This window comes from Pseudoliparis swirei, chromosome 23, assembly GCF_029220125.1.
Source record: "Pseudoliparis swirei isolate HS2019 ecotype Mariana Trench chromosome 23, NWPU_hadal_v1, whole genome shotgun sequence".
Classification (NCBI taxonomy): Eukaryota; Metazoa; Chordata; class Actinopteri; order Perciformes; family Liparidae; genus Pseudoliparis; species Pseudoliparis swirei.
Genome location: NC_079410.1, coordinates 11,996,782 through 12,138,962, shown reverse-complemented (window position 1 = coordinate 12,138,962; position 142,181 = coordinate 11,996,782). Strand labels below are relative to the sequence as shown.

Here is a 142,181-nt window from a genome sequence, read left to right as displayed (position 1 = left end):
GCTCAAATCACCTGCAATAACACCGTAGATACTGTTGTTGACAAAAGTGGAAAACTGTTGCTTAACTCTGATGTAAAGTTTGAGCAATGTGGGTCCATCAGTTAGAGTTTTTAGCATCAGCACAGCTTCGCATCAGGTTGTCTCTTTCGGTGCCTGTAGATTAAACACATCTCAAGTCTGAGGAGGCTTGTGTAAACAAGAGTTCGAGGGTCAGAACTAGTCTGGTTTCCAAATTCCCTCCACAAGTCCAGGGGCCAGCATGTTGACTGTCTGTCCTCACAGTGGTCGGGGGCACCGGAACTCTAAATTAGTCCTCGTGAGTCAACGGGACAGCTTTCATGTCGACAAGGGATCATGTCAGATTGCAGGAGAGGTCAGGATGTTAGGGTCAGAGGTCAGGATGCAGTGTTGGTCCTCGTCTTTAACAGCTTCCTGTCTGCTGTGTTGTGCAAACCTGAACGGTAATCCCTTGTGATACAGGTTCAAAGCAAAGGGATTGCCTCATCCTTTGGTACAGGTATGGGACTCATCACTCCCCTTGTACTTGGTCGGCCCACCACTTTAATCCAGGATGAATTATCTCACCAACTAGCGGATGGATTTACATGACATGTGGTGAAAATATTCATGTTTCTCAGTCGATGACGCCAATCCTTTTTTGCTGTTGGCCCGATGATTTCCCCAATGGCCGAACAAGGTTGACAACTGTGGTTTTGAGTTAGTTGTCACAAAAAATATTGGATTTATTGTGAAAAGAAATCTGGGTTCAACTTTTTATGTTGGGATGAATTCTTGAACTTTCAGTGATCTGTTCACTTTTCATCTCACACGATCACCAGTTAAGAAATGTGTCCACTACTTTGGTTGTGTCAAAAAAACTGCAAAACTAATGACAATCCCATCAGCCTCAGCTGTAGTTAGTGCTCATTAACATGCTTTCATACTGATCTCAGCTGTTGAGCATCGCTGTATAGACTACCCTAAACCTGATCGAGGGGATTTGATCATGTAATACAGGAGGAGAGGAAACATGATTGATTAAATCAGGTAATCTTTCTGGTCCTCTAATCACAGAAAATCATCTTAAAATACGAAAGATATGTAGCAGTTTACCTTCACAATTCATTTGGCAGCGGTTTCTTCAAATGAAATACTCAACTACAAGCTTTCAGATTTCAAGGTATGCCCATACTTATTTATTTGCTCTTTGACGTAAATGTTTCATTAAAATAAATGTAAAACAAGTGTCTCAAATGCCCCTGCTTACCCGCAGACTTTGAAGGTGCACCTGTGTATTGCTGGAGTGAAGGTGAAACTTCAGGGCCAATAGGAGACCCAGCAGGGTGCTCCGCTGCAAGGTGTCTCTTTTTCTGGAAAAGCCAATTTGGGCTCTTTGTTTCTCTGGCATGAAAACAGGGCGACCAGTGGAGGTGATTTACCAGCTTGTCTTGACATCAAACTGGAAATAAACCAGAGCTGCTGGAAACACGCTGGCCTGGAGGAGCAAGAAGGGGACCGAGTTAATGCAGTTTCACATCACACAAGTGGGGCTTGGATGTTATATGGTTTCTGCTGTAGAGTACATTTGGCTCCAAAAAATAACTGCAGCAAATCCCATGGTTTAATTTTTGCTCTTTGTGAGAATCTCTAATAATCAAATACAGAAGAAGAGGGTGCCAACACAAGTTGATCTCTGACCTTTGAAGACACAGTACATTTCACAAAGTCTCTCTTAAATAGTCTACCTTCATCCGACGGAGAGGAGAGGGCAATGCTTGTTTCCAGACATAAAACGTAACCCCCCCTCTCCAAAAACAGAAAAGGAGCAGATCCACTCACAATGAGCTGTAATTTAAAAAACGCCTTTCCCAGAAAAACAACTATAAATTTGAAGGGGCTTCAAAGGGCCTGCTGGCGCTCTTACTTTTCTGTACATAAAACAAAGCACTGGTATTTTCTTAAACCACTCAATCGCTCACCCTGCGATGAAACACACTGAGCCAGAGACTGAGAGAGATGTAGCAGGCAAAGAAAAGAGAGATACTCCTTGGACTTAATGTGCAGAGGCTTTTTTGGTGTCTGGCTGAAGCACTTCTGGCTAAACACTTAATCCCTTTTCTCTTCCTCGTTTCTCTTTTTTTCTCTTTGACTCTCACTCTATCGTAAGGTTCTCAGTCAGCCTTAATATGGTGATATTATCCAACTAAATCCAACGTTTTCAACCGAACTCAATGTTTCTCAACATGGTCTAAATCAGTCTTTTTAGGGCGCTACATTTCAGCAGAGTAGGTGCCTAATTTGGGCTGAAACCTCATTTAAGTTGTGTATAAGAGCATCAGAATGACCACTACCAGATATCCCATTGGTGCAGTGATACACTACACTGGCTGAGGAGGTTCATCAGCGGGAGGGCAATATCCTGCATCCTGATTCTGTCAAGAGGCAAAGCCGTGACATGTCTGAGCGCCCAAAGAGAAAAGGCCAGGTGTCCGCTGGTTGCTCTTCCATTTCCTCCCATCCAGCACTGATCCTGCTCACTAATAGCACTGGGGAGCTGCCACCCCTGGCACCGAAACCAGGATCACTGAGCTGTGGAGCTGAGTGGGAGTGAGGACTGCCGGACCGGACAACTCATATATATATATTTACAAAGAACAAAACAAGTCATTTAGTGTATGAGGTGTCTCAGATTATATCATCCCTGTATAGACCAAACCACATAACCACACCGTGTAATCCACTCTCCCTCCCGTTTGGCACCTGAATACAAACTGAACTGAAATGCTCAGCAGCGGCAGGAGTGACAATTCTACTGAAATGTGCTTTCGATTAAGGTCTCTAAAGGGAGCTGCTGTTTTTTATTTTCTGGTTTGGATGAAGACCTTTTGAAAATAAAATAAAACATCCAACAGAGACATGGGTTCAGAGTGATGATATAATGAAAACTACAAAAGAAACGATCCACTGAGGAAAAACTCTGTGGAACGCACATTTGTCCAAAACACTCGGGCTGCTATATTATTATTGATTCATGTTGAAAAAAAATTAAGAACATGTATCATTTAGTCACCATAACTGCAGAGAAGCACTTCACATGTTGACCCGAGCTTCACCCATCAAAACAAGTATGTTTACCCTCAAAACCAGAATGTATAAAAATGAACGTATAGCACATATAATTAAATCATCAGATAACATTTTTTTATTATTAGCAAAACTCAAAGTATTGTCCGTTAATACCACTCTGAAAATGAATCAAATACCAATTGTGTGTCAAATAGAGGTGTTTCAGTAGCTGATACATTTCCATCCCACTGAGATCATGGGAACAGTTTACACACAGGCTGTTTTGTGAATGGCTATCCCAGGGCGTGGAGCTGCTGACCCAGGTGGAGGAAGCACAGAACGTAACTTGCACTGTGATTTTGAGGTTATGAAACCGTGTATATCTCCTTCCTTCATCTTTCTTTGTTGAAGAAATATTGTCACAATATGAAAGGGAAGGTTAGATGCTCAGCAACAATGTAAAAACACCAGCCATCAGAGTAGTTTTATTCTTCATTACATCTAAGACGCTGGGAGGGGAAGCAGAGCTTGTTCATCCACAGCTGAGTAAACTACTTAAGTCTATCTTATATGGCTGCAGACATGATTTTTGAAATGCAAAAACCTCAAAATATGGTAATGATAGAGATAGACAAACATAGCCATGTTCGATTGGCAGACTTCCTTTTGTTATTCCGCTGTCTGTTTGAAGTCTTGAGAGACTGAAGAGAACTCACTTCAGTTTCTCTGAATCCAAAACTGCCGACAAAATCTGCCGGACAGGATTCACAGAGGAGTGCGCTTTGACAGCGCACTACCAAACACATTACAGGCAGCCAGCGCCTTGTTTTTCCTCAAAATCTCCGATTGTCGTCTGGAAGCAGCTGTGTTAAACCCGTCTGCACTAAGGTACGTCGTGGGTCGGTTTCCTGTGCTGCCTGTAAATATGGCCTCATCCCTGTACAGTGGAGCTGGTGGGACAGATGTTACAGTTGCATCCTTCCACCACGATGAAGTACCTACTGATGGTTCACAGACTGTTTACACTGTCTTCATTCATCTGTGCTGCGACTATTCCCAATTGGATCCATTCGCCAACACGGGCCTGTTGGTTTACATAGCAGAGCCCCTCCAGCATGTGGAGCCCATGCTCCTTACCCTCTGCTTGTTTCATGACTGCACACAAGCAAATAAATAGAAAGTGAAGATGTATGTCCACTAGTAACCCGTAGAGGAGCGGGCCTGGCGGGTTCGGCATCTAAACAGAATCTGATGACGTTCAGAGCGTTATGCTTTGATCTGATAATTATAGTGGAAAACAACACGGCAAACAAAACTGCACAAATCAGTTTGACTGCATTACCTGAATTTTCCACCTTGCAAACAACTAAAACTGTCCAAGGCATAAATGTGGCGGTCCAGCAGGGGAAGTTCTTTGTTCTTGAGGATTTTTCAATTAAAGCGTTTACGGGATCACAAACAAGTCTCCAGGGATTCATGAGAAGATCCCTTGATATTCTCAAGACTTTAACACAATAACTAGCATTAACAAATCCTTTACTTTTTCTCTAAGTTGATATTATTTACACATCCAGCAGTTAAGGAACAGCATTATCATTTATTTGGAGTTTCTCACTAGCAGGTGAAATAGAAGTATAATATTCACTCTTATTTAGCTCTCATATCTGGCTCTTTAGCTGCGTAATGCTCAAGCTCCTCATTTACTGTGTCCGTCTCATGTTTAGTGTTGAGCAGGAAGTGTACAGTGGGGTTTGAGAGACTTTTCAATGAATACAGCTGCATGCTGTGGCTGATACAATGACATGAGAGCCGTGAGAGTGAACCAAAACAATAAAACAACAGCTAAACAGCTAAATATGTAAATATATAAAGCTGCACGGAATCAAGGGGAGCTGCAGATTCTGGTGATAAATCTACTAACTCTTTTCGACATGCTCTTGCTTCGTTGTTTTCGCATTAAAAAAGATTGATGACGGACACAATGTTATTGTGCATGTTCAAACGCTGAATAAAAGGTCACCCAGAGTGACAGCTTACACAAAGTGTATCTTTCCTCCAAAGGCAAAGAAAACTTTCAATGACTGTTTAGTTGTTGTGTTTTATCTTACAAAGCCTTTGTGCTCCTCAAAGGCATTAATACCTGCACCTTGGTGATGCCTTTAATTGCCATTTAGCATTAAGCGGGCTGAACAATGAAGCCCAGGCTGAGGGGATGTTGTCAGGTTTAATGAGGCCCTCGGTGAAAGAGGGCTGCTGTGTCGGCTCCACCAAAGGCCGTTGGCTGAATTCACCTCCAGTGGACCAGAGTGGTCCTGCGGGGATTTGATGGGCTGAGGGAGCACAGACTGTCTCTCCCCCACTGTTGGGGTGTGAGGGGCTGCAGTTGCATCAGTAGCCCTCGCTGTGCATGGCTAGGCGGGCGGAAAGCACCGAGTGGAAGAGGTTATAACCGCAGGGCCACAGAGCGACGTGCCAAAGATCACTGAAGACGCCCGGCAGCGCCGGTGATCAGAAGGAGCTTTTACCAGGTGCAACGGCAGCTGGTGGTTGTTCACGTCGCCCGACTGCAAAGAGTCAAATATGGGCCTTTTTGCATGAACCAGCACGGCCACAAATAGACGCATGGAGACGAGCACAAAGGGAAGCAGAGCTGAAAAAAACCCCGCAATGACAACTGTGAACTCCTGGCCCATTTTAAAGAGGGGTACATGGTTCACAGTCTCACATGGAGTCCTCCGCCTCCGAAACCCATTCCAGTTACTTTGATTCTTTATTCATCGCCCCCTCCGCCCCCTACTGACCCCCCACCACCTCATCCTTAAATCCAGCTGATGGAGGCTTCTTTTGTCCACCGGCACCCAGGCAACAACATCAAAGGGCTGCCGGGTGTAAATGCAGAGTGCTTGAAAAACAAATCAAAACTGAAAAATAAAGAAGTCCCCGGGGGTAATGGGAGACATTCACAACAGCACCCCGGAGAGGGGAAGGAAAAAGAGCTGCTATGTACAGGAGGAAGTAAAGAAACAGGGAGAAAGCAGTGAAAGAAAGGCGGGGGGTGAGGTGTGTGTGTGTGTGTGTGGGGGGGGGGGGGGGGGGCACCGTAACTTTCTCAGTAGCGGTCATTTGTAAAGCATCCATCATCATTTGCTGAATACACAAAGGTGTGGGTTGGGTCATTCTCAGTTTAGTGACAACAATAAACAAATGGAAAAAAAGACTTTGTATGAGACCATTATGACACTTTCTTTGTGCTGGATCATCAAAGCCCATTAGGGGACAGTGAAAGGCCGTTCATGACCACTTCCTCATTCACTGACAGCTGAATTGCACGCTTGATGGATTGTTGTGCGAGACAATGCCATGCTTCTGGACTGAATGCTGTGCTTTGATCTCACTGGATGCCCTTGAAGCTTCAACAACGGCTGATATGTTAACAACCGGTCCGGTTATTCGAGTTCTATCTTCCACCTACTGCCCTGCCAGTCAGAACCACAAGAGGAAGGGGACGCTGGGAAGGGGAGATAAAAGCCTTTAAAAAAAAATCTCTGCTCCCATGTGGGACTCCTGTGGAGTCACGCTTGGCGTGGCGGCGTGCCTTGTCTCGTAACCACAAAGTATCCGCCAGTGACACGCCGACTCCAGAGCCTGGCACCGGGTCTCCAGCCAGCACAGAGCAAACCCTCAATTCAGCGGAATGGAAGAAACACAACTACATCGGGGCCCACAGCTTGTAATTAAAAGTCCTCGGCCTCAAAGAGCACAGCATCTCCGTCTTAATGGTAGGCTTCCATCTGAGGCATTGGTTTAATACTTACTCTTTGTCCCATCAGATAGTGATGTGGACAGAGGAGGAAGAGAGACATTAGGACTACAAAGAACACATGTGTCCCATCCAGGATTAGAGGTTCACTCTTCCCTCAGTAGCCTAATTGCTGGATTGGCCAGATAAAAATCACTTCATTGAGATCAAGGCCACCTCTTGTCTCAATACTCGCACAATAACTCAACAAAAGCAGCGATGAACAGGGTGGGGGGGGGGGGGAAGAGGAGAGGAGGGGGGTGTGGGGGGGTGAAAGAGTCCAGAAGTCGCCGAGCAAAGATGAATGTAGTTCATGTTTAGAGAGCATGTTGTGTGATTAAGGAAAGCCCACATCAAACATTGTGGCTTAAGAAAACCACCAGTTGAAAAACAAGATATTTTCCTGTGTCGAGCAACGCAGACTGGAGATGCTGTTGTTCAGAAGGAGGAGCGGCCCAAACTCAGCCGCCTGTCTGTCTCTTGAGACAAACAGGGACACAAGAGACTTCAGAGATTCGCAAAGCAACTTTGAAGTCGTTATGAGTGAGGAGGAGAGCAGGATGAGCTGCGCACTTTAATTCAGGGCAGAAAAACACAACAGGTTTTAAAGATTTTGGAAGGCTTAAAGCCACGATCTCAGAGTTCACTCTTAATCTTCAATTTACTATAACCGGTAAACGTGACATCAAATGGGGCTACATAAGTTATGTCAGATGTACAACTAGAAAACGGAGAAGTGTCATGTGTCAGCGGGAAACACTGAATAAAAAGGATGGATAACACCCCCTTTTCCCACAGAGAACTCCTCTGGACAGAAGAACAGCAATATTGTGGCCACATGTGTGAGCTTGTTTACTTATGCTTGGCTTTTAACTGCAGGAATGTCATGATTTAAACCACAACATAGCAGACTAAATTATTAGCATGTTACCACTCTACACACTTGTTTTCCTTAGAGTGAAACAGGAGAGAGTGTGCATGTGTCGACCAACATCAATGCCGGTCTACACACGGACGTCTCAAGACGTCTCTCTCCTGCTGTCACACACACACACACACACACACACACACACACACACGCACACACATACAGAAACACACAGGGCTCCATCTCTTAGATAAAGAGATGGAAGGTTCATTTCTAAAACCCTAATCATGGAAATATTCCCTTTAAACAATAAACGTTCAACTTTATTTCATCTCCCCTTCTTGCCCGTAACACATCAAACAAATCCGGAGGTCAACAAGGGTCAGCGAAAGGATTTGGATAATGATGAGGCTTTAAAGAAAAAGATTGAGGGTGGTGAAAGAGAGACGGTAAAATGAGGAGAGGGAAGCTGATGGGAACAGAAGAAAGGAAGGGCCTGGTGGGGAGAGAGAAGGTGCAAAGGCTAGGTTGTAACGACAGACCCCCTGATTACATTGTTGCACAAATAAACAGGCCTTTCGGAGTCCAGCTGTGATGCAGGAGAGGAACACTTTCATTTTAGGGGTTTGAGGTCGAGCCAGGCGAGTGATGGGACGGGGCCTGGATGCAAGTCGATGAAGAGGGGAACAGGATAGCCTCTCATTTCAGAATCCTGCTGATTACACGCCATTTCCTGCACTTAGAAAAGGCGTCAGGGTTTAAATTAATAACTGTCAATCACAGGGAGTTACAGAGAGGACCCGCTGGATGGATATCTGTGCTTTTAGATACAGATGATGATGATGACGATGACGAGCCGCCATCTGTATGGGGTCAGATACGTGTCGGAGGAAAGAGGCAGAGAGAGAGACAAGGTTCAGAATCCCTGGAGCCACATCTGTAATCGTCTTTCCTTCACCTCCGACCATTACAGGGTCTTGGTCCTCTCTTCTCTCTGTGTCCTGCAGCTATCAAGGCCCACATCAAGGCATGTCCCTGCCAAATGTATGCCCCCTATTAAGGGGCCATCATCTGATAAACAAGATAAACAAGTCCAATTCCTGGCAGGACTGATCAAAGGATTCAATGTTAACCCCATGGCCAATTACAAGTAGGCAGAAAAATCAAACACAGATGAGGTCACATGGAAATGGGGGAGGCGAATCCATTGTCCCTTTATGGGCACAGCAAGCAAAAGGGACAGTCAGGAGGGCGGAGGAAAGAATGGAAATGGTTTGAAGACCGGAGGTGGGGGGAGGCATGCAGATACGTTCTCATCTGCGCCCTCGCATGCCGATATCCCACAGGAATTGCAGCCCTGGTCTCAGTTGAAAAACAAAATTCCTGGCAGACTTCGCACAGACAGGTGCACCTCTTCACCCCGACACGTCAGGGAAAACAGAGACGGTAGAGAGCAACAGACGGGAAACCTTCAGGTCTTAGGGTACACCAACGTTGTAAAAGTCCTCTCGGCTACTGATGTAGGGTGCAGCTCCACACGAATGATACATACGCACCCCTCCGATTTCTAGATGATTGTGTCATCCACACATAACACTTACGTATATCATGACTCTAGTTCCAAAGCTCCAGTGTCGGGTCGCTTTGGTAAAAATCTCTGTCCAAACTCTTCTCAGACGCACACGTCAAATGAAATGAACAATTGAAGGACAAAATGTTGCCAAGTATGCATACATGGAAACACGTCCTCATTTATTTTCATATTTCTATTCCAAGACATTTGAAAAGCATTATATAACACAACTGATATAGGGAGAGATCCACTGAAGACATGGAACCAAAACTTGTAAATTAAGAAAGCAAATGCCAAACTCTTGTTTGAGAAGATGCCTGCTTTTGCCCCTATTAACCCTTGTGTTGCCTTCGGGTCATTTTGACCCGATTCAATATTTAACCCTCCTGTCGCCTTCGGGTCAATTTGACCCGATTCAATGTTTAATGTCGGTGTTCTTTCGGTAGTCAACAAACAAACATAAAGTACCTCACACTTAAACTTGGAAAACAATATTAATTCTAATAATTTTCTGGAGATTTTAATAGCTGGGGTCATATTGACACCAAGGGTAAAATATGTCAGTAAATATAAAGGTAACAGGAGGGTTAAACATTGAATCGGGTCAAATTGACCCGAAGGCGACAGGAGGGTTAAGGGGGCCATCATCATCATCATCATCAACATCATCGTCATTACATTACATTACATGTCATTTAGCAGACGCTTTTATCCAAAGCGACTTACAATAAGTGCATTTCAACCTAGAGTACAAACTAAGAACAACAAGAATACAGGAAGTAACATTTCCTCAACATAGTCGAACTACAAAAGTACCATAAGTAAGTGCTATCTAAGTGCCACTGAAGTGCTAATCTGTGTTTTAATCCAGATATAGTCGGAAAAGGTGTGTTTTCAGTCTCCGACGGAAGATGTAGAGACTTTCTGCTGTCCTGATGTCAGTGGGGAGCCCGTTCCACCACTGAGGAGCCAGGACAGCAAACAGTCTGGATTTCGAGTGATTAGCTCGAGATGCAGGAGGCACAAGTCGATTGGCTGTTGCCGAGCGGAGCGAACGTGCCGGGGTGTACGGTGTGACCATATCCCGGATGTAGACGGGGCCCGATCCGTCTAGAGCACGGTACGCCAGGACCAGTGTTTTGAAGCGGATGCGAGCAGCCACCGGTAACCAGTGGAGAGAGCGGAGGAGCAGAGTGGTGTGGGTGAATTTCGGGAGGCTGAAGACCAGTCGAGCTGCTGCATTCTGGATGAGCTGCAGGGGTCGGATGGCCTTAGCAGGTAGACCAGCCAGGAGGGAGTTGCAGTAGTCGAGGCGTGAAATGACCAGAGCCTGGATCAGAACCTGCGCCGCCTTCTGAGTAAGAAGAGGACGTATTCTCCTGATGTTGTGCAGCATGTACCTACAGGAACGCGTCGTCGCAGCGATGTTGGCCGTCAGGTTGACTGTCGAGTGTCACCCCGAGGTTCCTGGCAGTCCGGGTAGGGGCCAACACAGAGCTGTTGAAGGTGATAGTCAGGTCGTGGGTGGGGGAGCCTTTCCCTGTAAGGAATAGTAGCTCAGTCTTGTCAGGGTTGATCTTCAGGTGGTGAGCAGACATCCACTGAGAGATGTCAGTCAGACAGGCAGAGATTCGTGCCGACACCCGTGTTTCGGACGGTGGAAACGAGAAGATCAGTTGGGTGTCATCAGCATAGCTATGGTAGGAGAAGCCATGCGAACGAATGACAGAGCCGAGAGAATTTGTGTACAGAGAGAAGAGGAGGGACCCAGGACGGAGCCTTGAGGAACCCCAGTAGTGAGAGGACAAGGATCAGACACAGATCCTCTCCAAGTTACCCGGTAGGTGCGGTCTTTAAGGTAGGAAGAGAAAGAGCGAGTGCAGTGCCTGAGATCCCCAGGTCCTGAAGAGAAGAGATCAGGATCTGGTGGTTCACGGTGTCAAATGCTGCAGAAAGGTCGAGAAGGATAAGGACAGAGGAGAGAGAGGCTGCTCTAGCAGTGTGAAGCTGCTCAGAGACAGCAAGGAGGGCCGCCTCTGTCGAGTGGCCGGCCTTGAATCCAGACTGGTGAGGGTCAAGAAGGTTGTTACTGTGGAGATAGGAGGACACTTGGCTCAAGATAGCTCGTTCCAGAGTTTTGGAGAGAAAAGGAAGAAGAGAGACCGGTCTGTAGTTGCTGACTTCAGACGGGTCGAGCGTGGGTTTCTTCAGGAGAGGGTTGACTCGCCTCCTTCAGAGAGTTAGGAAACAGCCAGTTGAGAGGGAGCTGTTAATAAGATGGGTGAGGAAGGTCAGAAGGTCAGGAGCAATAGCCTGGAGAATGGGAGACGGACGGGGTCAAGGGCGCAGGTGGTCGGTCGGGCGGAGGTCACCAAGCTAAGAACTTGATTGGGAGACAAGGGGTGAAAGAGGAAAGAGAGGGGATGAAGAAGTTAGTGTTGGTGAGGTGATAGAAGATGGATTTGTAAAGGAGGAGCGTATGTCGTCTATCTTGTTTGTAAAGTAGTCGACAAAGTGGCTCGGCAAAAGGGTGGAAGGAGGAGGGAACAGGGGAGATCAAGGAGGTTGGAAAAGATAGCGAAGAGTTTTTTGGGGTTAGAGAAGGAAGACTGAATTTTGGTCAGGTAGAACGAGCTTTTGGCTGCAGAGATAGAGGAAGAGAAGGAGGAGAGGAGAGATTGATAGAAGAGCAAGTCTTCCGCTTGATTCGATTTGCGCCATTTTCTTTCCGCCGCTCGCAGGGTGGCTCTCTCGGCGCGCACCGAGTCCGACAACCACGGAGCCGGAGAGGATTTCCGAACCGGTCGTGTCTTAAAAGGACAAAGAGAATCAAGAGATGAAGACAGGGAAGAGAGGAGAGTGTCTGCGGCAGAGTTAGGATGCATGAGTGAGAAGCAGTCAGTTGAGGGGAGAGCAGATAGGACAGAGGATGATGATGATGATGATGATGATGATGATGATGATGATGATGATGATATATTTATTTGTCGTTTGCCAGAGTACAGGTACAAAAGCATCGAAATTACAAGAAAGGGTGGATGAAAGATTACAGCATAACATGAGGGAAGAAGGCGAGAAAAAACACCAACCCCCCGACTATGCCCCGAGAGGGGGTACAGTGTGGGAGCAGGAAAAAAACACCTTAGCACATAAGCACATACATTTTAGACATGACTTGCAACGAGTAGGAAGGGGGGAGGGGAGGTAATCCAACAACTGGGTGATCTAAGCCCATCCATTGGGGGCAGAAGGTAACCAGCACCGACAAGCAGCCAGCCGGTCCGGCGCCAACATAGCAGCGCCCGCACAGCCCCGTCCGGTCCCACTGGGGGTGAAAAGCAGGCGAAGGCGTGGGATGGGGGGAGGGGGGTAGTGAATGCAATCAGTATTATTGAAAGTTCGTGTGTGCGTGTTCTGGTATGTCGTCCTCCCCCAGGCCACAACAGACAGAGTTCTCAGTCCGCAAGATGGTCGTTGCCATGGAGATAGCCTTGAAAGGTCCTGGGAGAAAACAACCACAGGTGTCTGTGGATAGGGGGAAGGGAATGAGAGGTTCTCACTTCAGCGATCTTCAGGGGAGTTGTTGTTCCCGTAACGGCCTTGGCCAAGGCACCGTTCTGGTTGAGGGAGCCGAAAGCAGATAAGATTGGGATTGTTTGGTCTGCCAGCACCTACTATTCCACCACTTTCCTCCCATTTTTCAAATCGATCCAATTTCGTCGGGCAGCCTTAGGGGGCTTTTAACGGCTGTCACCGTTTCCTTAATTTTCCGATAAACCAGGGCAACGCCAAATCCAAACAGCAGAAATCCTGTAATCATAGTTCCGAATAGGTAGATGTCATCTACGTCCTCCACGGAAAGGCTGCTAGGCACACGACACGTCCATCGTGTAACCAGCTGCAACGTCCCGGCAGGACGGGCAGGTTCCCCAAACCCAAGCTTCGCCGAGAAGACGGTGTCAATTGCGTTGAGAGACCAGTTGATCAGATGATCAGTTGATCGGTCCATGGTTTTTAGTTCGAAGAGCGATGAGGAGAGAGTCTCTCAAGTATAAAACAAGACAAGACATGACGAGAGAAGCCAAGCAGGGAAGGGAAGATCATGGGGAGGAGAGGGAGAGAAAATGCGACCGCCTCCGAAGAGAGCCAAAGAAGAGGCAAGAGAGGAGGGACAGAGGGTGCGAATGTTGCGGCGTACAGGTGCAGAGTCTGTAGATATGGGTGGGTTGTCAGTACCAGAGAGCGAGAGAGAGTAAGAGATGAAGAAGTGGTCAGAGACATGGAGAGGAGTCACAGTGAGGTTAGAGGTAGAGCAGTTTCTTGTGAAAATGTAGTCAAGGTGGTTGCCGGCTTTGTGAGTAGGAGGGGAGGGACTGAGTGAGAGGTTAAAGGAAGACAATAAGAGTAAGAGATCACATGACTTCTCTGTCTGGATGTTAAAGTCACCCAGAAGGATGAGCGGGGGCCGTGTTCGAAGTTCGATAGGAGGACGCCTAGCTCGTCCAAGAAATCTCCCAAAGAACCAGGGGACGGTAGAGAACAACAATGTGAAGTTGGACCGGGTCACCGCATGAAACTCAAAAGTCAGTGGGATAAAGAGTGGAAGCGGGTAGGGACAGAAACACCATGTGGGTGAGATGAGTAAACCTGTACCTCCACCCCGACCAGAGGGTCTGGGTGTGTGGCTAAAGGAGAAGGCAGAGGAGAGAGCAGCCGGGGTAGACGTGTTGTCTGCTGTGATCCAGGTCTCAGTGAGAGCCAGGAAGTCAAGCGACTGCTCCACAGCAAAGCCAGAGATGAAGTCGGCCTTGCGGTTGGCTGACTGACAGTTCCAGAGGCCTCCTGTGACCAGGTGCTGGGTGTGAGTAGGACGGGTAGGAAGGATAACAGAGGAGGGGTTCCGGTACATGAATGAGCGAGTCCTATAGTAACTACGAGTAGAGATACGCACAGGTATGGAAAAGACACACATATTCAAAAAATGGGGAAATACTCAGCCACCCCCGAAGACTCCAACGGAAGACTCCTATGTCTTTGTCCTCCGAGTCTTGACTCCAACGGAAGACTCCTATGTCTTTGTCCTCCGAGTCTTGACTCCAACGGAAGACTCCTATGTCTTTGTCCTCGAGTCTTGACTCCAACGGAAGACTCCTATGTCTTTGTCCTCCGAGTCTTGACTTCAACGGAAGACTCCTATGTCTTTGTCCTCCGAGTCTTGACTCCAACGGAAGACTCCTATGTCTTTGTCCTCCGAGTCTTCGTCCGATGAGTCACACTGACGCTACAGCTGACGCGAAAAACCCCACCCGGTTATGAGCCCAAGTTAGTGCCAATTACCTCCAGCCGCGTTGACACCGCCCCTTGGCTTTTGGTATTCAAATGACACTCAATAGAAACCAGGTGACGATCGCTCGTCCAATCAGTGAAGATTCAGGTGTCGGAACACAGGACACACCTCTCTACCAAAACAACTCCTTAAAACAGGACAGACTAACAATCTAGCAGCTTTAATCAACAAATACAACAGTAACTTTAGCAGATAAAACTAGTTTAAAGAAGATACTTAGCAGGATCCAAGTAGTCAGTAGTCTCGCCTCACAGGTAGAAAATGCACACTGCAGACTTGGCCCCGGGAGATCTTTTTAAAGACACTCAGCACACAATAAAAAGCGAAACCCCTGTTGACAGGATGAAGACGAGGAAGGCACGAGACACAAGTTCAAACAGTGCCGAGTGTCTTCCTTGTCTACTTTCCTCTGGTGTAAAGACTTTTCAGAAGACAGGGGAAGGCATCTCCCTTTCATCCTTTACCACAGACAAACATAGACATATAAAAACATCTATGTTGAAGAGTAGCAATAGTCCTTTAAATTCCAGACAAACCCGACGTGAAGAACTTAATTACAGAACGGGGGCAACCCAGCCCTTTTGAAAATTGCACTTACAGTAAGACCTTTGAAGCAAATACTTCCTTTATCCTATTTTTTCTTTTGTTCAATGTTTTGTCTCTTGTAAAGCATGCCATTGACTATTGTGGTTTCGAGTGGGACTCTTTCTTTTCTCGTCTGTCTCCATCTCTGTCGGGCATCAAAGGACTATCTTTTGGACGAGCACGAGAGCAGAAATATTTAAAACCCGGTTTAGTGTGTTGATTTTAGGCACATTTTTACAGAGTTAAGCACCAATCCACATTCAGATTTAAGAACGGTATCCGAAAAAATCCAACAAACTCAAAGCTGTTTCTTTTTTTAGCATATTAAGTGTTAAAGTAACTCTCTATGAAACAAATATGAACATCCTAAATGGAAAGATCTGAGAAATCTTGACATTGACTCAGCCATTATGTGTCATACAGGGCGCAGAGAGGAAATTGCAACATAAACTTCATAGGAATTCAGTTTCCCCAATGTGGGTCCTGATTCAACGCATGATGTGAATCGCCGAAACTGTTCAATCAGCGAGTCACCTGTGTATTCACCACAAACATGTAGTGAATACACCCAACACACTTCAGGTGAAACAACTTCCAAAGTGGAGCGTGATCCCATGACATCATGCCCAGAAATGAAAAACAGACGTTTCCATTTTGTTTGAAAATAATTCTGTTAATCCCTTTCTTTGTCTGATACACGTTTAAGATTTCCTCTGCATTCGCTCATGAGCTCAACCCAGTAGAGGCAGAGTGTTGCGGTTGAACAGGACCAGGAGGCCTGGCAGCGAACCGCTACCTGCAGGAGAGGGAGAGAGGTGTGTTGTTCCACTCGTCCTCCTCTCAGGCGGGCGTAGGTGATGCTCTGCCAGGTCTGAGCTATACGGTGTTGGGTTTGGCAGTAAATCAGCTGGCTCTCCGATGATCAAACGCTTGTTCGTCGTTATTTCCCGCGCTTTCATGTAATCTCATAAAAGGCCGACCGCTCTGATGGAGTTGAGCCTGCACGCCAAGCCGGCCGGGCCTCCCATGCTGGCATCTCAGTGTGTGGCTCTGTTGGTTTGTTCCTAAAAAGTCAGAGCTCGGAGGAAAACAACAAGGCTGCAGGATGAGGATGCATTGAAAGTACACCACACTATAGGGTCACTTCCTTTTCTCATTAGAGGGGGGAGGGGAGGTGGGTGGCAGAGCCATTAAAAATGGTAGCATTTTCAGAAGGCTACAACACAATATTAGGTGAAATTAGGAGGATTTTTTGATTATTGATGCTTTAATAACATATTTACCAAAACCTACATGAGTTGTGGTAAAAGGAGGCTTGATGCTTTTCTTTGCAAATCTTTTAGAATCTCGCCGCCATTTTGTCCCAGTAAAACCTCAAATTTGCGTGTGAAAAATAGGTGGCAGGAAGAGATGAAGCGTCTTGGTGGAAGACTAATAAAATGTCTGAAACCACCGCGACTCAGAACGAAAGAGACACACATCAAAGTCAACGGACTGGCTGTTTGATCTTCCCAAAGTTTTTCCTCTCTTTTTAACATCACTCTGGCCCGTTTACACTCTGGTCTTCATTATCCTCCTCTGCCCTTAAAATCATTTAAAATCTATCAGGGTCTAACTTGAGAAGGGGGGCACGTTTAGGATAAGAGGGAGCTGTGCAGTGACCACTCCGAGGCACAACATTTACCAGCCAATATCACTTCATCTCCCACCAAATTACACATCTTATGTCGGATCGTGTGTCGCTTTGGTAGTTGTAATGGATGTTCTGTTCTCAACCTCCAGGGAGGTTCACGGCTCGCTTTTTGACAAATGGGCATAGGGGGAGATAAAACGCCAACACACACAGACACACACTCGCTCTTTCAATAAAATAAATCATTAACCATAAAAAGGCAGCTAATAAAGCATTGGAGAGCAACACATTAGGAATAAAACTAGGATATTGGCTGATGTGTAAAGGCTTTCAAAGACATCACATCACTGATAAATGGATACTGGGTTGTATCAAACATGTGCTGGTAAGCTAATAAAGACCAACACATTCTGCCAGCTGCAGGACAACTCACTGATGTTACAGGTTTGCTATTTTAACATTTTCCGTGACATTAAGTATTCATAAACACTTGTCCGGATACCTTCCTGTTGTTGTAACTGGATGAGCTCTATGTTTGTGTGTCAGCGTCATTATGGGTTTCTATGTCGTAGTATGTCGGCATATGTGCATGAGCACGAAAGCCTCAAAGAGACACGGCCGCTTGTGCCCATGGCGTCTGTAGAGCTCGTGACTGCGCCTGTTTAACTCCACTCAGAGCACCGTTCCACAAAGCCCATCACGCAACCCACAGATGTCCCACAGTACAGACAGCACTGCGCCACAACCAACAAGAGGCAGTTATAAGCCCCCAGCCCACACACTCACGCACACACACACACACACACAAAACGAACACATACACACACAGAGAGGATTCTAGTTGACTGCACTGAATCTTCTTCAGAGCATTACATGTGGTTCCAAACTTGGTCCAAAAACAAATTTTCTCATGGAACTCTTCAGGCAGATAATTTTGTTTGTGCAGGTTTTCAGATGTACGTACAAACCATTTTTCCCCCCAGACATAGTGCCCCCGTTACACCAGATCCATTTCATTGTTTTCATAGGGACATTATCTTTGGTTAAAAGTATTTCCAAACTCACTGGTGAATGTTGAAGTCAGACATTTGGCTTAAATCAAAATAAAAGTAATAATGGAGAGAATAATTGATTCTCCGGTCAAAGGAATTATGTTTAGCTATTTAGTTTAGACTTCAGGCATAAAAAGCCGAAGCTTTTGATGAAAGCTTGACAATTACAGTGTAGTTATTGAGTAATTATGAGGTCATTACACAATAAATATGGGGTAGAATATAATGGTTACGGGGAACTCAAGGGGAAGATGCAAAACAAAGAAGTAAAAATGTAATTGCTTCTTTTAAATTACAGGGTATTGTAAGACACAACATGGTAAACTAGTTATGTGGAACAGAGACAAGAGCAATAGGGCTGGTTATGGTTTTTAAGAAATTACAATTCCAGTACTACTACCAGTACCCTTAAAGTGATACTTATACCAAAAGGACCACATTGGACATCCATCATGGGAATGGAAGCTGTGTGGGTCCCTGTGCGAATGTATCGCCGCCTCCCTGCACAGCACTCGCTCAGACAGCGTTCATCAATGATACTGTTGTCCCCCGAGCCCCGGTGGCGAAAGTGTAATGCCCAATCTCCTGTCCAGAAACATTTAATTAAAGAGCACTTGTGGCGATTGGCCGCAAGCAAAACCAGATAAATTGTATTCTTAATGTGGGCACAAAAATGATTAATTACTGGAGTAATTACGATACTAGTCCTACTTGGTAATGGGTTATTTTGGTCGATGCCTAGAATTGAGAACCAATGCCTGATCAACATTACACAACACATTTTTTGTACTAAAGTGAATTAGCTGTTTCAATGGTTTACTTTATGTCCTATAAGGGTATGAACAACAAATAAGCAGGTTTTAATGTTTAGATTGTACATTTTACAGTAAACAACCCTCTATTTGACTTATTATGGGGACTTTTTTCAGTAAATCATCTTCATCGTCATGTTAATGTGGCCCATGGGGCACTTTCTGGCTGAAATGTAACGTGTGAAGTAACCTGATGAAGTTCTATTTACCAAAACGCTGTAAGCCAATATATGTGAATGCAATGGAAGAAGCCAGTGTGCGGGAGTTATTTTGCTCTTCTTTGTAAATCATCGGCATTCTCCTTCACACCTGTCGCCCTGTGCAAGGGTTAGCTTCATTTTTGGCTCAAAAGTAGGGAAATGTTTTCGGGAAATCTGTGAAGTCCTCACAGCGCAGGTGAAATCAAGCTCTTTTTTTGCGGGTGTCCTTACATTCACAGTTGGGCTACTTTCCAGAGGGGCTGACATGCAACGTGGGCTCTGACTTCAAAGCTTCCAAAGAAAATATATAAATAAAAAACATTAGCCAGCTTGTTTTCTTTAGTTAACACTTCAAACTCAGTCCCTTCTCTCTAACGCAAATGTTGATGTTGTTTTTCTGACCGCCCTGAGGCAAGCTGCAGGCCCACAGCTGGAAAGTCCTCAGCTCCCTTAAGAAATGGCTGCGCAAACATACCCGAGTCCGGCAGAACACAACCTCCTTTGGCCCGCGTGGACTTCCCTGACAGCTGCCCACTGGGATACAATTTGCCCTCAGCACAGCAGAGTCACAAGCTTTTCTGTGTCAGGGTCAAACATACACAAGCCCAGAGGTGGTGGCATCACAGAGGAGAGGGGACGGGCGATGCCACTGCAATACGTCATTATGTCGGACACAGTTTTTATTAGAGATATTAAGAAGTTTATAAACAGAGCCACTTGACATAGTGAACTTCAGAATGAAGGGTGATCCTCTGTGTAGACAGATTACCACTTCATTAAACAAACCAAGACCTCAAAGAGTAACAAGCCCTTGGACACGCATGAGAGAGAGAGAGAGAGAGAGAGACCCCGATCCTCTCAGCCACATGAGACAGTAACATGCTCTCTGTCCAAGAAGTTATTACGATTCCAAACATTTATTGGAAGGAAATCAAAAAATGCGTGTCTTTTTTGTCTTTCCTTCTTACTTCTGCCCACAAAATTACATTCAAGCAATACAAATGTTTATATGTTAGGTATATAAATGCTTGGGAATAGCACTTTGAGACTATTTCTAAACCCGCTCTCAGCTAAAATAACATCATAAAAAGACACATGAATCAGTAAAAATAATGCTCAGAAGAAGAAAAAAAAGCCTTGCTCTGTTTTAAGTAGCTATTATAAATAGGCACAGACAGCTGTTGAGAACAATTCGATGTGTGTGACCGCAGCGCGAGTTTGACCGGAATAGGCTGTAAAAGTATAATGAAGCACTGGCTTCAGCAGCATGAAGGCATGCATTACAAAATCTGTAAAAAGGGAAGAAAGATATTACGATTATGGTCTGTACAGCTAACTTTGAAGAAGGGGCATATTTTTTTCAGTGAGGGCATCAGTCTTTTAAAGCGTTTACTCTCAGCTAATAGAGACAGTCATATAAACAGTCATATGAAAAGGATTCAACGTTTTACGAAATATATTTATTTACTTTCTTGCTTAAAGCGAGAAGATATGATTTATATTGATTACCACATGTCTGTGCGATTATATGTAATATGTAAACAGCGACTGGTTAGCTTAGCTTAGCATAAAGACTGAAAATGGTTCGTCCGGCTTCCTCCAAATATGACCAAATCTACCTCCCAGCACAAATTCAGTTGTTTCACATCATTTGTATTTTCAAAAATCAAAGTGTAAAAATGTAAATTTTCACTGCTACATGTTGATGCTCCAATCAGAGACAAAAAACAGATGAGCGGTGACTTAGTGACACCACTGCAGAGGGAAAACAGACCTGTTCTCACTTCAAAGAGCCAGGGGGATGCTTTTAAAAATCACACCGGCAATAAACTACAACAGAAGTTCATCACTTTCCACAACATGAAAGGGATTTTCAAAGTTATGTCTCCTCAAGTGGTTCCCTCTCGCACTCTCGCCCTAAACAAAGTTCATATCAGAGGAGGGTTGACGCATGGCGCTGCGGGTGTTTACATGGGAGGTGTTACCATGGGAGCGGCCTTATTATTTACATATCAAAGAGAGGGGACAACACACTGCTGTTTAATGTAGGAAGAAAGACACGGCCTTAATTCTAAAATGACGCTGTTCACAAATCACTGCAACAACTTTATATGGTTTCTATGAATGAAGAGCCAACGTTTTGACGTCTTTTATCCTCTTCCACCCTTTTCTAGAAATGGCAGAACATGTAAATGATAAATATGCCAAGGTTAAGTCCACAAGGGTACTCGGCATGAGAGCAAATGACATCTAAGGGACAGCGACTGAAACCCTCCTCCCTTGCATGAATAATAGACATAATCACAGGAGGGACATGAAAGAAACAGACTAAACAAATGCAATATTTGAACTCTTCGCTTACTCTAAAAGGATAACAATGAAAACAAAGACACCGACTTCAGTGTAGATTTGCACATAATGCTCAGAGCGAAGACTAAATGAGTCACCTGGAGGGAATTTGCCCAGCAGGATGTCAAAGTCTGACTCTTCTGTCATGAAAGGACCCAGTGGGCAGGAGACAGCAAGGACAAAAGAGAGGCGAGGAGATGCTGGCAGACTGCGCTCATCTCACTCCATCTCTTCATTTACAAACAAAGCTGTTGCTTACATCATAAGTCAGGATTGCTCGCAGGGGAATAGGGTGGTACGGAGAGAAAGCAGCGGGTTCCAGAAGGTGACAGGTGACAGAGCCTGCAGTTCGATAGCTGTGACTGGAGTTCGAGCAGAATCCTGAGCAGTTGCAGCTCCCTCCTGAGGCAGCTGTTTGAAACAGCATAAGATAAGAGACACATCCCATATATTTTCTATTTCATTTCAAATTCAGCTTCAGCAACTTATCATGGGCCGTTGACATGGAACTCGCACAGTATTATGTCTGTGTTATGGTGTGGAGGGCTGAGGTCCAGCAGGGTTAACCAGATGTACATTTAGTTGGCACCATATCATCATATCTTTGGCTTCAAAGGTTTAGATACATAAGAAAAGTGCCATGGAGTACTGACTATGCATGCAGACACAACTATGCACCAGGTGATTTAACTTTTCTCATGATATGATCAACAATATATGTTTTAACCAGAGGAAACAACATGTTTTTGTGTGTTTTACATCTTTATTATCTTAAACTGCTTGCTGCAAATCAACGTCTCTTTTGGGTGTGAAATGAAGAGCAGTGACACATATGGTAAGACCAGCAGTCTGAGCAACCGTCATTCCTCCGTGTGTTCATTTTTACCCTGACGCATTCCACAGCTTCCTTTGATTCCCGCTCTTCACATGTGGCGGTCACCCTGTGCTGAAAGACAAATTAGAGGTAAAGATGACAAAAGCATTCGGCAAATTACAAGGCTTTGTGTTTACTATTCTGAGCTCAAACATTACATTCAGACTGGCAGCATACGAGTCGTTTGGCCTTTTCTTCTCTTCAGGAAAAAAATAAAAAGCAAAGAAAACAACAAGAATACACCACAGCCGACTGGGAGGACAGAGTGAAAAAAGAGAGGCCGTAATTATAGCGGAGGATGAAGAGAGAGAGTGAATCTCCATCAGGAACTCTCATCTGCTCATCTTCATTTGTCCCTCATGAGAGCGCGGTCTTGTTTAGCAGAACATGTCAACAGTCATTCCAGTAATGACTATATATGCCTATGTCAGAGTGTTGGGCCCTTGATGGCGTTCTCTGAAGAATTCAATCCACTCGCTCAGGCTGATTTAAACAAAACATGATTATAATAGCTTTTTATCTCCATTCTCAAAGAGTTAATCAGCTATGACAGCGGGTTTGGCTTGTGAGCCAAATGCAGCTCCAATATTTGTAATTGTTTATGTTTTCATGCATGTGAGAATGGATATTATCCGTGCATTTCTCTTGGATGTGATTTTTAGGTCTGCCATCTGGAAAATGGACTGTCACGTTAACTAAATACTTATTTTAAAGATGAAAGAATATCCGCAGGAAAAAAAGGAACAAAGAATCTCCTGAATAACAAAACAGTGTCTTTGTCCCATCACTGTTGCATGTGTTTAAATTCTCTATATCTTATCTTCTGTGATTCATCCCACGCTTTTTCTAAGAGACCTCAACCATAGACTGGATAGAGTCCTGCTAGAAAAATTGCAATCTTAACATCTCAAGTCTCAAGTCTCTCATCATTCAGACATTAATAGACAAGAACTGTTTTGCAGCCTTCATTGGGGCGAGACCCTTGAGTGCGTGAAAGTAGATCATAATGTATGCACATGCAAACAGTTGCCATTGGTGTGAGATTTAAAAATACAATTGATACAGAAGTAAATACCAACATATTTTTATCAATGGACAAATGACAACAGTAAATTACGAGCTAGTCAGCCGTTGTTTAGCTTAGCTTAGCTTAGCACAAAGACTGGAAACAAGGGGAAACAGCTAGCCTAGATCTGCCAAAAGATAACAACAATCCCCTGTCAGTATCTCTCAATCTCATTATTAACACATTGTCTTTTGTTTGTTTTCACCTGCACAAAAACTGAGGTTTAGAAATTACAACATGCCGTTGTGTCACAACTCTGTGTTGTTGCAACCAATTGAGACTTCAAGAAGTGGTGTGGCATATAAAATCCCTGTTGTTTTTAGATCTATAACCTGTTAATCAGAGATATGTTGGGGTGTTGTTAAGTAGACTTTGTTACCACACAGCCAGACTAGCTATTTCACCCTGTTTCCAGTCTTTTAAAATTGTTATTATTATTTATTTGGACAGTGACGAGAGTGTTACGATTTATTCATCTCACTCACCAGAAAGCCACTGGGTGTATTGAACTAGTTCTTCAACTATTTTAGGTCACGTTAATATCAGGTTTGTACATCTTCTTGGATTAAACCAAAAGCTTTCCACTCGAAGATTTAAGATGAGCTTTCATGAGCAGCCCTCCACAAATATTTAAGTATCATTGTGTCACGATTTTGATCAGGAAGTCCTACCCATGTTTCCTTGACCTCTGCTATGTGGTGCCTTGTCTGTGTGTGTGTGTGTGTGTGTGTGTGTGTGTGTGTGTGTGTGAGGGTGTGTGTGTGAGCGTGTGCACACGCACATGCTAAAGTGCCTGACCATCATTGTATTTCCCTTCAGGCTCAACCTCCCGCTCTCATGCGGATATCAAAGGCCTGCATTTACAGTTATCTCTGCTTGGCTGCGCCACGGAAGTAATCACTGCAGGTCAAGGGTCAGCGCTCTGGCCCAAGACTGAAACACGACTGACTGACATTGACTTCAAAGGAAATTGATACTCTGACAGACTGTTGTTTTAGCCGGGAACTCTGGATATCATAATCAGGAGGGTGGAAAGGGACAGTAGGAGAGAGCGGCAGAGTGTGTTGTAGAGATGGTGTCTCCGAAGAGAAGTAGAAGAGAGACTACCTTTGAATAATTACAGCCACGAGATCAAAGAACAGGCTCAAGTTTGCTCTGCTTAACCTCTGTAACTTAGAAACAGAGCAACAATACAAAAAAAAGTCATTTTATTCTGTCCTGTTGTTATTCCTCTGGTTGGTGAAACCCAAAACCATGTCAAACATAATGGAAAATATTTGAGGTCTTCTTTTATGAACCAAAAACTGCTTTGATGTTTGACGTCTTTATTTGTTTTAGAAGAAGAAAGAGAGGGGGCAATATGGCATGCGAGCGATCTTTCGGAGAGAGCGCACAAAAGAGAGGGAGGAGGGGGTGGGGGGGGGGGGGGTCAACGATACGAGAGCAAACCATGCTTGTTCATTCTACATAATCAATTAAACATAATTATCGGCCCTTTCAAGAGTCCCGAGTTCAAAGACCAGTAGGAAATGATCAAAGTCACAGCATTTTGTTTGAGCGCTAACCCCTTCCTGCTACTGTGTCACGCTCTTCAGCAAGTTCACTGCTTCACCAGAGATGAAATTACAAAAGTCAAGCAAGCTGCTTCACTGTTTGTGTTCATTCCGCAGAGACGATGAACCAATCCATTGATTGAAAACGCACATTTGCATGTGATCTGTGTTTTGTTATTTCTTGGCGTTGTATATAAAATGCTGGAAATTGCAGACTGCAGAAATCTGGCAAACTCCACCAACCGACTGTCTTCAATGTCAGCGGCTCTCTCGGAGGGAACATGAGACAGCTCTGTTGTTGTAGAGGAGGAATTATTCACACCAGTTGTCACAAACTACTGGAGTACTGTGGAGTAGAGGAGGTATGCCGCTGCTTTCATCACCTACGTTGGAGTTGCAAGGAGGCAAATCCGCGTGAATGAAAGCAGAGTTAAGTGGAAACAAATTGGATGTGATGCACACAGACATACAACACCGCTCTCATGCTACATGTTTGTGAAGCGGAAAAATAAATTGGGTTTTTGGTGCATTCTGTCCAAAACAGCATTCCGGTTATCAAAGGCACCAAAACCACAGACCGCCAAGGAGTGTACGTGCTCAGCAACTGGACACTTCAAATGCATAGCAACGGCATGAGAAGGAGCCTCTTCAGCTTGCTGGGTGTGAAAACAGGAGGAAGGAGGGGAGGGAGTGGTGGTGGTGGGGGGGGGGGGGGCGAGAGTCCTTCACGGAAATCCTGTCAAGAGGGAAGGGCGCACGGGTGGAGCAGCATCACAGCGGGCGTAAGAAAAGTCAGCGATTCAGGATGGTCAACTGGAGGGTGCAGGAGGTCAGAGCAACAGTGTGTGAACTATTCCACCGGGCCACGCCATCCGGGTCTTATCACCATGTTGGCTTTGAGTTGAGACTCTGTGGCAGATCTAAACCACTGACACTTAGCCTGGAGTCAGTCTTAGTTCTTCCTCGACACTACTGAAGCCAAATATTCTTTCCTTAACTTAACCAGATGTCAAGAGTAAAATATGTGCTATCGCGTCTTTTTAAAATGCTCCAAGTGACCGAAAGGGTGTAACATGGGTCGGTTATAGTTCTACCACAGCGTATCTGCATTTACAGATGCTCAAGCCTTTTTTTGTTTTGGTCAGGATCATTCTGTTGAGACCCCGACACATCCACAATTATCAATGTGTGAAGGTATTTGTGGTAATGTTAATAACACATTTTAAAACGTAGCCTGAATATTAAACGTGGAGTGCTCTATGGGAGCCAATAACGTGACAAGAAAAGTTCATATGTCTTTTGTCGCACCTGTCAAAAGGACATTGGTTGTACCAGACGTTGGTGTCGCCTTAGAAGCTCGTACGCAGTGCATTGTGGGGGCGCACAAAGGGCAGACATTTGATCTACAGCCCAAGTGGTGGTCCAGTTTTTCCGTAACCATTCACACACACATAGGGATACTGCTGACCATGCCAAAAAGGCTATTTGATCAGCGTTAGACCTGGGAGAGGTGATGTCCCATCCGACAGGATTCACACGCTCCCCGCTCTCCAGCACAAAAGGGCAGAACAACAATATTACGGTGTCCACTGAGTGCCTACCCCCCAGTAAAAACATTTCAGTGAGAGTGGGCTTGACCTACCTCTTTTCTCGTATAAAAACACAAAGCCGAGTGTATTCCGACAGCTGCTGCCCGGGTGCCCTGTGGAGAACAGAAGGAGAGCTTTGAAGATCTTGACCTTCTGGAACAATAAAACGCAATCATCAAACACTCCCCTGAGACAGACTGCTGACCCACAGATCCAAGTGGCTGCTCGACATAATTCATATTGAACTGTAGGGCTCACTCTGTGTGTGTATGCCTCTGCATGTGTGTTTGATGCTCGCTGAGGCACAGATCATGCAGATCTGGAGCTTTCCGACGCTCCTGACTGACAGCACATGGAGGAGAGTTTACCTCTGCTGTCTGGATCTGAATCAGGCCCACCTTCTAGTGCGTGTTGTTGATACACTCGCTACTACTTTTAAATTACATTTCGGCATTGAAGTCTCCATTTGTCTAGTTTAACATAACTCAACTCTTGGAAAGAGCCACGTATCCTCCTTCGTATAGCGTAGACTTTGTATTTCATCCCCTTGAGTCAAGGGAAATAAAGGAAAAAAGGAAAAGTAACAGTTTTGAATCTTGGGAAATATGATTATTTACTTTTTTGCGCTGTGAGATGAGACAAATTAACTTTGACTGGATGGTAAAATAAGAAGATAACTGAATCAAAGTAACACATTTAAAAGAGCTAACCTGTATATAACCTATAAAGCCCACTTCAACACTTGTTCTTTAATCTTTACAAAAAATGTAAAAATTACAATTCATAGTTGTATGGGGCCCAACTATATCTTGGCCAGAGCCAGTTGCTTGGCAACCAAAGGACTTCCAGGGAGCTACTGGTCCTCACGAAAAGATTTGGCAAACACCATATAACCTTTCAATTAATGAGCTTTAGGAGGGCTGGTGGCATCAATAATTAAACATATCCTTTAATATTCAACTAATAAAACATAATTGATCACAAATAGAAACTGTGGAGGTAGATTGATCACTCAAAATCCTTGATGCTCCTTCCCTGGAGTATCTAAGCCTACTGGAAGAGAGGTCGGAGCGGCAAAGTGGCTCCAGGGTCAAGGCAAGATGGCAAAAGGGGGAATTGCTGCTATTTACCGCCTCAAGAAATACACCAGGTGGCAGTTTTTAGCGCAAAGTGTAACAGAGGCTCTAAACATGAAAGCAGAGCAGAAACAAACCTGCTGATGGTGACAAAGATACACCTTCCTGATCTCCAGCTCCCACGTTCTTACTCCCCACAAACTAATGTGGATGTTCCCCTCACAAGACATCAGCAAATATAGATTCATATACAAGCCTTTGATCTTATACAACCTTATATTAGCATAACTGGCAAAAGGTGTTGCAGGGCAGCGATGCCAGCTGGGTCCTCTTGCTCGTCGCGCAGGGGTCCGAAGGCCCCCTGTCTCCGTCCACATGTTCATCTTTACAGGGCACTCAAGGAAGTGGCGTTGACAGCCTAGATTTGAGGTCAGGAAGGGGCCAGGGGTCAAGCACTTCCTGCTGACATGAAAGCACATCCAAGCACACCTTGCTCTTGGTATCTGTCGTCCGCCCCCCTGACCATCTGTACCTACATAATCTAGGGCTCATCGGGCCCAAACAAAAGCCATGTGTTAATTACCTTTGAAGGTGTAATGACTTCAGGGCCGCGGCCGATGTTCATCTGGTTTCAAAGCGAGGGCCGGAGAGCAGGTTACGCTTCAGACACGTTACAGTTGTCCTCTCCTCTACCTGCCCACCGCGCTTTCATTTTAGAGGGATGGCCGTGCCTTTTGGTTTGAACATCAAATCCAGAGGCACACAAAGCGCTTCACTCTTGCTTTTGTGGACTCTTAAAATAAGTAAATTAGGGAGAAAGTTCGGACACATGTGGATTAGGCCTACACCTGTCCTCCAGATGTGCGGGCATTCACTTTAATGGAATTTCATTTTATTCTCTTGACTTAATTGGTTTTTTTTGTAGACCTCACGGAATATCACTTGATGGTAGTAGCACTGAGTACTTATTCCTACCTTTTCTTAATTTACATCCATCTTTTTCTCGGTTTACGGACCTACAGTGAGGAGAAATGTGTGGAATTATAGATTGACTAATAAACTGCAGTTCACCTTTATTGCCTTCCCCCCTCTTTTTTCTGGCGGTGTCTAAAAGGAGCCCTAATTCTTAAAATTCCAGTGATGTGAATTCTAAACAAATCAAAACCAGATAGACATAGTGAAAGGTGCTGGCAGCAATCTGCTCATTAGTCATCACAAAAACAAGATGATGTGTCCTAGTGACGGCTCTTCTTGTAACCTCTGTGAGTACAGCCTGAGGAACACTTCCTTTTCCCCACAAATGACCACCTTCTTCCTGCCGCAGGAAAAAGGGAAATGGGTGCCGAATATTCCCAAACAGATACGTTACCGTGTTTTGAATAAATGTTTCCACTGGCCAACCGCGGGTGACCTCATGAGAAAAGATAAGATGGGAAGAAAACCCAGATTTCAGAGGCTGAAGTGGTACTTAAGTAGTATTCTACCTCCGTTAAAGTGGCTTCCATGTGTCTCAGTCAGTGTTTCTAATTAAATCACACAATGTAATTATACCTAATGGTGTTTGTAAGAGGATACTTGCTGTATGCATCAGAACACATCAAAGAGCAGTGTGGCCACATGAGTTATGTACCGTCATTCTTTACATCCTTTCTGCTGAGAATAAACAAACACACTCTCTAATCCTTTGAAACACTTTTCTTTTTTTCTTTTGAAAAACCCTCAACTCTAGTTTCCAGTCAGCGGACGGTCAGGGGCCCCGCAGACACCTCTTGAACCTCGGGGCATCGCCAGGAGAGTCCGTATGATGTGGGGAGGAGCGCTAGTCTTGCTCTTGACCTGCAGGTGAAGACAGAAAGCAGTCCTGTGAAGCCAGCGCCGGGCCCGGAGGCAACGCCGCCAGCCAGAGAAGTTGGATATAAATATCCACCTCGCGTGGCAGTTTCCTCCAAAAACAAACTTCAGATTCTACCTTGTAATTTATCACTTCTTCCTCCCCCATGGAGAGAAAAATCAAGAGAAGGGAAATGTTGAGTTGAAAGATTGCAGTGTGTACAGTTTTTTATTTTCTATATTTCACTTTGTCTCTTTATGTTGCCTCCTAATATGTATTAAGCTCCATCTGGATTCAATAGCATCACATATTAAACAATCTTCAAGGCCAAACTTAATCTCAAGGCAAATACCTCCCAGCGCTAACAATAAGAGTTCTGTTAGTTTTGTGTGTATGCCACACAAACCTATGTGCGCCTCAGATGCGTGTTTCTTTTATTTTGAGACTGAGGGTGTAAAGGCGTGAGACGATGATTCAGATTCCTGGGAGAAAAATTCCCAGGCCTGGAAGAGCCTGTGGAAATTAATCAAGTAGCAGAGTGATGTCATTCTGATGAAAGGCAGCCTGTCAGACAGTTGGCGACTATGGGTGCTCTTTGGCATGGGCCACAGCCCGCTATACACCAAAATATGACATCAAAGCAGGTACCAGGCCAGGCCAAGAGGCTGGCACTGATCATTGTCTTCTTTGATTACAGTAGCCTCATCTTCTTGCTGAGAGGATAAAAGAAAACGGCTGCTTGGTGTTAAGAGAGTGTCAAAAATAATGAGGCACATACCAATGCGCTAATAGTGTCCCAGCGGCTCGGTGGATGGAAACGCATTCTGTGTACATACAACATTACGGACAGAGTTCCTGGAGAGGGATTAAGTCTAGTCCAAGACTATACGTGCTGAATATCTCCAGTGAGTTTGGGCCTTTAGGCTCGGACTAAATCTTAATCTCTGGTCATAACTATTTTTTGCCAGTTTTTCAGACAAATATCAGATTTATGTTGTCATGTCAACAACTTTTTTCTTCTTGTATGTATCCCTCATGAAATAAAAATCCGTAAAAGAAAGATTTTGCTACCCCTCATCTCTCTACAGCAATTCTTTAATTTAATTCTTTAATTCTTTACGGTTCACACACATAATTGAATAATGAGCATGTTTTACAGCAGGGTGTGGACTTCAAAAGAATTTCCTCGAAGAGACTATCAGGTTAAAGGACAGAAAATGAATCATGTGTTGTGGCTCTACTGTCATGACCTGTAATAACGTTGTTTCCATGTTCTTTGGCAAATCTCTGGCATGAATAAACACTTCCGGGACAAAAGGGCCCGATTCTCCTCGTGTCTCGGTGGAGATGAGAATAAGCGCAGGGGAAGGAGGGCTGCCGCCTCTCTGAGGATGATAATAATAGCAGGTTTCGAATGGTAAGTGGTCTCTGCTCCCTACTCTGTCGCTACCTGGCAGAGGACATTGCAAAGGGTGATTCAGACTCGAGGCGTGATCGGAAAACTCCTCTGAAGGAAGGGCCGCACACTCACCCAACGGAACATCCAAACCAAGCAGTTCCACCTCACACTCATCTTCCCGTTCGACAACACATTCCTCCAAGCGTGAATGTACGTCCACGCTAACGCACGAAAACATCTATCTTGCTTCGCATGGATGACGTGACGGGACTGTTTACGGGCAACAGCAACGATTAAGTAACCATCATTCCGATGAAGGATCAACAACAAACAGCTGAGCTGAACTATTTGATTAGCCCTTGGTGCCGGAGAGAGCCTTAATGCAAGCTGTCCTATCTTGAAAGACTTCATTTTTATCAAACAGGGCATCATCTGTAACCAATAGACGGCCTCTTCTTACAAAACGAGAGCCTGCTCGACAGATGTCTCCTGCCTCTCTTACTCTGCCTTGCTCCCCATTTACATCCACATCTGAGATGCCACCTCTTGACTTTAGTCAGGATCAAGGTTGTTTACCGATTCTCGGGATAATATGAGAAACATGTGATGGGGGCACATGAAAGGAACTCTAAGGTGTGTTAACACCCAAAAGCTCTCGACATGTTTGTGTGGGGCTTTTAAACAATAGCTGCAACATGATATGAAGGGTACCTGCTTACGGAGGTTTGCCTCAAGGTGACCCAGCACAGAAGCCGAAGTGTTTGAGGGGAAGATAACTTAAAGCGTCAACGCTCTCGAACGTTACAGTCACATCAACTTGTTCACCAAGCCATGAAAATAAAGCATGTAAATATATATTATTTTGTTTCTACGTGTACTATAGTTGCTCTATTTTTTTCCAACTATGGTAAGCAACACACACAATGTCACAGTCTTTGAAAAACCAGACGAGAAGTGTTAGCCACAGGAGAAATTACTACAATTTACACAACTTTTTAACAAAATTCTTACACCTGAATAGTATTTCATACATTTCCAGGCCCTTTATCATCTCAGCTAGCAGATTTACACACTTAAACACTTTGTGGCATAATACCACTGAGTTCCTGAAGTGACCTTCGTGGGATTTAGTGCTGCGGTTGAGTCACACTTAACCTGATATCATACGTGTTATGCTCGTGCTGACGAGTGCTAGCACTTTTTAAGAAAAGGCGGCAATTTTAAAGACATTTTAAGAAACTCCTCAGAATTCTTCACGTTTTATAGATGTGATCTCTCCTTTGTTCTTCCAATGAGGACCTCCACCTGTTTCTGATGATGTGAGCCAGAGTTTGTCCCTTTCAAGAGGCTGATCCCTCCTGATCTCTTTGATGTAACCTGACCTAACAGTTCCAACTAGCGGCATTTGATGATCTTGGGTGGACCCTCGACAACAGCATGTGCAAATCAAAACTAACAGGCACGAGGAGACGGACGGTCGGGATGAGTGAGCAGAACTGGCAGGCTGCGCAGACGGAGAGAGCGCTCGCGGAGCTATGATGTGTTCAAACGGCAGGCAGGCAACAGTCACATGATCAATGCTGCCAGCCCAGACTTAAGCAGTAAAACCTGTGGATCTGTGAGGGCACATGCAACTGATCGGAGATGAAAGACTGGCTTTGACTTTCACAGGAGGCCTCGAGTCGAGGAGGGGGCTACGGGGCACTTCTGAGGGACTGCCATCAGAACAGCTGGGTCATTTTCAAATGACCTAATTCTAGGATTAATCCATTCGGACTGGCATGGTTGAATTTGTGTCCAAGCCACACGCGGACCATGGGAGGCAAAGAAAAGGGGAGAGAAAGAATTACCAGTAAAAGCCAGAAAGGCTTAGCACATGGAGTTCAAACAAGGTGCAGTGTAGAGGACCACTGTGCACCGACAGTAGCAGAGCCAACCAGTGTGTCTGTTTCCAGACTCACACCGAATTTACATATTTAAATCACTCAAAGCGCGAGTATCTGCGGCTCACACTCGGGTCAGAGGACGCTTTGACACGTGGGCATCCCTTCGTCGTAGCATGTGTGTCAGAGGCCAGCGTCCATCTGCGAGTGATTTAAGGGTTACATTTTTTGCGATGACGTGTGATAAAACAGGGAGGTATGGGTCAAAGTGACTAGACTTAATCGGTGATAGAGCCTCTCCTCCTGGGTCCTACCACATGTGCTCGCCACGCATGTAAGTATTTTCTAACTTGCCCAAATGTGTCCTTTCTGATTTTCTATAACATTTTCAAACCTTTAAAACCCTGTAAAGAGTCACAGTCCTTGAAGAATGAGGCGTCAAGCTGAGCTCAGACTTATAATTTATTTGATATCTGCAGAAACTCATCTCTCGGTGCACCAATATGAGGCCCGTGAGTTATCTCCAATCTCACTGCCAAAGATGATACTGCGTCACAAAAGAAATGATCAATAAACTACCTGTGGACAGGTACACTACCGATGCCCAGTCCCTTAAAACCAAACTGGATTACAAAATCAGTCTGCCTGACATGGGAATAATGAGCTCAATCAAAGACAAAAGTCGGCATGTCACCTGGATGAGTAATCGCTGTTATTCTTGTGCAATCACTGCAGGCTACACTTTAACTTAAATGTGTCCTTAAAATGAGAGATTGTTGGAGGGAAGCCGACCTCAACCGTAACGAGGCATTCCTGCGTTAAAAAGCTGGCTTACCATCAGAATGCTCTGCTCGACTTAAAATATACAGTAGACAAGGAAAGTTTGGAAGAGACTGAAGAGGGAGTGAGGAGGCGAGGCGAGGGGGGAGGGGGGGAGAGAAAGAGTGATGGGTGCTTTGATCTTTGGAGGCCCCGTCTGGATTTAAAAAAAACAAGTGTCCAAGTCCTTTTCCAAACCTTAAGAAAACATGAGCAGCTCAACTAGTCAGAACTGGAAGTGATTCCTAAAAAGAGATATATGTGGATTTTGTTTTGTTTTTAGTGGGCTGGAGGATGATACTCTCTAAACAATATTATGTTTTTATTTGCCTTAAAAAAGTAAAGCCTTTAAAATAAGTGAACTAACAATAACAATAACATTTTTCTGCTTATTTATCAAGGTAAAGTATTTTCCTGACCAAATATTGTTGGAGTTTTGATCTTGCTGTGATTTTTTTTCTTCCCGCACATGATTTCCAAGCAAGTGTGTAACAAGATGCGTATTCTCACTTCATAAATTTGTGGTGGAATGGGAAATGGGCATTTCAAAGCCAATAAAAGCCACCACATCAAATAAAACATCGCGGATCAAAAGAACCAACGCATGGACATTTTTCCCTATATAAATTTATAAAAGGGGGGTAGTCTTCCACGCTTGATTATGCCCTGAGTCCTGCCCCGCTCCTGCGATTGGCTGGACCGACACTCATGGGGGGAAAGTTTGAATAAAATACAAGAGCATGGCACCAGTGTTGTCGTTCAAGCTTGTGCGCTTGGTCCAGAAGGGCTTGAGTTGGTCTTAGATGGGCGAACGGTTCTACTCGCGCTCTTTGAAAGATTAAAATATATCCAGAGAACTCAGCGGATGACTGTGATTCATTTAAAAAGGACTTTTAATAAAGTTGACATCAAAATTTAAGCGTTTATAGGAACGGGTGCCACGAGTTGTGACGTCTTTTAAACTGCGCGTAATTGTCGTTTATCCTTTCTCAGCTATACATCAGTAAACGTGTGTGTTTCCCTGACCATACGTTGCATTTGAAGAAAGAACATCTTACAGCGGGAGAAGATGACATCGATCAGAATGGTTTCATCAGTGCTGGTGCTGGCGCTGATGCAGTCCGGAGCTCTTTGCGCACGGAGGTTTCGGGGTGGCCGCAACCCACAACTACGACGCTCACCACCTCCTCCCACATACCGGGCGGATCGGGGTGATACCACCGAGAGCTTCCCTCTGGATTTCACCGCCGTGGAGGAGAACATGGATAACTTCATGACTCAAGTGAAGAACCTTGCGCAGTCCCTCTACCCGTGCTCTGCGCAGAGGCTCGACCACGACATGAAGCTGAACCTTTTAGAGAACGCGTCGGTCACCTGCAACGATGGAAGTCCTGCAGGGTATGTACCAACTTAGAAAACACGTGGTCAGCGTGATCCATCATATGGTGAGGTCGCCAGGCTCAGCTGCAGCAGTGTAACTGTAGCAATAGAGGAGCGGTGGTTCTTTTGCTTCAGCGGGGGCAGCCCGTGCTGCTGGTCATCCAGCTACCCAAAGTAACCGTGATGTATCCGACCTGAGGACACTGGTTAAAAAATGGTTTTCCTCTATAAATAATAAATAACCAAAATAAATGTTGAGAGCTATGACCTAGGACAACGGGATGAGATAAACAGCTGCTTTGCGGCAGCGATGCGTGAAATGTGCGGATAGCCACATGGCCTATCTGCTTCATTTCCTTTGCATCAAATTAGAATAAACTCTACAGTAAGTTTAGATTTAAGTTTGCAACCTCAGCCCATCGCTATCTCTCTGACTGTCTCTCTCTCTGATGATGACACCGTACACATGCACATGGCTGATAACACTCTGTGTTATTTACTTGTCTTCTGTAAAACGTGTACTGTTTGATATTAATGGCTCCTTGTAGTGTCTGCTAAAACATATTTAGTCTATGGTCCCTGGGGTAAACAACAGATTTCTCCATTTGTTTGCCATTGTTGACATGATGTAAAGCAGAAATCTCTTTGGCGCAGAAAAAAGCTTGAATGATTTAAAGCGATAAGCCATGGCACTAAAAGCACATTAATATCATTCAGATCCACTGCCTCTTATGTTGCATAATACACAAACAATCCTCAGTCATATGGACCCTTTTGAATAAAATTTGCAGAGTCAAGTTGAATACCGTCAGTTATACTGTCCAAATATTACTGATAATTAAGGCAGGTGGGGACCAATCAAGTAAAAGTTAGTTGTAAAAGGTGTAATTTTTTACATGATACCTGCACAGTCCAAAGACAGTGGATTTCACCTGCGCCTCACATCATTCCGCATAAACTGTACCACAATAAAAGAACAATATTTTAATTGTATGCCCATAATTTACAGAGGCTTGATACAGCAAAACTATGGAAAAGCACAATCACAATAATGTTCTGCATTCATTATTAAATGTTGTCTTTTCCATATCAAAAGGCTTTGATGACGTATCTGTGCATATTAACTTATCCGGGACCAGTTCAGTGATGGGCAGATTTGACTGAAAGTAATAATACACATCTCTTTATGGATTTATTATCCTGTCTAATTCCAGTAAAACCCCGAAGTGCCTGGCGGAGAGAGCTGTCTGCTGGGGCGGTAAAGCTCTTAGCTCTTTAGAGATGCAAGGGACAGTTACTGGCAGATGGCCGTTTCATTCACCACCCTGGCAGTTGTCAGTTGAGATGCTAATCCATCAGCTACTCACAGTGTTTTCCACAGAGGTATTGTTACAGTAACAGATGAAATAGGATGCAACGAGTAAAACCATTCACAGGACGGGAAGGTGGAAGTGTGTGATTCATCTTCTGGAAACACTGTTACAGCGAGTCTGTTGATGCAGCGTCTTTCCCCTCTTGGCTTGTTCAGCTTGCCAAGCCCGCCTTCACTTTGTTGTTTGGAAGTAGTGAGTAGTGCACTGTCTTCAGCCTACATCATTCACTGTGCCTCCCAATAATAGTATAAGACATCAACTGTAGCCAAAGTGTGATTCAGAGTCTGAGCATACAGCTCAGAGCTTCAGCCAAGTCTGTCTGTGAAGTCGTTTTGACAATCCCTCCAGTTTAGTCATCGGTAAAGGCAGGTGGCTACTGATTGAATTATATACATATATATATATATATAAATCTTTCAGCCTCGCATTTGCACATGTCAAAATCCCGTTGGTGAAGGGTCTGACAGGAGAAGGTCCAGCAGAGTGCGCATGCCCTCTTCTGGACTGACAACATACGGCACACATCTTTTATTCTAACGTGAACCTCTTATTAGAAATGTTAACCTGGCATAAAAGCATGCACTTTATCTTACCATGGGTGCAGTATGGCCATTATTTTGAACATATATGGATCCTAAATGAATGAAGTGTGTGGACATCTACACACATCAATTGAGTTATTTCATTTCACCATATCTCTTTGTAATTACTGTGGGCTAAAGCCTTGATTCTATCTATGACGTGTGTGTTGTTGAAGGCCTTGATTTTATCTATGACGTGTGTGTTGTTGAAGGCCTTGATTCTCTCCATGACGTGTGTGTTGATGAATGATGATGGATTGCTACATTAAACATGAGGATCACTATGTGCAAACTACAAACAGGATAGGGGACAGTTCATCTCCTGTTTGAACCCGATATCAGTTTCCTAAGTGCAAACCATAAACATCACCTCATTGTTCTCTCTTGTGTACTCTTTGGATTTATACTGGCAAACTTTCATTTGTTGCTGTTAGGAATCACCAGCATAACAAGACATCTTTGTTTGGCTTAAAGTGATGGTGTCTTATGTGTTTGTATTTCCTACTTGGACACCGTCACTGATGGTAGAAACAATGCGGATATTATTTGTCAGTGTTGATCTCATGTTTCTGAAGAAAGAGCCCTGTATCACATCTGTGGAATGTGGTTTTATCTGTCGTTTAGATATATTGTTATTCAGGCGGTGTATAAAAAAAAAACACGTCCGCCCTGATGTGTTGATTTGATGTCCTTTGGTCTCTCGTAGGTACTACCTGAAAGAATCTCGAGGCAGCAGGCGCTGGTTGATCTTCTTAGAGGGTCAGCATACATATACATCATGTCATTATGTTTGTCCTTCTAATGCGCAAATTGAGAATGCTGAATAATTCTGGACAATGTGTGTGATACACTCTCCATGTTTTTCTTTTGTTTTATTCGTGTATCTATGTCCAGGCGGCTGGTACTGCTTCAACAAGGAGAACTGTGACAGCCGATATGAGACAATGAGGACACTGATGAGTTCATCCATGTGGCCCCAAACTAAAACAGGTCAGCTTCAGCTATTTTGTATACTTCATAAGCACCGCGGTTACTCCACCTGTGACCTGAAGCAAATCCTGACCCCGAAACGTGGTGAAAAAAAGAAGCTATATCCTAATGTCGCGGTTCTTAAAAGGATCGGATGTATCTGTCACGCTGCCTTAACGTCGCTGCGGCGGAGGGCTACCTGGCGCCCGCTGCTGTAGGAACTGAGACGCTTTCCTCTCTCATTGCAGTGTAATAACTGTAATCCACATGGTAATGATGATGAGGAGGAAGAGGATGTGTCTGGGAGTGCCAGGATGGCTAATGATACATGTTGATCTGTCTCTGCAGGCACAGGGATCCTGTCTCCGCTGCCTGAGGAAAACCCTCACTGGTGGAATGCCAACATGGTGTAAGTTGACTAATGTGTGTGTGTGTGTTTGTTGGAGCTCCATTTGTAATCACAGCTGGAAACTAACTGTATGTTGATGGTGCAGGTACATCCCGTACTGCTCCAGCGATGTGTGGAGCGGAGCTACACCCAAAACAGAGCAGAGTAAGACATTAGTGATTCATCCAAACGAGCTCACCGCTGCAACCCTGTTTTTCAAGACAACAAATGAGTCTACAGTTCTACTCTGTGTTGTGTGTAGGTGGATATGCCTTCATGGGCTCACTGATCATTCAGGAGGTTGTGAAGGAGTTGCTGAACAAAAGTCTGGAGAGCGCAAAAGTTCTCCTACTCGCAGGAAGCAGGTTTGTTCATGTGTGAACATTTTGCTTGTGATTTGAAATTCAAAATCCTAGACATGTCATTCATGTCCTCCTGTGCAGGTGTTTTCTAAGAATATGTCATGTTTGTGCGTGCAGTGCGGGCGGTACTGGGGTCCTTCTGAACGTGGACCATGTGGCAGAGCTGCTGGAGGGGCTGGGACACACTGGGATACAAGTGCGAGGACTGTCTGATTCTGGCTGGTTTCTGGACAACAAGCAGCACCACAACACGGACTGCTTGGACGCCGTCAGCTGTGCCCCCTCTGAGACCATCAAGAGAGGCATCAAGTATGGGAGCCAGTGATTATTATCATAAAAAGACAAGGATTTGTGAGATGGACTTATTTTCGTAGAATGACGAGATCATCAGCTTGCTAACCTTGGCACTGTGTATCCCATCATTTCACCCGTCCCATCAGGTACTGGGGAGGAGTGGTACCAGAGAGGTGCAGGCAAACCCATGAAGGAGAGGAGTGGAACTGTTTCTTTGGTTATAGAGTCTTCCCATCAATAAAGAGTGAGTTTGGGGTCTCATTCTGTACCATTTAATATGAAGCTGCTGTACATGCATGCCCAACATACCTGAGTGGTGTTTGGTATATATATGTAATATATATACAATAATCTTACATTCATCTTGGTCCATTTATCCCCCTTGCAGGCCCAGTGTTTGTTTTCCAGTGGCTGTTTGATGAGGCCCAGCTGACAGTGGACAACATCCAGCTGACAGGCCAGCCTGTGCAGGAAAGCCAGTGGCGCTACATCCAAAACTTGGGCATCGAGCTGAGGAACACACTGAAAGATGTCCCGTAAGGCCGTGTCTCTTTTAGGAGGATTATTATTATTAAATAGGATTATTGCATGGATTCCAATCGGTTTATGCGTTGTTGTTTTCTATTTGCAGGGCTATGTTTGCTCCAGCATGTCTATCACATGAAGTTATCACCAGAAAGTGAGTGTGATTTCATTTTCAATTCTCTGTCTTCTCAGTGTATCATTATCTGGGGACACTAAACCTTGTGCCTTAGACTCTCTACTTGTGAGCTGACAGCGCCCTCTTGTGTTGCGTTCTAGTTACTGGACTGACATCCAGGTTAAAGGCACCTCCTTGCCCCGAGCCCTGTACTGCTGGGACCGCAGCCTCAACGACAACAGGAACAACAAGGCTCCGCCCAGAGGCTGCCCCGTGCATCTGATTGACAGCTGCCCGTGGCCACACTGCAACCCCACTTGCCCCACCATCCGAAACCAGTTCACCGGACAAGAGATAGACGGCGTTCAGTTCCTCAAGCACATGGGCTTTGATGTGCAGAAGATGGCCCAGCAGCAGGGCATGGACCCCGGCAAGCTACTGGGCATGCTCAGTAGCGGCAGCTAAAGGGACACACATACATACAGCATCTCCAAGCTAAGCCCACGCAGGGCTGGCTGGTCTCTCTGGCCAGTCTCCCATGGCTGATACCTCCAATTCCACCTTCACACTATAGTCAACTCCCCTCTGACCTCTTGTTCGCTTTAGTTCGAGCTCAGTCAAACACAGTGGCTTGTATTTGTCTGACAATCCCTTTCCTCACAACTGGTGACAAGTTCAGGGGCAAGCCGCCACCAGACAATGCACAACTCTGCTACTCTCCATTTAAATTATCTTTTGCTTTGTAAAAGAAAAACAAATATCACTCATTTAATCCAGTTTTAAGGATGTTCATTGTTGTTTTATCATTTAAATATTATTTTCATCCTTCCATAGATTATATTTAGTCATTGTTAAAGAAAAAAAGAAAACACCACAATGACGTAAGGATGCTGTCTTTGTTCAGTAGTCACTATAGAGTATATAAGGGTCTAATTTAAAATAAAACAACTGTTTTATAGTTTGTCATCACACAAAAACCTTCTTGGAGGCAGTAACAGATAACGGATGAGGTGAGAAAGGCACTGGATCAGAAATTACATTTTGTATTTGCTTCCAAAATAATGGCAAGAACAGGAGTGAATCCTCCTCTAATCAGCTTGTGGTATAAATTGGATTAACATGAATGTTTTTTTTTCAATTCATTTTGTTTTATTGCCACAAGTGTAACAAAGAAACTATGGCCAAACAGCGAGTAATAAAGAGATTTTAAATTAAAAAGGTACAAGAAGATTGCATTATACAATAGGCTTCAGAAATCAAACAGACACATATCAAATGTTATTCCTTGCTAAAGAAAGTAGCCAAAAAGAACAAAAAGACAGACAATGCTCCAAAAATAGAGGTTGTTCTCATTCATGTGGGTTAGGAGAAAAGATTAAGGGAGCTTGGACAGCTGGGAAGATGTCGGTTTAGTCGTCTGCTGAAGCTGAAGATTGTGGAAGTGGGACGAGGAGCATTTGACAGGTCTATCAGTAGCTGTACGTACACCACAGTGCCATTACATCTCGTCTGGACCTCTTCCTCACGAGGATGGTCCAAACCCAGACATAGGGCACACATGCATGCTCGGTCAGTAGCTCAGCAATCCTCAGATCAATGCAATGAACATTTAAAGGGAGACAAATTACGTGTATTGTATATTTTTTGAGTATTTGTATAGGTTCTTTCAAGTGTTCACTATTGTAACTCCCTTTCTATATTTCATAATAGAGATCACGTTTTAATATAATGACAATGTTGTATGTAATGATGTCTTTATAAATGATGTTTTTAAAGGAGCTCTATTTCGCATCACACCAGAGAAGGAACCGTATTACTATTTGTAATTTTATTCTGTAACATATTTTTTAACAGAAAAAAAAACTCAAGCTGCATTGGTAATTTACATATTTATTTTGTTATGTAAATCATATTTATAAGTGCTATTTTCACAGAGAAGTGATTCTTTGTATATTGTAAATACATTGCTGTTTTTCTCCTTGTGTTGATTGCATGTCTTTGTATCAGACCGAAAAGAAAAGACACATTACATATACGACAAGGTAAATATTGCTGTGCAGTCTTGTTGTTATTCATTGTTTGTCATATTATTGATATTATTTGGATAATTACTGAAAGGAGGAGTATGAGTAGTTGTATTTTCTCAATTATAATTCCCATTTTACACTCACCACACAAAAAAACAGGAGTTAAGGTCAACAGCTCCCTCGGGCTCCCAACACAGTCTGCCACCAATTTGACGTATCTGATAATAGATATGAGGCTTGGTGCACACAATCTGTCACTTCAAGTTTTTTTCCAACACCATATTTGTGCAGCTTTTGTTCAATTTTAAGAACTGTGGTCAATCTCCAAAAGTAGGTAGGTAGCCACAGCCGTCTTTACACATCGATGTGCCGAACGCAGTGCTAAAATATAACTTCCAAGAGAAACAAGGGGTCAACAGCACGCTGACTGGCTACATGGGGATTTGCAGCCTATAACAGTGCAGACAGATGACATTTTCCACCCTGCTGTTTTCTCTCTGGGTGATTATCTCAGCCATTGTGTGTTTCTGCTTAAGGATTTGTGGTACATTGAAGTCTCAATATTATTGTTATTCCCTATGTAAAAGTCTTAAGTTTAGTGAGAGAGTCAGTTTGTTGTAGAATTAATATATTTCATGAACTCTATACCGCTCCATATGACCATAATATCAGCGATGTATCATTTCTTCAAAGCAATCTTAGACAATAATGTGTTTTGGAGTGAGTTATTAATTAATTTCTCAGCATAGGATGCATAATTAGCATAATCTTCTCTAATATGAGGAGACATATGCACTGCCCATTGAGGGCTTATTAATGGATTTTGAAAATGGGCCAGACATTAAAAAAAGGTAATAAAGGCCACAGAAAAAGTAAAAAGGATTTCTACTGGACGACACTAACTTCACATGCTGTAGAATGAATATTATCACCTGACACACTAACTCAAATATCACAGCATACTGCCTCTAAAACTATTTTAAGTAACTACTAATTTACTTCCACTTCTCTTTTACATCTGCACTCACATAATCATAATCCTCTCTCTAGACCTGCATGTCGTTTCTGCCTCTAATGGGAGTCTAAGCCTCCCTCCCTGTCATTACACCGGTATAAATGGCAGTTTCTTACTGAGGGTGCTCTAACTCAGCCTCTCTGGGTTCTCCCTAGAAATACGACTCCCATGCTGCCTGCCACATGTAGCCTCCCACCCCGCTGTGGAATATAGACCCCCTATTTATAGAACTGGCGAGGCCTGTATCCTGGGCTCGGCACAAACTTTCATTTAAACAACCACCTCTTGCAGTCCACCGAGTGCACACTGACCCACACAGGAGGGAGAGGGTGTGTGTTTGTGAGGGCAAGAAAGAGAGGGAGACCCGATCCAAGAGGCTGAAGGAGACAGAGACAGCAGGACAAAGAGCAAGAGGCAGAGCCAACACTTTGAGTGATTTTGATGAGCAGTTCAGGGCCTACAGCGAAGAAATTACAAAAGATGAATCAGTGAGTAATGGAACTTGACTGACAGGACAACAAACTGGTCCACCTGGTCGGCACTGGGGGCTATTGTCAGAAGATTGATCACTGGATATGACTTTTAGAGGACCTTACTCCACTTTGGACTTTTGATACACTGGACAACGTGGTGATTGAAGAGAACAAGCAAGGGAAACCAAGAGATGTGAGGAGTACACTACAGCTTTGAGTAAGACCAAGATCAAGAACTTCATCTCCAAAACATTTTTTTAAACACTATAAAAAGGACTAATACCAGTGCTAGGTGATTTACAGAAATGATACTCTGTGTTTATAGTTTATAGACTTATGCAGCCGAGCAGAGATATTACTTGAGAAACAAACTAACAAAAAGTAAACAATATATCTTATTTCAAGCTCTAATTAAACTGTTCCTTTACTAAAACAAGCGATTCTAACTTCTACATAAAAGTGTGTAAATGTGACTTGATATTACGCAGACCACCGTAATTACAAAGCAAGCTCAGGGAAGAATTACAGACATTTGTAATTAAGGACCATCTATAAAAAGGCACCCAAGGAAAGGGTGAGGTCTGTGAAGAGAAAAAGGAGAAAAAAAGAGTCAGCCACAAGGACAGAGAACAGGACGGCAGGAGTCTCCTCAAGAAAAGCAGCTGCCTCTACGAGACAACGCACACCATGGACTCTCATGGAGGACACTACCTCAACAAAGAAGCTGTGCTGTCACCTTTAGGTGCAGCCCGAATATGCCAGCTGCTACTCGGTTGCACCATAATGTCCCTCGTGTCCCACGGCGCAGACTACAGCGCCACCTATGGAATCTTCTGCATGTTCGTCTGGTGCTTCTGCTTTGCGGTCACACTGGTCGTGTTCACCTTGGACATCACGCGGCTCCACGCATGCATGCCCATTTCCTGGGATAACTTCACCGTGGCGTTTGCCATGCTGGCAACGCTCATGTACATCACCGCCTCTGTGGTCTACCCGGTGTACTTCATCCAAACAGAGTGCCCCGATGAGGACTGCGAAGTCCAAATCTACCGCATTGCTGTCACCGTCTGCTCCAGTGTCTGCTGCTTCCCCTATGGCGCTGAGGTGTTCCTAACTCGAGCCAAGCCAGGGGCCGTGGTGGGCTACATGGCCACTGTGTCCGGGCTACTCAAGGTGATCCAGGCTTTTGTGGCCTGCATTATTTTCGGAGCCCTGGCCAATGACGGCGAGTACACCCTCTACGTTGCCACCCAGTACTGTGTGGTGGTGTACAGCCTGTGCTTCTCTGTCACGGTCATCGTGGTCGTACTGACTGTTTCTGGACGGACCTCTGCCCTGCGGTTCCCCTTTGATCGGTGTGTGATTGTCTACACCTTCTTCGCTGTGATCCTCTACCTCAGCACTGCACTGGTCTGGCCCATCTTCAGCTTTGACAAGAAGTACGGTAACACTACTCGTCCTGAGGACTGCCCCCGCGGAGCATGTGCCTGGGACAGTAAGCTAGTGGTGGCAGTGTTCACCAACGTCAACATGATTCTATATTTCGTGGACCTCGTTTACTCCCAGAGGATTCGCTTTGTCTCCGGCTCTGCTGTCTGAACCCCTCCTCCCCGAAAGACTGTTTGGATTAAAACACAAACAAAGAAACTTTGAGTCCACATCATGCTCTCCACAGTCAGGTCTCTGTGAAGGAATAATTCCCTTGGATCCATAGATTCATGGTGTCAAACCTATGTGTGGCATATCTTTTATTATCAGTATTTCTTTTAGAGACTTTTGCCTGTAGGCAGCAACACGGACAGAGTTCCCCTTTTATGAGCTTAAAAGGTCTTCGCCCAGTTCTGCTGTGACCTACCAGGGAGAGACAACAAGCTGATCTCAGCATCTTTGTCCACAGAGGATCCTGGGAGGTACGTCCCTCTCATCGCCAAATACACTCCACAGACCTTGGCTGGTGGCATACAGGACGGACCTATGGGAGTGTGGGAAATGTTTGGAATATCGTAACAGTGTTATGTCAGTCAGAGTACAGAGGTCGAACAATTTATTTATGTATTAATATATGCATTAAAATGGTTGTAAAATGTAAAAAGGATGAATTTATATAGAGATGAATTGCATATGTTAAGTCTACAGTATGCACTGAACTTTGCTTTCGGTTTCGTCTTTCTAGACCTTTTTGTACTTTTTCCTCCACAGATGAAATGCCAAAGGTTGAAGTTTATTAGGCCGTTCCTGTCATCCACTGAATGTTAAATGTATCTTATACATGAATTAATTTTGACAACAGTATATTTGTATTGTATTCGGGATAAGCACAGTCATGTAGTGTAATCTCATTTTTTGCTATATTTCTGATGTGTTCCACGGTTAATAAAAATGGAATCAAACAATATGTTTTACTGGTCTTTTTTATTTCTAAAGTAACGTAACAGTCTTGAAATTGAAATGAAAACCGTAACTCTCAACTTTCCGAAGACAGAAGACTCATAAATCTCATTTGTATATTGGCAAAGGTTCAAATAAAAAATGAAATTGGTAGTTATGTTGATTAAAGTACGTGTGATTTATAGCCGGATTAAATCAGATGGATGTGATACTTCAATATGTGCAATATAGTCATTTATAAATCTGTTAAATGACATGTACTCTACAGTGTTAGAAAACAGTTTCCTGAGAAGCATTTGTGTTGGTTGCAAGCCTTCACACCAAACTGATGAAAAATGTAGCAACTTAAAGCAGGCATATTTATCACCGTCAATTCTAATCCTTTTGCTTCAAACCCACTCTATTTAAATATTATTTCTAATATGTGTCATGGTCACCCTGGTGAAGGACACAAGCCGAAAGGCGTTGGTCTAATCTGCAGTGTTGCAGGAGTTTGACCTCTTTAGACTTAATTGCACCTTGGAAGTAAATCCTTACCTCTTCAAGTGTTTTTGATTGACATACATGCACAAAATAAACGACATGAAATCGTGTTGCTCAATATAGGCACTGAAGATAATAATATAAATCAACATCAACATGTATAACTTACTGGGCTACAGGTTGGCTCACTGGGTCAGGCTAACGTGTCTCTCTACCATGTCCTTCGTGTCTCATCCAGCAGGTGGAAGTAAAGTAACTTCCTGGAGTCCTACTTTTATCCCCGACGGCACAATCTGATTTAACAGGTTTAACAGGGCCAACAGGGCCGGCCTCACAGGCACTTACCAACCCCGCTGTGATTGGTCAACCGTGTTACGCGTTTACCAAAACACACACGCTCATTGGCCTGCTCGCTTGGCAGTGATTTTTGTTCGCGACAGGTACAGTAGTGCGCGCGACCCTCAGTCCACATTCCAGGTGTTTCTGTGAAGCTGTTGCTGTATCGGTCAGTTTATTCGTAGTAGTTCCTCCGCGAATGTATTCACTGTACAACAATATGGTGGCTGCCACCGTGTGTTTAGAAACCAGGAAGTAAAAGTGTGTTTACCAACAACTAACTACGTCACAACATTATCCGGATGCAAGCTGCACACGGTGTGCACACGTTGTTAAACGGAGTAAACCACCTGTATGCGTTGCGATGACGTGATGTGGATTCATCCCTGTTCACACACACACACACAGGTAGAATGAGTGTGGGCTTCATCGGAGCAGGCCAGCTGGCCCACGCTCTGGTCAGAGGCTTCACAGCAGCAGGTGAGTTTTTAATCACGCCTCGTGTTGGTATTATTGCGATTCGTGATGTGGATGTATGTTGATTGCAATCAGACACTGACATTATGTCTGAACATGTTGTCCCCTTCAAGGCGTAATTGCCACCCACAGAATCACAGCCAGTTCCCCAGACACCGATCTCCCCACAGTACAGGGACTGCGGGTAGGTAGAGAGTTAGTTATCAGTAGTGTACTTTGTTTAATTCTGAATCTAATTGTCGGTTTTCAGACATTCCTTTGCGTGCGTGTTGTGAATTCCTTTTAAATACTTATTTCCAAGAAATTACAAACATATTGTTAATTTGTACAGAAATTGGGCGTCAATTTCACCACCAACAACAAAGAGACAGTGAGCCAAAGTGATATTATCTTCCTGGCCGTGAAGCCTCACATCATCCCCTTTGTGCTGGATGAGATTGGACCAGACATCGAAGATCGTCACCTCATTGTGTCCTGTGCTGCAGGTGTCACCATCAGCTCTATAGAGAAGGCAAGTCATATTGTTATAGGTAATAACAGAACTGGACAATATTGACTAAATCAAATATATAGTTTCTCACTCGATACTTAGTAATTACATTCTCTCGGACAGATAAGCATTAGTGCATGTGTAGTATTTAAGTGAGATGTATATACAGATTGTGTTTTTTATGCTCATTTGCAAAAGTTTGTATAACTTCAAAACATTGTTCATTGTGAATTTTAAAGCTGCCCTTAAGATCAGGGGAATACATTATTTAAACTATAATTATATATTGAATAAAAATCCCAGATGATTTGTACATTGTATATGATGGGACATTATTCATTAATCATGTCTTTACCAAGTTGTTGGTGTGCGATTTAGTATTTTATTAACAAATATAAATTTGGTTAAATTAAGACCTATGCATTTATTCGTTCCATACATGTTTTGCCAAGATAGGAAAGGAATATTTAGGTCAAACCTAATAATCTCAGTCTCTTTAAGTTATACAAATCTTTTTTATTCAACACTAGTATTTCATCGGTAATTGTTATCAATAGATGTTCAAAGCTCAGGAACATGATGTCTGCACCGAAAAGGTGCATCCCCATTTATTGTTTATTTTAACACCAGGCTCTCACTGCATTTCTACATTTCCATTGAATAAAATCCAAAATATGTTGTCTTGAGTATATGTAGATTTCATGTCAACTATTCTATCTACCAGTGTATAAACTTTGCTTCACATTTGTTTCATTCGAATCAAAAGCCATAAACAATCCTCTCAGCCTGACTTTTTTCCCCCTTAATTCGAGAGCAATTCAGTCAGTGCATTGCTACATTCCCCTTCAGAAGCTGCAGCAGTATCGTCCGAATCCAAAGGTGATGCGGTGCATGACAAACACTCCGGTGGTGGTGCGTGAGGGGGCCACTGTGTACGCCACAGGCACCCATGCAAATGTGGAGGATGGACGGCTCCTGGAGCAGCTGATGGGCAGTGTGGGATACTGCACGGAGGTGGAAGAGGACCTGATTGATGCTGTCACCGGCCTCAGCGGCAGTGGTCCTGCTTACGTGAGTCATTTAAGTCATGTTGATTGTGTTTGACCATTTCTCCTTCGCTGGAGCAACTTTGAAAAATTAGTCTTCTTTTTATTTTTTATATTCGGAATTCTGATCCATCCAACTATGATTGTGGCCTTTCAGGCATTTACTGCTGTAGATGCTCTCGCTGATGGTGGAGTGAAAATGGGCCTGCCGAGGAGGCTGGCTATACACCTGGGAGCCCAAGCCCTGCTGGTATTACCAATATTTATAGTTTTAATACATGTATGTCGCATGTATGTGCTTTCTTCAATGTTTTTTGGTTCCTGTTTTATTATGTTCCTCTTGGTTTAGATGGTTTTGAGTATGTTTTTTAAGCTTTGCTGTGATGGATTTATATGAAAATGAGTCAATCTTTACTCACTCTGACACAATTTAATCCCCATGTTCACGGTATATGGTTTATTCTCCATGTGGAATCTATAAATCAGGACACATTCTTTGTTAGCTGCAGTCTTTCTTTGTTGGTTCTAGATACAGACCAAATATACAGTATCTTTAAAAAAAGATCAAAGTTGCATATAACAGCAATCCTGTTAGTCTCATGTGGATCTATCTCCCTTTGTGTTTCTTTACAGGGGGCTGCTAAGATGTTGTTAGACTCAGAGCAACACCCAGGGCAGCTCAAGGACAATGTGTGTTCTCCAGGGGGTGCCACCATCCATGCCCTGCATGTCATGGAGAGTGGGGGCTTCCGCAGCCTCCTCATCAATGCTGTAGAGGCCTCGTGTGTTAGGACTAAGTAAGTTGATAAGAAGAGTGTGAGACAAACAAACTAATAAATCATATTTCCTGTCATAGGGATACACAAGAAATGCTTTCAAGTTAATTGTCATGTTCAAATAGCCAAGAGTGTTGTATTTCTTTTGAAGTTTATAATTCTGACAGTAGATGGAGCTATATGCAAATAATGTTACAATGAGAGCTTTGTCCTTCCCATGATACTAGTTACAGAGTGATAAGATTATTATTACACTACTATGCTCTGCTGTGCTAAATATGTATGTGTTATACTATGTTGTAAATGTCTCTTGTCTTACTGCCCTTCCCTAAAAAGGGAACTTCAGTTTTTGGCTGACCAAGAGAAAATCTCACCAGCTGCTATCAAGAAGACAACTCTGGACCAAGTGTTGCAGCAGCCAGGAGTGACTGCAGGGGCTGTCGGAGTCCGATCCCAGGGGATCAGTATGTTCAGCAGTAACCCCAGGACCAAGAAGTGATCTTTTTTTGTATATATGTCACACTGCACAATCATTTTAATATTTGTGACAGACATTGAGCGACAGATAGCGAGGATGCAATATATGCTGTGAATAAACCACTGGAAGAGAATCTAACCGAGTGGATTATATAGAAGAAAAACCTCCCTGCTATGTTGGGGATGAAGAATACACAAGCCATATTTCCTTTTTGTAATACAATGACTGTCCTTTGTCAGACGAGACTAGAATAATAATTTCAATCTCTTTCTATATTTTACTTCAATCAGTCCTTTCTGATGGTAATGCCATCTAAACGACATGGCAATACGATTGAGTGGTATACCGCGAAGCAATGAGCTTTGTGCCATGACTTTCTGGTAGTGGTGTTACTGTTCAACTTGCATTTATGCAATTTCCAAATCATGTGAAAACGTCCTTGGAGAATGTGCTAAATAATATATTGTATGATGCAATGGAAGTGTGTGTGTGTGTGTGTGTGTGTGTGTGGGGGGGGGGGGTGTTCAAAACATGTTATAAATAAATATAAACAACAAAATGTTCTGGATGTTATTTGTGTGTGTGTGTGTGATAGCGTGTTAATTGCCAGCAGTACCGTTTGTCAGTTTCAACGGTTATTACAAGCTATAAAGTAACAATAGTTGGCATATTTTTTGGGGTAAAATTTGTTTTTTTCTTGCGAGGAAAGAAGATCCTTCATGAATGAAGGCACGTGACCAAACACGACGTCTGGCTGCGATACAAGAGAAATGAATCAACAAGGAGAGCACGAGCTGGCATTTCGAAGCGCTGTCGCTTCTGTCAGTGAAACCGAAAATTATAACTGAGCCCGAAGTTTTGTCACCGTCGTGACGGAGGAAGAAGAGCAACTTGACGGCAACAACTTCGGAGAACGTCATTTGTGTTGTTGTCAGGTGGGTTTGTAAACCAAACAGAGTTGGTGTTGTTATGCTGAGTGTGCATGCCTCCGACTCGCCGCTGACAAGCTGGCCGTGGTGACTAGCTTCACGGGGTTAGCATTCCGAGCGTTTCACATCGCTCCTCGTCAAGTCGAGCGATTCATACCAGTTCTTAGTTTTCAAACTAAGAGTATCCGCGTCGCTCAAGCCGTTAACACGCGCATGTCTTCGCGAGTGTTTGTTTTATTCTGAAAGCTCCTACCGGAAGTGCTCGTGCAGCCGCTGGTAAGTGACAACGGTCGTGCTTCTACTATGCTGAGATGGCAGCTAAAGCTTTTGTACACACGAGCTCATGAGCGGCGAATAAAACTTGTGATTCAGATTTAGTTGTTTGATGAAGCTTGACGACCCGTCGATTTGCGCTTGAACTGTTATTTTAATGTTGTATCCCCCCCCCCCTGCGAGGTGGAGGAACTCGCTCGTGATGCTGAATTGCTACGGTTGTAGTAGGAAGGCTGAGCAACGGGGATTTCCTCGCCTGCTTGTTGGAGGCGGGCAGTTGTTTGCCACTTTCACGAGCGGGCGCTGAGAGGTTGGGGGATGGAGTCGTGGAATGTCAAAACTGCAACTAGGTTTCCTTTTTTGAGATAAATACTTTGTCAAAAGGGTGTCCCGCGCTCTCTCGCTCTCCCTCTCTCCCCCCTTCTCTCTCTCTCTCGCAGCGCGTCTCGCGGCTCTGTCAACTCATGCGCTTCTTGCCGTTCAAACCTGCTGCTTCATCACCTCGTTGTGAAAGAGGAGCGCGAGCGAGCCGAGGCAGCGGTTTAGCGAGATCAGGTCGGTGTTTTCAATATCTCTCCCTGTGACGTTTCGGTCGAATAATGAACGTGATTGTGGAATCTGGAGCGTGTTGTGCTTTTTTATGCCGCTTTATTAAATGCATGCATATATTTCATCTCTGAGGAAATGCTTCAAAAAAAGCCTTCGTTTCGGATTAGAATTGGTTTCACCTGAAGTGACAATTCATTTAACCACTGGTTACATCGCAACAATGGCAGTGCCGAACCCGCCGTCCTTGGCTTTAATATCCCAGCCAGCCAGTTAAACCACAGTGTCGTTTTATTATCATAGCCAACAAACCAGCAGCGGTATTTTTGATGTGTTTTATCTTTGCTGAATCATCACAATTATGTCTTTAGACGTTTTCACAATCCACCCCGAAATATGGTACCACCAGACAAAGGTCTGCTCGGTGGATAAGGGTCGATGTTTATCAGCCTGCCGCCGTAATTAAGGAGATGGGTCGAAATGCTGCTGATCTAAGTCAGTCATCAAGAGCCATGAGCATCAAGTGATGACCACCATGCATTTATCAATAGCCTCATCTACATTGAGCTGAGAATGGGCATTTTATTGCAGCGCTGTCATGATGTACATCAACAAACCAGGGTGTGAGTACATTTAGACTAAGGGCTTATATGTCAACTGCGGTGTCAAATCCATTTAAGAAATGCATGATAAGCAATATATTATGCCCGTGTTGGTATAATGGAGTCATGCAACGTGTGGCTGTTAGAATTGGGTCATTTGTAATGTATGGGAAGTTGAAAACAACACCTGGTGTAGGTATTTGAAATACAATGCTGGAATAGGAAATATGTCTTTTGGGAGGTGTGGCATGCTGTAAATGCCTTATTTATTTGTGGGTTATTTAATATGCTGAATACTATAGCGTGCCAACTTGCTTGTGATATAATTGAATGCAGTGTAACACTTTATATCTTTTGATTTTTGGGGAGGGAGATGCCCTTGTTTCCCTGTGTGTGACATGATGAAATGTGCTGCCTATTAGAGTGCACGCTTATGGAGGGCAGGTAATGAATTATCCATGGAGGATCTCTGTGCAATTTGAAAAGTCACCTTGGAAACTGTTGCGCTATAGGCAGGGATAAACAGGTAGAAGTTGCCCATTCTTGCTCAGATATCTCACTTGTTTCATCATCTCTGTTCATGCGAGCGGAGCATTGAAGTGTGTTTAGTAGACAGGCCAGCCCGACATCAGAAGCTCTTTGCAATAAAGCGTAATGCCCATCCCTGCCTTTCTCGGCAGGTAACAAGAACAGATGAGGGCCCATACAAGAGCCCGATGGGGCTTGCAGTGATGTGTGGATGGAGGCATGGAGGAGCTCAGCACTGAGATTTATCATCTCTTGCATTGAGGTAGCGAAGATAAAATAAGGCTGGATACATTAGAGGTGAACCGAATGCACAACTCCGAGCCAGTGGCGTTTCTCAGACTGGCCAGGCGGTGGAGGTTGGAAGAGGATATTTGAGGTTGATGAAACACGAGGCAAGATTTGACACAGAATACAGTCTGGCCGACAACACCTCTGTATGGCCAACGAAGCGGTGCCTTGGGAATAGTTCCGCCTATTCAGGACAATTGATAGCCTCCAGAAAGGAACACAAATGTGGGATTTGTCCACAAAAGTGCTGCTTAAGCTGCACGGGGAAATGGGAATGCCTGGAAGGAAGGGAGAAAAAGATCAATATATATATATATTTTCCTTCTCCCTTTTTTTTTTTTGCAATAGGGAGGGAATGCTGCTGATGAAACCTCTTGCAAGTGTAGTGCGGATTATGATTGCTTAGCATTGCGATAGCAAGTGTGTTTGATGATTTTGGAACTGGAGTTAGACTTGGCATGTTTATTACGGCTCTCTGTGTGTTCATCATTTAGATTATCCAATATCGAACAGAACATGGAGAGCATAAGCGTAGAGAGCCGTGCACTGGCTGCTGCTTTTTCATGTAACCTACTTTTATCTTGGCTGATTAATGTTTGAGACATATCAATGGTGAACTGACGTGATTAGCGAGGGATCTGACCGTACCCATGTTTTTGTGAAAGGCGAAATGAAACTCAAGGATAAGGCAGGGAAGAGATGGTCAGTTTCCATGCATTTGTTTTAGTTTTAGGAGACTTGTGTTGTGATAAAGGGTAACATTTACTGAGGATGTTAAAGATAGCGAGACCTTGTTCTATAAGCGGTGTATAACCCACATTGGAAAATAACTAAGGCAGATCATTAGACACCCGTTAGTACTGTCTGTATAGGTTCTTGATTAAATGAACAGTTTCTTTTGTAAATACTTTTCCTGAATATATGCAGATTATATTTGTACTCCACCTGATTAAATTATGCTATAAATGCAACAGGATCTAGCTTTCATATTCTGTATTAGTTCCTCTGTCCAGCCTATATCGTATTACTGGCAGATAAATTGACTATATACATTTATAAATGCGAAGTATTTATATCGTTAATTTTGTATACCGAAGAATAAAACAATTATTCACAAATGTATTATTTAGTTGAAGCTCCTGTGGTGCACAGAACGAGCCGCTCAGCACTCTTCACATGCTCAAGAAATACAGTTTAATCTCCGACACACTGGGTGCTTCTGGGATCAAACTTGTGACCTTACTTTTACAGTAAGCCCATTCAACATCATTTTTCCTCTTCTACCTTTTTTGATATGCACTTGATTTAGTCATTTCTAAGCTTAAGATCAGGCTAAAATATGTGAGGAATCGAGAGGATACATTACGGAGCACCTGAGTACAACTTCTTTGTACTGAACGCAAGATTATTAATTCCGACTGCCGTCTGGAGTGACGCAATTGTAATTAATTTAAATCATTTTTTTTTGTGACAACTACATCGTGAGAGGCTCCATCAAATATCCTGTCGGCAGACATCATCAATCACTTGCCATAATTTGAACTGAGCGGTGGCAATGTTATTCATAGAAATTAGCATCTTTGTTACTGAGTCCAGGTTATAACTATGAATCAAAGAACTGCACGGGGAAAAACAGATGGTGAATTTGTTTTCCTTTCTTTCTGTTGTTGTATTTACTGCTGCAGAGCTCTTTGTTTGATGGCCTTATCACAGAGTTGTGTTTTCATTGAAGAGAAGCCACCACGAATCAAAGCTGAGCAGTGGTACCAGGCAAAGGCTTGACTTATTTCAGTTTTGTTTTACTTTGAATAACATAAGCCTCAAATTCAATTCAATTCAGTTTATTTGTATAGCCCAATTTCACAAATTACAAATTTGTCTCGGAGTGCTTTACAATCTGTACACATAGACACCCCTGTCCCAAATGTGTTGAACATGCTCTAGTATAGCCCATTGTGCTGCGAAGGCTGCCTTGTTGCTGTTGGGTCAATGCAATATGAATTTACTGTAATATTTATGCAATCAGTGTCGTAAAGCTCCTGGATATTTCGCCGGTGTGTGCCTTGCCTGCAGCCCTTACTTCCTCTGCCTGTGCAAGGCCGAAGCATCAAGAGATATTCTCTTCCTGTTTAATCAAGTCCTCCAGGCAGATCATCTGGAAAGCCAATGAAGTCTCTTCTCCTGTCATACGGCTTGTACTGACAGAGCAGCTCCGAGAGTAAACACCGGCCCCTGAGCGTGGGAATAGATTCTGTATGTATCGGAACATTTGTTGATGCAAACCAGTCTACCCCGAGCTTCACATTATCAGTGACTTCGGAAAATACTAAATTCCTTGAGGGTGGTGATTCATGCTTTCCCTTTAAACCACATGAACTGGATGCAAATTCCAGACACAAATGTACCTCATGCATGGTATAACATACACAGCCAGCTTCCATTGGGCTTTGGCAGAGCGTTCATCGTATGGTATGCTGTCTGTCACTTGTGACAAATAATCAGTGTTCAGTCATGCATGTAAACCTTTGTAGAAAAACACAAGATTGAATGTATTTATTTTTTTATGTTGAATGTTTTGCACCAGGAAACAACAACAAACTACATAATATCTGCTTTTGTCTCCATCTTAAAACCAGAAATACTTTATACTTTCACGTATCACATAGAGATCATTAATCTTAAGAGATATTTTTATTTATTTATGACTATCAATAATCTTGATAAATATCCTGAATAGTTGAACTATTTAGCATGTTGGTGCTTTAAATGTAAATATCACTATTATGAACTTGTATAATCTTTTTACATTGTCTTCTCAAAATGATGCAATCAACCTAAATATAAATTCAGTCTGTTTAAAAAAATCTTTGTTTACAGCGTGTGGGAAAAGGGCACTTCTTCTCCATTTTGTTTACTGATCTCTTGATTGTAGATTGTGGCATATTCAGCATCTGTATTAATCTAGTATGACATTTACAGGTGAGAACAATATCAGGAGAAGTCATACGGGTCATTTCCACAGGACTTTTCCCGACAGACTTGCATTTGGAAAGAGACTTCTGTAACTCATCGCATCATACATTTCCCGGTGAATCAACTTTCCCAGTACGAACACTTGAATGGCCGTTATTTAAACATCTTACAACTTGTAAAATGCACTAATAGCCGAATCCAGAGTAGTTTCCTTTCCTCCGTTCATGTGAATGAGCCCGAGAACGATGGCTTGGAGGTCCGATTAATGGGAACGCTAGTGCGCCTGCTCTGTGGACCCATAGCGGCCGTAGATTTTTAGTTTAGTTTATTTCGATCAGCAATGACATACAAAAATCAAAATTTCAACAAAAGAAGAAAGTGGCTAACCGAAAGGGTCAAGGCTGAAGCTATCAAGCTTATAAGTGCCCTAACCTATGATTTCACGAAAAAAACTTATTTCAGAGAACCATATACATATACCTATATATATGTACATATATATACATAAACATATATACACATGCACATACATATACATACATACATATTCACACACCCATATATATATATACACACACATACACTACCGTTCAAAAGTTTGGGATCACCCAGACAATTTTGTGTCTTCCATGAAAAATCACACTTTTATTTATCAAATGAATATAAAATATAGTCAAGACATTGACAAGGTTAGAAATAATGATTAATATTTGAAGTATTAATTTTGTTCTACAAACTTCAAGCTCAAAGGAAGGCCAGTTGTATAGCTTGTATCACCAGCATAACTGTTTTCAGCTGTGCTAACATAATTTCACAAGGGTTTTCTAATCAGACATTAGTCTTCTAAGGCGATTAGCAAACACAATGTACCATTAGAACACTGGAGTGATAGTTGATGGAAATGGGCCTCTATACACCTCTGGAGATATTTCATTAGAAACCAGACACTTCCACCTAGAATAGTCATTTACCACATTAACAATGTATAGTGTATTTCTGATTAATTTAATGTTATCTTTATTGAAAAAACAGTGCTTTTCTTTGAAAAATAAAGTCATTTCTAAGTGATCCCAAACTTTTGAACGGTAGTGTACATAAATACACACACATACATACACATACACCACACACACACACATACATATTTACATAAAACAATAAACAAAGATCGCCGGAAGACCCGGGTAATTTTATCACCCTGCAGTTTGGCTTCATGCATGTCAGCCGGCCTCGTTCCCGTTCGCCACGCTGTAACCCTTCCATTACACTGGATTCATGCTCCAGGGTCAGTCCTTCCAAGAGGCAGTCATAAGATTTTGGTTAACTGCTACTTTCGCGTTGCCCCGTACCTTCACTGGACAAAAGTATTAGCTGAGTATTTCCCCTCGACTACAAGCGTATCACATTTCCCTCTGAAAGCTGCTGAATGATTTCCCCTCTCCCTCTTTTTGTCATTCTTATTTCACGCTCTGAATACTTAGTAGTTAATAGCTTCCCTCTTCCCGTCGTACCTTTCTCTCACACAGACACACTCGCACTGTGTTTTTTCGCCACACACAAGTTTACACCGGTCTTCCAGTGAACTCTTCCAGAGCTAGCAGAGGAGTCTGATTTTTAATTTGCGGCTAAATGGCGCCCAACATGTGCCGCTTGCTCGATAATTGACTTCACTCAGCTGAAGGGAAGAATGCTTCGATCTGAATATTAAGACGATCTGTTGACTCCGAATGACATGGGAGGGAGTAAAAGTATCGTGTCCCCGGTCGTGCGCGAAGTGTTGAGAGAGGCTATCTGTGGCATGCGGGGTCAACATGCGGTCTGTCTGCGTCTCGCAGCTCCACCCTGACGGAGCGAGTGGACCAGAGAACAAATAACCACCGCTTGTAAATAAATGAGCCCAAGCTTGATAATAACATGCTGGCACGTATTTGATTTTCGTACACACTTATCTCATTGTGTGCTTTTCAGGATCTTTTGTGGTCAGCGTCATTCTATTTCCTGTGTAAAGTCTGTGATGATGGAGCGAGAGGCTACACACGTCTCATACATTATTGATCAGAGGAACGGAAAAGGTGATCATACTGATTTCACATCCAGCTCTCCTTCTCTCGCGTTGTGTTAATCGTCTTGAGATGTGCAGGTTGAGCAAAGACGATGAATTGTGACCGGCGCTTCGCATTTGGCCGACGCTCCCGTGTCCCCCACTCGCGGCTCTGCGATCCTTTACGAGTCTAGACCGATCAGAGCGGAGCGGAGAAATGTTGGCATGTGAGCAAAAAGAGCCACAGTGTGCGTGTCTGCTCTTTTTTTCAGGGAAATGTATTGTTGTGAGATGATATTCTGTGAGTTTCACAGAACTGAGTTGCCATTGGCTGCCGCCGGTGTTTTCCTGAACACAGTGTTTCATCAGCGCACCTCCGCTGTCCAGTTGTATTCACTTCATTAGCAAACTGCCGCCGCCATGCGCCCGGGTGCTTATTTCCCCGGGATTGGCCGTCCTGACAAGTTAAATGTGTGTGTGTGTGGTTTTGGTAATCTCCCTGTGAGGATACATGTGCATTTGATTAGTTTCGTGATATGCAATCCGCTGTCGTGTCTCGGGAAAGCCTCCCCAGCCATGTTTAGTATTCGGGGAGCGGGCGCTGGAGTCATCTGGATTCTGAGGCAGGTTGCTGGGGTTTTTGTTTGCTCTTATGGCCTTGATAATCTTGTTACACCGCTGTCAAGTGGAGCCGGCTCTCCCTGCAGCCCTGAACCCCCTATGCATGCCACCTCCAGTACCAGAAATCCAACCCCCTCCCCCCTCGCCCCCCACCAGCCTGCCCGCCATTTTGAGACAGCCGTTGATGGAAGAGCCTTGGATGTATCCTTGAAGAATCACCTCCTGAGCATCTTTATTCAGCCTCCCGCCCCCGTCTCCCACCCCCACCTCAGGCGGCGAACGACGGTGATAAATATTCATCAGGGGACGCAGAGCGCGGACGCTGTAATCTCGGCTCCCCCTCAACAAAGGGTCCCCTGGCTAATGGTGTCCATCCTTGGCAGCCCCCCTGGAGAGATCCTGTGGAGGGGATGAGATCATTAAAGCATGACACGGGCTCAAGGCCGGACCTATCACGTCACATCAGCATTTATCCCACCAGAGTACCCCCCCCCCCCCGAGTCTCAACCTAAGACGACCCCACCTTCGCGAGCTGCCCTCTATGGATTCAGATGAACACAGACAGCTTTTGAAGGTTGGCCGGGCTGTTCTCATCGTGTTAGTTCAACTTCACAACTTCCTAATTGGCACCTTGGTTTTGGTCCTTGCTGAGATCAGTACATTTCTTTTCTCAACATGTTCTTCTCAAGCTCCTCTAAATGTGTCGAGCGTGCATTTTTCACAAGGCTGTTTGCTCTCTCTCTCTCTCTTCGTCGTTCTTTCTTCTCACCCTCTTTTTCCCCACTCTCTCTTTCTCTGTCCGTCTCTCTCACCATCCCCTCCCCTCTCTTCCTCCGGGTGACCACACTCAGCGATTTCTATGTCCTACGGGTGTGATGTCTCTCCTCCACAAGCAATCAGCTCTGATTTGTCAGCGTTCTTCCAGGCGATTCATATAAATTCAGCAAGCACCTACAAAAGACGCCCGTGTCCCTCCCTGCGCTCGCTCCCTACCTCTGTGCTCCGAGCCGCGGCTTTCGTCTCCTGCTCCCTTTTTGCCAGACGCACACAAAAGACGTGAAATCGTTAAGAGGAGGCGAGCAAGGAGGACATCGGTGTCCGGTGTCCTCGGCCGCGTCTCTCAAGAGGGTGAACTTGTCAAATGCAAGGGCGTCGCATCGCAGTCCGATCAGTGCAGCAAGTCTCTCTCACAAATTCCCCGTCACATTTGTTTTTTGGGGACGATTCTAAGTGTTTCTTCTTTGTGCCCGTGTGAGCTCGCCTCTTTGTGTCTGTGAGGTATGACACGGAGCAGCTGTGCGTTGGACCTTGTCTGTGTTGCGCTGCCATGCCCTGTCATTGGTGGCCGTCTGTTGGCAGCAGCCTGCGCTGGAGGGCTGCGGCCGAGGCTCAATCATTCCACGGTGTCATATGGTGAGCTCTGAGCCGTGCCGAGCCGTGCTGAGCCGTGCCTACGATGCTACCCGACACAGCTGTTTGACAGAAAAGCGCCTCTTCAACCTGGACAATGTGCCATCTCTCTCCATTTAAGAATCCCGCTGGTTTGTGAACAATGTTGGGTCTACGCAGCTGAGGGGGAAATGATCGGCTTATATGAAATTTGGAAGAAGCGGCCTTTTTTTTCTTCTTTTTTCCCGACTCCCATCCCAGTAGCTATTAGTGGAGTACTTTCCTGTCTATTTGTCCATTATCTGTGCATCATCAGGCAGACCATTATCCCATTATGTTTTGCATCTGTGGTCCAAATGCTTCCTGGAAATGAGTCACCACAAAGGCCAGTGAAAGGTAGGTGTTACTATCAGCCAGCTATTCATAGGCAGTCCAACAGGGAGGAAAGTATCACATTTAAAAAGTCCTCCGCGGAACGTAAAAGGCTTTTTTTAAATGGACATCTGCAGGACACGGAAACACGGCCGTTTTATGAGGATTCAGAGGACTTTTTGAAGTAAAAGCATCAAGAATGCGTGTCACAATCTGACCTCATGTTATGTCCCCAGCCTGTGTGATCGTGTCGTATTCAGGTCATTTTTAACAAGCGTCTGCGGCTGCCTGTTTGGCTCATGTGACCGTTCCACCTGTAGCACCTTTTTGTTGCCATGGAAATATCCTGCCCATCTTCGTGCACTTCACAGCTACGACTCGTGTTTTTCTTTCTTTTTTTTCCTTTTTTTTTACCCCTCCGTCACTGAGCTTCTCTTCACACAGTATACACACACACGATGACTATCTCAGTGTGTGTGTGTCGCCCTTGAACTCACACACACACCAACAGCGGTTCCTTTTTTAGGATTCTTCTTTGGGGGGATTCTTTTGTTTCCCAGTTACGACGCCAAAAAAAAGTTGTAAGAACCCACATGCATTTGTTTATCTGCTCCGTACAAACACACTGCTGGGCTGTGTAAACCAGCTTACAGAGGCAATGCGCTGGCTGGGCTCACTGGTGGGTGCCTGTGTCGCTGACGCAGCATTTTCTGTGTGTAGTGTAAAGCACCCAGGGCCACAACTGTGTGTGTGTGTGTGTGTGTGTGTGTTTATGTGTGCGCGTGCCTCTCCTGTATCAGAGCTCACACGGCGGAAGGCACCCAGCCTTTCTTTCTGTCTTGACACCGGCAGGTTGGATTCCTCGTCTGCACAGCTTCTCGAGGTGTTCCCTCAGTACCGACGTGACAGAATAAACTGCAGTGCAGCCCTGTTGTTCTGCACGGGAGCTGAGGCTCTGCAGTAGTTACAGCATAACCCTTCCATTGATTTAATGGGGTTATACTGTCGTCGCACACTGGCCAAATGTAGACAGGTGTGGCCGTCTAGACTGGAGAGCGCGGACCGTCGTACAAAGCCTGCCCTGTGTCCCTCTGCGATACAGTCTCGCCGTGGTTGGATGTACGGGGGAAAAAAGCTGAATGCTGTTTCTGCTCTGCAGAAGTGACTTCTCCTAAATGTTGACGTCTTTGTGAAGCTGCCAGCCCGCTAAATGTCATCCTCCTTGTGCCTCAACACTGAGAAATCTATTGTGGAGAGGGAAATGCATCCCACCAAGGTATTTGTTCATTGTGACAGGTGCAGTAATGGTGCAGACACCACTCGCTGAATGGAATTGGCATCACTTATAAGGAGGCCACCCTTGACCCACTTTGGGCCTTCGGTAGTTGAAGGACGTTTTCACGCTGTATAGCCTCTTTGCCAGAAAATACACACGTGTGTATTTCGCACAGATGTTCCTCCCATCATCTTTTTTTTCATGGTTTTGCTGACGGTGACTTTTTCTTCCCCGCAGACCAACCGGCAGCACAGGTGGACGCGGCTCTCGTGGCATGACTACCGCAAACAAGGGAAACAAGGCCTTGAAGGTAATTGACACGTGTGACCGGGCTTCACAGTCGGTCACATTGCGAAGGAACCGATGTTGAACGCTAACACAAAGACCAACGCTCACGAATCCCCGTTCACAGGTGAAGCGGGAGCCGGGAGAAAATGGCACCAGCCTGACAGACGACGAGCTGGTGACCATGTCGGTGCGGGAGCTGAACCAGCATCTACGGGGCCTGACGAAGGATGAAATCCTTCAGCTGAAGCAGCGGCGGCGTACCCTGAAGAACCGAGGCTACGCCGCCAGCTGCCGGGTGAAGCGTGTCACCCAGAAAGAGGCGCTGGAGAAGCAAAAGTCTCAGCTGCAGCAGGAAGTGGACAAGCTGGCCACAGAGAACGCCAGCATGAAGGTGGAGCTGGACGCTCTGCGCTCAAAGTACGAGGCCCTGCAGATCTTTGCTAGGACTGTGGCCCGCAGCCCCGTCATCTCATCCAGGGGCCCTATGGCCTCCGTCATCGGGCCCCTCATCCCTGGTAAAGTAGCTGCCACCAGCGTCATCACCATCATCAAATCCAAAACGGGGGCGAGGTCGTAGGAGCAGAAAACGCAGCAGGAGGAAGATGTTCAAGACTAAACGAGTCAGTGCATTGTAACATGCCAGAGGACGACCGGTGTGCGCTCTCAGTTTTATCCCGTGGCACGAACACTAACGACACGCTTCCCAAATTCCCTCCTAAAGTGTGACTCGGCGGTCTGCACCAGTCGACAGACGTCTCGTGCTTCAGGACGACGCAGTCGGTCGTTGAAGAACGGCGACCGACTGGCAATGCTGACACGTTTCGTTTTAGAAAGCAGATTGTGGTACAAATACTCAAAAAGGCAATATTGGGTGCAAAAAGGTAAATTCCGACTGTTAATAGCTCGTTGATGTTTGGATCGTGTGACGTGTCCGTTTCCTGAGCTCTTAAGATGTTTCCGTCCAGAGAATTGGCACTTGTGGTATAATAATACAGTTTAGACATTAAGCCCCTAAACCTCTTTGCTTGTTATTATGCACTGACTTGAATTTGGATGAATAACAAATGGTCACATGCTCTCGGTGTGAACGCTACAGATGTCTTCATAACAGCCTGACGAACCCAAAACTAGTAATTGAGTCCAATTTGTGATTTTGTTGGTTGTCTGTCAAGACTGTAAGAATGAAATAATGCTCCCAAATCTAGCATTAATTTCTGTTTATCTGTGACAGGCTTCAATGAACTTGTCATTGTCAATATGACTGGTAGATGCAATAATGTATGTATGCACTGAAAATACAAAGAGGTCTCACATATGTATGGTTAAGTGGAAATGTTAAAAATGATCAGCAGTTCTTAACGAAAATGTTCCAGAGCTGAGTGCCATTCCAATATGATAAGATTCTTCTACGATATCTGAATACCTGAATGTTATAACAGTAATATCCTCTTGTTTTGTGTGGGGGGGGGCGATATCTACAAACATTATGAAACATAATTTTTGCTCATAGATTAAATATGATCAAGTTGTTTTGTTTAAAAGATATATATTGCATTTTTTTAATTTATTACTTGTTGACAGGGCAGTCAGATATTTCCAAAAGAAAATCTTTTCACAAGCTATACTGTTTGAATTGTTAAGGTGTAGAAAACTTTGTCTAATGTTGAGTTCTTGGTTTTTATTACTAGGTAGATTACCTTCCATTGTTTATAGAAATACAGATGAAGAAAAGAAGAAAAAAAATCCCGTGACATCTTTTTGCAATTGTACCGAAAGTGGCTTACTATTGAAGTCTGATAGCTTTTTTCTAGTGGCTAGGCGCGTACTGCGGGGTAGCGCGCGATGTGATGTGTAAGTGACAAGTTGGCAGTGTCGTCACTGTATAGATGTCAATGCTGTGCTATTTAAAACAAATCTGTAGAGCTAAACTAGGTGGTGTAAACAAGGTCAATTGTCTTTGTGCGTATTGGCATCTGTGATATCCTCCGCTTCCTCGGTGTTAGTTCCAAATCATACTGTCGTGAAGAGTTCACCACATTGAGCCACGCCAGACAAGATTGGGTGAAATGGCATTCGTGACTTTTAGCTGAAGCTGCATAACGGTTGCACCTGGTGCTGGATGCCCTCTAAATACATCCCGTGTAACCTTAAAATAATTGTCTTCATTATTTGGAAGATTTCATCATCGTATCCATTCCAGTCACTGAATTGGTTTGAATTTGGTCGTAACAGAAACTTAATAACCTTTTCAAATTTCGCTTTTTGACTTAATGTGAAGTTAAAACTGCTTGGGAAGCTTTCTCAAGACTTTCGCGATGAGATTGCGTCAATGAACTTTTAAAGGGTAACCGCCGAACGGCGCGGCGTCACTTGTGTGAGTTTACCCGCTGGTCTTCAGAGGGTCCGATTTTAAAGCGCTTTGTTTGGAGGGTTCGTATGCACTAAGCTCCCGCGTGTTTTGCTCAGGACAAAACCGCTCAGTCTCTGAAAAGACGAACAAACCATTCTCGATGAGAAGCAGGGATGGCAGCTCCGTCTTCATTTAGTTTGTTCTGCTTTTTTATTTATTTTTTATACAATAGGCATGTCATAAAGGGCTTCAATCCACACTCTGAAAGAGAAACAGCGAGACCACGTAGGAGTACAATCAACAAGCGCGGCTGCCGGCAGCGCTCCCTCTGTGCCAAGTGTCGCATCACTTTCCTGGTCGTCTAAAAAAAGGGATTTTAACAGTGGAGCACTTTTACACCTCAAGGTGAAAGTGGTTGTGTTTCGACGTTAACAGAATGCACTTCATCCAGATCTCACTCTCCTGAATGTCTTCTAGCGTCGGCGAGGTGTTGATCTCAAAGCTACGCCTCGGCAGAACTCCATGCCAGAGAGCCGGGCGCTGGTGTCTGTGTGTCCTCTCCTCGACATGCTTCGCTCTCTACATTAACTGGTTAACTGTGGGAAAATATATATATATATATGTGTGTATATATATATATATATATTTGACTCTTGACATAGCCCAGTATTGATGTTGGCGTCCCTATAGCCGTGGCAGTCTTGTGGAGTGAATCTTTTTCGTGTCAAGTGTCTTTTAAGGTGTTCAAGCGGCACCGTCGACCAATCTCTCAATCTCCGCTCGAGGTGATCACTCTCTCTTTTCCACACATACAGTTGTATAGTATGTAGCTACAGTAGGTATTAATGACCATTGTGAAAAAGTGACCCTTAATATGCAACTCAGTGGAAAGGTGCGAGAGAGTAGATGTAAGAGTAATCAATATTGTCAAAGTGACTATGGTCTGTTATTTAATGATTCTTGCTGTTTTGTAGGTTGCTTTTTTTTGTAAAATGTGTTTGTTTCGGGGTTTTGTTTTCTGCCCTCAGAATTTGAACCCCTAAATGGAAGAGCAATTGGCCCTTGTTTGTAGTAGCTGACGTGTTGAAGCTGTATTCAAGTGCAGTGTGGAATCGTGGGACAGTTGCACTCTAGCCTTACTCACTCGTTGCTCTGGTCGTAAATGAGCTGAATGCCACGTCCATGAATTGAACTTGGATATCTGACTGAAAGATATTGCTATTATATAAATGTTTGTGCACTGGGTGAAATAGATGCTACAGTAGATTCTGTCACAAGGGCCACTTGCAATATTTACTTTTCTTTGGTATGCGTGTGTGCGTGTGTTTTTGTACGCTCGAGGTTCCTCTGCTGCTACTCCAGTCATTAACGCTCGTTGTTTGCTGCGGCGTCATCCACGGCGATTCTGTTCTCATCACGTGTCGAGTGTGTGTTTGAAATTGATCTTAACACTGGAATTTGTTCTGCAGATTTCTTTTCTAATTTTCTTTTCTTGTTTGTTTTGTGTTTCCGAGCGACATATTAGAGGGGATAAATAACAGCACTTGTGTGGCAGTTGACTCTAACAGCTCTCGAGACTTTGGCTTTTCTTCATATTATTCTGCTTTGCAAACAGTCGACTGTGCAGGTTCCTCCATGGAGCGGCTCCGTCTTTTAAAGGTATAACAATCTCACTCAAGCGAGTAATATACAGTAAATTATCTGTTTTGTTATTTTTCTGTATGGGTTGTAATAAAATATCGCAGTACTTTGTATGAAAACAAACAATAGTTAATTGTAACTATTTATAAATTAAATTATTGTACTTTTTGCAATCTGTAGATAAGTACTATGTATTCATATATACAGTAACAACTGTGGATTTAAATGTGATTCTCTGAGGTGTCTAAGTTATTGATGTATATATTGTATGTTTGTTGATACAGCTTACTTTATTTTCTATAAGACCAATAAAATGTTTTGAAAATGGATTCCAAGTCACATCTTTGGAGGCTTTTAAACACCGTTGAAATGGATTTTATTTGTCATATTCTGTGGCGTCATTGACCCAGTTTGATACTTGCAAAAATAAACTGGCGGGGAAGGCTCTTTGCCGTCCGGGGTGGGGTTTAGAAGACAGCGATCATTTAGATGGCACGATTTCTTTTTCTGTGATCCAAAAAAAGCTGTTGAGCGACCCACTTTGGCTAACCTCGATGGACGTATTTTTGGCCCGACACGAGTAAAACATTAGAGTCATGAAGGATGTCTAGGTGTGCTTGTCCTAGATTAGGAGGAGTGGTGAGTTAGTCATCTGCGCTCCCCGTGGGCCCAAAGCCCCTCTGTCTCGGCGCACCTCATCAAACATCACCCTCCTCAGCAGCGTTTCGACACAGCACATTCAAAACGCATCTCGTGAGAGAACATGCGGAAAGAAAGAGACAGATGGCTGGAGACGAGCTCCGTGTTACCACTCCATCCTGCAGGGCAAGTCTTTACCCCAGTGCCTCTGCACTGTGGTACCATCGACTCCTACAGGTCTCTGTGACCTGTGCCTTAAAACAGGCTCCTCCCCCTCCTCTGGACGCCTGCCCCAGACAACCGGATGACCTCTGACGAGTTGATTAATTTGGCGGGTTGGGTTTAGGTGATCTGGTGGGCAATCTAGGACAGCATTCTTCATCTTCACCCACTTCTGTAGTAGCAGGTGCCTGCCCCAGTTCTCAGACCACAGCCCCGCTGTACAATTAATGTTGCCATCCCCATCAGCAAGGTCGTTCATTTAGCACGTCGGCCCTGCCAAGGCTTGGCGCGGGGCCCCGCTCTGCAAATGTCACCACGGCAGAGGGCATGCCTGTTTACGGGAGATTCTACACTAAGAGGTGTATTTATCAGCAATTAATTGAGTCACATGAAGCTGCTGCGATTTTGCTGACGAGAGACTTCTCCTCGTATCCAACAGGGTTATTTCAGAAAGCCAGTGACATTCTGGCAATAAGAAGAAGAAAAAACACAAGCCAGATAAAAGCCAAGGATGTTAAATATTGCTGCTTGAGAGATTTTAATCTTGTCCGAGCTTCCATGTAATATGTAGGTCTGGGGTTCCCTCTGCTGGCACTTCTGTGGAAAGACTTTGTCTGATTGTTTGTTTCTTGTCTGGTTTTTCCACAAGATGGGGCCACACACTCTTCACAGAAGGATTCCCCCTACAATGCACATATTTACTGTATCAAACAGAAAAGTGGTACATTTCACCCTATACTTGTTCAAGTTTGAAACTATGAAATGTTCCACAAAGTGCCACATTTTATTCTCATCATAGTCCAATCTAATGCACACATCAGCAATGCAGTTCATGTTTGTGAGTTCAGAACACATTCGACACTCTAAGAGAGGCATTGATAAAACCACAATAGTATCTTTTAATGCCAGTAACTGTGAGCAGTGCAATCTTCACTAAGATTTACTTCAGGGCTGTCGGGTCGCATAATTATAAGTCAGTGAAGAGATATTGTCTTCTTTGGTTGTTATCTCAATAGCCACCAATATTTTTTCTTAATAGATATATTTTGATGAATTTTGATCTTTGCTAAATTAATGCATGCACATAATATGATGTAACTTTTCCTAGTGAATATATATGTGTAATTTTCTTTTTACTTATTTTGGTGTGTTTTAATTTCATTCTGTTATTATTATTATTATGATACGGCCCGTTTGAGTTTAACTACGGCCCGCAAGACTGCCTGCAAATCAGTATAGCTTGGTAAGAAAAAATATAACTGACGGACACGCCTCTTTTATACATTGAGACATCTAACCCAGAGCCATTGAGTTTCACTGTTGCCTCAACCAAACCTGTATGGTTACATCTTTATGTTACGCACCCGTGTTGGTTGCCGTTGTTACACCCCTACTGGTTTTCAGACCTACTGGTTTCCCTGCGCGTACGTGCGTTGTGTTCTCTTCACCTCTGCAGCGGGGCTCTGTCTCTTCAAGCCACCGTTCATATCCATGTCGGCGGTTACGATTGTATAAGTGAGCAGTGCATCACAGCCACGGAGGAAGAAATACATTTTCGAAAAAATAAAAATAAAAAGATCGCCCGACCTGGTTTCGATCCCTTTCACGCAAAAGGAGTCTGCACTCAAAGACGTGCAGTCTGTGCGCTGCGCCACCAGATATTAGTGTCATTCCAAGTAATTTATATATTGATCCATTAAGTCACATTTCTTATGTTTTCATGGGAACAGTTTGGTTTGGGATCTGAAACAACTGGTTGCCTTGAGCGGATATTTACACGTTAAAACATGTTTATAGTGATGCTTGTTCGCAACACTTTTGCCACACAATACCGACGCATTTTCGTGTGTGACTGTTTACCTGTGGAAATATACATTACTGTTTTTAATTTTGAGCCATTATTTGATCAATATTCTGTGCGGCCCTCACACCCCCCGTGATTTTCTTATTCAGCCCACTTGCTACTGAAGTTGAATAGCCCTGGTCTACACTCTTCATGGTTAATTACTTTGGTTATTAAGCTAATCAAATACAAGATAAAGAAACTATCTTATCCTTCTTCCTGCCTTGCAGCCAATTGGAGTGAACCTACAGACCACCAATGGGTACGTCATCAAGGAAGTTTAGCCAGATAACCCGCTATTTATGGGGGAATAAAGATATTGTCACATGACAGTGGAAAACGGCATGATTATGTAACACCGTGTCCACTGCGTGCACCCGCGCCCAGCCGTAGGAGTCAGCACCTGTCAAATCCACCGCAATGAACCACAACTTCCGGTTCAGTCTTTTCAAAGTAAAACACCGACTACAGCGGAGCAACTCAATGCGTTTTACGACCAGCGCTTCATTTCCTTCGTGGGTCATCTGCTTATTTCAGCCGACTTGACGTAGCGCGTCGTGCGTCGCTGCGTCGCCGGTGGAGGAGGCGTTGGCGCATCGCACTGTTCGCTGCCGCTGCCGCTGCCGCTGCTGCTGCGGACACAGTTCAACCGGCTGTCCTGCACCGAAACCGGGCACACAGCGGACACCGTTCCTCCCCCCGTCCCACCTGGAGAGAGTCGCTCTGTGGCTACGGTTGAACTTGAAGGGTGACCGCGCACCAGCTTTTCGACATGATCGAGAACGGACATCACCACCACCAAGTGAACACGGCAGCCGGTAAAGACGCAGGCGCGATCCCCGACGCTGCGACGTGCAGTCCCGAGAAGAGGAGGAGAATAATCCGGGTGTGGTGCGATGGCTGGTGAGTAATTTGCCGGATTATTGATGGTGTGTGATGAAGATCCCGTGTTCCTATCGGCCGTGGTCCGTTTTAACGAAGGTGTCAGCCTGCATGTCACCGACCACCGGGACAGGCCTGCTGCAGGTTACACAGCTCTCGCTGCTTCATTCTCCAGAGACATCCGTAGACACTCATGTTTGAATTCAGTATCATGTGACATCTCTATTCTAACGGCCAGAGACATCACCAATGTTCCGGGACGTATTAGGCCTACATTGCACAGCTCTTACTCTCCATTACTGGGGCATCCTCTCCATTCCCCTCTTTAGTAAACACATCTTCAGATAATAACATCAGGAATGATTTATATTGAGTTGCTGCTTCAATTCATCATAATTCACTGGCATGCGGAGGGAGCCCTTTAACTAATATAGGCCTACCCTGTGTAATGCTGACATGTTCATGTTTTGGATGTCATGAGGATAAAAATGTCTGCTGGGTTCATGTAATAATGTATTTTAGTGACTAACTTCACTTAATGCGTGTGTGTATATGTTACTGAATTGAGGGGTAAGTACATATTTGACAAAATAAACAAGTTATTAAACTTATTGTAATTACAATGATCAAGCAAGGCATCGGCTAAGTGTTGAATTGATAAAGTTTAAAATCATCGGCCAGTATATGCTGCACTCTTTCATTGCCGTCTTGTTCACAATTAATGAATGAACATCGTTCTTGACTAACATGCTGGTATGACATTTCTAAATGCTTTTGGATATACTATTCTAATCTATAACATTACAGCTCGAGCCACAGCCGAGGTCATACTGCCACCGAGATGGCAGTTGGCAATACAATGACGTTTCAATGTCCTTATTTCCAAGAGGCACACATAATTAAGTCATACGTCTTATGTACAGGTCAATATGTGGGACCAAATACATTTTAGAAGAATAATTTATTCTGACCAAAGTTATAGATTAATTATACATATTATTAGGGTCCAGGCATTGTGGATGCGGCTCACTGTCACTGGTACAACCGATTATAACGAACCTTCATGTGGTTTTACTTTCATGTTGTAATGACACCCAAACAAACAAGGTGTCTCTGGCAGGATGGTGTAATGAGATCAAGAACAATTGCATTAGAGTCGAACGAGGCACTCCCTTGAATGCAACACTGACAATTGATGTGAGCACACAGCTGTGGGAAGGGCAATGCTAACCTAAGAAATCAAGCTCTTGTGTTGACATTAAAATATAAAAATGTGTGAAACAACGGATGGAAATTAAGACAAGCTGAGTTCTCTTTGCTCCTGCAGCTGAACGTCAAACATCCTATTTTTTTACTAAAAATATATGACCAATATATTTCTTTATAGTTTAAATAGATTTTTGGGGAAATTCAGCATCCAACTAAAACATCCCTGCACCCAGTAGCAGAAATGTTCTCCTTATTCCTAATAACACAGCCAAATGGCGACTCTTCATGTAACAGACAAGCCTCATGACGCTGATCACACTGAACAAGGTGGAAATAAAGGTTTTTATGCCATCTCAGACATTAATTATTTAACTTTAATCAATCGGTTCCATCAAACCCTTTGAGTTGACTTTACTCATCAGCTTTTATAGTGCAGTGTACTTATATTTCCATCATCTTACCATTGCACTTTCAAAAGGGCTCCGCTGTAGAGGATCAGCTACATGGAAGACTAATAAGACGCCCAATGTCTACATTTCAGTTTTCAGTTAATCTCAGACAAAATGTTAAATGTCTAACAGACTCACTTTGACTTTTAAAGATTTTTAGACTTTTGCCGTCACCTCAAAACAATCAATACAAATACAATTGAGTTTGTTCTGCATCCCGGCATTTGAGGAAATCAATAAAAACCCGTCTATGCAGAAACACTTTCGTGTGAACAGCATGTTGTTGAAAACTAAAAATATGTTCAATCAAACTGTTTTACGACCTGTTTGAGTTGGTAACAAAAACTGAGATGAACTTATCTCCAATAATTGTTGTCAACTATTTTGATTGTTGATTGATCGTTAGAAGTTTTTCACTGTTCCAGCTTCTCAACTGAGGTCATTTGATGCTTTCCTTTGGCCATGTGTGAAAGCAACATATATCTTTAAAATGACATTTGAATATGTCACACCATTAGCTGTTTGAAATTATAATGTCTTTCATGTCTACACCAAACTATTAATCGCGAATCAAAATAATGGTTGGCTGCAGCCCTAGAACTGTACCTTTTAAGATGCCTCCTCTGGGCGAAACAGCAAGCCTTTGGTAGACAGAGTCTACCTCCATGGTGCAGTGAAAAAGCTAAATGTTTTGAATTTATGAAAGCCAGGATTATGGTGGCTTTCTCTCGTAGAATTCCTATCATTTAGGTGGGGCGGCCTGTCCATGGTTTGATGGAATGTTGCAGAATATTTGGAATGCCAGAATATTACACAGTGGGGCGAGCATGCAAAGCGAGCCAATGTCAACAGAGCTCATTCCATTAACCCCATCTAACCCCTCCGGCCCACAACTGCTCCGGCCGCTGTGGCTCGTGTGGGCGGCCGTGCCCGTCACTAAGCACATTGTTTCCCGACGCCCTACTTGACTGACAGCCAGCATTGTCAGCGGTATGAGAGGAAAATTCCAAGAGAAAGATCAGTCACTTTGTTTGTTGAGACATCTTTGAACCCGCCCCTTATTCTCTATACAAAGATGCTTAATCATCTGTCCTTAAAAGAGGTGACGGGGGTCAAAGATCAGTTGTCAGTGAAGCATCATAGAGGAAGGGTGTAAAGTCCGTTGAGGTAGCGTGCCCACACCGGGCGATAAATATGCCATTTAAACCTCTAGGGAGTGTTTATTCATTTATTAATTCCAGCCTTATCTGAGACTATTTAGTTCCCTAGAAGTATTCAGTATAAACCAGTCAGCAGCTCTACGTCTCCAGGTATTTAAAATATAGGTTCAATGAAACCTCACTAAAATGTCAAGGAAATAATTTTTGTACCCCACAAACTGGTATTTCCTACATGTGTCCCGATGTATTTCATCACTGTGCCCGCTGATGTCTGCCTGTTTTTTCCCCCTGAGAAGTCTTTGGGTGTCCGCTAACAGGCTGATTAATATTTCATCATCTCACGGTCATGATCCAACCGCTGCTTAAAAATACAACAGGAATACGGTGACACATGTTGGGGAGTAAGCGAGAGCGACACCTCCCCAAAAGCATCTTATGTAACTCTGTCTGGAGCTCCATAGTTTTCTTCCCTACTCTTTCACCTCCAAATGCTCCCTCCTCTTACATTCTTCCGGCCCTGCGCGATCGCCTCAGAGCCGGAACACGTGGATCCCATTTCAAGAGATTGACAGCACGAGACTCACAGAGACCATCTTGCTTCCCCGACAACAAGCCTCCTTTTTTTATGGTTCACCTATGCACATTTGTTTTGAAGTGGCCACATCTGAATCACATAGACGAGCCATACCGTCTGGTAATAGTTTTTTGTGTCGCCATACCATCAAGTGCAGTCTCGGACGTTTTCAGACAGGCTGTCACAGATGCTGTCTTTCATTTGCACAGCCCCGGGGGCTGAACACATGATCGGCCTGTTACTGATGTGGCTGCGTGGATACTGTAGCTCTGGAAGTGCTCATCTGTTTTCTTATTGATTTTTGAGGATGCTATTCATAGTGCAGTTTTACACATGACCCCTTGAGAGAGCTGATGTGTAACTTTACGTACTTAAGAGGACACAGATGCAAATTTAAATGTCACTTCAGCCATCAATTTTGTCGTCATTATTGTGATTCGCCAAGTTAATTGCTGTCACGCAACCGCTGGTGGTTATAGTTGCTGCCATACTAAATTACCCTGTGATTAGGCCCTAACAACATCAATGCATATTTAGTGACACCTGCAGTCACTTTCATCAGTCAGGGCAAATTCCTCTCTTTTTTTTCTGCATAGTCAACATCAATATCATGTTCCAAGCAGAACAGAAATAAATATCCGACTGTTGGCAGTTGTAATAGTGATGGAGGGATAATGCCCATCTGTTCTCTATTTACTACGCTAGATTACCATGTCAACAATCTCAGTCTCCAATCTGTGACTAATCTAATTATCTACAGATGGTATCGTAGCCTGGGTGGAGTGAAGTGGGAAAGAAAACACATTGTGACATTGAGTTTTTTAATGTTTGGACTTTGATCAGATATCTAGCAGATCACATGAAGTGCGTGGATTAGATTGGTGGAACGATAACGTCAGAATCACTGTAAATGTTATAGGATCATAATGATATTCCTGCATGTTTTAGGCCGTGAACTAAACTTATATTGATCTATTATAGTCCAGGTTGTTTTTTATTTATTTCAGTTTAATCAACTTCATGTAATGTCAAAGCTACTGCAAGTTTTACACCAGACATTTTTTGGACTCACTTGTGATCATCAGGAATAAAACACGGTGTACCGGAGAAGAGATGTGTGACGTGTTTAAAGTTTGATGAAAGAGCGGCGGTCAAACCGTACCACTGTAATTCAAGAAATCCTTTATCCTTTATTTGATTTTACAACAAAGAATAAAACTTAAAAAAACCCATCCTTCTCAGCTGCTCCTGTACCTCACTACAACAATGCAACTTGACTTCTCATGTTCTTATCCTCCCAGCTATGACATGGTCCATTATGGCCACTCCAACCAGCTGCGACAGGCCAAGGCCATGGGAGATTACCTCATCGTTGGAGTACACACAGATAGTAAGACTCAGACCCGCTGACTTATTGTCCTTATCACACCTACAGAACATCTTCAATGGAAGTCTTCCTGCATCATCCCCAATTCTGCTACTTTTCCCTTCTTTCTGTTAAGGCTGTGCCCTATTCACTTTGGAGGGGTTGTTGTGACACTAGTGTAACCACTCGAGCGAACTTCTTTTTGCATCATACAGCACACTGGAGCATTCTGACTCTATGATAACCCAGCATGACTTCATAGTCAGGGCAAGCAGAGATACCAGCAATATTTCCCTCTGCTGAAGTTATAATACATATCTCAATGACGAAGGCGATGATGCGTTCAGTCACAATAAAAACAGCTCAGAATATCACGCAAAGGGAGATTTCTCACTCCCTATCACTCTATGAATCTCAGTTTATTTGTGCGGGTCGACGTTATCGTTTGAGTGTACCTGTTTTGTCTTCAAGGTGAGATTGCGAAGCACAAAGGTCCACCAGTCTTCACTCAGGCAGAAAGATACAAGATGGTGCGGGCCATAAAATGGGTGGATGAGGTCGTAGAAGGAGCGCCTTACGTCACCACCCTCCAGACCCTTGACAAGTACGACTGTGACTTCTGTGTGCACGGAGGTACAGTTCATCACAACCTCATGTCCCTATTCAGACACACAGATGCATTGCATTCCACATTAATATTGAACTAAATACTGTTATGAGTTGATGTAACGGGGTTAAGTGGATTAATCATGCATGCTGTGCTTTCAGATGACATAACACTAACAGTGGATGGCAAAGACACATATGAAGAGGTGAAGAAGTCAGGGCGGTACAGGTGAGTTTCCTTTTGAAATAAAAGTCAAAAGTCAAAGTCAGTTTTATTTGTCAATTTTTCATGTGTGCAAACATACAGAAGATTGAAATTACGTTTCTCTTCTGTCCAACATAAAGTGAATTGAATTGTGCAACATAAAGTGAATTGTGCAACATATAGACAACATAAAGTGCATAGACAACATAAAGTGCAAAAATAGTAAAAGAACATGTAAACATATAGACAACATAAATTGAACTAGCGGCATTCAGACATGTGAGTCTGAAAGAGGACGGAGTGGGAGGATGGGGAGAGAGTTCCCAGAAATGTGCAGAAGATTCCAATAACAGCCAAGATTATATGTTGTGTGTGTCTGAAGTTGTTTTATTATGTTGTTCCAGGGAGTGTAAGCGAACGCAGGGAGTTTCAACCACAGATCTAGTTGGCAGGATGCTGCTGATGACCAAAGCACATCACAGCAACATTGTGAGTAGCCAACAGCCTTATTGCCGCTATGCACCCTTCAGTAAGCATCACACACCTAATTAAATCCTCTCTTCTCTTTAGGATAGTTCAGACTATCAGCAGCACACGGACAACTTTGGAAAGGTAGGTAGCAAATATATTTACAGCATATTCAGGTCAAATCAAATCCTCAGCTTTCAACCAAACTCCTAACTGATGGATGTTCAAAACCAAATAATTGGCTCTTTGGCTTCCTCTTTCTTAATTGTATGGTCATTCAAGTAGTTACAGTTGCTATGTCGGCCAGATGTCAATCATTATTAAACAAAGGCCTTTACTGTGGACCCACTTTATAATCTAGTTGCAGGCCTTGCTAGTGAAATGGTGAATGCCGCTTTTGTTCCTGAATGGGGAAAGTAACTCAGAGTCAACATGCTGGGGATTTAAATGTCTAGCAGAGTAGCAGAGTAGCGCTGTGGAGTTGACGAGGGTTGAATTAATGGGCCGGGGATTTGTTCTATTTCATCCTTCCTGACCACCAGAGGCGGTGCTTAGCACTGGATATCTTCCGTCTTGCGCATAGCAGGTCGAGTATTAATAACGACAAAGTCACCCGTGACCTCGGATGACCCGCCCACCGGGTATAAGTTCCGGTGTCATCCCGAGATCAGTTCTTTTTCATCTTCTCGCAAACGCAGGCTAACGGAATTACTACGTTAGCATCAGCTAAAGCTGAAGTTTAACTGAAGCTCGTCGCGGGGAGCCTTGTGACCAAATGGTCGGAGTTGCGATCCGTCGCCCTCCAGAGGCTACGACGAGCTCTCCTCCGAGGAGGAGGACGTTGCGTTCTCTATGGCGGACCGTCGAGGCGGACCGGAGAACGCACGGGTTTTTCTCGGTCTTCACCAGAGCACCTTCACCGCGAAGCTTCAATCGGGTGAGATCGAATACAATTGCTGTCTATGACGGCATATCCCACAGCAGCAGAGCTCTCGCTCCTGCTAACTGTGTGCTAACGAGAGCGCGTCCGCTCGGTGTCGCCAGGCTGCTACACCGGCGCGACCGGCTCTCTGTAGCGGTGGGATAGCGTGTGTGTTGACTTTAGTAGCATTGCCGCCGTGCATAGCTAGCAGAGTGTGTACACTCAGGCTAACGAAGCCTACGCTAAATCCGACAGCTACCTCCTGTTGCACAGGACCTCGGCCCAAGTAGCGGAGTGCTCTCGCTCAGGCTACTGCTGGGCGATTACAGCGCTAACGAGAGCGCGTCCGCTAGTTGCGGCTGGCTGCCACACCGCTACACTGCGACCGGCTTCCAGTGAGCAGAGCGTCCCGCTCAGGCTCACCGGGGGGACGCTAAGGAGGCTATAAGTCGATACTGATGCATACTGCACATGTACCTCCATGACATCGCTGCTGTTACAGCTAGCAGAGCGTCTCCACTCAGGCTAACTAATGCCACGCTAATGCTGACAGCTACCAGATGAGTGAAGTGTGTCCTCACTCTCTCATTAGACATGCTGTTTTCTGACCCGTGTTCACGGGATCAGCGTCTACAGTAGCGCAGAGCTCTCGCTCAGGCTTACTGGGAGGACACCAGTAAGTACAGTGGTCATACTAGTGGAAAGGGTCCTCGAAGAGACCTGCCCTTTCACTACGACTGTTTTCACAGGACCTGCTCCCCCGTAGCACAGTGCTTTCGCCCAGGCTACTCGTGGGATGCTTGTAATTACAGCTACTGTACTAGTCAAGCGTGTCCTCACGTCTTCTCTCTAGAGAGGCTGTTCTCTAGACCGTTTTCTAAACTGTCTCCACGGAACCCGTTTCCACAGTAACAGAGTGCTCTCGCTTAAGTTTACTGATAGGACACCAGTAATCACAGCTACAGTATTGAAGAGGTGTCCTCGCTCTAGACGGACTGTCTCTGTCCTGCTCGACAGGACCTGGGCCACAGTAGCGGAGTGCTACTGCTGCGACCCCCAGCAGCCACAGCTACCGTGCTAGTGAGGGCAGCATTACGCTCTCCCCTCACTAGACGGGCTGTCTCTGTCCTGCTCCACAGGACCTGCGCTGCAGTAGCGGAGTGCGCTCGCTCTAGCTCCTGCTAGGACCCCAACAGACAGGTCAGGTCAGCTCCAGGCCAGCCGACCAGTTGCAAGCGCCGGCTAGGAGCCGCAGGGGCTCCCCTAGCAGTTCAATCGGGCATGCTAGCTTATAGAGTAGGTCTGCTGACCGCAGAACTAGCTCAGATAAGTCGCCACCCTAGTGCAGGGAGGACTGAAGCATCAGATCCACCCACGGCTGATCCATTCCCAAGGGAGGACATCCCAGTGGCAGTGTCCACCAATCTCCTTACTGGAGGACGGGGACAAGCGGCCCACCCACGCTTCTGGGCCTGGTTCCCATTCCTCAGGCCATAGCCCCTTGTAGGGGGCAGTCGACTGCTGCATCGGGTTCGTCATTCGCAGGGCACAGGAACTGCTGGATATACAGCAGCCGGAACCCCACGCACGCTAGTGCATTCTTCAGGGGCATTCCCGGCCCTGCCACCTTTTCAGTCTCCCCTCCAGAGACTATCTGAGGGGTTACCATCTTACGACAGATCACCGAACCCCGGCGTCCATGCAGGACATGGCCAAATATGGCCTTCGTCCCATGCCATCCATTGAGCTGACTAGCGCATCCATCGGTTTTCCCCAAGGGGACTCCGAGGCCGGATGACCGGTGCCCTCGAGCCCAGTCGGTTCTCAGGTGACCATTTTACCGTGCTTACTACACGGCAACTCCCCCTCCTATGTCATACTTGACTACAGCCTCAGTGATGCTTCGCTGCAGGCATTTGCACTTACGTCAAGAGAACCTGGGCGCCTAATGCTCTCCAGGGTTCAGACCAGCTGTTTGGCCGGCGCAGGCACCCTTGTCGGAGGCATGTAGGAACAACCTCCCTACTGTCCCAGTGAAATCAGGGGACCTGCTCTACAGGCGCAGCAGCGCACGGTGCAAGCCGGTTAGACCAGGCAGCCGTTATCTGGTCTTCGCAGGACCGTGTCCACACCCCGTGTCCACTCGGGGGCGCCACGTCTTGACTTTCTCATGCTGAGCACAGCAGACATCCTTCGTGTGGTCTCCAGAGGAGATCGGCTCATGTCTGTCGACTTAAAGGAGGCCTTTTGTCAGGTTCCTAGAATGCTTCACAGACGGTTGCTCTGTTATGCTTTCCAAAGCCGTTATTCCCAGGCTTCTTCCATGTGGACTTCCCCAGGAGTTTCTACAAAAGGCGTTACTGCCGCCCTGCAATCACCAGGGCGTGAGGAAACTGCCATCCTGGACGATCTGGCTGATATGTGCGCCATACCCATTTAGGGCCACACAGTGCATTACTTGCACTCTCTCACGCCGCCCGGTTGGGCCTTCGTGAACAAACTGTCTGCCATTCTCAGAGCATAACCTTTATTGGTGTAGCTCTAGATGCAGCCACTAAGCGGGCCTGGCCATCACTCAGACAGGTGGACAGCATCCTCTGCAGCCTTCCCCTCTCTGAGGGGGCAGATGGCTGTCTTTTATCCTCTCTTCTTGCCTATCGGGTAAATTGACAGCAGCATCAGCTGTCTTACACTCTTTCTCACGCTGCCCGGTTGGGCCTTCGTGAACATAAAGAGTTTTCTGAGCCATTCTCGGAGCATAACCTTCATTGGTATAGCTCTAGTTGCAGCCACTAAGTGGGCCTGCCCGTCACTCAAGCAGGTAGGTACTCTCTGAGGGGGCAGGCAGTGGTCTTTTATCCCTTTTTTCCTTGCCTATCGGGCAAATGCTTGGGCTGCTGTTGCGGCGCCCTTCGCATGGAGGGCCTAACAACCTTCGCCAGGGGCCACAGGCACAAGATGGGGGTCACAGTGGTGCCCTCGGCTCTATCCCCGTAGAGGGTGAGAGCATACCCGTCAGAGGGTATCCCCAGGGAAGGGGTCCGCCCCACCGGGAAGTCGCCACAGCAGACTCCCGCCTCTCAAGGTGGGGCACAGTCTGGCGGTACAGGACTTCCAGAGGACAGTCTATTCGCGACACTTGGGTCTGGAGCCACAGTCCATGCACCTAGCGCTCAAACAGTTCCTGCCATACTTGGGAGGGAATATGTACTTGTTGGGCGAGACATCGCCTCAACCACGTGTTGCTTGAACCTCCAGGGGTCTCTAGGGCTGCAGAGCTGCTACGGAGCTCCCGTGCCCTTCTGACTTTTCTTACTCCGGTAACCCTTCACCTGACCAATTGTCGGGCGAGGTATCGACCAGGAGAACGGAACCAGGGTGTTCCCCACATTTCCGCTGATCTTGCCAACTACTCGGGGTCTTCAACAGGGCCACCGAATTTTGCTGGTGGCCCCCTTGCGTCCAGCCAGGACTTGGTTCCCCTGGCTGCACAGACTTCGCTGTGAGACGCCACGGCGCCTCGTTGACATGCGAGACCCCTAGCACAGCTAGATGGTGGGACCTGCCATCCCGATCCCGGCCGTGCCCAACAAAGGGCTTGGCCGCAGGAGAGCAGAAGCAGCTGAGCAGAATCAATCCAAAGGACTATTCTAAACGCCAGAGTGCCATCCGTCTACAAGACATGTGCAGACCGAAGCCGCTTCCCGACCAGCGGATGGAGGGACCCAGTACGGTGCCTCGTGCCTACGGTACTCACGCCTCCGTCATCCCTTCTAGTTAAGGGCATGTCTGCCTCTATCCTGAGGGCCTACATAGCTGCCATTTCATGCCAGCATGCTAAAGCCGACAATGATGCGGAACAGCCACAAGGTGGTGTCCCTCTTCATAAGGAGGGCCTCAGTGACTATCCCCTGAGCCCCCCCCCCCCCCCCCCGAGGGCTCCTCCAGGGGACTTGCCCGGGGTACTGGACACCCTATGCTCGCCTCCCTTCGAACCCTTGGCAGAGGCAGAGCTGTGGTTGCTGTCGGCAAAGACCTTTCATCCTTGCCATAACTGCGGCAGAGCAAGTAGGCAAGCTACACGCCCTGTCGGTCAATGAGCCTTGTCTGAGGGGAACTCAGATGGCTCGGGTGTCACACTGGGGCCTAAAGCAGTGGCTTCCCCCAAAGGTGCTGGCACGCTCGGGTCTCAACCAGCCTGTCCAGCCTGCACAGCTTGACCACCATAACTAGTCAGTTAGGGTGGATCTAAGAAGGGCTATGCCATTGCAGAACAGTGCCTGTTCCACTAGATAGTGGAGACCATTGCCTGTGCATAGGTGGTGAACGTCCGTGCTCTGCCATCCAGAGCAGGGTGTTGTTCTACCAACAGCGTTCCCACATCACGGGCGACCCTGAGAGGTATGCCCATAGGGAATATAGGGAATATAGGGAATGTGGGCGGCTTTAGCTCAGTGGGGTAAGAGGGCCGTCCTGCAACCGCAGGGTTGTGGGTTCGATCCCCGCTCTCCCCATTAGTTGCAAGTCGAAGTGTCCTTGAGCAAGGCACTGAACCCCCAGTTGCTTCCCGGGCATCACCGCAGCCCACTGCTCCTTAATAACTAAGGATGGGTTAAATGCAGAGAACTAATTTCCCCTTGGGGATAAATAAAAGTGTATATTCTATTCTATTCTATTCTATATGTATGCAACAGCCTCAGGGGCATCGTTGCGCACATTCACCAGAGACTACAGAGTGAACGGGAACACCCTCCATGCATTGCAGGTGGTTCTCCGTCCAAATCCTCTGCTTGAGTCATATGAGGTAGTTTCCTTGGGATTCCTCGTGACTCTGTTGATATAAGTCATCCAGTGCTAAGCACCGCCTCTGGCGGTCAGGAAGGATGAAATAGAACGCAAGTTACGTATGTAACTATGGTTCTATGAATCCTGGATGACCGCCAGAGTTCTTAGTCACTCGGAATCTCGTGAGTTCGCGAAGATTCCGTGAACTGATCTCGGGATGACACCGGAACTTATACCCGGTGGGCGGGTCATCCGAGGTCACGGGTGACTTTGTCGTTATTAATACTCGACCTGCTATGCGCAAGACGGAATATATCCAGTGCTAAGCACCGCCTCTGGCGGTCATCCCGGATTCATAGAACCATAGTTACATACGTAACTTGCGTTTTACAGCCTCAAGTTAGCTATTGAACAACGGTGGCATTGCTACTCACACCACTCGGTGGCGATGATGCAGCGTCCTGGTCTCTTGCACAAACCAGTGATGCCACTGAATCCTCACTGAAGTGCATCTGTCTTATTGCCTCACTGTTTGTACTCACTGTGCCTGTTTCTGGATTACGGGGGTCACATGGTCAGAAGGGCCACAGTCCCTGGACGGGGGTGTCTCAGTTTCTGCAGACTTCACAGAAGATCATCCAGTTTGCTTCAGGCCAGGAGCCTCAACCCGGAGACACTATCATCTATGTGGCAGGAGCCTTTGACCTCTTCCGTATCCTTTTAGAACTTCACTTAAAAGACTGCTGGATTTATGGAAACATACAACTTGTTCATCAGAAAAGCATGTGCTAGTAAACTGAGACGTTTCTGACATTTATAAAATAGTGTTTTAATTATAATAAAAATTCCGTCAACTGTCCGTGAGCTATCAAATAGTCAACCTTGACTCCTGTCAGACATCGGCCATGTGGACTTCCTAGAAGCAGTGCATAAGCTGGCAGAAAAGCCCTACATTATAGTGGGCTTGCACTTCGATCAGGTGAGACGCCTGCGTGAAGAATTCGCTGCCTCCCTGAGTCGAGTGTTGGCATTGTGCTTTACATTTCCTATAGTCGAGTGTTGGCATTGTGCTTTACATTTCCTATAGTCGAGTGTTGGCATTGTGCTTTACATTTCCTATATTTGTTCATATCTTTCAGGAGGTCAACCGTTACAAAGGGAAAAACTACCCCATCATGAATGTCCACGAGAGAACACTCAGCGTCTTGGCTTGTCGAGTAGGTTCTTCTGCTTCTTCCTCCGGTGTCAACACAGGGCATTGCGCATACATGTTTTATTCATCTGCAGGACATTTTATGTGTAATTGATTTCAGATTGTTTTCACAGCATGTGTCAGAAGTGGTGATTGGTGCACCCTTTGCCGTCACAAAAGATTTGCTGGAACATTTTAAGGTTAGTACAGGCGACACAAGTATCTCTCACCACGAGATAATAACGTTCTCTGTAATTAGAAAAGAATGAAAGAAAGAAAGAAATTTGGGGAAATTGTTCTCTTCATTTGACCCATCCTTAGTTATTAAGGAGCAGTGGGCTGCAGTCAAGCGCCCGGGGAGCAACTGGGGGTTCAGTGTCTTCTCAAGGACACTTTGACATGCAACAATAATTAATAAAGTAGAACATATTTTATCTACAGGTGGATCTTGTATGCCATGGAAAGACAGAAATATATCCAGACAAGGATGGCTCTGACCCCCATGCTGTAAGAGTTTTTCACACTGTCAATTACAGCTTTCTTTTCTTTTCTTTTTCAAAGCGTCTCTACGAAATACGGTAATCCGCAGGAATGATGAATCACATTTATCTGGCAATATTTTCTTCCTATCCAGGAGCCGAGGAGGAAAGGACTCCTCCGTATTGTTGACAGTGGGAACAGCCTTACTGCAGATGCAATTGTGCAGAGGATAATAAAAAACAGGTAAAAACAAATAATATTACATCCACTGGGCAAAACAGTATTTTTCGGACATTCAAATAAATTCCACACATGTTGTTTGCCACTGCAATAAATAGATTAGATTAGATACATTTTCTCTGATTTCTTTTGACTCAGGTTGCTATTTGAAGCAAGGAACCAGAAGAAAGAGGCTAAAGAGATTGCTGTGATCCAGGCCATGAAGCGCCAAGAGGAGGAGAAGACTAAAGAAAGATCCCAGGTTGTGCTGTAGGAAGGGCCCAAACAAGCACTGAGCGTCAACATAACACCGACACGCCAGTTCATCTAAACTCATGTACAGTCAAATCAACCCTTTTATATGTATGACACCCTCCACACACGATCCTGGCTAATAACAGCAGTCCTCACAGCAGCCCGTTTGAAGCCAGGGCGGCATAGTTTGCTGTGGGATCATGAGGTATACCGCGTGTGTTCTTGTGTGCGATTGTGTGTGTGTGGGGATCTTCTGTGTATTAATATATTCGGCATTATGCAAATACATGTTCACGTCAGTCAACAATCACACATACGGACGGAGTCGGAGCAAGAAAGATATCATTATGTCTTCAAATGTCGATTTGATGTCTTTGGATATTTTTTATTCCTCAAGTACTCTTATTCATTTTTTGCCCTCAAAAATATTGAATTTTAAGGACATTATTATGGGATTTGGACATATGAAGGGCAAGTGTGGGTACATGAGATGTTGGTCAGACATTAAGCTGTAACCATGAAGTGACTTGATTAGTCGCTTCCATGGCGTTATTGATGCTCTCTCAATTGGGTGTAGCCCCACAACTGATCTATGTATAAACTGTATGTACTGTATCTATGTATTATAAAGAAATCCCAGGATTTCTGGAAGGCGCTAAAACTACAAGAGAATTAGAGAACACAATCCCCCCCTTCCCTTCCCCCCTCGCCGCTTCCCTGCATCAAACTTGGGTGCTTTGGATGTGAGAAGCTGTTGAAAACCTTTTCTGGATCTTATGTACCTATATGCTACATAAATCATCAAAACTGTCCTGTTTTACAGGTAGAACAGGTTTTAACAATACAAATACCCACATCTGTACGCCTGGCCTTTTAAGTGCAATTGTATTTTTTTTTAACCAACACTCCTTGATTTTATCCTAATATTGAGAACACTACAGAGTTTTAACAGACTGCTTTTAAGCTTTAGGTTTCTTAGGATAATTATGACAGATGTGTGGTTGACCTCTAACTGTCATTGAACCCTGAACAATTTAACCTCTGTCTCAAAATCAAATGGGATTAAATAATATATTTTTTGTAGATGAATATTTGACTCACCTTCTCTCCATTAACGTGTGTATAGATGGTTTCATATTGTATAAAGATGCATAATAATATTTCTGTATGTCAAGTTGGAATCTATTCATTGTAAGCTAAATTGTAAATGTTATTGACAACTCCCAGTTGATAAATACTGTATAAATTGATATGACCAGAGTAATTGCTGATAATAATAACATTTTAATCGGAAAAAATATTCGGCATCTGCTTTCCCTAACACTTTAACCCTTGTGTTGCCTTCGGGTCATTTTGACTCGATTCAATATTTAACCCTCCTGTCGCCTTCGGGTCAATTTGACCCGATTCAATGTTTAATGTCGGTGTTCTTTCGGGAGTCAACAAACAAACATAAAGTACCTCACACTTAAACTTGGAAAACAATATTAATTCTAATAATTTTCTGGAGATTTTAATAGCTGGGGTCATATTGACCTCAAGGGTAAAATATGTTAGTAAATATAAAGGTAACAGGAGGGTTAAACATTGAATCGGGTCATATTGACCCGAAGGCGACAGGAGGGTGAAACATTGAATCGGGTCAAATTGACCCGAAGGCAACACAAGGGTTAAATATCTGGGCGTAGAAGGATCTACTTTATATCTTAACTAATTGAACTAAATGAGCGAGCCATGCATTACTCACATGATCAAAGGTTTAGGTCATGTTTTGGAGAAATGTTTTTTTGCAATATATGAATGAAATACAAAGAGAGTAGATTACATGTCGGGCATTACGAGTAGATTATTTTGCAGCAGATTAGTATCCAGCAAAGATCTGTAAGCTTTTTCAAAAAGGCATGCTCAGGGTCCTCAATATGGTTGATGAAACAATAAATGGGTTAGACATTAACAATGTCACACATTTGTGGTCACATGATGTGCCTAACGACATTTACAGTTGTGGATTTATTTGGCAACCCATGCACTGTATAAAGCAGGCAGCAGTGAAAGAAGTATTGAGATGTGTGCAGTAAAGTAAGTAAAAGTATAACGCAATTAAATAATAATATATTAAATTCCTGCATTCAAAATTGTACCTCAGTCAAAGTACTCATTATGCAAGATGGACCTAATCAGTGTTACTTACATGTATCATATGATTGGAATATCATCACTGATTCATCAACATGTATACATCTTTTCAATGTGGTCAGTTGGTAAAGTAAACGTTTTACACTGATAAGTTTTTAAATCTCTAATGCAAATTTGATAAACTAATGTAAATATAAGTTGTTTTGAAAAGTAACTGGTAAGTTTGCAGCTAAATGAAGTGAAGTGAAAAGTACAATATTTCTCTCTGTGGAAGTATGACATATGATACAAAAAACAGCTATAAGCAAGACTCTCAATGTATTCTCTTTGAAATGTCCATCATGCTAAAGGCCACGTAATTATTGATCCTAATGATTAAACTCCATCTGTGTTTCTAAGTTTTCTAATATCTTAGAATATCATCATAATTGTAAAGGGTAACCTGTGCTCTTATTTTGAAGGAAAGGTGTTCTTCCCGTTCCTCGTTTTGAAAGACAGGTAGTGCACAGGTGCCCCCAATTTAGGTAATTAGCGTTTCCGCTTCTTGCCAACTCTTTCTGAGAACGGTCCAGGCTGTGAATCCAATGACACCAGCGTGCAGAGCAAAAGCAGAGTGATGTTTTGCTGTCTTAGTGCACTGCCAGTCCCGCTGCAGGTATTTCATTTATTGTATTGTCCAACTAATGAAACAGTTATCATGTTTCTTGTCATGGGTCAGTCTCATAGAGGTTTAGCTAGTTAGGGCTCTCGAGTCTGACCTCAAAATATGTGAGACTAAAGTGATTAAGTAGGTTTTTGTGATTTTGAGGTGCAGCATTTTTTAGAATTAAGGTAACTAATAAGTGTGACACAAATACAATTAGTTAACTTGGCATCTAGTCAAAATATTACAAAAAACATACAATTACAATTTTAATGTTTTGCCTGCTACTGAATTGTTTATTGATTTAGTATTAGACATATTTGTTTTGCAGTCAGTTCTTTACTTTCGTCCAAAAGCGTCCATGTGAAAACTGAATACTTCCTCAGATCTGCATGGGGATGTGCCTGCACCAGGATATCACAGAAGAGGCTAAAAAAGCAAAACTCCAGAGCTCTAAAATAGAGCAAGACATTTGTGATCATGCCAGGACTGAGGTGAACGTGGTGAAAATCCTCATGCTTGGTAACTCAAAGGCATTTTCCCGTAATTTATCGGGTTACACTGAAGTATTGACATTTTGAAGCGAAGCATTTCTCTGGCTTGTGTGTGTCAGGAGCTGCAGAGAGTGGAAAGACAACCCTGATCAAACAGATCAAGATTATCCACAGTCAGGGCTTCTCCAAACAGGAGCTCCTCAGTTTCAAGGTATTGGAGAGCTGCAAAGCATTTGTTTTACACCCTGGAATAATATCTACAGTATTTGAGTCAAATCATCACATGTGAAGCAAGAGTTGACCGTCATTCCCTCCACAGCCTGCAGTACTGGACAACCTGCTGACCTCCATTAAGTTTGTTCTTCTTGGAATGGGGATGCTGAGGATTAACCTGGCTAACAAGAAGAACAAGGTGAGGACAGGTGGTACAGTTTTAAATAGTTTCTTGTAGCCCACTTTTTATTGCAGCCCCTCCGTCACAATACATGTCAGTCTATATCTTTGCACAGCACACGTTAGTAGAGATGATTGGTTGAGATTGTGATCATTATAAGTTATGATGTTGCGAGGCATGACGTACTGATCCGTTTGATAGATAGATATATACTTTATTCATCATTCATTGACCTTTTTAGGCAATGCATTTCTTTTAAGTTTTTGGGAAGAAAACATCACATTAACTTTAGAATGTAATATATATATTAGTGCTGTGAAAAATAACGTTCACTCAGTTAATTCAATTACAGGTTTAACTAGTTTTTTTTTTTAACGCATTTAACGCATGCGCAGAATGAGCTTCCAATCTGTCTGTTGTTGGTCGTCGGGACGAGAAAAAAAGTCACTTGCAAAATGAGCTTCCAATACACCACTTCAATCTGAACTCTGTCCGCTCTCATGCAGACGGTCTGTTCATCGGTAATGATCCTTCCGCAGGTTCACCTACGGAAACCTTGTGACGACTTTTACTTCCTGTAGATCAGGGTCTCAACACGTCGATCGCGACCTGCCAGTCGATCGCGGCGTAGTGTCGGTAGATCGCATGACATTAAAGAGATTGGCCCGCCCCCTGACATGTTCTCTATAGCACGTCTTTGTTCTTTTATTAAACTAAACGTCTGTTGTTGATCGTATCTCCACAGCAGCATGTCATTTCTGTCTCTTCGCGTTGCGTTAACACTTATCGATCTCCGTCTCGCGCGCCACAGAGCGTGCGCGCGCATCGGGACCGAGCAAAAAAAGTCACTTGTCAATCTGTCCACCTTTAGATTGTATCATGGTGGAGTTAATGGTTGACAAACAAGAGAAAAATGCTCTGTTTAACCCTCCTGTTACCTTTACAGTTACGAACATATTTTACCCTCGGGGTCAATTTGACCCCAGCAATTAAAACCTCCAGAAAATTATTAGAATTAATATTGCTTCCCAAGTTCAAGTGTGAGGTACTTTATGTTTGTTTGTTGACTACCTAAATAGCCCTTTAAATAAATAAAAAAGTTGATATTTCTTATATGTTTGACACAGTGAAAAACAGCCTGGGGTCAAATTGACCCCAAAGAACACCGACATTAAACATTGAATGGGGTCAAATTGACCCGAAAGGTAACAGGAGGGTTAAACATTCTGTTTAGGATGAAGATGTATTAATGTTCCATATGGAACAAAACTGCTAAATAACTGCTGAGTTGCAGCACCATTGTATAGAAGAATGTATAAATGTATATATCCGTCTTTTGTCATAAATCTCTATGTTCTCACAAAATATACCGAGAATATCGGTAATATGTGATTAATCATGATTAATCCACAAAAACCTGTGATTAATCCGATTAAAATTTTAATCGTTTCACAGCCCTAATATATATATATTGTGTGTGTGTATTGATGGCCTTCTCGCTAACTTGTCCCATGTATTGTAGATGCGTGCTCGCTCCATCCTGTCCTGCAGTCAGTGTTTGGGGGACGACCAGGAACTGCTTCCTTTTGTGGCGCATGCCATGTGTGCGCTTTGGGCCGACCAAGGGGTCCGAGCAGCCGCAGCCAGAGGTTACGAGTTTGAGCTGAACGACTCTGCACTCTAGTGAGTAGAATGACTCGACCCCAACTGATGACGGTGGAAATGTCATAAAAAATTGCCAGTAAGAAGTGCGTTGTCAAACCTTATCGAGACAGACCGACAGCAAAGCAACTGCTGAGAGAAACTTGTCTTCTGATGATGTGACGTTTGTGGAATGGAAGGCTTAATTGGGACCAAATAAAAAGGCACTGTTTGCAGATATCCAGGCAGGTGGAAACTATGGGGGAGCAGATAAAACAGACTTTAGTCTTTTTTTTCCATTTAATAACTGAGAAGTGTAACATAATCATATGTGAGAGGAATGGCTGTCATTATCATATAATTTAAAGCTTTTATTCTAAATAATTTATACCACAATACTAACACTGCACGATAACATTGCAAAAAAAGTCCAATCATTATTAAACAAGTTATTGCAATACAGTTGGCATGTAATTGCCCGCCCCCCCCCATACACAACATCTTTTGTGGGCCATTTTTATGTCTGTGGGCAGAACAATATTTTTATGCTGCCCTTCAGTGATTTTGCCCTTTTTGGATTGTCAAAAAAAGCAGAGTGCCTGCATAGATCTGTTTGAGTGTGTGTTGCATCATCAGCTAAGTGTGTGTCATTAATTGAAGTGTGCAATACATTTTTCGAAATGCCATTGTTAATTATTTAATAAAAGGTACCCCTGCTAGCCAGACTGCACAAGATGATGTGACAACTTCATTATCGGGACTCAATGGGTTTGGGAGCTTGAGGATGATGAAACTCACCGAGCTGTCTTGTGGTGTTCTCACTCTGCTGGACCCCACATTGATTTTTCCCTCCAGAAATATTGGATTAGACTGTCGTGACACGCTTGACTCAGCACCTGAAGGCACATGTCTTCATCAATATAGATGACTGCAGCTTTTGCAAGTGTGCTGGATAATATTTAGAGTGCTCTCGTGATGTTACCAGACTCATGCTGTGCTTTGCGCACACAGATGCTAGGCGTGGGTTTGAGGCGTGGGCTACAGAGGTCTTGTCAACTCGCTTCCTTCTTTCTCCACCCCTCCAGATTAATTTTATTCTTTAGCTCCAACCGACTAACTCCCAGTGCTGCGGAGTCCACCGGTGTCTCTGCTCATTCTCCACTTCAACGCCTTTTAATCACGTAACTTATTTACAACTGAGCATTAAGTACACTCTTTATGGAGCAAGGATGTTCTATTAAAATGTATTGGTTTTAGCCAAGTGTACCTAAACAATTAAATTCCATCAAAACTTTGCCTGACTAGAAACGTGGTCATGTAAGCGAGACATGAAGATTTACAGCCATTAATCATCTGATTCAAAGCCCAAACAGTGTCAGTCTTGGCCTGATATTTGAAGAAAACAAGTCTGACAAAAGCAACAACTGGATGTGTATCTGCTCACAATTGACTTTTTGAAAAGCTGTTCTCATCCGTGAGTGATGTTTGTTGTTCTCTTTTCCCCGTCCAGTTTCTTTGACAATATTGGTCGAATCATTGCTCCCAAGTACATTCCCTCAGAGACTGATGTTCTGAGAGTGAGAGTGAGGACCTGTGGGATCATTGAGACGCAGTTTCAACTTAATGAAATTATCTTTCGGTAAGTCTTATTAAACTGGCTGCACGCCTACCGCAGCGGTTGCAGCATGATATGTCATGCACACATAACTCTAAGCTAACATAATGCTGTATATTGAGTGTAATGGTAAAGACTTTAACGATTCACACTGGGCTCACTGAAGGCACCATGTTATACGTATTGCTTGAGGGCAATAACATTCCTGAATATGGATGCCATATCTTACTTTCAATGTACAGTTAAACACTTTGGATTTTACACCATCACACGAGCAGTCATGCATGCGTCGCATGTAAATTGTTGGCATATAAGTGCATTTAATTACACTATGTATATTGGAATACATAACATCTAAATTGGTTATGTAGCAGGCTGGAATGCATTGCAATGTTTAGATGGAGGTTTGCTGTATTGCTTCTGTTGTTCTTCCAACATGTGCACAAAGATGCACGCGTTTCATGAGCATGTTCTGTATTTTTGTTGGACAGAGTTCAGGGAGAAAAACAACTTTTGTGTGTGTATGGGGCGGGGAGGGGTATATATTTTCCATCATTGTTGCTGTTCACAGACTTATGAAACTCTTTAATATGCTGCTGTCCTAGAAAGCAGCTTGTTGAACCTCTGGAGACTTCTGAGCTGAGGGACTCGGACATGAAATATTGATGGCTGCATGTTTGTTCTGGGAATAATAACAAATATAGTGGAAGTGCACCAATGAAACCCTGCCCTCCTTTCCCCTTTTTTTTTTTTTCCCAAAGTAAGCAGCCATTCAGAATTCTCCCAGTGCCATGTCTGTGAAATATAATCCATATAAAGTAGGACTTCATTAATATTGCATGTACTGTAGCTTCTTTAAGGTTAGAAGTACTTAGAACTGTAGTTGTACAATGTTTCTTTTGTTTACTTTTAATGTCGAATACAATTGCAATGATGCAATATATTATGTTCCCTGCAGGAGTTATCATTGTCTCTGCTTGACCTTTATGCAACATGAGTCTGTTTTATCGTTCAGATTATCTGTCCTTGCTTCCATCTCCATGTTAGTATATTCTATGCACAAGATCTTTTTCCTTAAACTTGCATCGTGTCATTCTTAAGGAGGGTTGGGTACCGAAACCCGGTGCCAATACAACCGGTATTACCCGGACCGAAACTCAACGCACATTTCGGTGCTTCTTTCCGGTGCCTGAGCCGATTGAAATTGAAAAAAACTATTGCTGTGAACTTCTCTGGTGACTCCGCCCTGTCAGCAGGTTGCGATAGCCTATCATATTTAAGTTTGACAGCGGAGGCTGCGCCGTGTGTGACGACGTGAGCCCGTGTGGAGCACACCAGCGTCAGGCTGGACGCGATGGGGAGACAGTCACCGGTCCCCCTGAACACGTGGAGACCGATGATGACGAGCAGCCTGAACTCAGATTAGTACCGTAACGTTGATTGCAAGTCTAAAATAAATTATCCATTCTAACCATGCTTAAGCTAGCGCTAGCTCGTAGCTAGCACGAGCGACGAGCGTGACAGTCTGCTAGCAAATGTGTTGATGTCCAGCGATCCCGGCTGTATACCCGGTGTTACCGGGAATATAATGACGGAGGAATAAAGACCGTGGGGCATCACTTTGTTTCAGTGCAACTCGCTGTCAGAAGCAAACACTTTATTTGTCACGTGTCATCTTCAGTACCTCTGATTGGTTGTTCTCTTTGCCCATCAACACAGCGACAGGATTAACCCTATAAAGTCTGCTCATGACAATACATATCACATCATATAATGGAGAACATATATTGTGTATGTTAACAGTCTGATATCCGTTGTTTGTCAGTGCTCCATGATAACGGCTTCTACAGGGAATATGGCCGAAGAGGTTTTTAATGTCCTCATTGTGCGTTTAAAAAAAATAAGTATCTGTTTAGGCACCGGTATCGTTTTAAAAGTACCGGTTTAGCACCGGTATCGGAAAAAACCCAAACGATACCCATCCCTATTAAGAGGACGGCTCGGAGTGAGCCAGTCTCATACGTCTTTGGCTGATTCTACAAAATACTTAAATTCTATCCAATGTGTTCCTCAGTGTGCGTGTGTATCCGTATACAGGTCGGATCTTTGTACTCTGCGTCCATGAGTGATGATTTTCTCTTGTGCAGCACAAAAGCTACTGCTGTCAAATGTCACAGTTACGGTGTCTTGTCACTCCGCTTGTTACAACTGATTCTTGACCCAGGGGCATAAATGCTTCATCGCCTCTGACATGAGTTCTGCAATCACGCACCTGGAGAACCATCTGGCCCAAATGGGAACTCATTACCTGTGTCACCAAGACCCTCGACTTCACATGGTGCCAGATCATATTTTGAAATGGATTGCCCCAATAATATGAAATGGGTTTGATGTAATATCAGGATTTAATATAAAAATATTGCCTTATCAATGTGAATTTATAATAGATTTAACAAACAGGCCTTTGACCTTTTGGAGAATTGTTCTTTTCTAGAGATAAAAAAAAGCAATTTCAGATTTTTTAAAAATTGATTTACTCTTAAATGTGACCAGGCTGTGGAGAGTTCAGCACACTTAAGTTGTCAATTGGAGGATTTTTTTACCCCCTCTTTTTCTCGTGTAGCAAATTGAGATTACAACAGCATGTTGTTGTCCAACCCTACTTTGTGTAGCGACAATAATTTAACCTTGGCTAATGTCGAAAAAGTCCAGTGCACCAAGTTCCTTGGTGTCTATATTGACGACAATCTGCGCTGGCATCAACATATTGACAGTTGTCGGAAGCGCATACGAAGCGGCACATTTGCCCTGCGCTCCGCAAAAAATATACTCAACAGAAAATCTGCGTTTGTTGTACCACAGCCTTGTCCATCCGCACCTCTTGTATTGTAATATGCTCTGGGGATCCGCAGCTAAAACTCAGGTCAAATGTCTCGAGATTTTACAAAAAAGGGCTGTGCGGATCATCTGCAACGTGAAGAATAATGAACACACTGAGCCGCTTTTTAAGAGATTGGGCATTCTGAGATTTACAGATCTACATTTGTGTCAGACAGGAATTTTTATGTACAGATTTATGAATAATAATCTGCCACATAATCTGTTACGTATGTTCACAAGGAACACAAATGTCTACTATCACAACACGCGGCTGCGTGGTGGCATACATATAAATAAACATACAGTTCACATTGTATTTAAAAGCTTCATCTGTCGAGGTCCAAAGCTCTGGAGACAAATTCCGGACGAGGTCAAATCGGCATCCAGCACCAAGGCATTTGCTTCTCGACTTAAACGCCATCTCACTTCATTTTGAAAGTTTTTAATATTGATTTACAGCCTGGCGGCACAGTACAATAGAGGAAAAATATTTAAAATAAAAATGTATATCCATAATTTGATGTTCGTGATATTATTTTTATTTATTTTTTCTAAGTTATTAGTTCACATTTGTCTTCTATTATTATTTTTACTATGACTTTTTCTTTTTCCTGTTCTGGTTTTTTTGTTGCTTGTACGACATTTTATGTTTTCATCCATATGTGTGTGTACTGTCTGTGTGCCTGTGGTAGTTGGGAGGGGGAGGGGGGGGGGCCGTCCAACTCCTCATCTCAGAGGAGCCTACAGACCTCGGTCTTTGGACGGTCCTCCATTCGTACATTTTTTTTTCTGTTAATGTCTGCCAGTATGTACATGTTATGTATGTACTTATGGAAAATAAATTACTTACTTACTTGAGTCATCGTGTCTTTATCGATCAATTTAGCTGTAAAACATCTCTCTCGCACACTCTGCACATATTGTTGATGTGACCAGTTGGATGAATAAACCGTGAATGATTTGTTTGTGCTTATTGACAGGTTGTATGATGTCGGGGGCCAGCGGAGTGAGAGGAGGAAATGGCTCGGCTGCTTTGACTGTATTCAGGCGGTGCTGTTTGTCGTGGCCCTCAGCAGCTATGATTTGACACGGACTGAGGACCCTTCAGGGGTATGTTCTGAAAAACTGATTGCAATCGCATTCACCAAATGTGATGCCATTTCTTTTCTAAATTGGCAGACGAGAGTTTAACTTGTCTCGTTAAAACTACATCTGTTTCTCTGCCTCTCTTTACTCTTTTCCGTTTTTTCATTAGAATCGACTGCAGGAAAGTCTCGAACTCTTTACATCCGTCTGCACCAACACAGTCTTTAGGAGCACTTCACTGGTGAGTTTCATTGCACTTCTTTTAGATGGCTGTCTTAAGAAATACTTTGAATACAATAAGGCATCGCTGTAGAGCGTTGTGTTAATCTCCTCTGCGTCCAACCCGACGAGGACCGCCTGGTCTAAAGCTCATCTGAGTGTGTGGAGGTGATGAAAGCGGAGGAGAGCTTTTGGTAATCGTTCATGCAGATGGGACTAACTGGTTTGAGTGAGTCTGACAACACGCATAATGAGCAGACAGAGTTTAATTGAGATGTAGGGCAGGTCGTTTCTGTTTCCTAAGTTGGCCGTGAGCGCTGCTTGTCACTCGGTGTAATTCATTTTGATCTATTTTAGATTGTGGGGCTCTGCATGTTAATGTTATGTTAATCGTTTTATTTGAAGAGGGACAATGCACATTAATGAACACTTTAGACAGGTTATGTTTTCAGTGTAAATATGCCAGATTATAGCTTTGAGCTAATTTCCATCCGTAGTCCCTGACGTACAATATATAATAACATGACATTTGTAAAAATATTAAATACATGATATGCAAAAGAGCAAGAGCAGCATACATGAGTATTTACCACATGGCAGTACAATATAGCAGCAGTGAATGACTTGTTGGTCAGTAGCATTTATATCTGCACTTGAAGGGCCGAGGGTAAGCTCATGGTCATTTCCATTGGGCATCATTTTTGAAATGTTGGGCTGCCAATTGTTTTTTTATTTTAGAAGGATGAAGAAATTAAATTGGTCGAGTGGTATAGAATGGTAGACGTGGATATTGACTTTTTTTTTGTTTGTTACCTGAAGCGGCTCTAGGTGACAAACTGCCCCAAAATAAATTTATTTATTGTAAAGGGTACAAATCTTTCTGTAAAGCCTCAGGAGATGGTGTCATTTTGGACTTTACATTTAGGGTTTTTAAAACTACACCGATGCTAAATCCAGCTTCGTGTGGCAGTTTCCATGAACTAAACCATGGACTATAGTCTAAACATGCAGTTTGTTTTGGCTCTGGAGAAGTGGAGTTATAGCTGAATACTTGTATGTAAGCTGTCGCAAGATCCCCAATGTCCTCTTTAGAGGATGTTTGATGGAGTGTTTATATACGCTGTATGGTATCAAGAATATATTCATCAAATGTCACAAAACTTCTGATGTTACAGACCAAATGGTGATTTAAAAACAACACTTAACATTATTGCGCCTCAGGTAGATAAAGCACTTAACTAAGTTTTGTGTGTACAGATACTAAAATGTTGTGAATGTGACACACATGGGTTATGTTATGAGAAACTTCACTGAAAGACATCTCCTTGAGCGTCATTTGATTATTGTTGATTTTCACATTTGTTTCTGTCCTACAGATTCTGTTCTTGAACAAAACGGACCTTTTCCGGAATAAGATCCTGCACTCTGGAAGACACTTGAGATTGTACCTTTCTAGTTACAAAGGTATGCCAGAGAGGGTTTGTCATGTTTGCATAATGTAGGTCATTCAAGTCGTAAATTAAACAAAGATGATGCATTTTATCTTTTTGAAAATAGAAAATGTACATTATTAATCTACTGCTTCTTGGAATTTACATTGCAACTGCCCCAATGTTGGGTTCTGACCGCAAACTGAGTCTCCTGTTGACGTGGGACCGTGTCCACTTCCTGCTCAACAGTTGACAATTTGGGAATATTTTCTACAATCTTAAATTCCTCAAGGATTTAGTTGTATGCTAGTCTCTTTTATTGTTTTCTGGGTGGACCACTGCGTCCTCTCTGTCCGTTGGGTAATCTGAATTCCTGCCAGCCATATATTTCACAAACAGTCCACTACGTGTATATATATATATATATATATTAGGGCTGTGAAACGATTAAACATTTTAATCGGGTTAATCACAGGTTTTTGTGGATTAATCATGATTAATCACATATTACCGATATTCTCGGTATATTTTGTGAGAACATAGAGATTTATGACAAAAGACGGATATATACATTTATACATTCTTCTATACAATGGTGCTGCAACTCAGCAGTTATTTAGCAGTTTTCTTCCATATGGAACATTAATACATCTTCATCCTAAACAGAATGTTTAACCCTCCTGTTACCTTTCGGGTCAATTTGACCCCATTCAATGTTTAATGTCGGTGTTCTTTGGGGTCAATTTGACCCCAGGCTGATTTCACTGTGTCAAACATATAAGAAATATCACCTTTTTATTTATTTAAAGGGCTATTTAGGTAGTCAACAAACAAACATAAAGTACCTCACACTTAAACTTGGGAAGCAATATTAATTCTAATAATTTTCTGTAGGTTTTAATTGCTGGGGTCAAATTGACCCCGAGGGTAAAATATGTTAGTAAATGTAAAGGTAACAGGAGGGTTAAACAGAACATGTGTCTCTTGTTTGTCAACCATTAACTCCACCATGATACAATCTAAAGGCCTCTAGTCTTCCTCTAGCAGCTGCTGAGGCAAACTGACTGTGGGTTTTCTTCATGAACTGGGCTGTGATGAAAGGGACGGCGGGACACCGCTGCAAAGCTGAAACCTCACCGGCCCGGACACGGGACAGATTGACAAGTTACTTTTCTTTTGCTCGGTCGATGCGCGCAAGACGGAGCTCTGCGGCGCGCGAGACGGAGATCGATAAGTGTTAACGCAACGCGAAGAGACAGAAATGACATGCTGCTGTGGAGATACGATCAACAACAGACGTTTAGTTGAATAAAAGAACCAAGACGTGCTATAGAGAACATGTCAGGGGCGGGCCAATCTCTTTAATGTCATGCGATCTACCGACACTACGCCGCGATCGACTGGCAGGTCGCGATCGACGTGTTGAGACCCTGATCTACAGGAAGTAAAAGTCGTCACAAGGTTTCCGTAGGTGAACCTGCGGAAGGATCATTACCGATGAACAGACCGTCTGCATGAGAGCGGACAGAGTTCAGATTGAAGTGGTGTGTTGGAAGCTCATTTTGCAAGTGACTTTTTTTTCGTCCCGACGACCAACAACAGACGGATTGGAAGCTCATTCTGCGCATGCGTTAAATGCGTTAAAAAAAAAAACTAGTTCAAACCTGTAATTGAATTAACTGAGTTAACGCGTTATTTTTCACAGCACTAATATATATATACATACCACACCACTCACTCCTTTACAGCGACTGAGAAGTTAACTCTTGTCACGTTTTATTTGTATGGTGTTTGAGGGAGGGGGAATGTATATACAGATTGTCACCGGCTGCCAGATTTTTGTTATCAATATTTAATGAATCTGACTAACTCTGTAATTTGGACAGTTCTTAAACCAACTCCTCCCTTTAACTTAGTCGGCTGTCTCTAGAGAAGATGTTTCTTCTTTCATCCCCAACCAGGAGCCGATGCTGAGGTAGATGCTGCCGCCCACCACATCGCTGACATGTTCTCCTCGTGTAACTGCAGTCCAGACAAACCCGTGTACCACCACTTCACCACCGCCACCGACACCACCAACATACAGGTGGTGTTGCACATGGTCATAGATCAGGTGATGAAGCGGAATCTAGCAGCTGTGCAGCTCCTGTAAAAGTCTCCTAGAGACTGTTTTAGATTGTTTCCTCATTCAGCGCTGGCATTTTATCAGTTTTTAACCATCTGCAAATTGTTGCCAATTTTTTTTAATAAGTTGTTTTAGCAGCAATAATGCTGCACTTGCCCTAATTTATTTTGAAAACCCTTTTAAATACAAATATTTATTGCTACGCCTGGTCCTTTGTAATGCTGTTTATCTCTGGTTGTGCAGCATGTTCTCCAGTCCAGATCAAGTGTCATGTTCAGCATGCACAATTATTCTTTAACTTATCAGTAAGCGGTTTTTAATTCATGCTTTTTAATTAACTTTGACAAATTCATACATTTTAACCATTTTTCCTGGTTTGAATATTACACATGTAATGCTTCTTAATCATCTATACCTGAATTAATTACTAAATGATTCTGCAAGTTGAGCGTTTAGGATATATTCGTCTCTGCAAAACTGAAGTGATTTAGTTCTTATTGGCAAAGGGGAAGAACAATAATTTTCCTGTAATATGTTTTGCATTAAAATTTCAACAAGGGGTTGCGTTATGATTCATTTATTAATGAAAACTCAGAACAAATATTTACATCAACACATTACTTTGACAGTGAAAAGTTTAAAACTGGTTTATCAATACATTTGTAAAATGAAGAAAACTGCATATCTTTCATTTGGTGCAGCATAAGTGTTAAACTCAGACATGTACCGTTTAAAAATAATGTAACGCCGAAGCAAAGAAGGCGGTTTCATCATCAGCTGCCGCTTCACCGCTCAGTCTCCTGCACAGTCGGCCGAGTCCAGAGAGAGGAAGACGTCCGCTTGGCACCTGAAGGAGCCCTTGACTTCCTGGAAGAGTTCACAGCTCTGCAGGTTTGGTGTAACGTCTCTGATGCAGACCGGCTGGGGACAAACAACCGTGATGATGTCACACTAGAGACGTGGAACCTTTATACCTGCTCACTTGATGGCCCAACATGTATTCCAATGACATAAACAAGAGTTTACATGGAACTAATCTCAATATTATTATTTTTTTTAATCTCCTGGATATCAAGCAGCACAATGACAAGAGTACATTACTTTCTCTGTATTAGCAGTTGTATTAACTAACTTTGCAGATTTAATAAGATTTTGCATTTACAAAACATGAAGTCGGGTTATACAATATTATTTCAGATAAGACTGCTAACAAGTGCATAAAAAGTCTTTAAAATCGACTTGATCTCCACCAGGTTTTCAAATGTTTCACTTGTATCGATAAATAAAAAGTATTTTGAGTTGTTACTGCTTATATATACACACACACAACGCCTATTGTGGTGGCTACTAAATAATGAATTTGATCTTTTTTTATAAAAGTGATTAATAAATGGTGGTCCTTGAATGACTCAATTAAGCACTATAGTTAAGTCTAACTTGTTTTAATCTTAAAGGGAATGGGTGGTCCTTCAGGTTAAACATGATGCCTAATGGCGATCGCACCCAAGCCTCAACCTGTTAAGATCGATCCCCACTGACCATCGTCTTCAGGATGAAGTGTTGCTGAGTGGACTCCGGAAACACGCTGCCGGTCTCCAGCTCGTCGCGGTCCGCCGGGTCCGGCTCGGCTCTCCTGACGTACGGTGACCTCCGGATGCCGGACAGCAAGCCGGACGCCCTGCCCACCGAGTAGTAGCTTGGACCGGCCACCTGCTTGTACCATGCCTCCGCTGGACTGCAAGCCACCAGCAAGGAGACGATCACCATGGGGAACACGACTGCAGCGGGCATCTCCACGTCGGGCGCTGAGGCGGTTGGTCCTGCGCTGCTCCAACTGGCTGGTCCTCCAGACTGCCTCGGTCTTTATAGGGACCCGCGACCCTCAACGTAACTCTGGTCCTGGGGGAGTCCGCTCCTCCGAGCGAGCTCCTTTTTTCGGAGGGTGGGGGCATCTGCTCCTCCATCATTTTTTAGATAATGTTGAATGGCATCAGTCTGTCAAACTATTCGCTGCCTAAAAGTGATAAGAATACATGTCCTGAAATTAATGCAGGTAACGCGTATTTAAAAAAATACTTGACTTTTATGATTCTGAGACTTACACATGAAATATTGATCACATCTATTAGTGTGTAGTTTACATTATCTTTGTTTTGATCACATGGACTGTCAAAAACTATCGGGTGCATGAAATGAAAAAGGTATTTTTTCGATGACGACTCTGTACACTAAAAAAAAAAATTGATAAACTCAATTAAATTGTGGGCAGGTTTTACATCCAATAATTATATGCAACACCAACTCAAATGTAGCACATCACTGCAATAACATGTCATTATAAAGCTAAAATAAAATAACAATTTTCATTAAATTAAATGTATTTGCGTTTGTCCAACTAAAAATATAGTAATGAAAAGTTAAAAAGTAATGAAGTTAAAAAGTAATAAGTAATAAAGTAAGAAAAAAGAAAAAAAGAAATAAAAATGATTTAGTATTAAAAAGTTAATAAGTAATAAAAGTTAAAAAGTAATGAAAAGTTAAAAATTAATAAAAAAGAAAAACGTAATTAAAAGTTTAAGAAAGTAAAAAAGTAATAAAAAGTAAAAAAGGTAATAAAGTAATAAAAAGAACTTTGGACTCGTTTTGTAACATGCACATTGACAATATCTTCACATGGTCTCTGATGCCCCTCTTTCTGACTGGTAAGTACAAGCATTTACATCTACTTTAATGGTAATTGAAATGATCAAAACCTCACAGGATATGAATAAATCCATCTCTTTCAGGTGTTCTCTGCAATACACGGAGGTGTATCACCGGCAACACATCTGTGCAGTGGAGGGCTCGTATGTCATCATTCCTTGTTAATTTTACTATTCTGACACCCAGAGTGTGAAGAGATTCATGTGGCTCCATGAAGTCTGATCATGTCAAAGGTCGTCTCATTTATGACGGGACGGGACATTAAAAAAAGACACCACCAGATTCCAATATATTGGTGACAAAAAAATACAATTGTATTTAAAAAATACAGCAAGTGGAGTATAATGACGCAGTAAATATATATCTTCAGATATATTACAGACTCCAAAGAGGGCAAATGGATTGGTAGAGTCGGCTACATTAAAGGTTGTTGGTGAGTTTTCTCTTCCATAAACGAGCTGTGCATCTGCTGTGCACCTCCAATCGGGGAAGTTTGAAACTGAAGCTTTGCTCTTTTAGATTTGAACGTTTCCGTGACACAACCCGATGGAAGCAGAACGACGAAGGAAGGCGACTGTGAATCTGACCTGCCTAAACGTCTGTGACGACGGCCCCTTCTCATCTGCTTTCTCCTGGTGTAAGAATGGAGAACCCATAGAGGAAGAACCCGCACTTTATTTAACCCTTGTGTTGCCTTCGGGTCAATTTGACCCGATTCAATGTTTCACCCTCCTGTCGCCTTCGGGTCAATATGACCCGATTCAATGTTTAACCCTCCTGTTACCTTTATATTTACTAACATATTTTACCCTTGAGGTCAATATGACCCCAGCTATTAAAATCTCCAGAAAATTATTAGAATTAATATTGTTTTCCAAGTTTAAGTGTGAGGTACTTTATGTTTGTTTGTTGACTCCCGAAAGAACACCGACATTAAACATTGAATCGGGTCAAATTGACCCGAAGGCGACAGGAGGGTTAAATATTGAATCGGGTCAAAATGACCCGAAGGCAACACAAGGGTTAAGAAACATCCTCCACACACACAGGAACATCTTCAGGAGTCAAACATATTCATGTTGAATGCGAGTATTGGGCTCAAGATCAACCCTTTTCCAGAGTGAGTTTTAAATGGAAGTGTTATAATTTAGATAATGAAAATGAAATGTATTGTAGTTTGAGAATCAGCCACATTTCTCTGATCATAAACGCTTTTCTCTCAGATGGTCCCAAGAACACATCAGTCTCCATCAGACCATCGATGGAGGAAGACGCCAGGAGCAACATCACCCTGATCTGCAGCAGCCATGCAAACCCTCCAGTGAATTGTACTTGGTTCAAAATGGATGATGATGATGATGATGATGATGATGATGATGATGATGATGATGACATCATGGATGTTGGAGACCGGCCTGAGTTCCTCCCGGCTGATGGTGGCCAGTATTTCTGCAGTGCCACAAACAAACATGGAAGCCAAAACTCCTCTGTTGTGACATTAAAGATGAAACGTAAGTCAGGTAACGTTGTTGGTATTAGTTGTTTAGTGTCTTTGTGTCATGAAACATAATGTGTCATATAGGCTATATGCATCAACCGCTATGTATTTCTTTTGTTTGTCAAAAAGTCATTATCATACAAAGAAATGTACAGTGTGTTATGGGGATGTTACTTCATGTTTGAGATGAACGAGACCAAAGAGAGGCGGGAGCTCATGAAAACAAAGATTTATAAAACAGGACCCCAGACAGAATTGGATTGATATCTTTTGTTAATAATGCCATGGCACGTTTTGAGATTGATTAAACAACAAGGCATTGCAAAACTCTGCCTTTGTTTCACAGCATTTTGGGCAACATTTACCAAAAACGTGCTTATCATTGCTACTGTTGCCGTGCTTCTGATTGTGATCACCGACATCGCCCTCAGAAGGTAAGCAAGTCCAGACGCAAGTATTGAGATGCTTTACTAAAGTAAAAGTAATACTTAATAGTCTTTTACATGCATAAGTCATGCATTAAAATGTTACTGTTACTTTAATTAATACTGAAGGAAATTCTTCTGCCTGAGATGACATAATAAGCAACACTGCTCCTCCTAAAACACCTGATAGAGATCCGAGAGCCAGGGGAATTAAAAACACATGCAATGTTTTATCAGTCACTCGGGGAGTCTGCAAAGTCATATCGTGATTATGTCCTAGCAGTGTCATAACTCTGTTTATGTGTTTCAGAGTCCACAAAACAAGGGCGTGGACACCAAAGACGGAGAGGGAGGAGGACACACAGGTGACGTGTTCAGTATGTATTGTATAACTGACGTTGTCTGCAACTGGGTTAAAGCTGTGAGACGGGAATCAAACCCACATCCTAAGTCTCTGTGTCTTTAGTATTGCACACAGAGCACTGACTATGTCAACTGGCTCCAAGTGACAATAACAAATCACAGGAGGGGAATCAGTGTGAGGGAGGAACAGCAGAAGTCTATGCAACCATGTCCTTCAAAAACAAAACAACATTACATGTGAGATGTGACTTTGCACTGTATTTCATTTCTTCCCACATGTATTGCATTGGAGGCACGTGTGCTGATTGACTGGATCACATGAACAACATTTAAATTGCATTTAAGGATGAACTTATGCTTCTTTCAGGTTTTTGCAGCCAGTGGAAAATGAAACACCAAAGTATGGTTTACATGATGTACTACTGTGTTATTTGCAAGTGCCTTCAGTGCCTTCTTTTTCATACAAACTCGCTGTGAATCGTCTCTGCACTTGAATCTAAAACATTTGAAACTGAAACAGTACTTTGCCCCTGCTGAAAAGGTTTGTGTTATAGTTTTCATTATTCAAGGATCAATAAAGTTGCATTGAAACTTTTAAACTCGCAGATTGTGTCCATGTTGTTTGTGTGTTGGGATGCATGAAGCTGTTCTCTGCATTGAGGTTGTCTGCAAACATGTTGAGCAGGTTATTCGAGTCAAACCTTCACCCTAAAGCTGTTTTTACTGCAGTGTTTACAGCAGTGGCGGGCCGTGCATTTTCTACCTAGGCCTTCAATGCCGTCTTACTACAGCTGAACAAACTAATGTAAGATTAGTTCACCATGTAGGCCTATTTATGTATGTACATGTGTATATATCAGAGAACCCTACCCAGATCCTCAAGTAGGCTTGAGACCAGTGCTTGAGCCTGTGAGAAGATATTATATAAATTATGATTCGACATTTAAATAATTATACTGTAAACTTTACACTAGAATTATTTAAAAAAATGTCGAATCATAATATGCGTCGCATCAGAGGCACGTGCTCATTAACCGTCTCTCTCGCGGATGTGCAGCAGTTGGTCGCCGATGATGATGACGACGGTGTGATTACGACACAGTGTGCAGGTAAAGCTCAGCAAACAAACACTTCCTCATCTCACGAAGAATAGTTGTCTCAAAACAACTGTTCCTCGACTTTCTTTTTCAGGACGTTTAACCCGTCGTATATTGAAAGTCTTTAATCTGACAACAAGCCGTGCCCTTTCACAGGAACCGGAAACAAAATATCACAAGCTTTTACAAAAACATTTTTTTTCTTCTTCCTATCAACATTAAGTATTGTTGCTCAAACTGAAGAAACGCCATCACAGGTGGAGGTTTCCAATCAGGGGGAACAATGTGAATACGAATCAAGTTTATTTCTGTTGATGGTCTGGCCTGGTTTATCCGCTCAGGCTTCAGTGATGGATGTCCACCTCCACATGTCAAACGCACACGCTCATCATTGTTTCGCTCCATATTTGTACTTTTCACACAAGTTGCATGGCGATGACATTTCAACACCTTTGGATCTGACAGCTTGAACGTAAAACACGTCTGACCTGGGAGTGCAGTCCAAGTTACCATGGCAACGAACCCCTCGCAAAAGGAAACTGAAACACTCAAGATAGGTGTTTTAGTAAGAAAGTTCAGGTGACTGATTACTTTTTAGAGCCCATTATCCACGTGTGGATTCTTTTCTTCTTTTTTTCCGGCACTCTGGGGCCCGTTCGAACCCAATCGTTCAGATGATACTGCCCCCTGCTGGCAGTTCAAGAGCAAAGCATCCTAACACAAGTTGGGTGTAAGCCTCCATTACTCTCCTGCATGCAACACATTATCCTCAATGGAGAAGTGGGTGTCATGTGAGTTTGTCGAGGGGCACAGTCACAGAATAAAAACACACTCGATGTTTCACAATCTGCAGGTTGAGCGCGTTGACTGAGAAGTCACAGGAACACATGTGTCTCCTTTCCTCACAGTGAGGAAACACAGCCCACAGTATGTTTCTTATCCTCTTCATTTATTTGATAAAATATATAATTGATGTGAAACAGAGTCCTGAGGGTTTCAAAACAGTGCAGTGATTACTAATCCAGATATACGAAGCATATGCATCCTGTGATTGGCCACTGCAATTTGCCAACCGATCCCTTTTCTGAGATGTCTCAAGGAATTTGTCAACACATTATCAGAGATAATGTTTCTGCTCTTTCTGTGGCTATGAATAAAAAACAACCACACATACTTATGTCGGTCAAAGTTTAAACTCATTTTGTAATCATGCGTGATTTGACATGTTTTATGGCAAGGATGATTTATAGTTGAATTAATTGGTCTTTGCACACCTGAGCATGGCAACCAGCTCGTTGCATTCTCCCAGTGTATACAAATACAGCTATCAATCATTCCGAAAGTTAACTTTAGATGACGCCCATTTCATACGAAACGAAACTTTCCAACACATGCGGAAATGAGAGGACATTCAGCACTCGTGATGCGACTCTCTGCGGACGCGTCGGTCGGTCCGCAGATGACATGAACCGCTGGGCTTCTTCCCTTCTGCCAAACCGAAGAAAGGCTCTCGACGCTGCCCGCCTGAGGTAGGACTGCGGACATGTTTGCGAATAGAAAGCTGGAGGCGATAACGTCACACTTTACGTTATGACAGAATTAGCTATGAACTAGCTGGAGTAGCCGTCGGTCCTCGTGTGTGGGGGGAGTCCGACTCACACTGGGGGACTCAAACGCGAGGCCACTTGGTTGACGCGTCATTGCACCTGCACATTAGTATCCGTTTTTATTTCTGGAAAAGGAGTCAAGGGTCAAACAGAGCCGGCTAATGTTGGCTAACTGAACTGTTACGCAGCTCAGTAAACTGGCTGTTCTGGAGCGAGTTGGTGATCTAGTGAACCTCTCGTGAGGCACAGAGTTGTTATTGTCGTTCGTGCACGTGTTGGCTTCACTGTAATATCACCGCTGCCGTGTGTTCAGTTCACATTCTCAGTATCGCTGCTGACAGATGAGGTGATCGTTTAGCGCGGGTCGAAGCCGGAAGTGACATTTATTGCAAACATGCTATTGGCGGAACTTTGGAGCCAAAAGCCAAAGATCTTGTCATCGGGAAGAGCACTCACTCGGTGCTTGAAACACGTTGTATCACCCTCTAGTTTGGTTTGTACATTTGGATATTGTTACTCCAGTTTTCCATGCACAATAATATTTCCACACAAAATACACTATGCTTTTAAAAATTATTTCTTTTAATAATTACTTTGGAACAAAAATAAAGTATTTTGTAGTTCTCCTGCAATTTGATTTATGCATATCAATATTACCAGAGTAATGCTTTGCTGACATGAATAGTATACGCATGTCTATTCGAAGAATAATCATAGAAATTCACAATGAATAAAAAAGCTGCACGTCACAGAATCTGCACATATGTATGAATAGACAGTATGAACACAAGGCAATGTGTTACTGTGTCACTGTTCAAATGTGTTACCTTTCCTCCCTTTAAAAAAAAAATGTTTTACCGCTCGGCATATTAGTGGCAAGGCAAATTTATTTGTATAGCACATTTCAACAACAAGCCAATATAACTTGAACACTGAAGCTGTCAAGGTTTTCTTCAGGGTTGTGTATTATGTTTCGCCGCGCAGTGAGACCTCTTAGTTTTTCTTCCTCTTTGGCGGTCGTGAGTTTCTTATTGGATGTTTGTTAGCGGGCTCTGAGGCTGTGCGTGCTGTGCAGGGGTTCATCGTCACTGACTGCTGCGTCGTTGTTTCTATTTCAAACACTTAACGACATGTGTGTATGCCGGTATGTTCGATCAGACGGTTCTGAGTCCATGTCAATGCAAGGAACATCTGTGTTCAGGGAGGCTGTTTTGCCGAGCTGTGAACACTGAATCGAGGCCTCAAGAGGTACAATTGAAAGTGAAAGGAACCTTCTCCAGGGCGTATAGGACGTCACGGCTCTTTCCACTTCAACTTGTTCCTTTCAATTGCAGAGATCACTGACGTCCAAAGATGAAGTGCCCAAGTTGTAACCATACTATTTTGGAGAAGACAGCCAAGTTCTGCAGTGAGTGTGGCCAGAAGATATCAGTCCAACCTGCAAACACACAGGGTACGTTGATTCATTTATATATGTGGGTTAAACACGATATATTTACCTGCAGGATTTGATTAATGAGGTCTAAACAAATGTATAAAAGTGTGACTATGTTGTTTTTGTTGGTACAGCAATGGGGAATAGTACTGTACATGAACTGTGATTAACTGTGTGCCATGGAGTGCTGATGACTGTCTTTTTTGTTGGGGGGCTTGAACACCTTTATTCTGAATATTGTTATGACATTAACCTACACTACAGTATGGTATTCATTAAAGCAAAATTATAAAGTGCTTGACATACAAATAATAAGATAATTGAACGTAAGTGTTAGGGACATTCTCTTACCTCAGGATGGCATTATCGGTCCACACACCTGCAGACAGCAGGGCGAGTTGGGAATTAAACAGCATCTTTACACACTTAGTGAGATTACAATTGAAAACAAAGTCGTTGTTGTGATCTTCTTTGTGAAAAGCCTTGATGGGGAAAATGCAAACTTGAGCCACATTACAAAATGATCAAACTTATGTTTTGTTTGTAACATTAAAAAAGTGGATTTGTGGAAATTTAGATTTGGCTGGAATGTAATTTGGGTTTTGGCAATACACTGCCGCTGTTTTGTAGTTATTTTTAGATGCAGTGTGGTTTTTAATGCTGCACATGTTTTATCTAGATACAAGCAATCAGCCCAAACCCTTGGTAGCAGACTCGAAAGGTACAGCTGAGAAATCTGTGCCTCATGAAAACCAGCCACCTGCGGACTGCAAAGAGTCCAACAAATCCTCCAAACAACCAAATGATGAGACCAGCATCAACCCAAAGAAAAAAGTAAGTGTGACTGTCACTGTGTTCACTTTTTTACTTCCCTCTTCATATGAGTCTAAATGCAGATACTTTTGGTCTACAAAGAATACATTGACATTAAACTTTGAGCGTACAAAACATTATTATTGTTTCTGCAAGAATAAAAGGAGCAGTGTGGAAGCTCTAGTGGCATCTAGAGGTCAGTTTGTAAATTGCAACTAACTATACCCCTTAGGTGACCATTCCCTTCCCAAGCGTGTGGGAAGACCACAGTGGTTGGTCTTTAGGTGACATAAACATGTTTGGTTTGTCCATTCTGGGCTACTGTAGAAACATTGCAGTGCAGCATGGAGGACCTGCTCTTCATGTAGATATAAATGGTTCATTCTAAGGTGCTGAAAACACAACAATTCTTAGTTTCAGGTCATTATTTAATAAAGAAAAAAATGTTGTGAATAATACATTCTATTTGCCAATAAATCCCCCTAAATCCTAGAAACTGCTCCTTAAGTCAGAGTACCATCATACCATTATATTATTTGATCTAACTTTAGTCAACAAAATGCAGAAGATTCAAGTGGACTATGAATTCAGTTGAAAAAAGACTGCTCACATCATTTGGAATAGCGTTTAGAAGAAGTATAGATCTTTAGAAATCTCACATTTGTATCTGTCAGTGATACTAAGAATATGCTGATGGTTTCACATCAGCAGTAAAACTGATTTTCTAAAACTGATTTTCTACCTCATGGTCTTCATAGAAAAGAAACAGGAAAAAGAAAAAGAAGAAGAAAGATGACAACTTGTCATCAGACCTCTCCCTGGGTGACACCCAGCCGAAGAAGACGCAGATCGTGGGAGACTCTTCTGACAGCGAAAGCTCAGATAATGCAAAAGATGAAACATTGGACTCTCTGCAAGATGGGCCCGCCTCACTCGAGAGCCAGCCTGGTTCCCTAGCAGCTAACATTCCCGCAGCACCATCTGAAGACACACAAGTGGTTCAGAGTGAAACATCTGCTGCCACAGTAGACGTAGAGGAAGCTCCGGGTAACCCCGATAAGGAGGGGAGCAATCCACCGAATTTAACTCGGGACCAGAAACTCAAGACTGCACCAGCTGTCACTCCCACACCCATCTCAGTAGACGGCAAGAGTGCCGCTTCTCAGTCCGGCTCAGGCAAAGGGGCGAAATCCACCAACCCTCCAGATCAAGAGACTGACGAGAAAAAGTCCAAAAACAAGAAAAACACGTCCGCCGCGAAACAATCCCAACTGGACCAGAATGCCAAGGTTGAGCAACGTGGGAAACAGAAAGGACAAATCAAACCGAAGGAAAGGAGTCAGCAGGACCAGACACAGAAGCCGCCTGTGGCAGCTGATCAGAACATGGTTTTTGGTTCTCACACACAGGTGGTTCAGAGTGAAAAATCTGCTGCCACAGTAGAAGCAAGACCTGCCACTCAGGCGGAGGAAGCTCCGGGTAACCCCGATGAGGTGGAGAGCAATCCACCGAATTTAACTCAGGACCAGAAACTCAAGACAGCACCAGCTGACACTCCGGCACCCATCTCAGGAGACAGCAAGAGCACTGCTTCTCAGTCCAATTCAGGCAAAAGGGCAAACTCCACCAACCCTCCAGATCAAGAGACTGACAAGAAAAAGTCCAAGAACAAGCAAGACACGTCCGCCACGAAACAAGCCCAACCGGACCAGAATGCCAACGTTGAGCAACGGGGGAAACGGAAAGGACAAATCAAACCGAAGGAAAAGAGTCAGCAGGACCAGACACAGAAAGACACTGTGGGAGCTGATCAGAACATGGATTTTGGTCCTGAAAAACCATCAACGGTAATGCTGAATAGAATATAAGAAAATCATTATTGGCAAAGAGAAGCCATAATTGTATTTTTTTGATGAAGAAAGGAAATTTATCTTTTTTTTCTTCATGAGCTAAAAACCAATATATTTAACATGCCTGTATAATGCTACTTGTGCAGGCTGGCGGCACCGGCTCCAGTGTGGACCCAGAGGGCTCAGTAGAGCACATGGGGGGTCAGCAGTCTGGCAGCGAGCAGGACTCGACTGCAGCACAACATTCAGACGCTGACAAGAGAAGTGAAGACGGGAGCAAGAAGTCCAGCAGCCCAGCTACCCCGCCACCCAAGAGGTGATGAGGCTCTCTGATGGTTGGGCACGTTGACTTCAGGTCACCGCTGTGGTTGTGCCTTGTATTGGCTTTCTCTTTATTTATATTTCTGCTTTTTAGGCCAACCTCGAACAAGAACATCGCTGCAAGTGACAGACTCACGATTTACTTCCATGCAGTTCTGTCCAAGGACTTCAAATTTGTTCCAAATGAAGATCGTATTTTCATCCGGGGCGGGCACATCCTCGGAAATTGGAATGAGAATGCAGTTGAGCTGTCGGTGACCAAGTACGTGTTCTTTAATTACCTGACTCAATTAAGCTAAGATGGCGGCTTACTGCATGGGCACATCAAACTTTGATTCGTCCAAAAATGTATATTATGGAATAAAATATATTATGCTATCTTGACACACAAAAGTTGTATGTTTGCTTATTTCTACAGCGTACACTTTCCCCACACAACCACTACACATAAATACTACATTTTACACATTATGCTACTTGCTCGTTGATGGGTTAAGCTGCTTCTTCGGGGAATGGCCGTGGCTTTTGATGTGTTCATGGACACACTGGGCTGCTCTCATGTCTCACTGACGTATTGACAAGATGTACTTTATACATTTTTTTTTTTCCTTTTTCACGCAGGGATTTTGAAGAACATGGTTTTCTGGTCGAGGGCAGTCTGCAAACGAGCAAAACCTCCGCTCAGTCTGAGTCGATCCCATACAAATATGTCGTCTATAACCTAAAAAAGAACAAATATGAGTTTGAGTACATATACAAACTGGATTCTAGCACTCACATCACCAACAGATGCTTGTTTGTGAAACCCCATCTCGTCAATGTCGATGGTAAATGTAATCTTCACTTGGTCCGACTGTAAACGCATTTTGCATCAGATTTTGTGATATTATGATGTATTTCACACATTGAATTTCTGCCGTATCTTTTTTTTGTGAAGGGGACTGGCATCAATACGATGACATCGTCTGTGCCGAGCCATCAAAGAACATGCTCAAACGCTTTAAAGAAAAAATCTGGCCTGAACAAAGGAGGAATCTGATTGAAGGCAGAGGGATTGCTGGGAATATAATGCTGGATTCCATATTTGATCTTCTCCGGAGCTGGACGGACACCAACTTGACAAGTTTTCTGATCCAGCTGAATCAGTTCTGTCAGGTTTATGGGGAGCCTTTTGTGTACGAAGAAAAACAAAAGAAATGGGTCTCTTTAAACTATGGAGAAGAAGATGTAAGTCTCTATAACCTTCATGCGCAGAATCGAGATGCTCCGGTAGAGCAACCCAATTTACTCTCTCTGTGTCTCTGGTATAATTTCCTAGGTGAAGCAGATGATAAAGGAATTCATGCTGAGAAAGGTGATTCCTCAGTTGCTGAAGGATGGTGATGGGGAGATGCTCTACATGAAGGATCCCATGAGAGCGGCCGTGATCATGATCTCAGTGTGGAGCAAGCTCAAATTTAGACTGGACAATGGTGAGCTCCATCGGCTGTGCAGTGCGCTCAGTTTACCCAAACTCGAAAAAGACGAGTTCCTCCAGTATTGGACAAAGTTTTCTCAGGATGTCACTACCCTCAAAAGTAGGTGCCTAATTTATTCAATAAATATATAATAATAATATATATATATAAAATCAATAATTTGAAATGACTGACATTCTATTGACTGTAGACGAGCCAAAGACTTATTTTTTTAAATGCCAAGATAACATTTTCTTTGTTGTAGTCTGCCAGAAAGATTAGTGTCACTGATCAACTTCGTGAGAACAGAGGGAATGCCCAAATGGATTCTGGTGCTCCCGCTCCTCCACCTCCTCAAAGGCACCACAAAGCCCTTTGAAGCAGCACCCTTTGGAAACTCAAGTATATTATCCTGGGCAGGTTTGCAAGACCTTGGAATTACTTCCTCGACATTCATTTACAGTCAAGATAGGAAGTAAGTACCTTTTGTCAGAATACAGCTTACATTAAATCGTCCCGTGCGTTTATTATTAAATAGATAGATGTTGCTCAACATATGTTTATTTACTCTTCTGTTTCCAGGGGATTGGTGAATGTGGTGAAAAACCAAAGTCACTTGATGGAAGTGGATGCACTTTTAGTGCGATCCTGCTTGTTCTTGATGCCATTAGACGGCCTGATGGACTGTGTCCTTACCCTGAAGACGGAGCTTTTGGACATGCTTCATGTGTTCACCAGCAAGGCTCCCCAAGAGATTTCCTACAGTAGCTTTCAGGTAAAGGGGGAACCCCGTTTTTGAAAGTTAAACATTTCGGGCTTGTATTAATCTTCTCGTATTTCTGCTTTTCAGGCAGTATCTGAACTTCTCTCACATATCCAAGGACAACTGATTGAGGACAAATACAGGTGATTGGCTCTTCTAGATTTAGCAGATTTGCAATTGAATCTTCATCAAACATCCTGGTTTAATCTTCTACTCCTGTTTTGTTCATAGTCCTTTCACCGTGGCTTATAGGAGAGAGTGCCTTGCAACAGCAGTGCAACTGTTCGTGAAGCTGTGCAATGGAGTCAAACCAGCATCGTATAGCAATGACTACCTTGAAATTCCTGTAGCCGGTATGAATCTGGTTGCATCAGTGTCAGACTTTGTTCACTGTAACAAACAGCAGGTATGTGAAGTGAATCTTGTGAGGCATGATGTTGGCTTTTCAGGCCTAATTTAAGACTTGCTGATCTCAAATACTGTCTATTGTTCTCGGCTAGGAGACTCAAGAAGAAGAAAAAAGAGAGCAGCAATATGCAAAAGACTTGGTGATCTCTCAGGCAATGAACACTATGAGAGACTGGATCAGTCGGTGCTTCAAGAAGGATTTGCTAAACAGGGCTTTGCTTTCCATGTTACGAGTTGAGGCTACATCGGAGATTGAGGTGAGCAGTTTTGTCGTGTTTTGTAAAAAGAATGCAAAATGTAGATATCATTGGTTAAAAAAGCTGCACACTGTTTCTTCGTTGTATCTTACAGATGTGGAACAACGTAATCTCCATCTGCTTCAAAGACGACGATTGCACAAAAGAATGGAGACAGACCTTCACAAAGGATTTTGAGGGCAAGTACAAGCAGGTATGTGACTTTTTTGTAGATCCCTGTTAATTTTTTTATTTGAACTATAAATAATTATTGAGTCTGTATCTTTATTTTAGGAAACTGCTACCCATCAAATTGAATTCTACATGACAAAGATGGAGGAGCTCAATAAATCTCATCCACATGTTGCTGCTAGTATTGAGAAATGTGCTCTTGAGGCTGTTACGTCGTTGTGCCAGGTATGAAGACTTCTCATTCCCTTTTAAAATGTCTGTGTTAACTATACCTCCCAACCCTTTTACCTTGAATCAACACACAAGGATGAACTTATTGATTATTACTGTCCATAACTGTATTCTGTGCAATCACAATAAAATTGCATCTAATCTCAGAAAAAATTGATAAAATGCACAAGTAACAGATTAACTTCATAATTTCAAAGATGCGCAGTAATGTTTAATGCCGTTTAATCTCAAATGCAGAACAAGTCTGAGGGAAAGCTGTTTGAGAAGTTCAAGGTGAACTGGAGGTTCGGGAAACTCATCTCGGCCATTATCCAGAAATCCTGGCCAAAGGACAGTCAAGGAAACTTTCAGGAAGATGAAGAATTGGTCCTTCAGCATCTGCTCTCATGGACTGCTGCCAAAGGCTATTTCCAAATGCATGGTATCTCCTCTGGAATAAATAAACCATTCAAAAAATCTGTGTCATAAGGAGGTAGAATACAATAGTATAAAACATAAAGGAGTAAATAACAGTGATATGATCTCTAATTCATGAGAGCAACCACCTTCCAACAGTCACAATCCAGGCTTCACCATATGACTTTCGACAAAAAACTTAAAATGTAATTTCTGTCATTGCAGGCGCAGACAAAAAGCTGATCGAGACGCTCTCCCAAGATGCCAGGGAGAGAATAGCCATAGCCATATCGTCATTCTCAGCCATGGTCAATCAACTGGTCAGTGGGGACATTAGGACCGGCCTGCTCAATATTGTTTTGGAGAAAAGAAATTCCTTCTTGGAGCTGCTGATGATTGGTAATAATCTACTTGTCATCAAAGATTTCCCAAGAAATGTGTTAAATTAATAATAAATAACGCCAGAACATGCTTATTTCATATGACGGCAAGCACTGGCCTAATAGATATATTTCCACGTGCGTGTGATTTGATATGAACAGATTGCCTCTCTGAGAATGAACAATACAAGGATAATGCCAAAATGAGGCGGCTGTTACAGTGCAGACAGGACGAATTGAAAGCTGTGTACCATGAGAAGGAGCTTGTGGACGTCCTCTTAACAATGAGCAACGTTCTTGCGGTCTATATGACAGGTATGGTGAAGGATCTGTCAGTTTTATTTGAACAAGCAGTTGCAGAAAATCCTAACCACTGCTTATTTCATTTCCATGACAGTTGATCTTGACGACATGCAAAAGAGACAGCAGGTGAACATCGAGATCATGCCCCTGAACCATTTCATGGAGGTTCATCCATTTGAACAGCTGCCCTCTAACATGGCTGGTGTTGTCACATACTTTGACTTGGATAAAGAAGTCAGAAACATGGCGGGTGTCCTATCTACCTTTAAAGACAGCCATATATTCAATGTCTGTTGGGAGAATGAAGCCAAACTCATGGCCGCTGCAGAAATGGAAGATGGCGATAATGCAGATGAAGTTCCGAACATTATGGTAACACCAGAAATGATACGCGAGGACATTTTCGAGCCTTGCTTTGCTCACTACAAAGATCTCTACACTCGTCTGAAGAATGGCAGTATAAGGCTCGAGGAGGTAAACAAGCTCTTCAGAGATTACAAGGGAAAGTACGAAGAGCTTGCACAGGACCTGGACATCATGTGCAGAGTCGATAAATCCACCGACAAACAGTGGATCCACAGCCGGGTTCAACAGATCGAGCAATATCACGAACTTCATCTGGCTGTTTCTTCGGCTCAAATTATCATGGAGGTCAAAGACACGCTTCGTCTTACAGGGGACTTCAGGGTTTTGGAGACACTCGCAGAAGTTGTAAGTGGCCATGTTTTCAACTAAAGACATTAAAGCTAAATATGCTACACATCATGTGAACATGAATCGGGTTAAAACCCTCCGTCTCCACATCACATGTGCATTAAGTTACTGTTTTGCCTTTGATTAAATATTACTTTAATATTGTTTTTTGATTATCTTCTACCTTTTTAGAATCATGCAGACTTTCAGACTGAGCCGCTCAATAGGATCGACAACGACTTGATGCAGGCAAAGATGGCCCTGGTGGACATCACTGAGTCCCGCAGGAAGTGCCTACATGAGCTGAGACTCAGAGGACACTTTGTAGAATGGGTAAAAGATGCACTTGAAGGTGAGAGTCATGATACTTTGCCGTACTCTGAATGCCAATCTACTTTAATCCTCATTCAGGTCCAATTACTCAACAAAATGATATTTATTTTCAGATATCAATGAGTTGAAGGTGTTTGTTGACCTGGCTTCAATCTCTGCGGGAGAGAATGACATGGACGTGGATCGTGTCGCTTGCTTCCATGACGCTGTCCTCGGCTACTCTTCATTGCTGTATGAGCTCAAACCAGACTCTGGTTTCCAAGTCTTCAAAGAGGTCCTGAAGAAGCTCTGGGGAGCTTTGAAGAATGACAGCAACCTCCCAAAGAAACTAGTAAGCAGATGCATTGTTGATACTCCTACTAAAGCTTAAAACCTCATTTTAACTAAACTGAAACCAGACAAGACTCCAGACATTGTTTTGGGGTAAGATTTTAACGAAGGGAATACATCTCTGGAATATATGATAATAAAGAATGCAAACAAATAAATGCAACAGATACTCATGTGAATGTTATCATCATACAATCAAGGGTTGTGGGCTAACCAATTAAAATGAAAAGGCACAGTTAACAATGTTACCTTCTTTTGCAGCGGGACAGTGCACGCCATCTAGAATGGCTAAAGACGGTGAAGGACAGTCACGGGTCAGTGGAGCTGTCATCGCTCTCTTTAGCGTCAGCCATCAACAGCAAGGGTATCTACCTGATCAGTGCACAAGGTGTAAAAAAGGTAACTCACAAAAGCAGAGATGATGGCATCCCTATGTCCATGCAGCACAGAGGTTGTCTCTGGGAAAGTTCCCACAAAGTCAGGTATGAGAGTGTTTCTGTTTTTCCATCCAGTTGAGTCTCGACACTGCCCTGAAGCTGCAAATTCCAGAGGAGCATGATGAGGGTCAGCAGATGCGCTGTTACTCCCTTGAGGACCTACGGGAGCTGCAGAACAAACTCATGCTGATGTCTGGGAAAGGGGATCAGAGGCAGAATGAAGTCGATCACTTTGCAGAGGTACATTGAAATGTTTCTCTTTTTATGTAGTGGACATCGGTCACTTTGTTTAGCATAGAATTGGAAATTGAACTTTTAAAACGGCCAGTGATTCAGATTAAACTTTATTTTCATTGCACAGATTACAATTACTGGGACAACGAAATACAGTTTATCATCTGACCAGAAGTGCAAAAGAAAGCAGTGTTTCTACTAGTTTTACTGCTGATAATAATTATGTTCCCTAGATTTTTGTTATTAGCTGTTTTTATTTTTAAGGAAGTTATGAGCACATCTCTCATAAACTCCAGATCTAAAGCTTGCTTTTGTGTGATACTTTGTGGAGAAACTCAGTTTTTCATATATTTTGTTTAAATCAACTAATCAATTAGATGACAACATTCTATCAGTTGCCCAATCAGAATAATGTCTTTGGTCTGACAGCCCTAGTGTTTTATTATCTTAACAGGTATCACATTGTTTAGAACATTTACAAAAAACACAATAATCACAATAATTGAAAAAATAAATAAAGTTGATAACATCTTTTGACATCAGTAGTGATGGGTGTACTAAATGCATGCATTGCAATGATTATCACCCTCAGTAGCTCAGTTTTTGATGGCTATACTGCTATACACGGTATATATTCTAATACATCCATAATAAATATATAACAGAAGGATTCACTGTTGCATCTGACTCAGTTTCTATTTATTTTTCAGGTTTTCGCCAGTGTTCAAAGACTAGCTGAAGCATTCATTGCCCTGTACACTGCTGGGAACCCTCTGTTCAGACACTGGGAAGCTCATATCAACTGCAGTTTAAGCAGTGAGGAACCCAGCATTACGATGGACTTCAACCTGGGCAGTGTTCTCAGTGTCATTCTTGTGGAGGGCAGCATAGAGGAGCAGCTTCCTGAGTTTTGCAGGAAAATGGAGAAGTGTCTGCACTATTGGAGGGATTTTGTGGACAAACAAAGGTCGCAGCATTACTATCTGAACTACTACACAGCTGAACAGATTGTCTACCTCTGCAGCAAGCTGACTCAGGAAAATGTGAACAGTTTGGAGGACCAAGTTCTCATGATGCTCTCCTTTGTCAAGCCAAATTGCACAGCCTCAGATTTGAGGCAGGTCTGGCATGAACTCCAGTATGAGATCCTCACCAAACCACATGAGCAAAATGAAGACATTGAGTTCCAGACATTTGTAATGGTGCCAAGAAGTGAGCTGGGAGACTCAGACTTCACAAGTGAGTTGGATCCTCTAAGTATTGTGGAACAAGCAAATAGTTTGCAAAAATTTGATCTGATGTGGAATGCTTACATGAAAGACAAGAAGAATTATCTTCCGCACATTCTTGATATTCACAGTCTCGGAAGACTGTTGGAAATACTGGCTAACAAAGAAGATGAGAGCGAAGAAGACATTTCTGACGATAACAATCGGGATGTCATAATAAGGCTGCTACCCAAAGGCCTGTCCACGGGAAATCCAAACCTTATTGTTTGCCCGCATGACGAGGTCTTGACATCTTGCATCTCTGTTTACATGAATAGCGATGGTGAGACACTTCCCACATACGATGAAGTCCTCCTGTGCAACTCCTCAACACCATATGAACAGGTGGAACTGTTCCTCAGACGCTGTCTCGGCAAAGGCTACGTAGGAGATAAGATATACTGTCTACTGTATGGAGATCTGCTCACTTATGACGTGAGCTCTAAAGTTGAGAGCTTTTTTCAGCGAATGAAAATGCAGAGTAGGAAAGACTACAGACTTGTTATCATCTGCAGCTCAGAAAGAGAACATGCCTACCTTCCTTCAGCCTTCAGCCAGTACAGATTACACATGGTTCCCCAGGAGCCATTGGCAAGGATCCAGCGGTACCTCCACAAGCACTACGTTGTGCCAGAAGATCAATGCAGTGCTGCAGCTGCATTCAAAGACCGACTGTGCGTTGGTGTCGTCTCATCCAAAAGGGCTGGTGTTGGTTAGTATATATGTACAGTAATCGGCTATTTCAAATGCATGATGGTGAATATTTCACTGCTAAAATAGTTAATACCTTTTGAATATTACTTTTCTTTTTTAAAATTGCAGGTAAATCTCTGTATGTCGAAAGGCTGTATAAGAAACTTAAGCACACGACCAAAAAGCCGACAAGGATGAAATGCATTCGCTTGGTTGAACCGATTGTCGATGAGGGTGTCATCCTTCAATCTCTGTTGAACACCCCGAAGAGTAAAGAGCTTACGATGTACCATTTTGACATCACATCAGTGGTAATGATGAGTCTCAAGTTAATGTTTAGCTCGATGTAATGTAGCATTATTAATAGGAAATTACTTGACATCTTGCATATGGTGTTAATGGGCTGTGTTTTATATGATTGAAAAGGTGCGGAGAGGTCTCGATGAGTTTCTTTTCAAATTGTTGATTCTGCGCTATTTGATGGACTCGGAGGGAAAGACTTGGAAGTGCAGTGAGGAGCAGCTGTATGTCATAGAGATTTTGGAGCCCACTGTCTCATCAACCAGAAGTGCTTCACGGCAGGTAAGAGTTTTTACAAGTCTGTTTCTATTGCATATCATTTGTCATCTCAATTCAAATTGTTGCTTACTCTATTTGTTCTACATAGGCTCAAACTGTGAACGGCACATTCATGGATGTGTTTCCAAATATTTTCTGCCGACCACCCAAAGATGTGCTAATGCTAGAGATCAGAAAGCAAGACGATCCGACCATTGTTAGCACTGATGACCCACTGATGGATGATGAAGAATTCAAGAGTGCAGCCTTTCAACGGCCATATCAGTATCTCACACGGTTTCATAACCACAATGATCTTGACGTGTTCAGATATCAGGATGTTGAAGGCTCACATGTGGAATGTCTTCAGATGCTTCTCATGTTCTGTGGAATGATGGACCCATCCTGGGCAGAACTGAGGAATTTTGCATGGTTCCTTAACCTTCAGCTGAAAGACTGTGAGACATCGGTTTTTTGTGATGCCACGCTCACTGGAGATACGCTGACTGGATTCAAAACCTTTGTGGTGGACTTCATGATTCTGATGGCAAAGGACTTTGCCACTCCATCACTCAGCATCTCTGACCAGAGTCCTGGCATACTGCAGATGGACTTGAATGGTGTCCAAGCTGAAGACTTGGCTCCTTTTCTGATCAGAAAGAGATGGGAAACAGAACCACATCCATACATCTTCTTCAACGATGACCATGTGTCCATGACCTTCATTGGTTTCCATCTTCAGCCCAATCAACATAACTCTGTCGATGCTATTGAGCCCACCTCTGGAAGGGTAATAAAAAAGAACGTCATGACAATGGTATTGTATGAAGGCCTAAAGCTTCAGAGAGTCCCTTTCAACATCAATTTTGATTTACTTCCAAGAGGAGAGAAAATTGAGAAAATCTGCAATGTTATTGGAATCCAGTGGCCTCTTGATCCAGATGAAACGTATGAGCTTACAACTGACAACATACTTAAGATGCTGGCAATCCATATGCGATTCAGGTGTGGCATCCCTGTCATTATTATGGGAGAGACCGGGTGTGGCAAGACGAGACTCATCAAATTCCTTTGTGAGTTGCGGAGGAGTGGAGTGGCCACTGAGAACATGAAACTGGTCAAGGTGCATGGAGGGACAACTTCAAAGATGATTTACACCAAAGTTAGAGAAGCAGAAGTCATTGCTTCTATTAACAAGCATGACTATGATTTTGACTCTGTTCTCTTCTTTGATGAGGCCAACACGACCGAGGCCATCAGCAGCATTAAGGAGGTCCTCTGTGACAAGACAGTGATGGGAGAAAGCTTGACACCCAACTGTGGGTTACAGGTTATCGCAGCATGCAACCCTTACAGAAAGCACACAGATAAGATGATTTTGAGGTTGGAATCTGCCGGCCTTGGGTACAAAGTTGGAGCTGAAGTAACAGATGAAAAGCTTGGGTCTATTCCTCTCCGCCAGTTAGTCTATAGAGTTCAAGCATTACCACCAAGTATGATCCCTCTGGTGTGGGACTTTGGACAATTAAATGATGAGACAGAGAAAATATACATCCAGCAGATTGTGCAAAGGGTGGCTGAACGCAATGAAATCGATCAAAGTTACATCGGGTGGATCACAGATGTCCTTTCAGCTTCACAACGGTACATGCGGACAAGAAAGAATGAATGCAGCTTTGTCAGCTTGAGAGATGTGGAACGCTGCATGCAGTCTTTTGTCTGGTTCATCAACAACCACCTCATGTTGTTTGCAGAGCTTGACAAATTTGAGAGGAATCAAAAAGCTGAAAGGAATGAAAGGCATTGCAGAGACCCTGATGGCAGAGATCCAGTGCTCTGGTCTCTAGTCATGGCCATAGGAGTGTGCTACCATGCCTGCCTCGAAAAAAAGGATAAATACAGACAGAAAATCAGCCAAAGCCTACCACCAGCATACACCCCTGCAAAGATAATGCAGGAGATCTCACTCATGCAGGATTTATTTCTGAGTGGTGTTCCAATGGGGGATACTATTGCAAGAAACAGTGCCCTCAAAGAGAATGTCTTCATGATGGTTATCTGCATTGAGCTAAGAATCCCTCTGTTCTTAGTTGGAAAACCTGGAAGTTCAAAATCTCTTTCCAAAACCTTGGTGGCAGATGCAATGCAGGGCCAAGCTGCTCATTCTGATCTCTTCAAAAAGCTCAAACAAATCCACTTGGTGTCCTTCCAGTGTAGCCCTCACTCAACACCAGAAGGCATCATTAATACATTCAAGCAATGCGGACGCTTTCAGGAAGGAAAGAACCTGGACGAGTACATTTCCGTAGTGGTTCTTGATGAGATTGGGCTGGCTGAGGACTCTCCAAAGATGCCACTGAAAACCCTTCATCCACTGCTAGAAGAGGGATGCATTGATGATGAGCCACAACCGCACAAAAAGGTTGGATTCATTGGCATCTCCAACTGGGCTTTAGACCCTGCAAAGATGAACAGAGGCATTTTTGTCTCGCGCGGTGACCCTGATGAGAGGGAACTTGTTGAGAGTGCTAAAGGCATATGCAATTCTGATGCAATGGTTTTGGAGAAGGTCAGGGATCTCTTCAAACCCTTTGCAAAGGCCTACTTGGACATTTGTCGCACACGAGGCAAAGGCTTTTTTGGTCTACGTGACTATTACAGCTTGGTTAAAATGATTTTTGCTGTGGCCAAAGCTTCTCAAAGGAAGCCCACTGCAGAAGAAATCGTGAAGGCAGTGTTGAGAAATTTCAGTGGAAGGGTTGATGTGAATACAGTTACCGTCTTCACTAAAAGTCTGAACATTACACCCAACCTAGAGAACATCAGTGCCATTGAGTGTGTGAGAGAAAACATTCAGGCCGTTGGCCAAGAAGAAGAATGTCGGTACCTGCTGGTGCTAACAAAAAACTATGCAGCTCTACAGATCCTGCAGCAAACATTCTTTTCCGAAAGTGGCCAGCCAGAAATAATCTTTGGATCCAGTTTCCCGAAAGACCAAGAGTATACCCAAATCTGCCGCAACATCAATCGAGTAAAGATCTGCATGGAGACGGGTAAAATAGTTGTGCTTCTCAACTTGCAGAACCTCTATGAAAGTCTCTACGATGCCCTCAACCAATACTATGTCTGCTTGGGAGGACAGAAATATGTGGACCTTGGACTGGGAACCCATCGAGTGAAATGCCGAGTGCACAAAGACTTCCGGCTAATCGTCATTGAGGAAAGAGAGGTGGTCTACAAACAGTTCCCAATACCTCTCATCAACAGGTTGGAGAAACACTACCTGGACATCCAAACTGTCATTAAAACTGAGCAGAAGAGGATGGCGGAAGATTTGGAACAATGGTTGAGACTTTTTGTGCGTCTCAGTAGTCAACATACTGCAGTGGCTCAAACTTACGATTACCAACCGCCAGACGTCTTCATCGGCTACCACTCAGACACATGTGCTTCTGTGGTACTTCAAGTCATAGAGAAGCAGAAGGACAGCATGGAGATGTCTGATCCTGAGAGGAGAATACTGGATGAGGCTAAACTCACACTGCTCAGATGTGCCACCCCAGATTCAGTTGTGCGGTTGGACTGCACAGGCCTTCCCAAAGTGGAGAGTGAACATCTGGCCAGAATCTACTTTGAAGAGCTGAAGAACAGCTGTTTAGCTGACTTCATTCTTGCTAACACAATGCAGGAAGTCCACTGCTACTCTTCATTCACAGAGGTACCTTCATGTTGTTCTACAAGTTTCACATATTCCCCAAATCTGTTAGTGTTAAGAATTGATGTCTTAATTTGAATTTTAAAACACAGGTGACAACATTCTCCAGACTTCTGACAGCATCTGACCTGGAACCACTGGAGCAAGTGTTGCATAGTGTTGAGCTTCTCTCACTCCAGCAGTTTGACACAGAGCAGTCCTACCTGAAAAAAATCAGGTTTGTTCAATAATTATTCATAAAAATATGCTTAGTTTTACTTAAATCTTTAAGTATCATTTTAGTTTCAAGATAAATTCTCTGTTCTTTTGTAGGAACTTCCTCACTGCTAAAAATGGAAGAAGTAACACCGGACCCTGCAACAAGATCCTCCTCATTCAGTGTGATTTTGATGAAGCCTCTCACAGTGCCAATCTCATTGCATCTGCAAAGTAGGCCTAAAGTTTCCTCTCTGTTGAGCATGTACCACCACTGTGTGGTTTTGCCATATTGAGTTTTTTTTTATTGTCTATTTTTAGATATTCATCCATAAATGAAATCAACAAGATGACTCAGGAGAGCACAGGAAGCCGGGTGTTTGTCTACTTTATCACCAGACTGCCAAGAGTGGAAGGAGGGACCTCCTACGTCGGCTTTCATGGAGGTAAGGCGACCACAACTAGTGATTTTGAACTTGTTTTATCACATTGTTTGAAGAATAATCCGAGGCTTGTTAATGTTTGCAGGCCCCTGGAAATCAGTTCACATTGATGACCTCAGACGGTCAAAAGACATTGTTTCAGACATCAAAGCCTTGCAGAGCATGACAATCAGTCAATTGTTTGAAACAAAGATGAGCCTCGAGACTGAAGGTAACTGATTGATGAATCATTGAGAGCAAATGATGATTTCTTAGACTTAAATTTGTTATGACATTACAACATTCTTGTCTCCAGCCATGGAGCATGATGACTTGTACACTGAGAATGAGCAGGAGGAAGCCGAGTCAGAGGAAAATGTGAGTACAGACAACATGCATGTATATACCAAACATTTGCTCCGGTGGGAGATTCACACATTTGCAATACATATCCTTTCTGCCTTAAATTAACAATATACACTTAGAACGGTGAACATTTGTGCTCCCCCACACTCACAAGTGACTCTAACCAGCTGTATCCTCCTGCTGCAGGGCGGCGACAACGTTGTGGACACAACAGCACTTGTGCGGAGCTGTGTGCAGAGTGCAGTAGGCATGCTGAGGGACCAGGTGGAAAGCGGCGTTCGCAGTACTCGGAGAGTTGAGATCCTGCTGTCGCTCCTCAGTGACGGTGACAAAGTCAAAGGTACAAACTAGGGATGCACCGATCTGATCGGCGCCGATCCATATCGGCCGATATTCCATTCGGTTTTCGCTCGGCGTTTCTCAAAAATCAGATGACGGACATCTGCGAAAAAAAAAAAGAAGAGAGCGTTCAATCGCGCGGCGCGCGCGAGAGCGCGACGGCGCCGGCGCCCGCAGAGAGAGTGAGGTCGAGGATCCTCCACCACCGGCGGCGTCCGTCCCGAGTTGAATCTTCTCTGGGTCGACTCAGCCCGACTCACATGTCTGAGCCCCTATAGACTGATGCTCACGGGTAATTCGATCGATCGGGCGCGCGAGGGTTTTGATAAAGTTAGCGGAAGGATTTAAGTGACAACATCCGGTTTTGCAAAGTTAGTGGAAAGAACCACGTGAAACAACATCCGTTTTCAAAATACACTAGCATATACAAGTAAACCATGAACTGATTTTGTATCTTTATAGATCGTTTTTGAGATTTAGCTTAAATTATGCTTACATTAAAACATTTTTACTGGACCAAGGAAGAGTTTATAAAAATAAGTCAGACTTTTGTATGTTAAAATAAATCCTGTATATAGATTTCCCCAAGAGTTCCAGGAAATGAATGATGCAGATGTGTTCCATACATATCTGAAATCCCCTACAATAGCAATCAAACAATTTTAATGTATCAATTAGGACATTTTTCAAAGTAAAAGTCCTAAATGTTTAAAGAAATCTGTAATTTCTTTTATGTTTGAGGTGCTTTATATATGTATTTCCTCATAGTCCTAGGCAATAATGCTACACAATAAATAGAATGCTTCAATTGACACCGTGATCGGTGATCGGTATTATCGGATCGGGCAGGATACTGATCAGTGTGATCGGTGATCGGCACAAAAAACCTGATCGGTGCATCTCTAGTACAAACGGCATCCTTTTTTTCAGTATTTCTGTTTCATCAGTTGCAGTGTTCATCATGTTATCTTACTCTTGTCAGCTGAATTTCTGCAAACTGTGAAGAGGCATCTTCATTCATTGCTGGCGACTCGTGAGAGCAACACCTTCTCATCCATCAAAAGCAACTGGGTCATTAAGGAGGCCTCAAACATTGATGCCTTGCAAGAAGGAGGCACCTTCAGGTAAGTGCTTCTGCCACAGAATACAAAATGTATGTTTGCATTTATGTATTTGCTTTGCTGACTTTTTGGGGGGATCATGACAGGCACACTTTATGGAAGCGTGTTCGGACTGTGGTTGTCCCCATCTTGGCACAACTGCTTTCAGTCATTGACCGCGACCAAAACTTGGACATTCTTCTTGATGGAAACTGTGGTGAATTTATCAAGAGGCTGTGGCTGGATATCTTTGGCAATGATAAGCTGCTGGAAATCCCACAGCTAACACTGGACCACAAGTAAGTGGTGGAGATATTGCACTTTGCATGAAGTATATAACATTCCTATTTGTAAGAGTTAACATACTGTTCCATAGCTATTTAAACATTGAGTTATTTTCTCTTTTCCCAGCTCTGAGACGAGAACAATCCTTGTACAGAACTACATTGCTCAAGACAGGAATGTGAGCTGCAGCATGCCTTTCAGTTGGAGGATCAAGGACTACCTGGAGGAACTCTGGGTTTATGCGTTTCAACATGAAGGTATGGCCTGTTGTTATCAGGTACTCTCGATGAATAGCACGTTACCAACCAGGATGTCGTGTAAATTAAATGTTTATGTGTCTTAGACCACACTCAACGAGAGTTTGATGAGATATTTTGGAGGACACCACTGGGACGATACATTGCGAAAGCCGACCGAGAGATGCAGACCGAGTTTTTCCAACGATACCTTCAGGATTTCATCGCCATGACAATGAACATAACTTGCCAGGAAGATCTACAGGTTGGTTTTCTTTAATACTTCAATCCATTAAATTGTCAGGCCCTATCTGTTTGACGGTGTGTGTGTACATGTACTTGATATACTAATGCACATTATTTGCTTTTCCAGTTCCTGTGTGGTGCCCTGAACTGTTGCGTCAATGAGCTGCGACTGAAGCTCAATGTCACGGATACAGCGATGTCTCTTACATGGGTCCATGCTGCTTATCATGGGTTCAAGAACAGGCTGCAGAACCTCTCCAGAATGATCTGCATTGAGCCCCAGGTGACCCAGCACCTCTTGAGGAATCATCATACCAGAGACGGGGTTGAACTGGTGAGCCTCTATTCAAGTCTTTTAAATAATTAATTTTTCCACTTCAGGGTTTTTGAATTTGGCATGCAAGATTGTTTGGTACTTTAATAATATTTACATTATCTTTTAAAAGTTACATGTTGTGATAATTTTCCGCCCTGTCTCCAAGGTGCTCGACGTGTATGCTGCTCTTGCATGTGTGGAGTACCTGGAGCCAAGAGTCCTGGACACAGAAGCCCAAAGACGAGCCTGGCTCCGAATGGTCAAGAAACTCCAGGTTCCCATTGAGTTGATCTGCTCAGATGACAGCGTGAGATGCTATGGAGAGAGGAGCACGGTGATGGTCCGTCGAGTCCAGTAAGTCAAGCTTCACTAAATATATTCAAATGGACCAAGTGGAGCAGTTAGCAGTCGATACTTTGAGTTGGATGCTTCATTGTTTTTGTTTCTCTGTTCTTAGAGCTGGATGGAATCGGATATTCTCTCTCTCTCTATTTGTGGAACACATGTTGTTGGGCATTGAGCAGGTGGAGAAGAAGCTGACACCTGTAGTTCTGCAGCATACAAAACGGCTTTGCCAGGTTGGTCTGGGTTCTTTGTACAAACCAGACATTTTATTAACTCAGTAAATTACCATAAAACTGAATCAACAATGACTACAATAACTCCTCGGGCAAAAGTATAATGTACTACATCTACTCTCACAGATACTGGAAACAAATTCAGACCTCAAAACAAAGCAGTCATTTGAGGCAGTAATCCATTTGCTCATAGCCTGCAAAGATGAAGCCATTCAGTGCATCTTCAGGTAGAAATTCAGTTTTCTATTGTTCGCATTCCCTCAAAATCTTCCGTGCTGTACTTTACCCCCACCCTGTTTCTTCACCTATGTTTTTTTCCAGGTTTGGTCTTACGCTGTGCCCAGTGTGTATGGGAGACCCCAAAGATCCGCTCTGCCTGCCATGTGATCACATCTACTGTGTAGCCTGTATCAAACATTGGTTGGTCCCTGGTCAGATGTACTGTCCCCTCTGCATGCAGCCAGTGGACGAAGGCTTCCCCATGCTCCCTTCAGATAACATAAGGTTGGTAGCTGCATGTGGATTAGAACAATGGAGTACAACGTACACTTTTGTTCCTCCATAAAAAGCAGATACGGTGTGCTTTATTCCACACACTCAACATCCTCTGATGCACCCTGTGCTGTTTCCTACTTCCTTCCAAGCATCGAGTTAACTTTGTGCCCTGTGAATATGCCATGTACTGAGTTCTGACAAAAAGCTGTTTCAAATTCTTGTGCCTCTCGTTCTGTGTAGGATTCTCATCGACCAACATGCTCAGTTCAGGAAGCGGTGCAACGCTTTCTTCATTGAGCTGGTGTCCACTGTGTGCTTCAAGGACAACTCTCCCCCTTGTTCAGCTGTCATTCTCCATTTGTTGTCCTTTCTCATGGTTGAGGCCAACCCTGTTCCCATTCTCAGAGGTGGGACACTGCTCTGAACGTGCCCACACAACCGTTTCTCAAGTTCTACATATTTAGTCAGCGCTTAATATCCTTTTTTCCCCCCAGTTAATCGACAAATTCTGACAAAGGTGCTCTCGCCGTTTGATGACTCTGTGGATAAAAATCCAGTGGTTCGGTCAGTGGTGCTCAAACTCCTTCTGAAGTACAGGTGAGGTTGCACATTGGATAAAGCCTGCTAATGTGCTATTGGAAAATGTTTACCTGGGTATCTAATTTTTTGAATAATTTGTACTGTTTCTGAAGCTTCGATGAAGTTAAAGATTACATACAGCAGCATCTGGTGGCAGTTGAGCAGAGCAACCTCTTGGAAGAGACGGACAAAACTGAACTCTACTTGTTGTACATCAACTGCCTGGAGGTACATGTGAAGTCCGACTCGGCTGTATATGTTAAATAAACTCTTGTTCAGCAGCAATTTCACATCTGCTGATCACACATGTGGATTATAGTATCTTGCATTGTGAATTTGTGATAGAACCTTTATAGAATATATTTTATTCCTCTAGGATTCCATGTTTGAAAGTTTTCAGTTCGGGTCCATTGCAGACCAACAGAGGAGTCTGCAGGATGAAAGTTCCTTCCTCAAAGACTACCTGCAATCACATGGTCAGTCCGCTGAAACAGCCACTGTGGAGTATCTGCAGCAGATTGCCAGAGTGCGCATGAACCTGGATATGGCTGCAAGCCACATCACAAAAAAACTCACAGGCACAGGTAGTTAATTCTAATTTTGCACATACTCTACACTCACCAGTGACTGAAAAATATAGACTGTTGTCATTGGTGTGTGTTTTATCATTCCAAAATGTCATTCTTCATCCTCTTTTCAATCACAGCAGAGTTTCATGAGACTGGTCCAAGTGGAACCACAGCCTTCCTGACCAGTGTGGAGAATTTGTGTAGGCGCAGTGGAAACGACTGGTATCGTGTCTACTTGATCCGCAAGATCTGCAGCCAACATGGAGTGGAGTTTGTCCTGAAACTCCTCAAAGTGGACGAAATGCGTTGGCTCTTCCCTGAAGAAGTGTTGCAAAAGGTTTGATTGCTCGTATTGTGCTATTCAGTGACCGAATGAAGCCACTGTTGTAATCAAAATGTAATGCCATTAGTAACTAAACTGTGCAATTCTATTTTCATTACACTCAGAGTGAGGAAGTCACTCCAATAGACCCGTTCCTTGTGTGTGGGGAAGATTACAAGACCATCAGAAATGCTGTTGCAAAGGCAGTTATGGAGGGAAAAGTGAACGGACTGGACGAGATTTGTGAGGTAACGTTGCGTCACTTTCTTTTTAGAAAGTGGTCAGGACTTCTGAATGCATGTTTACATGGGTGTCTTGTTGTTCTCTTTCCTTTTAGGGGTGCAGATGCTTACCACAGCATACATCAGCTTATCTTCTGTTGGCCCTCTACAGAGAAGTCACCACTCTCTACAGAGAAGCCAATGTGAGCTTCCATCCCAAGCCTGAGGTAGATCCTTTTTCATTTGCACCCGATGAGCTGATCTGATATATTTGTGCAAATGAGCACTGGAAAAATAAAATTCTGAAACTTGTCAGTTTATATCGAGTAAACATCACTGTTAAACACACCAAATACGCTTTTAAGACATTTTTTAACATATATTCTTCTAATTTAAGCGACAAAAATGTGAGTTCAATGTTGTAAGGATAGCAGATGAGACCGCTGGACCAGGTAGATCGGATGTCCTTGTTGTGCATCTATGCTCAGCTGGTCGACACCTCCATGACTTTACTGTCTCCACGCATTGTGCCAGAAATGAGAGATTTCATATTGTTGCCTACCTGTGCGTGCAGGGAGGCAAATGTTTCAACGGTCAAATGAGAAAAAATACTAATTGAAGTCAACAATATCAACACATAAGATTGAGTCATACAAATAAATAAATAATGTATTTTGTAATTTTTTTTAATGTATTTGACTTTCAATTGGGGAATGGGAATAAATCATTAAACACATTGTTCTCCACTGGGCATTCTTCTGTCTGTTTGAGTGAACTACATATCCATGTATTTATGTATCTTTGTGCCTACAGCAATTGGAAGCCTTGACGACCTACATCCAGAACTCCAAATTTCTTGCCAACCCACAGATGAAGGCCTTTGCAAGAGCTTTGGTGACCAACCAACTCAAGTCGTTGGTGGTTTGTCCCGGAGCCTCTGGAACCCAATCTGTGCTGGTGGACTTAACCATTCACCTGGCTGCTGTCATGCTCTGCAGGAACCAGAGCATCTTTGCTCCCCTGCAGCAGCTGGCAATGGACCCTGCTAACATGCAGGTATGTATTTTGTCAGCTGCTTTCAGTGCAGGCAAATTGGCCCCCTCTTTTTTTAAAGCAAATGTGATGTTTGTATCTGTTGGCACAGGCAGCCTTCTTGCCTACCATGCCAGAGGACATGTTAGCAGTGGCTCAACAAGCTATGGGACCAGTACAGTGGTACTGTAAGTAAACAGACAAAGACAAAAATGTACGATCAAATATTGAAATATATACAAGTCATTTTTTATATTTACTTTTACCATAGATTGTGCAAATGGTCACCCCTGCACCATTGGAGAGGTATGTAATGTTTAGTCTGACTCGTAGTAAGATTGAAATAAGTCTTTCTTTGCATTCTTTTCATAAATTTTCTTGCACCCTATTTTTTATTTGTTTCCCAGTGTGGCCAGCCCACGGAAAAGGGTGTTTGTTTGGACTGTCGTGTTGAAATTGGAGGAGAAAACCACTTGCCTGTGATTGGATTTCAAGTTGGTCAGCTACAGTAAGGAGGCTTTGACTTAATTTCGTAAGAAAATGTTATTTAAAGATTTGTATTGATTAGTGCTGTGAAAAATAACGCGTTAATCCAATTTCAGGTTTAACTAGTTTTTTTTTTTTTAACGCATTTAACGCATGCGCAGAATGAGCTTCCAATCCGTCTGTTGTTGGTCGTCGGGACGAAAAAAAAGTCACTTGCAAAATGAGCTTCCAATCCACCACTTCAATCTGAACTCTGTCCGCTCTCATGCAGACGGTCTGTTCATCGGTAATGATCCTTCTGCAGGTTCACCTCCGGAAACCTTGTGACGACTTTTACTTCCTGTAGATCAGGGTCTCAACACGTCGATCGCGACCTGCCAGTCGATCGCGGCGTAGTGTCAGTAGATCACATTTTTTATTAAACTAAACGTCTGTTGTTGATCGTATCTCCACAGCAGCATGTCATTTCTGTCTCTTCGCGTCGCGTTAACACTTATCGATCTCCGTCTCGCGCACCACAGAGCTCCGTGCGCGCGCATCGGGACCGAGCAAAAAAAAAGTCACTTGTCAATCTGTCCGTGTCCGGGCCGGTGAGGTTTCAGCTTTGCAGCGGTGTCCCCGCCGTCCCTTTCATCACGGCCCAGTTCATGAAGAAAACCCACACAGTCAGTTTGCCTCAGCAGCTGCTAGATGAAGACTAGAGGCCTTTAGATTGTATCATGGTGGAGTTAATGGTTGACAAACAAGAGAAAAATGTTCTGTTTAACCCTCCTGTTACCTTTACATTTACTAACATATTTTACCCTCGGGGTCAATTTGACCCCAGCAATTAAAACCTCCAGAAAATTATTAGAATTAATATTGTTTCCCAAGTTTAAGTGAGAGGTACTTTATGTTTGTTTGTTGACTACCTAAATAGCCCTTTAAATATATATAAAAAGTTGATATTTCTTATATGTTTAACACAGTGAAAAACATTCTGGGGTCAAATTGACCCCAAAGAACACCGACATTAAACATTGAATGGGGTCAAATTGACCCGAAAGGTAACAGGAGGGTTAAACATTCTGTTTAGGATGAAGATGTATTAATGTTCCAGATGGAAGAAAACTGCTAAATAACTGCTGAGTTGCAGCACCATTGTATAGAATAATGTATAAATGTATATATCCGTCTTTTGTCATAAATCTCTATGTTCTCACAAAATATACCGAGAATATCGGTAATATGTGCTTAATCATGATTAATCCACAAAAACCTGTGATTAACCCGATTAAAATTTTTTACTCGTTTCACAGCCCTAGTATTGATGCATTTCTTGTTTTCTCACAGGGGAGACCGTACTCAGACAGGCCACATCCTCGGCAACCCCAATCGCAGGGACAATCCAGACATGCTGGACACAAAGAGCAGCGCCCTTGTTCCCTTCACCATAGTCCGCATGCTAACTCACATGGCCATGTGGTTGGGTGCCTGCAGTCACCCACAGGTAGCTTGAATAAAGAGTGCAGTTCTAACGGAGATCCTTTCTCCATGCAATATGTTCTTGAGTGTTTAGGTGCAGCAACAACAACAAAAAGAAGTCTCACAAAATAATACAAACCTCGTCCTAGTGGTGTTTGTGTTTTAAAGGGGGAAATTCTGGCCAGTCATCCACTTTTATTTGTGTTTCTAGCTTATCTCTGCCATCATCAAGCCTCCAGTCCATGACCCATGTACATTTCTACTTGCTCACTTGCAAGAGGACATGAAACATCTGATCAGGTCCCTGGGTAAAGGCACAGACGACACAGTCAGCGTTATCCACCTGCTCATCAGCAGCCTCCTGGAACCCAAACAGCCTCTAACATGTAAGGAACAACACACCTCCTGTGGAACTATAATGCGCCATGCCTGTGTGAGTCTGATAACGAGCCCGTGTCCACCAATGCAGTGCAGCTGTGTTACTGTTTTCACCGACTGAAAGCATGGTTCTGAGAATCAGGCTGCAGGTGTCAGGAAATAGAGAAGAGAGATGTTACGTTATGTGGAGTCATTTCTCCCTCCAAAAAGGAAACTCTAGATCAACTGGCGTACCTTCTACTATTAAGCACAGCTGGTCTTTCCTTTCAGGGCCCGTTCCGTATGACAATGTGCTTTCCACTAAAGAAGCTAGAAATGCATGGGAGATGGAAGTGAGCAACGTCGTCATCGCACCGCAGCTGAAGGTAGAAATACTTTTTGACACTGTGTTCTCAAATGGAGCACATCATCTAATGTGTGCGCATAACACGTCCTCCTCGGTCATTTGTCTTCACCACAGCACCTGGATCGACAGCTGAAGGAAGTGAACACGTTCATCCGGGCTGATTCTCGCATCTCGGCCAACCCAATCATGAAGCTCATGTTTGGAGAACCTCGTTTCCTCTTGGCCTCACTTCCCCAGAACTCTCTGATCCACGGTTCCGCCGTGTGGAGCTGCAGGGAGAAAGTGTCTCTGCTGAGCCTCACCCACATTGTGGAGCAGAATGGTGGCAAAGAGACCGTGCCGGTGCTCTGGAGATTTCTGCATAGGGTGAGAAAACGGTGACCGAACGCGGCGGTTCACTTTTAAAAAGCCAGCTAAAGAAACCTGTGTCCTACTTATTCACGGTTTTGGAGAAGTTACTCTTAAACCAGTGCGTCAGAGAGGCGCAGGTGTACACTGAGTTCCTTGTGTTAAGATACTTTTAGTCTATTCTGATTGTATCTTCTCTGACTTAAAATGTTGCATTTACCTTAAAATCCGGTCGGAATGTCAGTCGATTTTGTAAAAGAAGACACAAAGTCTTTCTTTTAACAGAGTTTTAAGTTCATAATGATTTTAGGAGTGAAAAAGTTGAGGTTCTTTTTTCCCCCTCACTTTCGCAGTTTCAGATCCTAGAAGCTCTGATTTAATCAAAATGCTTATTACTCATAATGAGTCAGTTATTATCGTTTGCATACAGCATTTTAGCTGAGTGCATATAGTGAGTGATTAGCAAGCTTTAATTTACCTCAGATTTATTTATTTATCTATTATGTATTTTAACCAATTTTATAATAACTCCCTTTGCGACACCTTTTCTGAAAACATTTTTTAAGGACCTCCAACTTTATTGTTATGCTTCCCCAACTACCAGGTCATCTTGTATGCCAGGAAAACTGCACTGATTTATAAATATATATATATACAACACACACATGCTTTACCATGTCATGAACAGCATTTGACAAGCAATTATATGAACACGATACACTTTTTAATTTTAGGAAGCAGAGTTTCGAGTGGTGAAGCACCTTCCTGATATCCTCACACTCCAGAGAGAGCTGGTCAAGAAGTTTCAGAACATCACCGATCTGACTTGTGGCACCATTGCCGAATTCCTCGATGGACAGAAAGCAGGTACTGGAACAAACTGGAACAAACTGCCTACGCCGGTGGTGCCCAACTTTCTTTGGAACTGTGTGACTCACTCTTTACAAGAGATAAAAAGTTCCACGCAGTCCCTCATTACCTCTTTCTCGGAAATGTCGTATTAAAGTAGCTTAGTGGCTTAGTAGCACAGTAAAAAGCTGCCTGCCAAGGAATGAGTGGTTTTAACTGGGAAGGAGGCAATGATTGATGATTCTTAAAAGAGCTAAATCTCTTCCACACGTCAGTCAATGTGCTGCACGTCGTGTTTCTAGTTGACGCGTCCACACGTGGGATGATTTTTGGGTTTTCTTCATGTTTGCAGTTTCGCTAAAAGCCAGGTATGATAAATACATCCAAATCTTCCTGACATCGTGGAATCAGCTCCGAGTGTCTTTGGCCACTAACGGTAAATACAAACACGCTTTTTCACAACAACTCCGGCCCGTCCGACATCTTTATGCGACTTGAATTGAATTGTTGTCCTTCAGGAGAAATCAAGATCCCAGTCGAGTTCTGCCAGACGGACCTGGACCGCAATAGTGACTTCAAAGTGCTGTTACCACGGCGACAAGGCCCGGGCCTGTGCTCTACAGCCCTGGTCAGCTACCTCATCGCGCTGCACAATGACTTGGTGTACTGTGTGGATAAGCACACTGGAGAGGAGACCAGGTGGGGGTGCTCATGCCACATTTTTGCTCACTTGCTCATGTTTGGCTGCAAGGGCACATTGTGTAAACATGTGTCCCACATATATATATACACAATATGTTCTTAAATTGCTTTTACTGAGAGATTGTTACATAATAGAAGGATAGCTTTTTAAATTACAAGTCAAAGAGGTGAAAGCAGGAAAAAAAAAAATCACATTTTCAGATCTAGTCCCATCGTACATACCGACTGGTTTGTTTGTCTCCCCCAGCTACAAAGTGAGCCCTGCAGATCTGACTGACCTGCATGTGATTCGGTATGAGCTGGAGAGGGACATGATGCCCCTGGTTGTGTCCAACACCCAGTACAGCATTGAGAGAGGCCAGGAGACTCTTCACGAGTACGACTTGCCCAAGATCCAGCAGCAGATCGTCTCCCGCTTCCTACAGGGAAAACCTCTCATCACTCTTGATGTGAGCTAATTGAAAGCACAAGCAATGCACATAAATTACTCCTCTTGTTTGGAACATCGTTAAAACACCATATGCCTCCTGCCTCCATCCCTTTTCCACAGGGCATCCCGACACTGGTGAACAGACATGACCGCAACTATGAGATCATCCTGAAGGATGTAAAAGCAAAAGTCCAGCAAGTGAGTTTTGATACACGCGACAGTCCTGGAACTACCTTTTTATTTATCACCTGGTATACTAAACATGTTTCTGGAGACGACCCCTCTTATGAGATGGATGTCTGTGTGTCAACAGGAGCCTCTTCAGACTCTCACCCTGTCTGCCGTGGCTGGGGAGCTGCACTCCTACAGTGAGGTGTGTGAGGCCTTGTCCACGTTGGAAGTGGCCCTGGGTTTTCTCGCCATGACCGGGGGAGAGCCCCTCATGCAGCTGTCCTGCTACCTGGAGGAGGTGCTGCAGATGGGAAACCAGATGGCTGCGCATATCGTCAAGGTCAGCCTATCTGAGACACCGATTATGTTATCCCATTGCCGGTCTCCCACTTCCACTGTAACTTGTGTTTCTTTTTATACAAAAAACTTGCCAGATACACACCTAAGAGCAACTTTTTCGTGCTATCTTCCTTTGTTTTAATTGGTGTGGATCTTTTTTAGGTGCTAAGCATGTTAACGTTCTCCCCGTTTTGCTCACAGGCCCTAAGCATGTGCTGTCTTAAGCATTGCGTGGCTCTGTGGCAGCTGCTGGTCTCACTCAAATCAGAAAATATGCTGCGACTCAAGAGGGTAAGGCATCAGTATACACAAGTGTAAATGGCATTTTATTATTATTATTTGCGGAAGCAGTTTTAGTGATGACATACTACAATCTGCTTAATCAATACTTGTGTATGCAAGTGCAAAAGTATTATCTTTTATTTGTCCTATTCCATGCATGCTCTGTGTTCTCCAGGAACCATTTGTGGAGGTCTCAGAGACCTACAAGCGGGCTCTTGGTGAGGACGAGCACCGGCTGCTGACTGGCTTCTTTTCTAAGAACAGGGCTGACAATTTCCTGCTGGAGATGCACGAGTTCCTGTTTCTGGTTCTTAAAAAGCCCAATGCACCTGACACCTACATGCATGACTGGAGGTAAAAAATAAAACGTTTATTACTTATATCCAATTTACTAACCATTGCAGGTGTCTATAAGTTCTTAAAAACGTGTAAAAAATTAAGGCTCGATCATTTTTTCACTCTTGGTGAAACAAAGTCAATGTTGTTCCATTGCTACTTTGAGGTGGGATTCAGCGAGCTGCACGCTAACAAACATAAAGCTAACTTTGGTCAGATTTGGCGCTCTCCATATCAAAGTTGGTTGTCATAAAAAAGCCAGGGTAAAAAGATTATTTTGTAAAGTTTGAACAGTCTTTTATTTGATTGGGCTCAGGGACAACAATTTAAGTTGAAACACGATGCCTAATATATCCTATTATTCATCACAGCATAAGTAAATACTGTGATGAATAATAGGCTACATGTTTGACCTTTTAGTCCTGATTAAGTGTGGCATGTACTTTAGCTCCATATTTTTTATTTTGTTCAGACTACAGTATATTTATTCAGGTGTGTGTGTGTGTTTTTTAAATGTGATGTCGAAAGTTTAAAGTGTACGTTTTGTCTTTTAAAAGCCTGAAAGACACACTGGTGTGTTACATGGAGCGCAAAGGCCTGGACGCCCCGCCTGAGGTGGAGGAGCTCTTCCCAGTGGAGATCCGCCTCTCCCAGTATGTTGAAGCCTGGAAGTTCATTGTGGCCTTCAAGCAGGAGCACGGACAGAGACAATGAAGACATAAGGAACCGGTTGTTTTTTATGCATCTTCTCTATCTTTATAACATTAAGTCCTTTGGATGACATTTACAATCATAAAGCATCAACAGTATTAAAGCTGTATGAATGTCTGAAATGGTGTGTATGTTTCACTTTACTTATGCAGAGATGTGCCTTTTTTAAGAGCACTAATGTGCAGTTCAATGTTCCTCTGCCTCATCATGTTCAGCGTTTCTGTACAGTTGAGTCTCCTTTCTCGCACTTGTTTGTGTAATGTGAATTTGTCTGCTGCAAAGAGGCAGAAAATACAATCTGAATACTACTCAGGTATAATATGTTGTTTCATTACTTCTTTGTATTCATTTCATGTGTCTTGTGATTCTTAAAGCTGCACTTGCCTTTCTTCCAATTTTTTAAATTCACAGTCTTAAAAAAATCTATGTATATTGTATATGAATATATTAAAAATACATTTATGTCTAAGTTTAATTAACTTGTCTTTTCATTTGATTTTCTTGAACTTTTCCTCTAATGTTCATCATATGGTGGTGCGGAACACAATTTTGCCTCGTTGGTTAATCTTGTTTGTGTGGCAATAAATACGGCTTATAATAAAGCATATGTCACCTTTTGTGTGTGTGTTTTACGTAATGCATCGTAATACATGATTTTTTCTAATACGGCATACTATTCACCTCACGCTGGTGTGGCTCAGTGCTGCTCCCGCCTCTTCATGGCTAAATGATGAGGGAAATTTCCATTACTTGTCTAGTTATCTGTCAACACATTACAGCAGCAAACATTTTTCCATCTGCCATTGTAGGCAAACTGGATAATTTACTCAGTCGGCTCTGAATCGTCTTAAATCCTGTAGTCATAGTGGAGTGTGACAGTACAATATTTTGCTCAGCAGGGGTTTGGCAACATGAACAGTAAAGAAATGTGAATGCCGTGCTGCGATTCCCCTCCTGTGAGACTAACATAATTTATGGGCATAAGCAGATTCCATTGTGTCTTTTGTATTTTTTTGTTCATGTTGCCTTCAGCTTAAAGGTTACTGCCCAAATAACAAAAACAAAACATATTTTCTCACTTTACTGGTATCTGCCCAAAGAGAACATTTTTTGTTTTACTTTACTCTTGACATTTCTGTTGCTGGTCCCTTTAAAATTAATTCTGTGGATCTACAGTTGTAAAGAGTGTTTTACAGTGGATTCTCAACAGCATTACTGCTATAGGTCACAAGTAAATTGCTCCGTTTTTACATGTTACATCACTGCCAAAGACCAAAAGAGGTTGTCCATGATGGAGTGCTCAGGAAATGGCTGCCTGCCGAAGGTTACGTGACTTTCTGACCCGCTGTTGGTGGGAGCGCAATGTGTTTCTGATCAGGCTGATGGAAATGATAAGGACAAGACCGCTGTTGGACGGCTCCTTAATTCAATTTCCTCTATACCAAAGCAGTGTTTAGCATAACAATGACAAATGGAAGCATGCGCCTGTGAAAGTAAACCATGCCAGCGACCACCCTCTCGGAGTCTGCAGTCAGTATAAATGATAACCATAGGAGGAGTCGAGGACTGCCGGGTTCACACATTACACCCAAATGCCACTTTTATCTTGTTTTACTTTACTCTCCGTGAAAAGATAACGCAAGGAACCGTAATCTATAAATCATGAAAAATAGTTTAGTTGACAGATTGACAACCGAAGCTGTCGCTCCACCAGACTGAGCTGACGTGCCATCCAACCATGTCCTCGCTGCTCATTAGCAAATGTGCAAGTACAGTAGGCCTACATGAGGTTAATAAACACACCCACAAATGGGTCATGAGGCGTGATTTGCTCAACTCGGTCCTGTAGAACAAGCCTCACTGAGCAAGTTCAATCGCTTTCGCTTCCACTTGTGTTGGCTTCAAAGACACCATGCCATCAGTACAAAGGGAGGGATACAAAGAGGCCACATTATTATGCTCTGTGTTTGTTTCTGTTTTTTGTCTTTGTTTCATGATGAGGAGGAAATGGGGGCAAAATTACTGTGCATCGTGGCTCACATTTAATGATATTCATTGTTGATGGACAGTTGCGATCAGGTCACAAGCATGAGGGTTTAACAAAGCTGGATAATGATGTGCAGACATGGTTTGCAGCTACAGTATGCTGGCTGATTTATGGGCATATTGTCTCCACAAAGTAGCTCTGCTGGGTCGTAAATGCTCTGGTAATCAAGACTTCAACCAGAGTTGTCCGTTCTTTTAAACTTTGGTGAAATGAGCAATGACTCAAAACCAGTATTTTAGAATGTGGGGGAAATGTGACGGACCCCCCGCCCCCCCTAATTAAATGATCTACTCTCTTCAAATAAAAAATCAGTTTTCCTCGTGGCAGGTTGAGTAGGCTACATGCTTGGTTCACCACTAGGACTCGTTTTATAATGTTTTTACAAGCCTTTTCAGCCCACAACCTAACTGTGTATTGTTGATGTTGCCTATAAAAGGTACTAAAATAAAACATAGAGACTTCTGAGCATGTGTTCCATGTGTTAGCTTCACAGCTAACAGTCACATGGAGCTAAGTCTCGCATGCAGTGTCCAAACTTATATTATGTATGCCGTACATGACTTACGTTGACACAGACACCTACAATATAGTAATGCTAGACTGCAGGGAACGCAGATGCACTAAGACGGGGACGTGCTTCAGCAGTAATAGGCCTACTGCAAATTAATATCCATTATAAAATTTCAATAAAATTATTGTAAATGGGACATCTACAAGTTTGCTGGTTCTGCTCTATGTTCTGTAATTATTTGTTTATTTCCCTTAACAGCTTCATCAATAAAATGCATTATTGGTGAATGTGTCCAGCAAAATGCGTGGTGTGTAATCCTTAGCGTCCTCTTCACATGATCCCTACTGCTCTCTTCTGTGAAGCGTTAGGTAAATAATTCCCCCAAATAATATAAAAAAATTCAGCTATGTTAAATCTAGGTCAGCGATCCTAATCAATTCTCCCCTTTGTACTTGCCTTGGGTTATACTTTTGTTTCTATTAACCTTTCGGAGATGCCCTCTGAACTTCACAATCCAGTTAAAATAATATAAAGTTCAGCTTTGCATCGTCACTGTGCCTTGATCTTTGGAGGAGCTTCAAACTTAACCCTTCGCAAAACAGCCTCAGATATTCATCAAGTGTACACCTTGGGGATCCGATATCATTGGCAGGCACTGTCGCCAGTCAGGCGCTCTCAGTCAATAGGGAGCTACGATTTTAATGATTGTGGTATGAAATCAGTACCCTGAGATACCCCTGAGACCCCAGGAAGCACACCAATAGGCTACTGTATTTTCTATGGGGCATTACATATGCTTTACTGGCGGTCTGGGAAAATGTTTTCTTTAAATTAGCCCTTCAGGGTGCTGCTGTTATTCCATTATTATCAAATTTGTGTTTTTTAATTAATACGTCATCTGAAATGTATGCAAGTAGGTCACACTGGGGTGAGCACAGAGAGCGTGTCCAGACTCTCAGCCTGCTGTGCAATGCTGAGAGAGAGAGAGAGAGAGAGAGAGAGAGAGAGAGAGAGAGAGAAAACAACCTCAGTGAGCACATCTGTGAATTATATTAGCTAATTGTGTGCACTTCTCCTTGCACTTAACACTTGGGTTGTCCTCCAAGCACAAGGAAGAAATTAAGAGCACTGCTGCCATGTTGTTCTATTAAATACGTGAAGAGAAAATACAATTACTAGTTAAGTGGGAACATACCACAAGGGATTATGAGAGGCACAACATTTCAAAATTCAAGAGGGAGTTTATTTATTTTGCAATCCAGGCAGGTTTACTATAGCAACACCACTGTTAGATTTACATGCTACTATAGCACACATGACAGAGAGTATCATTTTATCTCCGAGTCTTATATATGTCTCATTTTTTTAGTGAGCAGTTAACCTAAACAAGTATGTGCTTTCCTTAATGGAAATGGCTGTTTTAGCATAATACTGAGTCCCCAGTCCAACTGGAGCCTGCTCACCTTGGGCAGAGACATCTTAACTGTACCTTTTTCATAACTACAGCTTGGATTTCAAAACCAAACGGTCTGCTCAGCCTTTTGCGTTCCATAACAATAAAACCACATGTTGAATCTGATTGTTATGGTAACAATTCCCAAATAATAAGATGAAGCAAGGGCAAGACTGAGTTATGTGTCAGGTACTGAGTTACATTTACATTGTTAGAAGCCCCTGCTGCTTTCCCTGACTTTTGTTTCTGGGAAAAGGCGCTGTGAAAAAAGTAAAGGCACTGGATACCAGCCAGAATTGCTAAGCCGTGCTTTTTGTTTGGGAAACATTTGGAGGGCTGTCACCAGTAGACATATTCTAATGTTACAGAAGGGTTTCTGCTGTGCCTATAGTACCAGTGTCTGGTTCCTTCAGGTGGTCATATTTGCTATCAGGTGCTTGTCATCCAACTTGAACTTGAACATCGACACCGAACCTAAACACGTCCCCTGCTAGCCTGTCAACCATCATCCTTCAACGCCAACTTTTAAGCTCGGCTGGCATCATTCTGTACTCGTCAGCAGATCCTCAGCTGTGCCTAGAATTAGCACTTCACCTCATCTGCCTGGGGTGGAGTAACTGCACCAGACACCACACGGGAAAGTATTATAGGTGGTGCTAAGAGTGCCTGCCTCTCTGGCAAGGATGTCTGGATTTGACTGAGGAGGACTTAGCAGACCTGTCAGGTTCCCACCCAGGTTTCGCCTCTACGCTCTGATTGTGTGTGTGTGTTTGTCCCTGAAAGCCCTGACTCGGTTTCTTTTTTTTCTGCCAAGAGATGGATGGCTGTTAAATACTGAGGTGCTTGCCATCTTTATACGTGTAAGGTTTTAGTCATACGTGTCATTCAATTATTGTTATGTAAGATGTCCAGAAGTTTGACGGTGTAGAGTTTTTATTCTTGGAGGGATTTGGTTTTTGTAACATAAATCAAACAACACAGAATCGGTTTACAAATGCCTGGAGCATCTACAACACACAACTCTCCTTTGAAAGATAGAACACATTTTTTGCCTGGCACACAGCGAAGAGTGTTACATAATGCAATTAAATACTGTTCTCTCTCTCTCTCTCTCTCTCTTCTTTGTCCTCTTGTCTTTTCCCCCATTTGCTGTCTCTCACACTCTTCTTTCTTACTTTCTCTTGAGCTTTCTTGGATCTCGTCTCCTTGATGTGCTTTGTTATCTGTCGGCCTTTGGCTGTGAATAGATAATGACTGCGCAAGAGGTTTTGTTTACCATGGATACCAAAGGATTAGAGTGATTGCTACTGGTGCCAGTGTTGTAACAAGCCGGGGAAGCCTTCCATAGTGTATGGAGGTGCTGACAGTTATCCTATACAAGATTAGAAAACTTGGATTATAGGTCGTTTTTCTCCACCTGGTGATGAGAGACTTGGAGAAAAGGCCTAGCCTCACAACGCCAAGACCCTGAGGAACAGGGCTGTCCTGGGTGAAAGTAAACCACAGCCTCCATGTTTGTTTTGAAACTTGGCTTGTTCATTTTTCAGAGTTGTGCTAGCTGTAGCCAATGATACACAGTCTTAGTCATGGAAACTACGTCACTTTTTACCTTGCCCTTTCACCTCTGTATTCCCTGAGGCCTGTGGCGGTCCACAGAGGAAGATGCCTCCATCTAAGCCCTC

General features: G+C 43.4%; 8 protein-coding genes across 15 annotated transcripts; 7 read left to right on the top strand and 1 right to left on the bottom strand.

The window, feature by feature from the left end:
- The first annotated feature begins 34,195 nt into the window (after positions 1-34,195).
- On the top strand, positions 34,196-41,412 carry notum1a (notum, palmitoleoyl-protein carboxylesterase a). Its single transcript, XM_056407321.1, has 11 exons — positions 34,196-34,772; positions 37,415-37,467; positions 37,603-37,698; positions 38,026-38,086; positions 38,172-38,230; positions 38,328-38,430; positions 38,545-38,736; positions 38,868-38,965; positions 39,110-39,257; positions 39,353-39,400; positions 39,523-41,412. The coding sequence occupies exons 1-11, from the start codon at positions 34,444-34,446 to the stop codon at positions 39,824-39,826; spliced, it is 1,491 nt and encodes a 496-aa protein (XP_056263296.1). The 5' UTR covers positions 34,196-34,443; the 3' UTR covers positions 39,827-41,412.
- A 1,354-nt stretch (positions 41,413-42,766) lies between these two features.
- On the top strand, positions 42,767-45,261 carry LOC130188941 (myeloid-associated differentiation marker-like protein 2). The gene has a single exon (XM_056407509.1). The coding sequence runs from the start codon at positions 43,564-43,566 to the stop codon at positions 44,473-44,475; it is 912 nt and encodes a 303-aa protein (XP_056263484.1). The 5' UTR covers positions 42,767-43,563; the 3' UTR covers positions 44,476-45,261.
- Positions 45,262-46,163: 902 nt separating this feature from the next.
- Positions 46,164-49,846, top strand: pycr1a (pyrroline-5-carboxylate reductase 1a). 3 transcript variants are annotated; one of them, XM_056407832.1, is made up of 8 exons: positions 46,165-46,264; positions 46,492-46,563; positions 46,674-46,744; positions 46,892-47,071; positions 47,900-48,121; positions 48,254-48,346; positions 48,730-48,893; positions 49,209-49,846. In XM_056407832.1, exons 2-8 carry the CDS (start codon positions 46,497-46,499, stop codon positions 49,369-49,371), a joined length of 960 nt encoding a protein of 319 aa, XP_056263807.1. In that variant the 5' UTR covers positions 46,165-46,264; positions 46,492-46,496; the 3' UTR covers positions 49,372-49,846. The 3 variants fall into 3 exon arrangements, with proteins under 3 accessions (XP_056263809.1, XP_056263807.1, XP_056263808.1); XM_056407833.1 differs by having other exon boundaries at positions 46,175-46,252; XM_056407834.1 differs by lacking the exon at positions 48,254-48,346 and having other exon boundaries at positions 46,164-46,264.
- Positions 49,847-50,235: 389 nt separating this feature from the next.
- On the top strand, positions 50,236-62,910 carry LOC130189146 (transcription factor MafG). 3 transcript variants are annotated; one of them, XM_056407837.1, is made up of 3 exons: positions 50,236-50,285; positions 61,426-61,498; positions 61,601-62,910. In XM_056407837.1, the coding sequence occupies exons 2-3, from the start codon at positions 61,463-61,465 to the stop codon at positions 62,051-62,053; spliced, it is 489 nt and encodes a 162-aa protein (XP_056263812.1). In that variant the 5' UTR covers positions 50,236-50,285; positions 61,426-61,462; the 3' UTR covers positions 62,054-62,910. The 3 variants fall into 3 exon arrangements, with proteins under 3 accessions (XP_056263812.1, XP_056263811.1, XP_056263810.1); XM_056407836.1 differs by lacking the exon at positions 50,236-50,285 and adding an exon at positions 50,830-51,107; XM_056407835.1 differs by lacking the exon at positions 50,236-50,285 and adding an exon at positions 58,930-59,936.
- Positions 62,911-68,753: 5,843 nt separating this feature from the next.
- LOC130189236 (ethanolamine-phosphate cytidylyltransferase-like) lies at positions 68,754-84,944 on the top strand. Of its 4 annotated transcripts, none has more exons than XM_056407991.1 (13): positions 68,754-69,074; positions 73,747-73,835; positions 74,283-74,444; positions 74,580-74,646; positions 75,027-75,111; positions 75,193-75,234; positions 81,377-81,509; positions 81,694-81,776; positions 81,937-82,014; positions 82,124-82,189; positions 82,431-82,496; positions 82,624-82,712; positions 82,848-84,944. In XM_056407991.1, the coding sequence occupies exons 1-13, from the start codon at positions 68,944-68,946 to the stop codon at positions 82,960-82,962; spliced, it is 1,206 nt and encodes a 401-aa protein (XP_056263966.1). In that variant the 5' UTR covers positions 68,754-68,943; the 3' UTR covers positions 82,963-84,944. The 4 variants fall into 4 exon arrangements, with proteins under 4 accessions (XP_056263966.1, XP_056263965.1, XP_056263967.1 ...); XM_056407990.1 differs by having other exon boundaries at positions 75,193-75,235; positions 81,363-81,509; XM_056407992.1 differs by lacking the exon at positions 82,431-82,496 and having other exon boundaries at positions 75,193-75,235; positions 81,363-81,509.
- A 715-nt stretch (positions 84,945-85,659) lies between these two features.
- On the top strand, positions 85,660-98,165 carry LOC130189265 (guanine nucleotide-binding protein G(o) subunit alpha-like). Its single transcript, XM_056408044.1, has 10 exons — positions 85,660-85,734; positions 86,109-86,244; positions 86,336-86,427; positions 86,536-86,628; positions 88,133-88,293; positions 89,762-89,890; positions 93,727-93,856; positions 94,002-94,073; positions 95,428-95,515; positions 97,443-98,165. Exons 1-10 carry the CDS (start codon positions 85,696-85,698, stop codon positions 97,631-97,633), a joined length of 1,131 nt encoding a protein of 376 aa, XP_056264019.1. The 5' UTR covers positions 85,660-85,695; the 3' UTR covers positions 97,634-98,165.
- A 99-nt stretch (positions 98,166-98,264) lies between these two features.
- On the bottom strand, positions 98,265-99,590 carry LOC130189266 (neuropeptide B-like). Its single transcript, XM_056408045.1, has 2 exons — positions 99,146-99,590; positions 98,265-98,527 (listed from the first exon to the last, which is right to left on the bottom strand). The coding sequence occupies exons 1-2, from the start codon at positions 99,395-99,397 to the stop codon at positions 98,399-98,401; spliced, it is 381 nt and encodes a 126-aa protein (XP_056264020.1). The 5' UTR covers positions 99,398-99,590; the 3' UTR covers positions 98,265-98,398.
- A 5,544-nt stretch (positions 99,591-105,134) lies between these two features.
- On the top strand, positions 105,135-137,105 carry rnf213a (ring finger protein 213a). Its single transcript, XM_056406432.1, has 67 exons — positions 105,135-105,221; positions 106,634-106,752; positions 107,414-107,568; positions 108,306-109,394; positions 109,544-109,713; positions 109,813-109,980; positions 110,340-110,545; positions 110,656-110,945; positions 111,037-111,299; positions 111,441-111,650; positions 111,758-111,950; positions 112,026-112,081; positions 112,170-112,344; positions 112,439-112,603; positions 112,698-112,796; positions 112,877-112,999; positions 113,243-113,426; positions 113,627-113,800; positions 113,944-114,096; positions 114,179-114,795; positions 114,970-115,129; positions 115,224-115,441; positions 115,702-115,839; positions 115,953-116,117; positions 116,822-118,091; positions 118,202-118,383; positions 118,499-118,654; positions 118,740-122,348; positions 122,438-122,562; positions 122,658-122,774; positions 122,862-122,986; positions 123,069-123,194; positions 123,279-123,340; positions 123,515-123,668; positions 124,650-124,791; positions 124,875-125,066; positions 125,179-125,309; positions 125,396-125,553; positions 125,662-125,868; positions 126,017-126,204; positions 126,308-126,428; positions 126,555-126,655; positions 126,750-126,932; positions 127,164-127,330; positions 127,418-127,520; positions 127,616-127,730; positions 127,879-128,086; positions 128,209-128,408; positions 128,519-128,641; positions 128,731-128,841; positions 129,428-129,670; positions 129,759-129,834; positions 129,918-129,952; positions 130,054-130,154; positions 131,465-131,621; positions 131,808-131,982; positions 132,245-132,339; positions 132,435-132,686; positions 133,403-133,535; positions 133,870-133,953; positions 134,036-134,216; positions 134,467-134,668; positions 134,770-134,847; positions 134,963-135,160; positions 135,361-135,450; positions 135,617-135,795; positions 136,335-137,105. Exons 2-67 carry the CDS (start codon positions 106,653-106,655, stop codon positions 136,489-136,491), a joined length of 16,083 nt encoding a protein of 5,360 aa, XP_056262407.1. The 5' UTR covers positions 105,135-105,221; positions 106,634-106,652; the 3' UTR covers positions 136,492-137,105.
- The last annotated feature ends 5,076 nt before the right edge of the window (positions 137,106-142,181 follow it).

What these genes read in the sequence shown, in the direction of transcription:
- notum1a (XM_056407321.1), top strand. Translation starts at nt 34,444, where the DNA reads ATGACATCGATCAGAATGGTTTCATCAGTGCTGGTGCTGGCGCTGATG. An exon ending in TGGTGGAATGCCAACATGGT is followed by an intron (nt 38,087 to 38,171) that starts GTAAGTTGACTA and finishes TTGATGGTGCAG; the next exon opens with GTACATCCCGTACTGCTCCA. An exon ending in ACCATCAAGAGAGGCATCAA is followed by an intron (nt 38,737 to 38,867) that starts GTATGGGAGCCA and finishes CCGTCCCATCAG; the next exon opens with GTACTGGGGAGGAGTGGTAC.
- LOC130188941 (XM_056407509.1), top strand. Translation starts at nt 43,564, where the DNA reads ATGGACTCTCATGGAGGACACTACCTCAACAAAGAAGCTGTGCTGTCA.
- pycr1a (XM_056407832.1), top strand. Translation starts at nt 46,497, where the DNA reads ATGAGTGTGGGCTTCATCGGAGCAGGCCAGCTGGCCCACGCTCTGGTC. An exon ending in GCGGCAGTGGTCCTGCTTAC is followed by an intron (nt 48,122 to 48,253) that starts GTGAGTCATTTA and finishes GTGGCCTTTCAG; the next exon opens with GCATTTACTGCTGTAGATGC. An exon ending in GCCTCGTGTGTTAGGACTAA is followed by an intron (nt 48,894 to 49,208) that starts GTAAGTTGATAA and finishes TTCCCTAAAAAG; the next exon opens with GGAACTTCAGTTTTTGGCTG.
- LOC130189146 (XM_056407837.1), top strand. Translation starts at nt 61,463, where the DNA reads ATGACTACCGCAAACAAGGGAAACAAGGCCTTGAAG. An exon ending in AGGGAAACAAGGCCTTGAAG is followed by an intron (nt 61,499 to 61,600) that starts GTAATTGACACG and finishes CCCCGTTCACAG; the next exon opens with GTGAAGCGGGAGCCGGGAGA.
- LOC130189236 (XM_056407990.1), top strand. Translation starts at nt 68,944, where the DNA reads ATGATCGAGAACGGACATCACCACCACCAAGTGAACACGGCAGCCGGT. An exon ending in CGGGTGTGGTGCGATGGCTG is followed by an intron (nt 69,075 to 73,746) that starts GTGAGTAATTTG and finishes TTATCCTCCCAG; the next exon opens with CTATGACATGGTCCATTATG. An exon ending in AGGAGCCTTTGACCTCTTCC is followed by an intron (nt 81,510 to 81,693) that starts GTATCCTTTTAG and finishes GACTCCTGTCAG; the next exon opens with ACATCGGCCATGTGGACTTC.
- LOC130189265 (XM_056408044.1), top strand. Translation starts at nt 85,696, where the DNA reads ATGTTTTGCTGTCTTAGTGCACTGCCAGTCCCGCTGCAG. An exon ending in CACTGCCAGTCCCGCTGCAG is followed by an intron (nt 85,735 to 86,108) that starts GTATTTCATTTA and finishes ATACTTCCTCAG; the next exon opens with ATCTGCATGGGGATGTGCCT. An exon ending in TGGCTAACAAGAAGAACAAG is followed by an intron (nt 86,629 to 88,132) that starts GTGAGGACAGGT and finishes CATGTATTGTAG; the next exon opens with ATGCGTGCTCGCTCCATCCT.
- LOC130189266 (XM_056408045.1), bottom strand. Translation starts at nt 99,397, where the DNA reads ATGCCCGCTGCAGTCGTGTTCCCCATGGTGATCGTCTCCTTGCTGGTG. An exon ending in ACTTCATCCTGAAGACGATG is followed by an intron (nt 98,528 to 99,145) that starts GTCAGTGGGGAT and finishes GTTTGTCCCCAG; the next exon opens with CCGGTCTGCATCAGAGACGT.
- rnf213a (XM_056406432.1), top strand. Translation starts at nt 106,653, where the DNA reads ATGAAGTGCCCAAGTTGTAACCATACTATTTTGGAGAAGACAGCCAAG. An exon ending in CCCTGTTCCCATTCTCAGAG is followed by an intron (nt 127,331 to 127,417) that starts GTGGGACACTGC and finishes TTTTCCCCCCAG; the next exon opens with TTAATCGACAAATTCTGACA. An exon ending in TTTCAAGTTGGTCAGCTACA is followed by an intron (nt 130,155 to 131,464) that starts GTAAGGAGGCTT and finishes GTTTTCTCACAG; the next exon opens with GGGAGACCGTACTCAGACAG.